The 116,480-nt window shown below is 39.8% G+C and overlaps 9 protein-coding genes and 1 long non-coding RNA gene across 20 annotated transcripts; 4 read left to right on the top strand and 6 right to left on the bottom strand.

Moving 5' to 3' along the window:
• The first annotated feature begins 377 nt into the window (after window positions 1–377).
• Window positions 378–12,705, top strand: slc20a1b (solute carrier family 20 member 1b). 2 transcript variants are annotated; one of them, XM_022209969.2, is made up of 11 exons: window positions 378–702; window positions 1,774–2,467; window positions 2,813–2,953; window positions 3,927–4,012; window positions 4,324–4,420; window positions 8,038–8,157; window positions 9,330–9,611; window positions 9,734–10,373; window positions 10,530–10,715; window positions 10,855–10,939; window positions 11,132–12,705. In XM_022209969.2, exons 2-11 carry the CDS (start codon window positions 2,119–2,121, stop codon window positions 11,288–11,290), a joined length of 2,145 nt encoding a protein of 714 aa, XP_022065661.1. In that variant the 5' UTR covers window positions 378–702; window positions 1,774–2,118; the 3' UTR covers window positions 11,291–12,705. The 2 variants fall into 2 exon arrangements, with proteins under 2 accessions (XP_022065661.1, XP_022065662.1); XM_022209970.2 differs by lacking the exon at window positions 378–702 and adding an exon at window positions 1,328–1,569.
• A 771-nt stretch (window positions 12,706–13,476) lies between these two features.
• Window positions 13,477–17,958, bottom strand: LOC110962085 (uncharacterized). Of its 8 annotated transcripts, none has more exons than XM_051938361.1 (13): window positions 17,812–17,958; window positions 17,659–17,712; window positions 17,546–17,572; window positions 17,360–17,410; window positions 16,415–16,450; window positions 16,296–16,316; window positions 16,180–16,215; window positions 16,046–16,084; window positions 15,868–15,900; window positions 15,755–15,769; window positions 14,709–14,861; window positions 14,574–14,606; window positions 13,477–13,596 (listed from the first exon to the last, which is right to left on the bottom strand). In XM_051938361.1, the coding sequence occupies exons 1-13, from the start codon at window positions 17,864–17,866 to the stop codon at window positions 13,583–13,585; spliced, it is 567 nt and encodes a 188-aa protein (XP_051794321.1). In that variant the 5' UTR covers window positions 17,867–17,958; the 3' UTR covers window positions 13,477–13,582. The 8 variants fall into 8 exon arrangements, with proteins under 8 accessions (XP_051794321.1, XP_051794322.1, XP_022065655.2 ...); XM_051938362.1 differs by having other exon boundaries at window positions 16,046–16,081; XM_022209963.2 differs by having other exon boundaries at window positions 14,709–14,747; window positions 17,812–17,956.
• Window positions 17,959–20,608: 2,650 nt separating this feature from the next.
• LOC110962084 (uncharacterized) lies at window positions 20,609–27,332 on the top strand. 3 transcript variants are annotated; one of them, XR_007937511.1, is made up of 5 exons: window positions 20,609–20,745; window positions 20,836–20,934; window positions 22,086–22,226; window positions 22,389–23,631; window positions 27,221–27,332. It is a non-coding gene; the product is annotated as an uncharacterized LOC110962084 (long non-coding RNA). The 3 variants fall into 3 exon arrangements; XR_007937510.1 differs by having other exon boundaries at window positions 22,086–23,398; window positions 23,504–23,631; XR_002596408.2 differs by having other exon boundaries at window positions 22,086–23,631.
• Window positions 24,215–31,807, bottom strand: pcyox1 (prenylcysteine oxidase 1). The gene is made up of 7 exons (XM_022209960.2): window positions 31,570–31,807; window positions 31,209–31,353; window positions 29,515–29,721; window positions 29,225–29,399; window positions 28,222–28,433; window positions 27,986–28,138; window positions 24,215–27,887 (listed from the first exon to the last, which is right to left on the bottom strand). Exons 2-7 carry the CDS (start codon window positions 31,327–31,329, stop codon window positions 27,217–27,219), a joined length of 1,539 nt encoding a protein of 512 aa, XP_022065652.1. The 5' UTR covers window positions 31,330–31,353; window positions 31,570–31,807; the 3' UTR covers window positions 24,215–27,216.
• Window positions 31,808–32,831: 1,024 nt separating this feature from the next.
• On the top strand, window positions 32,832–35,198 carry fam136a (family with sequence similarity 136 member A). The gene is made up of 3 exons (XM_022187051.2): window positions 32,832–33,129; window positions 33,815–33,955; window positions 34,553–35,198. The coding sequence occupies exons 1-3, from the start codon at window positions 33,043–33,045 to the stop codon at window positions 34,739–34,741; spliced, it is 417 nt and encodes a 138-aa protein (XP_022042743.1). The 5' UTR covers window positions 32,832–33,042; the 3' UTR covers window positions 34,742–35,198.
• Window positions 35,199–37,790: 2,592 nt separating this feature from the next.
• On the bottom strand, window positions 37,791–46,029 carry gmcl1 (germ cell-less, spermatogenesis associated). Its single transcript, XM_051938673.1, has 15 exons — window positions 45,697–46,029; window positions 43,929–44,116; window positions 43,682–43,801; window positions 43,488–43,584; window positions 43,306–43,403; window positions 43,077–43,189; window positions 42,867–42,932; window positions 42,698–42,782; window positions 42,503–42,593; window positions 41,420–41,560; window positions 41,248–41,317; window positions 41,038–41,113; window positions 40,798–40,943; window positions 39,675–39,762; window positions 37,791–39,563 (listed from the first exon to the last, which is right to left on the bottom strand). Exons 2-15 carry the CDS (start codon window positions 44,106–44,108, stop codon window positions 39,420–39,422), a joined length of 1,515 nt encoding a protein of 504 aa, XP_051794633.1. The 5' UTR covers window positions 44,109–44,116; window positions 45,697–46,029; the 3' UTR covers window positions 37,791–39,419.
• Window positions 46,030–49,561: 3,532 nt separating this feature from the next.
• ggcx (gamma-glutamyl carboxylase) lies at window positions 49,562–60,396 on the top strand. Its single transcript, XM_022203887.2, has 15 exons — window positions 49,562–49,756; window positions 49,975–50,175; window positions 50,249–50,407; window positions 52,420–52,585; window positions 52,671–52,749; window positions 54,349–54,455; window positions 54,909–55,072; window positions 55,187–55,488; window positions 55,836–55,967; window positions 56,527–56,678; window positions 56,764–56,933; window positions 57,062–57,192; window positions 57,278–57,425; window positions 58,787–58,988; window positions 59,489–60,396. Exons 1-15 carry the CDS (start codon window positions 49,732–49,734, stop codon window positions 59,646–59,648), a joined length of 2,298 nt encoding a protein of 765 aa, XP_022059579.1. The 5' UTR covers window positions 49,562–49,731; the 3' UTR covers window positions 59,649–60,396.
• Window positions 60,225–69,435, bottom strand: snx24 (sorting nexin 24). The gene is made up of 7 exons (XM_022203889.2): window positions 69,207–69,435; window positions 65,678–65,761; window positions 63,633–63,737; window positions 63,341–63,435; window positions 63,189–63,218; window positions 62,962–63,026; window positions 60,225–62,790 (listed from the first exon to the last, which is right to left on the bottom strand). Exons 1-7 carry the CDS (start codon window positions 69,273–69,275, stop codon window positions 62,720–62,722), a joined length of 519 nt encoding a protein of 172 aa, XP_022059581.1. The 5' UTR covers window positions 69,276–69,435; the 3' UTR covers window positions 60,225–62,719.
• An 8,697-nt stretch (window positions 69,436–78,132) lies between these two features.
• loxa (lysyl oxidase a) lies at window positions 78,133–86,564 on the bottom strand. The gene is made up of 7 exons (XM_022203886.2): window positions 85,555–86,564; window positions 84,310–84,418; window positions 83,720–83,857; window positions 82,016–82,172; window positions 80,001–80,096; window positions 78,901–79,016; window positions 78,133–78,814 (listed from the first exon to the last, which is right to left on the bottom strand). Exons 1-7 carry the CDS (start codon window positions 86,201–86,203, stop codon window positions 78,808–78,810), a joined length of 1,272 nt encoding a protein of 423 aa, XP_022059578.2. The 5' UTR covers window positions 86,204–86,564; the 3' UTR covers window positions 78,133–78,807.
• A 13,317-nt stretch (window positions 86,565–99,881) lies between these two features.
• Window positions 99,882–107,241, bottom strand: mpx (myeloid-specific peroxidase). Its single transcript, XM_022203885.2, has 17 exons — window positions 107,110–107,241; window positions 106,945–107,010; window positions 106,768–106,855; window positions 106,446–106,621; window positions 106,141–106,273; window positions 105,672–105,798; window positions 105,380–105,586; window positions 104,936–105,293; window positions 104,223–104,383; window positions 103,880–104,138; window positions 103,628–103,798; window positions 103,310–103,547; window positions 102,353–102,561; window positions 102,157–102,188; window positions 101,940–101,981; window positions 101,391–101,474; window positions 99,882–100,030 (listed from the first exon to the last, which is right to left on the bottom strand). Exons 2-17 carry the CDS (start codon window positions 107,006–107,008, stop codon window positions 100,022–100,024), a joined length of 2,358 nt encoding a protein of 785 aa, XP_022059577.1. The 5' UTR covers window positions 107,009–107,010; window positions 107,110–107,241; the 3' UTR covers window positions 99,882–100,021.
• Window positions 107,242–116,480: the final 9,239 nt, after the last annotated feature.

Raw genomic sequence — 116,480 nt, 5'->3', positions numbered from 1 at the left:
CAAAAAACGTATATACGTGTGTGTGTGTGTGTATCTGTGTAATTTTTTTCAGTTTTATTATATTTGGGTTTCTATCTATAAACACAATATTATTATTACTACTACTAGTAGTAGACGTAGTAGTATATTATTATTATGTTAGCTTTACTTCTTTATTTATTTTTACTAGTTTGTTTTCTATACTTCGGTCTTACAGAGTTATAGAATATAAAGATGTGTTGTAACAGAAAGACCTGGGTTTGCAATGGGGATCTTCCACAGGATCTTGATTCGAGTCCTCCTTCGTCCACGCAGTGAACACATGACTCCCCGGCAGTGTGACAGCTGGGAGGAGGCGGGCGGAGCTTAGCTCAGGGTGTATCCAATAAAAAAAGAACCCCATGCTCCGTTCACCGGCACGAGCAAGTTCTACACATGCGGCAGCGCAGCATTCATTCAAACTGAGAGCTTTCTAGATCGGAGAAAAGACGGACTTATTTCATATTTAATCAACCTCGAACGCCGTTTTTTTTCTCTCTTAGTCACTTTATTCGTAACTTCGTGCAGCTTAGCGGAGAGGAGAATTTTTCACTATCGTTTCTTTTTTTAATTTTTCATTATCCCGCGCGCGCTATCGTAACGTTAAGGGGTCTTGTGCGCGCGCTAATTAGCTTACCGGCTAACACGCACTCTTCTCTTCGGGACTGACAACTGCGACGTGTGGTGAGTTTTATTATTTATTCTCTTTAAAAACAAGCAGCTTCTCATTATTTGTTCGCTGAATAGAGTAAAAACGGCTTACATCACGATGGGAGGTGAGCGTAGAGCTAATGCTAACGGCAGCTCCAGTAACAAGCCATTGTACTACGCATTCAACACAAACGAGCGATCTGTTATCTAAAAAGAAAAACAAACACCCCCAGACATTTATTGCGGGTCAAACGGTTAGTTTGGCCTGGGATAGATAACGGCTGTTGATAACGGAGCTTACGGTAACACAGTAACTCGAACCAAGCTAATTAAGTTGCGTTTTTTATTCCACGCTAAGCTAACGCTAGCAGCACTGACCATCTGTGTAAAGGACAAAACCGTTTTAAAATGGGTCCACACAGATAAACACACGACGACGGACAAGAAACTGACAAGATCAGTCTGTGTTACCGCATCGGTGTCTTGTAAACTGACTCACATCCGGTTGCCTTTACGAAAAACCACGCCAAGCTCAATTGAGGAACGGGGCAGGGGCGGCTTTAATGGAGGCTACAAATGAAAGTCTTAAAAATCGAGTCCAGACCAGCCGAGCCCCGGACACACGGTGCTCGTGCCCGGGGGACGGTCCGTGCCGTATGAATGGATGACGACACGTGCGCACGTAGAAAAGTTATAATCTGTCCCGTAGATAAAGACTGTCCTTATCTGGCAGTGGCTCCAATCCCCCACGGAACGGCAACAAACAACACAAGGAGCGGAGTGTCTGGGTCAAACCAGAGGACGCCGCCGTAATATAATCGTGGTGCTTCATGCGCCATTTACCAAAAATGGCTTCCTTGGGTTCTCAGGCAAAGGCAGCAAGTACAGGTCCTCCTTCCGGTGCGAGCGTTTACTACTGGTCGTCCACGTTTCTTGTTGTACTGCCTTATCTTAGCTTGCTGTAATAGACGCTCATTCCTCGTGGAAAACTCGTATTTCCTTCCTGATGTGTCTCTTTTAGAGGTGTGCGTTTTTATCGCAGTGGCATTAAGAGGAACTAGAATTAAAGCAGGCCTTCTCTGTTTGTTTTTCTGTCTCTTTCAGGATGTACCCCTGCTCATCTGCAGTCACACTTGCACAATGGCTGGTTCACTCTGCTTGATAGCTCAGCGCCCAAAGAACAGCAACATATCTAGTATAATTACAGGATAGCAATAAATCTTCAATATACCTCTAGTTTACTTTAATTGTTTACTGGTCAGCTCCAGATAAACCTTTTTTATAAGTTTGCACTGCTGAATATCAGAAATCCTGTTAAGACAGGTGGACCTAAAGTAAAGTTAATTATTTATTTTACCTTCATACCTCTTTATTTTATAGCTGTAGCTATTTTGACAGGCATTCATTCCCTTTAAGATTGTGAAGCAGGTTCATATCTAGTCTACAATCATGGTTTCACCAACTGCGACTGCAATAATACTAGCCAGTACGGTAGGGATAGCAGCAAACACTGCTCTGACAGACTACATGTGGCTGCTGATTGTCGGCTTCATCATCGCCTTCATCTTAGCCTTCTCCGTGGGTGCCAATGATGTTGCTAACTCATTTGGCACAGCCGTGGGCTCTGGAGTGGTCACCTTGCGCCAGGCCTGCATTCTGGCCACAGTGTTTGAGACCGTCGGGTCTGTGCTTCTTGGGGCCAAAGTGAGCGAAACCATCCGCAAGGGGATCATCGATGTGAACATGTACAATGGCACTGAGTATGTGCTGATGGCTGGATCCGTCAGTGCCATGGTTGGTGAGTGTCTGCAGCTTATCTTACGTGTAGTTAAACCTGCGGTCATTAAACCCTGTGAGCAGAACTTGGCACATGGGTGCACACTTCCCAGAAGTAGAAAATGGAGATGTTAAACCAACACCTTGAAGTAGGGCTGTAAAGTTCTCAAATGACTTAGCTTTTTCAGTTGGAAGAAATAGAGTTTAAATGCTTTAAAGTTTGTCCAGTTTCTTTTTATTTATTTATTTAGCCTTTATTTATACAGGTAGTCTCAGGTTCTTCTGTGCTGTACCATGAGGGGAAACCCTTACTGTGGTCTGTGGAAAAGCTGTTGACTGATGTCCTCAATTTATCTGTTCTCATTAGGTTCTGCTGTGTGGCAGCTGGCCGCCTCCTTCCTTAAGCTCCCCATCTCTGGAACACACTGCATTGTTGGTGCTACTATTGGCTTTTCGCTGGTTTCCAAAGGCCTGCAGGGAGTCAGGTGGTGGGAACTCTTCCGCATTGGTAAGACACTCTAATCAAATCAGCTGACCCAGAAATGTACTCAGTGTTTGGCTGAATTGCTTCACTGACTGTGTTAATGTAGCTGGGCGTGACTGCTAATGCAATATTATCGTAAGTCTTTAGCCAGTGTTTTGTTTTTGTTGAAGATATTCCAATGTCCAGGCCAGCCATCTATTGTTAAAAATTAATGAATGGTAGTTGCAGATTCTAGGCTAAATCCACAGTGCATAAAAATATATTGATTGTACAAATCAGTTGCACAAGCATTAGTCACTATTGTTGAGAAATTTTCGAGTGTGCTATAGAGATGAGGAAGATGGGACATTTGATAAGCTCTTAACATAAATCGGCAAAGATGAGGCAATTTGACTTGCAGGAATGTAGCTAACAGAGCTAATTTCACAACTGCCTTCTTACATTGTTGCCTTTGATGGTGGTTTTCTGGGGTAATAATGAGCCTTTTAAAGAAAGTCCAAACTTGACATAAACCAGTTTTTGCCTCTTATAGAAAGAAAACCAAAAATGAGTCACAAACAACAAAAGCTTAACATCAAGGAGGCATGGAAAGGGGTTGAAATTTCACATTAAGATCACAATACAAGCCTTCATTGACTGATTAATTGAGTGTAAAATAATCCTACACGATTGTCCACGGACCAGTGGATATGTTACTGAAATGGCCAAAGAATGTCCACTTTATCTGGGAAATTAAAATCGCTAATTTGCAATTCAAAGTGGCATAGACGGAGTTGCGCTTTTGTTTTTAGACCTAACCTGTCAGTATGTTTCCTACCAGGTATTACATTTCCTGACGAGAAAATTTAATGAAGCGTATAAAGGTTTTATCTTTGAGTGGAGTGTGTAATTTCAACAAATGCCAAGCCAGGATACTTTTCTGTTTCATTCCTGTGACAGAATTATGTGATATTGCATTTCCACTAAATTGTAATGCTAGTATCTGTTTCTTTTGCAGTTGCCTCCTGGTTTTTGAGTCCTCTTTTGTCTGGAATAATGTCTGCCATTGTGTTCTACTTTGTGCGCATGTTCATCTTGCACAAGGTAAGCCCGCTGTTATGAGATTGGGGGGAAAAATATGTAGTTTTGTAAACCAAGAACATTATGGAGTGATGTGTTCAGGGTAGTTTCAACACTATGCTAATCTTCCCCCGCAGTGAAATTGAGGAAATGTTTGTTATATGGCAAGAAAAAGCTTCTGTTCTCTGAAAGCAGTTCCTTATCGACAAAAGTTTCAGATTACCACCATGCCCTTGTTCTGCCATCAACTGTAACCTGACAGCCAAATGGAGCGGCTCTGCTCGAACAGGGAAGTTTATTTTTTTCTGAATCGGTGCTTTGTTTTGTCCTTGTAGAAAGATCCGGTACCTAATGGGTTGAAGGCCTTGCCTGTCTTCTATGCCATGACCATGGGCATCAACCTGTTCTCCATCATGTTCACTGGAGCTCCGGGTGAGTATCATTGTTTCATTTTGTTTTGCATGCCTGCCCACAGCCACAGCTTAAAATAAACTGCTCCCTCAGACAGCCGGATACCCACATATATTCCAGACTGAACCAGACTGTGTTTACCATTTTCACAGAAGCTGTGTTTATTTTAACATGTTTTTTTGGACGTCTCTTACTTGTGGTTCTATGTGGGTCATAGCTGGAATGAAGTTTTAGAGTGGAGCACAACAGGGAGATGGAAATAAGATTTCACTTAACTCTTGACGTCACTGTCTGTGTCCTTCAGACATGGTGGAGGAAAAGAGAAGTAAAGAGTGTTACTGAAATGGTTCTAATTGCCTGCTGCTAGTCGTTGTATTGCTGCTCAGAATTTGTATCATAATGCTCTTAATACTTGCTGGTCTTTCGTCTTCCAGAAACTATTTATTAAACGAGCAACTTTTGCTCCTTTGTTTTTCTTCTCTCTACAGGGCCTAACAGTTCAAGATGTTAGCTGGCCTGGGCCTTTAAATGGCGGCTACAGGCCAGAGTTTGACCAGATATGGTGTGCTGATGTGTGCATGCACATCAGCATGCTCACAGAGAGGAGATCACTTGCAGTTCCAGCATAGCCCATAACCCTGCTTAGTCAGGCACATTCTGCACAGTTGTGTGAAACTCGTCACACCTGAACACACTGTGCAGGAGGACCTGTAATTGGGTACCTCACGCAAGAAGGTGCGAGATTACACTTTAGCCACTTTTACAAACACCTAATCTACAATGAAGGTGTAAATTCCTACTTTTGCATTCACACAATATAATGTAGACAGAAGGAAATTGTTAACATGCACACCTGGGCTTATTTTAAAAGCCAATTTAATGTTAGCATAATCCCCACTGATTCCTGCATAGTCAGTTTTCACAAAGCATAATTACATCATAATTATAGCCAATCCCAGAACAGTTTATCATTGGGGAAAAAAAAACAAAACAAGTTAAGCACCCCGTAATTATTTCAGGCTCTACTTCAGATGCTACTCTGGCATGCAGTACAACAACAGCTCGTTATTGCTGATCTATGCACTCTAATGCAGCAGCAGTAGTATCTGCAGCAAACTGAATACAGTGTGTTTCCTGTGATAGGACTCAGTGTTCCTCCTGATGGACGTGCTAGCGTAGTGGTGCGATTGGACACCAGGCATCCCACAGCACATTCCTACACTCAATATACACACCAGTGCCAGAGACCTCAAGTCAGCATGCGCAGAAATGACTGCAATTTAGTGCAAAGAATTTCAGGGTCAGCTGGCGACCCTTTACAGATGGGGCTTGGTGTGACTTGGGTTCTCCACACGTCATAAATCACTCAGCTGCTGTCACTCCACTGCAGCCCTGTTCGTTGTATAATGAAAACCCTTAAACAGATTCATTATGTAACTTCTACTCTCTTAAAAGGTGGCACAAATGTTTGTCACTGGAATACAAAGAGTAATGCATTCCTCACTGGGTATAAAGTTACTGCCAACTTTTCTCTGCATCTCAGATTGTAGGAACCTAAATCTGATGAATTTGCCTTATATTCTCTCCATGTTTCCATCTGTTACATGTAGATCTATGACCTTTTTGGTGTTGTTGTTGCTGCATACCACTTTGTGTTTTAAAGTGCTGAGTGTCACAGTGACGGTACATTTTGACCCCCCTCACACTAGCCTCAGTTGATAAAACCTCACTGTGTTAAGCTGGATACAAATTTTCTGCCTCGGTTACCCTCTGAAAAACAAACAGCCAGCGGCATTGGTTGCTCTAGCTACACCAAACAATTGGCAACATCACAGTATGCATGACTTGTTTTAGTCTGAGGCCTTTTCAAAATCTTAAGTGTCCTCAGTGACAGTTTCATTGATATATATATATATATATATATATATATATATATATATATATATATTTTTTTTTTTTTATTGCAAGGAGAGAATGTAGGACTTTCAGATCTCTTCCTTACTGATACCTAAAACAGCTAGTTCTTACTCCCAATACCCTTAGTGAACTCTACTTTTAATTCCAGACAAAAGTAAGGACAAAAAGCCAAAGAGTCCTTGGCCAAATGACTCATAAACTGCTGCTTTAGCTGTCATTGTAATTGGGATTGGTGGTGAGCTGCATGTACAGTACTGGAACAAAACAATAAACCACATTATTGTGTAATGTAGGCCATGGAATACACAGGTTACAGGGAGGGGTTTGGAACGCAGCCGTGGTTAAATTTCATTTCCTGTGGAGTCCAAGCCATCCCACCGCATGGCTGTGGTATAAGCTCACCATTTGTGTGGGAGTGTTCACAAGACTGCTAGGCTCAGGCTAGTTTTTACAAAGTCTTTCTTTTCTGTTTTGTAAGAAGTCACTTACAGACAAGTCTCCATTCTTGTGGATGCACTACCATTCTTAGGGCTACAGTTTCTCCTGTTTAGTTTGAATTGTGATGATCAATGGGACTGAGTGATGTGTAGCTGAATCACACCTGTTTCTGGATATCTCTCTACATGTCAGCCGGTGTGCTCCAGTCATGAACAGGAGGCCCAGCGGATACAGAGCTGCCTCCTAGTTTTTCCCTCCTAAGCCTCTCCCGTCCTGAAGGGAGTGAGCCTCCATTGCATAACTAAATAAACATCAGTTAGGTGCTCTGCAGTCTCATGCTGCAGCGTGACTCAGTGGAGAGAGTGCACCGTGGACTCTGCCCTCAAATGAACACGGCAACCGAGACACTTATCTCTTGCCTTTGACCCTCATTTCCTTCTGTTTATCGTAAACTTCCCAAACAATCTTGTGGAAGTGTTTTTTTTTAGGTATTCACATGACCAGGGTCACCTCACCACAGGTCGTGTTAGAGTTTCAGGAGCTCTTGTTTTTGTTTTCTCCTAACCACACTGCTGACTTGCATTGTGTCTGTATGACAAGGATGACTTCTTCCCTGGGGAAATGCAAATGGTTTCTTACTGCCAGTGTGTGCTGTACTGCATCTACCTCTGCTGCACCAGCTTTGCTGCAGTCTTGGCAAGAGGGTACCCTTATTGCTACAGCAAACGGCTCCAGTGAATGACTCCCACCTTTCTTTTGGTTTTTCTACCCAAATAATGTCTCCTTTTAAGGAACTCTTTGTCCGTGTGCTGCGAGCTGGGCATTTGGGGGTCGTGGTGACATGTGTGCTCCTTCACCTATTACATAACTGTTCATATGTAGGGATACACATGCTTTCCATTTTTAACTTTGCGGCACAATGAAGCTGTGCAGTCATGCTTGGGCTGTTAGTCAATAGGTGGCAGATGTCGTTGAATTTATTGCCCTGTATTTAATTATTAGAATTTATTGGTGCTGTTTATGTTTTAAATGAGGAAACGGTGTTCCTCTTGAAACTTCATTTTCCAGATATGACCTCACATAGACTTGCACAATACTATCTTGTTCTGTATTTTCACAAATTTGCATAGCTACTCAGGTGTAAGGTGGGTGATTTAGTCCTGATGCAATGTACCTTTTTTGTGCTGTCCATAAGAAAGGTAGCATCTGCTGCCTTGTTTTTTAAAAATGCCTTTCTCTATTTGCCTTTGTCTGTCTGTGCCTGGCACCTGGCGATCCTTTAGTGCTGGGATTTGACAAGATCCCTTGGTGGGGCGTCCTGCTCATCTCATTGGGCTGCTCTGTGCTGACCGCCATTGTGGTCTGGTTCATTGTCTGCCCTCGCTTAAAGAAGAAGATCGAACGTAAGTCCTACTGATGTTTTTGGTGTTTTACAACTTTCAAATCCCTGAAACTGAAATGATGGTATTCTTAAGTCTCTGGACAAATGAGGCATATAGCAAACTCAACCTATTCACAGTGAGGGCTCATATTAATCCACCAAATGGAGCTCAGGGATGTCTTATTATAATGGAGTCGCTTTAATGGAAATCATCTAAAAATTGTCAACAGTTTTTGTTCAGTAATCCTGGATTAAAGTTTTTAAAAAAATCATCTGCATTTGCTCACCCATTGTGTCATACTGACGTCAAACAGGAACACTATTCATTTTAAACTTCCTCCACTGTACACGATGTAGTGCTTTTGTATTTACTGACTCTTGTTAGGACTTCTTTTTCATGCTTGTTTTGTTACTGCATTAACAATCTGTTAGACCAGAGTACAGAGCAGCTTTAGACTTTATTAGATTTTCAGCAGAACCTTTTTCAGTTCAACTTAGAAGATTTTTTTCTACATGTAGCTTTCTTAATGTAATGTCAGAAAGATTGATGTTAAAGTATTTCTCGGGTGACTTACCTGTCACTTGTGTTAGCCTTAGAAACAGCAGGTTTATCTGAGTAAGCATTATCTGTTTAGATCAGCCTCAATCCAGTAGACAAGCTGACTAATTAGGTCATAGTGATCAAGTAATTGGTCTTTGCCTACTTGACTAAAATAAGCCTGGATTGAAAGGTTGAGGTGTTAACATTTGGAGAGCAGGCTGACAGTGACTTAGTGCTTCTGTTCCAGCCTTGACCAGTTTGCGATGATGCAATGTGGCTAACCAGTCAGATCGCTCCGAGCTTAGAAAATATTGACTTTGCGTACCTAGCACACTTAAAAACCACAAACAAATGTCATGTGAGCCTCATGCGTGTTGGGTCTTATCGCCTTTCATAAGTTAAGCTCCTAGGGTAGAGTAAATATGTTCCTTCTAATCCATTCATCTGATCCTGTGAACGCTCTGGCTCATTTTTGAACACAGGTAAAATTGCATTTGTAGGACAACGGCTGAGACTGAGGTTATGCAATTCTTACGACTCCCTGCAGCTTAAGTTAAAAGGAAACCCATGCCGTACTAGGATTTCTCTGCTGTGCTGTGTATATGTTTGGACATGACCCAAGTAACGCTTCACTCCAACTCCTCCCCTACTAGGAGATATCAAGTCTTCCAGCCCCTCTGAGAGCCCCTTGATGGAAAAGAGAGAGCTCAGAGAGGCCCACTGTCCAATTCTGAAGCAGACTGCCAAGGAGACGTCTACACCTCCCACACCAGCTGTCAATCAGAGCTCTTCTGCTCAGCCCCAGCCTGCCCCCGAGGAGCGCAGGGTGGCATTTGACATAGGAGATTCTGACGATGCTGACAATAATAAAGAGCGCAAGGTGGCGTTTGACATTGGAGACTCTGACGACACAGACTGTAGCAACGCAAATGGTGGTAAGCGTGCCTGGAGCAAACACCGTTAACATTTTCTTTGTGTCACTTTCAAACACGTCACATGAGACTAACATAACTACGTGCAAATTTTAATGGTTTATTTTTTCTTGTCTTGTCTTAAGCCCCCAAACAGGTTCAGTCAAACAATCAGGTCCAACTCAACAATCAGCAAGTCCAGCAGAGCAATGGCTCCACGAATACCTCCAATCAGGTCCAGTTCAACAACCAGGTTCAGTTCAGCAACAGGCCAGCACAGATCCCCAGTAACGGTTACAGCCAGTACCACACGGTCCACAAGGACTCCGGCCTCTACAAAGACCTGCTGCACAAGCTCCACCTGGCCAAGGTTGGTGACTGCATGGGCGAGGGCGGAGACCGACCGATCCGGCGCAACAACAGCTATACCTCCTACACCATGGCCATCATCGGCATGCACGGAGACTTCAAGCATAAAGATGGGGATTTCCGTGCCAGCGAGGAGGGCGACAAGGGCCCGGGAGCCGGTGGTCAGGACAGGAAGCGGATCCGTATGGACAGCTACACCAGCTACTGCAACGCCGTGGCCGAGCACACAACTCCTGAAAGTGTGGGAGAGAACGACGTGACGCTAGAAATGGGGAAGGAGGACGCAGGTAGCAACCAGAGCTCTGAAGATGAAGACAGGCTTGATGCTGACAAGCCAGAAGTCTCGACTCTGTTCCAGTTCCTCCAGATTCTCACCGCCTGCTTCGGATCCTTCGCCCATGGAGGAAATGATGTCAGGTAGGTGCTCTGTTTAGAGAGGCCCACGTCATCAGGCTCATGCGATTAAAACCTTTGCTCTTCTGCCAGGTTGTCGGTGACATTTTTGCTTATCACAAATCAATGTCAGTATCTTTGGCCGCTGTTGAAATAACCCCCCCCCCCTCGCCTTTGCAGTAACGCCATTGGACCGTTGGTTGCTCTGTGGTTGGTTTACCAATCAGGTAGTGTGACTTCAAACCAGCCTACACCCATCTGGCTGCTGCTGTATGGAGGCGTGGGCATCTGTGCTGGACTCTGGGTGTGGGGTCGGCGAGTGATCCAGACCATGGGCAGGGACCTAACCCCCATCACCCCCTCAAGGTACAGACAGTACAGAATCTGTTTCCCCTAGTCACTGAAAGCCACATCCTCCTCAGACATTACCCATTTTTTTTATTTAGCAGCCTGTTCAGACATATCCTCCAGAGAGACATGGGTGTTGTTTTTTCTCTCCCTGCAGCGGTTTTAGCATTGAACTGGCCTCAGCCCTGACTGTGGTGGTTGCCTCAAACATTGGTCTGCCTGTTTCCACCACCCACTGCAAGGTAAGCTGGTCAAACACTGTGGTCTGGGGACTGGGCTCAGACGTGGGAGAAGAGGCTATTTAGTTTGAAGGAGGCTGCTGTAAACAGTCTGGTGTAGCAACCGTTTCCCTAATTAAACTTAACGACAGATAATTTGAAGTCCTACATCTGATGAAGAGGATGGGATTATTCTAACGGCTGCTGTGTTTCCAGGTGGGCTCAGTGGTGGCAGTGGGATGGCTGCGCTCGAGGAAGGCGGTGGACTGGCGGCTGTTTAGAAATATCTTCATGGCTTGGTTTGTGACCGTGCCCATCTCCGGTCTGATCAGCGCCGCCATCATGGCGATCTTCATCCACAGCGGCATCCTGTGAGCGTTCGGCTGCACCCCGAGCAGGGGAGGAGAAAGAAACCGCTCCAGCGCAAGCCAGGAGAAGGGGAGCAAAGTTGGAAGGCCAAAATATATCGCTTACCTCAAGCCAACAACTTTGGAAGAAAAAGGAAAAAAAAATGTTTTGAAAGGACTTGTGACATGTGCCTGTGGTTCTTGGCTGCATCATTTTCAACCTAGAATTTGCTGCTTGTTCCATTTGGGTCACATAACTTCCAGTGGGAAACTCGCATTTCTTTGTTCTGACTTGCTTTTTTTCATATCACATCATTCTGTAAAGAGTTCATCTAAAATCAACTGATTTTTTTTCTAATACTCATCTCTCCACTTTTTTTTAACTTTGCAATTATGTATATACGACCATGCTGTTTTCATTTTGTTTTACACTAGACAGAAATGAACAACTAAGATGCAGTATTAGCCTTTAACAGATGTAATTTTCCAGTCATAACACATGCTGAAAATAAGGTAGATGCAAAAGCAGTATTTTTTAGGTGAAAACAAGGTTATTGGTGTGTATGTGTGTATTTCTCCCCGATTCCAAGAATTTGTTCTGAATAACTTTGTATCTGGCGTTCTTGTATCCCCCAGATTGGAACTCTTTTTTTTTCCTCTGTTAAAGAACAAAGATTTACTCCCACGTTCAACAAAATGATTCCGCCACAGTATCAGCACTACAGTTTAATCTACAGTGGTAGAACAAACGGCACACCTACAGAACGATATGAAAAATACTCATTAGTATTAAAAAAATTCAGCAAATTTCTTGGCAAGAAATGACAAAGGCCAAGTCGTTAAGCTAGTGGATTATCTATCTGCTATCCGGTTCTTCATCCAAATCTCCTGAGGCTTTTACATTCTTGGATCAGCACAGAAATACCTGTCTTGACTTCAGTTTTAGAAATGCAACAGCAGAATGTCAACCAGCACCGACCGCGTGCTCTCAAACGAGACCTTACGTCGCCTGTTGAAACTTGATTTCATAATCATCGATGACATGCTTTAGACCTGCTTCAGCCTTGTTTTTCTAGTTCACCTTGTACCAGCTACTTCCAGTACGTTTATTTTCTGTGGAGTTTGCACCTGCCTCTTTCCTCCCTCTGAATACCAAGGAGGAAGAGGAACCTAAAAACTGGAAGGTATGTAAAGTGTGGTTTGGTGATGATCTGTTCTGTGGTTTGAAGGAGCGCAGCAGGTATACGTTGCAAACCACCAGCGTGTGGTCATTTTGGCTGCAGTACTAAATGCATTACAGACCTATAGATGCTGTAGTTGCCTTAATTGTTTTATTTTCCCTTAGGTACCAAAGAAGTTGTTCTTTTTTTTTATGCACATCAACAAAACTCTGCTCCACGTGTGTGGATGGAAAAATTAAAATAAAAACGGGAAAACACTGAAGTTGAATTTGTTTTGCTTTAACCTTTGTGTTGTGGGTCAAATTGACCCGTTTTAAAGTTTGAAAATGTGGAAATGTTTTCACAGTGGAATTTCTGATGTCCACATTTTTGGGAAATTTGTGGACGTTTTTTGAAAAATCAACCAAAATTCAGCGAATTGCGCTGGATTTTGGTTGATTTTTCTGTGAATGTTCTTAAAGAAAATAGTTTTACTGATATATGTAATCACTTTCGATATTTTTAGCATTTTTTTGGAAGATTTTTACTCATTTTCTTGCCAAATTTAGGGGATTTTTAAAAAATAAAACTTAAGGAATTATTGGACTTTTCTTCCTGAAGGTTTTCCAAATTTTCAGCAATTTCAGGGAATTTTTCTGAATTTATGGATTTTTTTTCAGACAAGGAAACTTTTTTGGAATTCCCTGGATTTTGGTTGATTTTTCTGTAAAAATGTTAAAAGTTTTACTGATATATATGTAATCACTTGATATTTTTAGGGTTTTTTTTGGAAGATTTCTCATTTTTTGAAAATATTTACAAGAATTTTCTTGCCAAATTTGGGGGATTTTTTAAAAATAAGACTTAAGGAATTAGAATTTTCTCCAAAAGGTTTTGCAAATTTTCAGATTTTTTTTTCCCTGAATTTTTGGATTTTTTTCAGGTAAGGAAACAACATTTTTTGGTGCTTGTAAATGAGGACAGGAGGCTCAAATCCCCCACACCTTAATCAAAAGAACACCGCATTATGAGACATGAAACGACAGCAGACGTGTTGTACAGATAAGTGGGATTGTTCCCTTTTTATTGACGGTAAGCTCGGTGCTGCTCAGGCACCGGGTGATGAATGAGCGCTGGGATCCACATGCTGCTCTGCTCTCTCACTCCAGTACATCTGTGATGCAGGGACAGACAAAGAGGGATTCCTTTACGCCAGCTTTACATTACAAACACAATCCAGTAGTATTCCAGAGCTCTCTAAGTGAGCGTATGAATCACTGCTCTCCTACGTTTTTATATGACTCACTGTTCCTGGTGAATGATGACTGCAGCACTGTGCCATGTTACTGCACACAATGAAGCCTCCTGTATCCCCCTCAGATTAAAATGCTCAACTCTTTCCTCTTCTTGCACCCCGTTGATTAATTAATTTCTTGCCACAGTTAACACTCGTGTCGTCCTGCCTTTATTGGTGCATCTAACAATCTTTACACCAAAGTCATTTTGATTTCTAAAAAGTCTCTTCAGCATCTTTTAGGGCAGGGACAGTGCATCCTTGGACCTAAAATAACCAGAAGCAGATGATACAGTATAAATCAAGCACAATAAGCACCTGGGGACAGATGTCTCCGAGTGCCCTGGATTCTTGTCCCAGATTTACTCACATACAAGGAGGGACTGAGTTCAAACAAACAATCCCAGTGTCTTATTTTCGAGGTCAAGCAGTAAAAACTCATGTCTGTGGCGACCTCTTCAAAACAACATGTTTTTTTTTGGGGAATGCATAAATTAAAGTGGTAAAAATATCACTCCTCCAGTTGTTACGAGCTGCCAGGTTGTAAATTTGTAATTGCGATTGAAGGATTTTACAGCTGAAGACAGTCTATAAAGGTTTTTGGCACTATTTGAATCTGGCTGAGACTGGCTCTGACTGGCCCTGTTTTTCCCTCACTGGTTGGTTGCATAACCTACAATTTAACTTTCACTGCGTTGCTCAAAACAGTTCACCACATCGTGCCTCAGCAGGTACGTCTGAGTCGGCCTCCAGAAATGTCTCAGGATAAAACTAGTAAACAGTTAGGGATACATAATGTGTTTATTTTAAGTAATTACTGATGTATGTAAGAAGATTTTATGCTCTTTTTTTTTTACCTTGTTCCTTGGTTGAATCCTGACCGACTTCATCTGCAGAGGACAGAAAAGAAAAATGTGAAATTACAGCAGATAGTTCCAGAGCTGAATTCATGAGTAAGAGGCTTTTATCAGTGTTGTTTAATTGAGTCTTACCCACACTGCTCGCTGTCTCTGTCACTGCTTCATGATGCTCTAAGAAGACAAAACATTTCACATTATGTTTTACCTCCACATCAGGGGTGTCAAACATGTGGCCCCGGGGCCAAAGCCGGCCCTCCAGAGGGTCCAATCCGGCCCGTGGGTTGACTTTGTGTAAAGATTACAGAAGACATTAACTGCGGATTGTAAATTTGTAAAACTGTAAATTTAAAATAATTTCTAGACAATGACATATTGTTTTGATCATAAATAAAATACTAGACTGCTCATTGTTCTGTTGTTTTGTGTCTCATTTTTGAAATATTTTGTCTTGTTTTTGTTGTTTTTTTAAATCATTTTTTGCTGCTTTTGTCATTTTTTGTCTTGTTTGTGTCATGTGCCCATTTTTTGTCGCTTTCTAAGTTTTTTGTTAAATTTTTTGTCTCTTTTTTGTCTCATTTTGTGTTTGTGTAATTTTTGTCATTTTGTATCTAATTTTTCTGTTTTCTGTTTAATTATTGTAACATATCGTCTTGTTTTTGTAACATTTTGTCTTTTTTTGTTCTTTGCCTTTTTCTGTCTGACTTTTGTCATTTTGATCATAATATATTGCAGATTTTAGAGGCTTTATATGTAACAAAACTAAGCAGCTGTTCCTGTTGACTCACAGAATGGGGCTTTACATGTCATTATGCTTTTTCAGAATTGATTTTGGTTCAAACAGTTATGGCTAAATTTCTCCAGTATCAGTGGAGCGTTTTTGCAAAGTTATATAAGTTGGTGTGCTCGAGCTGCAGAGAGTGGGAGTCACATTCTAAAGGAAACAATGGTACAGAGTTACATCTAAGGGATCATTTTTTGAAATAACCTTCTAAAGACCATACGTAACTTTGATAAACAGGGAGGAAGTAAATCATGGACTAGACATTGACTTTTAAGTAGTTTAAAGATAACTAAAAGCCCATAAAATGACTTAAGTTCATGAAAATATTTAATGTACAATCACAGGTTGTACTTTAGCTCTCAGTTCATGATGTTGTGTTTGTTTCATACAAACTTACCCCGCCTCTGTCTCCCTGGTTAAAAAGAATAAAGACAGAAATTAACTCTGATTGTGGGACAGAAGTGGAAATTAAAAAAACAAAACAAAAACAAAACTATGTCACCAACTGACCTTCAGTTTCCTCAGAGGACTCAGACTCTGATTCTGTGTATAAAGTGGGGGAGAAGTGCAGCTATTTAGACATAAGTAGTGCAGTATTTTACATCTCTCTGCAGGACGTGATCCTTTTCCAACCTGTCCTTTATTGCCATCTACAGGCTCCTGTCTGAACAGTAAAAGCTCCTCTTACCCACATGAGCTGCAGCGTCAGAGTTCCCACCTCCCTCTGCTGGAGGACAGATTGGACAGTTATGTAATGTTGAATCTCAGGTAGAGAACGCTTACATGTGAACCGCAGAAGTCATACGTTTGGTTTTTACACACCTGTGTTGTCGTCCTCGGCCTCAACATGCTCCTCCACTGTAGAAAACATTTGAACAGGTGATTGTGACGTTTATCACAGTGTTCAGGGACTGATCATGTGATGGATTAGGACTCACCAGAGTCATCCTGAGCAGCCTCTGGAAGACACATTGAAAGGTTGTGTTAGAAAGTGAACCCTCAGGGATCAGCCGTTATTAGTTTATGGGGAAGTCAGTGTTTTATAGTTTCTACTTACCGAGGTAGCGAGAGTCTTCATTCTGTTCCTCCGTAACTTCATAGGGAGATGGTGAGAAATAATTAATAAAAAAAAAGCTCTTCAAGCCCTCTTATTTGCAGTGATGGAAAGTAACTAAGTACATTTACTCCACAACTGTACTTAAGTACAATCTTGAGGCCTTTTTTTTCCATTTTGTGCTACTTTATACTTTAATTTTGCTTAATTTCAGAGGGAAATATTGCGTTTTCTACTCCCCAACATTTATTTAACCACTTTAGTTACACTCAAGATGTCGATTTTACACAATATACAGTACAACAAGTTTTTAAAAATACAACACATTGTTAAACCAGTGGTTTTTAAATATTTTTGGGATCAATATACAATTGTGGGACTTTTTGTATCAGTTGACAGGTATCATAGGATCATAATGAACATAAAAAATATTAGCTTTTTTTTAACTTTTAATAAAAATGTATGCAAGCTATATCCCATGGTTTTTCACAGTCCCTCAATTATATATTGACTCTTTGGTTTCTTACTAGAAAAACGTGTTATTGGGATGACTTTTCAGATGTGTACGAGTTGTGATAACATCTCTATCAAACATTATTTTATAAATAAAAGTTCAAATGATCAAATATCTCACTAAACTTCAAAGATTAGACAAAAGGTTCTAAAGGTGAAAACATTTGTGCATTTGAATTTCTTCTTTTCTCTCCTATTACAAATCTGAAACTGTTTCTGCAGCAGCTACAACAGTAACATGCTAATCATTCACTAATAATATTCTAATAAAGTCACATGTCATGTTATATCAGTCAGAGGGATCAAACCAGGACTTTTACTTTAATATGTTTCAAAGTACATGCAGGACTCTTACTTTCTAATGGACTATTTCTTACATTTTTTGCTCTATTGGTGCTTCTTCCACCACTGCTTATTTGAGCTTTTAGAACTTACTGTTCATCTGAGCTGCATTGTTCTTCTGAGCTGCTTCAAACTCCATCTGATCTGAGGAGATGAAAACAAAAGCCGTGAACATGGACGGTCACTGCAAATACTGGTGCAGAAACATTGCAAAAATAAAAAAAGTGAGACAACAGTTGCTTTTACATCTCTAAATTATCTGTTTTGCATTAAACGTACCTACTTTCTGCAGCTCAGTTAGCCCATCTGCATGAACAGAAGAGAAAAGTTTCCAGATGTGCAACCATCATCATCATTAGCGTTGATTCATATTGAAAAAAATGATTCCTCACCATGTTGAGCAATTTTTTCCTCTTTCTCTGCAGATTCCAGAGAAGCTGAGAGCGCTACAAGTCGACACAGACACATCAGTCGGGCTTCAAATTGGTACAGAAAAGAAATATTTTGTCTCCCAACATCCATCATTTGAACATTTTTCTTCTTACCGGTGTGAAACGCAGCCACGGCCAGGAAAACAAACAGTGGCACTAGAAATCTCATCTTGACTTCTCTTCTGCTTGTTTTATTATTTGGGAAGATTTTGGGTGTCCCTCCAAACTGTGTGCTTTGTTGTTGTGGTCACTTTTTGCCGCCTCTTATATCTTCAGTGGCATCACATGTTGTGCATGGACAGGCGGCTCTGGTACCATTGTCCCTCCCTACCTGAGAGGACAGCTGGGTGGCACATCAGCAGACAGTCGTGTCCTTATTTGGCCCGTCAATGCCGCCTATTGTTGTTCTCTTCAGTCACATGGGCCTTTATTTGGGATGTTTGATAGGGGAAAAAAAGGACTCCATGTTTCTAAGCTGAAAACAATGTCGATTTCCTTTTTGGGTGTGGAAACTGTGATTTCATCGAGCACACTTGGCTTATGAATGACGGGTCACAATGCAGCTCAGGAAGACAATTCCTCAATTATAATAAGTTTATTTACATAGCACCAGCAAGAACAATATTCACAAAGTGCATTGACATTAAAAACATGCAACACAGACAATCAAGCTACAGGAGAAAAGTCAGAGCAGTCAATTAAAAATAAATAGTAAAAATGACAACTTAAATTAATAATTAGCTAGATTAGTACGCAACTCAACCAAGGGAATTAAGCAGTCTGAAAATTAAAGAACAAGACTGAGTGCTGAAATTAAAAGTAAAAAAAACCAGACAATTAAATGAGAGGACATCACACCAAAGAACCAGGCAGCTAAAAGTAAAATAAAACAGAACATCTAAAATATACAGGACAACACAGAATAAAACATTAAAACTAATTGAAGCTAAAAGTAAACCTCACATAAAAGCAAGTCTATAAAAGTGGGTTTTAAGAAGTGATTCTCTAAATAATAGTATGATGCAACCACATAACTGGGAAACTTTGTCCTGCAGCCCTTCAGAGCCAGAAGAAAGATCCAGAACCAAGCAGCAGCCAAGAGCCACAAGTCCAGAGTGGGAGGTAGGATTGTTCATCAAGTGAATATTATTAGAATGAATATAATAAAGAGTGGAGCAGAAAATACAATTTAGCATTTAAAAAGAAAATTAAATATTAAAAGGTGGTAAAACAATTAAAAAGAAAAAACAGAAAGATTTAATTAAAAATTAAACATTGGGAAAGAAAAGGACATTTTTTTAAACAAGCCGGTTAAACATTTAAAAAAAAAAAACAATTAAAAACATTTCGAAGTCACATCAGACATTAGAAAACAATAGGCGGGAAAAGAGCAAAATTAAACATTTAAGAAGAATCAAACTAAAGACAAAACATTTGAAAAGACACCAGTTAGACTTTAGAAGATCAAATTAAACAGAAGACACGATAAAACGATCAAAAAGAGCAAAAACACATAAAGGTCTTCAAGTGTTTTCTAGTCTGAAATGAAAACATCAAGTTGTTTCTTCAAACATTTCCTCTTTCTGTGTTCTTTGACTGTGGACAGATTTGCTAAGAATTAATTTCAGAAAACTGCTTTCCAGATAAAGTCTACAAGTAGTTGAAGGCATCGATCAAACTAATGTTACCTTCTGATCTCCACAAACTTTACTGTTCAGTGAAGAGAATCAAAGTTTGTTCAGGATTTCTGAAGAACCCACAGGTGAAGGTCTGAGAAGAACTCAGATAGATGGTCTAAATGTGAAATCAAGACTCATGGTCACAAGTTTTAAGGCTTCTGTTAACCACAAAGTTCAAACTAACAGAGGAGTACTGAGAAACTTTGAAAATTTCAGCCCTTAGACTGTCTGAAGGTTCAAACTAACAGTGCACTTTACCATCAATGAATAACACGGAAGTTTAATCTCTACATAAATGAGACTGAGTCTGGATGTGCTGCTCTGTCATTAACTCCTATGTTTAGGGAAAGTTCAAACAAAAGAGGACAGTTCAGATAAGACTTGAGAATGAGCTTATTTTGAACAAACATCTCAGACTTTCTGAGCTTCAGTACCTATAGATAAATATTTTAACAACAAGTAACTCCAGAGATCCAGAAGTTGGAGAGAGTTAGCTTTAGCTGAGCCAAAGAACATGTGGGACACTAACCTAGCAAACATTTCAGACTTCTCTGTGAATTCTGAGACATAATTTCCTGTTTAATCAGAGAGCTACACATCTGAACTCAGTCTCATTAAAACAGACTCCAATTCAGTGCCATCCATCCATATTAAAGTGCAGTTACCCAAAATATTTGTTGCATGAGCTCCAACAAAACCTGTCCAGGTAGAAGACCACTTTGACAAACAGGAAGTGGAAGATTCCAAGCAGATTTATAGAAAGGGGAACCGGACTGTACTAAGTGTGGTCCAGTATAGAGGGGTGTTTTGTGGGTTTTTAACACTGATAATAACCATTAGTGAGACACTGGAAGGAGATACTCATTTGCAGTGAATGAAAGTATTTAAAATCTTGGAGTTAAACTTAGAAGAACACAAACTAACAGAAAACTTTGATACATTTTTGTTTTGTTTACAGAAGTTAAATTAATGGAGTTTTATTCTTGACATATAACCAATCAAATCACTCCATAAGACAGCAACTACAGCAAGATAAAGGATCCAAACGAAATGGATTTATTGCCAGTAAAAAAAATAACTAACTGTTGTGGAAATTGAAGGAAAAATTTACTCAAAGATTAGATAGATGTTGATCACCTTGTTTGACTGTTTCGGCGAGCGCCGTGGCCTTCCCTGGAAGCGTGCGGCTGACGGCCTGTGACGTGTTCAGCTGGCAGAATTCGGCAGTTCGCGCCCAGCGGGGTCGCCAGATCAGCCGACTCACTCACCAAAGTGATGCGAGTTCAAGACGGTTACCTCAGGAACTTCTGCTTAAAAGTTGAATTTACAAGGACGCCGGCTGGAAACGAGTCTTCAGAGTCTGTTAAAAGTGAGTAAAAATCAGCTTGTGAGTGGCGTGTTGAATTTTTTGCATTTTGGCTTGTAAAACGTCATTTCAAAGCGTTTCTGTCTCCTGAAGGCCTCAGACGCACAAACGGACCCCGTTCAACTCTGCTGTTTGCCTATGATTTTAAAACCTCCTCGGACAGAATGAGGAGCTCGAAGTGACAGAATACAGGTCAGTAAAAGTCTGAAAATTGGTTGAGAGTTTGTGAAGGTGGGTGAGTGAGGTCTGCTCAGGTGTGTTGGATTAGCGTGTTCACACCTGTAATTAAACATGCTAATCAACACACCTGAGCAGGCCTCACTCTCACCCAGTGTGCTTCGAGTTTCTTTAAATGTTTCTAATGCTTTTATTGATTTAACATATTGAGCTACAGTTTAAAATCTGAAGCACATCGGTTAGTCAAACTTTAATAATCATTTAACTGGATTCGATTTAAACGGATGCGGCGCACTTGGATTTCAGAGTTCATTTTACTACGTGTTTTCTCTTGGTGTTGATGGATTCTTGTCCATATTCTAAATGTTTCACAGAGGGGGTTGTTCATTTTTCATTTAGATGCCAATTTATAAAACATTTTATTGCTAATAAGTTTTATTTTTGGCTGTACCATTTGACATGGAATTTGAATTTGTTTAAATTTTTTTAATTTAAGAACTAAAAGGATTTGGAAATACAGTTCAGTAGCTCTAAAATGTATGACTTGCTGAAATTTTATACTTGCATGTTAAATTTTCAAAGTTCAAATGCTTTTCTTGTAACTAAACATGTTACACACATCAGGCCGGTGCAAAAGAGCAATAAAGTGCACTTTCAGAGCAGCAGAATTCAATTTGAAGTTGAGATTCAAATAAAATTTGATTTAATCAAGCTGCACAATTCAAGAATGCATGTCTAAATGTATATTGGCCTAAAGCCTGACAGTTAAAACTACATCTGTAAAATAAAGGACTAGTACACGTCTCATTCTGTAGAGGATGCAAAAGACAGGGTTAGATGGAGAGGATGCAGAAGACAGGGTTAGATGGAGGCAATTGATTTGCTGTGGTGACCCCTGAAGGGAAAAGCCGAAAGGAAAGAAGAAGACACATCTCATTCTGTGAAAGTCTTCAGTTTTTGTCAAAATGTTTTGGACTCTTGAAGTAGATTAATACTGTCAAGATGGCTCACAACTGACAAAATATCCCATGTTGAACCACCTTCTCTTTGCACTACAACTGGTACATTTAGTCTGCTTTCTACAGCATCTTGAACATTAGTTTTAGGAAGGTGCTATAGCAATAAAGGTGCATGTAACTGGACTGCTTTTGTCACTTACCAAACAGGTGCAGATGCAAAATGGCACCAGCAGGGGAAGTCATCTTCTGCATTAAACTGTCAAATTGCCAGTTGTTAAGAGTGTTGGTGAGGCTCAAAATGTTTGAAGAACGTCGCTGAAAACGCCAAGCTTTACCTCTCATGAAGAGGTCAGTGCATTGTGTTTCAGGGTTTTCACAGATTGTTGCTGCAGTGTCTGACTGAGGTCTCATCCATATGCATGTGTTTTTAACTGTATTTTTCCACGTATTCAAAAAGTCTAAATCTCTAACCTGTTTGCACCAATTCACCATGGCTTCTTTCTTTTTCAGGTAGAATCTACGAACTGTGAGGACTATTTATATTTTTGGCCACTGTGCCTTCTATCCTTTATTTCTTTTCATCTTTCCATTTCTCTTAAGGTTAGGATGTGATCAGTGTGTAACTTTTTGTTTCTAGGTTGTTCATCTTCCCGTAGTTTAGCTTAATGCGAACACTTGCGTCGTTGATGATCGCTCTACAGTAAGTCCCGTGTTTACTTCCTTATTTTAATGGGTTGTCTCTCCTCGGCCGCCGTGCCGACCTGTTCTGTCTTTCCAACATGGCCGCCGTGCTGCTTCTTCAGGCTGTCTCTGTCCATTCCACGCCATGCGTCGTCCAGCATGGCCGCCGATGCGTAGTTTGAAGCCATGCTGGAGAAGAAATTTTATTTTGATCTACACAAAGTAAGTGGTATCTGTCTTTAAATGTTGGTTCTGGTGTTGGCTTTTATCTTGAGCTCTCATTGTCTTTTCAACACGGCCGGCTGCCAACCAGAGGTGTGAAGAGTAGACCATCGCATTTGTTTAGTATTAGTAGTATCGAGTTGTACAAATCCCCTCGTGTCTGCTGTAGTGAACTGTCATCTCCTGTCCCTGTTTATATCTGCACCTGTCTGTCCAGCATCACCACACCATCTCTCTGGTGGCCACACCCCTCTCTGGCTGCTGCACCATTCTACCCTCACAGTAATTTACCTGATCTGGCCATGATTCAATCAGACCATAGTTTTTCATCTCTATTGAATTGATGAACAAATGCTGGTGCCCAAACAAAACTATAGACGATAACAAAGCACTGTTTTATAGATATGTTGTCTTAAAGACATGTCAATACACTAGATGAATCAATTTGACAAAAATCAAACAAGTTAAAATATCAAAATTTATCCCCGTCCTACAAAATACAATCTGAATGTAATATACCATGGATGAGGCTACAGTGTCTGACCACCTTGATGTCTGATTGATGGTGATCACCTGGTCAACTTGGGAGCAGCAGCGCTTTTCCACATCAACAGATGGTAAGTATAATTTCTCATACTAAATCTTTTTTGTACTCTTGAAAGTAATCTTTTTGTCAGTATTTATTTTCCTCCTGGGGGGGGGGGGTTTGGCGGTGTCCCCAGTGCGGGCGGGTACAAAGCCTGATGGCGGAGGGAGGACGGAGCTTCTGCCGGCTGAACACGTCACAGGCCGTCAGCCTCACGCTTCTGCGGAAGGCCACGGCACTCGCCGAAACCGTCAAGCAATCTTGGTTTGTCTGAACAAAAGAACTTAAAACTCGTGTGCTAACAAGAAGACATAATGAATGTTTTTGAGACATGTCTGTAATAATATTGTTCCTGGTTTATGGTGGTGCAGCCTGTGTTGCTTTCAGCTCATTTACCGTATTCTCAAGGTATTACTCCAAATTGGTGTATAAAACATGTCAACCAGCGTCCTCTGAAGCCAAAAACGTTTCCATTCAGAACCTTCACAGTGATCATTCAAATGGGGATTTAATGGCATGCACTTTGTGACAGTCTTTCCCTGGAGAAAGCTGTAGGTTTTCAGGTATTTGCACACACAAAATGGGTTGGAAGTGGTTGTTTTAGTAATGACAAAAGGAAATGGTTTGAGAAGGAAGCTCAGATCTGCACATCTGATCAACGGCAGCATGAAGTGGGTTTCAGGGTTTGCCACAGGGGTGGACCCAAATCAGTGACACCAAATTTGACTTTACACACAAGTTTGCTGTACAGTACTTGTTGAATAATTATCCAACTGTATTTCAATTTAGTCTTTGCTTTTTAGCTGAAGGCTTTGGATCAAAATATAAAATAAGAAAACAAGGCAAACAGAGTTTCATCACTTTATTGTGATTGTAAACACAGTAGAATCTGCAAGGTTTCAGTTTTGTTTGAAATCAAATTCATTCTGAAATTAACATGTAAGACTGAAACTTTAGAATAGGTAAAGTGCACAATTAATATTCTTGCTACTTCTCTCAAAGATCTAGAAAACACACACTCTAAAGGTGCTTAAGAAACAATTAGCAAACTACAGTTGCTTTTTATCCCAAAATAGGTAAAGAACCTAAAAGTGGTCTTGGTAGTGTAGAGTTTCTGATTATTCACAGGAACAGAATACTTTCAATTCTCCTCTCTATGTTGCAACTAAATCTAGAAAAGCATCATACTGATTGCAGTTTGGTCCTGCGGTGGCAATTTTCTAATTCAAAAATAATAAAGGAAGAATTTCTAAAATGATACTTCTAATTTAATAAACACATTAGCCAATTAGACATCTTTAAGGCACAATCGTTACTCAAAAAAGCTTCATTTAGTCATCTGTTACCTCTTCTGTAGTGTGATTAAAGTCAACATATTAGTTAAGTAGTAAGAAAAACACTTTTCATTATTGACATCAGCATCGTCGATCCATTCATCCGTTATTTTACCCGCTTTATCCTGTCAGAGACTAACACAGCTGACTTTGGGTAAACTCTGGACAGGTTAGTCCATCACAGGGAGAACACAAAGACCCAGATGACCACGAACACACACTTTCACACCGACAGCTAATTAAAAATCATCAACTAACCAACCCTGCATGTCTTTAGACTGTGGGAGGAAGCCAGAGAAAACCCACCAAGTCACAGGGAGAACATGCAAACTCCACTCCACTCACATCAAGAAACTTCTTACAGTGCTAACATCATTCAGTTTCCAAAAACAAAAAGCCTTGGGGACAGAAACTTTCTCGCTGACAGCTGCCTGAACTCATTAACAACATGAACAGTAGTGTGATGAGGAGGTAGAGAGACCAGGAAGTCATTGGAGGACACATAACCAGTCAGCAAAGACACATCATTAGACCAGTAAATGCAACACAGGAATGCGCCTGAAGGGAAATGACAAAATGATTTCCTATAAAGGTGGAGTGATTCTGCAGAAAGGTTGTTCACATTTAACATGTTTGCATGTTTAGAATGTCTTCCTCATTAATTGCCCCCACTTGTTCCCGATGCCCCCTACTCTCCATTTATGTGCCCAGAACAAGCTGGAATAATGTTTTATGGATCAGTCCTGTGACGTGTTCCCTCGGGACTGTTAGCTGAAGACGTCCCAGAATATCATGCAGGTTGCATCTGTCAGCTACAGTCACCTTAAATCAACCTGTAGAACCTACAGATCACCTCGGATTATCCTACAGGTCACCTTTGACCTCTCTTCCTATTTGCTTCTCCCAAACTGAGGCTGGGAGCTCATTCAAGCCCTCTCTGTCCCTAATAAGACCCTGAGAAAGGCAGAAGAAGATACATGAGAGAGAGACAGCTGCTGTAGGAGAAACATGACTTGGTTAAGATTAGATATTGTTTAGTCTGCTGTCATAGAGTAGAAAAGTTGACTACATTTTGGGCCGTAGTCTAAATATGGCCTTCCTCCCAACTCAATATAGACTCAAGGTTGCTCGTCGTATCACTTCTCCTGATATCAGTAAACCTTATTCTCAACATAAACCATCTGAGTCTCCACAGTGTCTCTAAATCTGCCTCCTCATTCATCCCTCAACATCGCAGAATTCCTCAACAAGTCCAAGCCACTTTGTTTGCTTCCAGAGCCAAGTATGCATTTCTTTTCAGTGTGCATGATGAATTTGACAAAAAAGTGTATTGTATTAGAGTCGCTGGCTTTACCTTAAACAGTTTTCTGTACCGTGTTCATAACAGGAGCAACATACAGTAAAAAACATAAACTGACATTTGCTCAAGACACTCATGTGCAGCGAGGTTCACAGTGATTATACAGTTCTAAGTTGTGCTGCTGTTGCTGGTGATGCTTTAGGATTTAACACAAACGTCAACAAGTCGTTGCACTTGGTTTTACCAACGGAAAAATGAACACTGTACTCTCAGAGGCAACTACAGAGGTCTGGGAAAGCAGAAACTTCACAAAAATACTAGTTTGAAGAGATAGCAAGTAAAACTACTGTCCACTACCATCAGTTCACACAACTTTGTGATTCTAGTTTAAGTAGCTTTGTTTTCTGAATGTGTTTCTGTGTAATCAGGAGAATTTCAGGGGCTCTCATTTTTGGTTTTATCTCCAAATAAAGTGGCTTAGATAGACTGGTTAAACTGCTGAGCTTGTTTAAAACTCTTTGACTGCTCGTGTCTGTTGTGCTCTCAGAAGTTGTAGTGCAACTAGAGATGATATTCATTATTGAATAATTTGCATAAATATGTAGATAAAATCAGGGTCCTTCCTGCTCAGAGTAATATTGAGAGTTTTAACCAGTGCCAAAGGAAAATGAACAGGACCAAAATGATAAGATATGAGGAAAAAATCTCACATTTTTTTAAACAAATTTTGTTACAATACACGCTTTTGTTTATCAAATTGTCTGAAATATGAGAAAATGCACAGATTTCTGTCAAAACAGCTGAAACAGAGTCATTGAATCTGAATGAAGACAACATGAACCTAAGCCTAACCCTGGAAAAACACAAACATATGCAAAACGTGATGTGATCAAATTTGTTCTGTCCAAACTCAAAGTGATTGAATTTACTATAAAATAAGGCAGCGAACAATTAGAAATCCTAACATTTCAGAGGCTGAAACTACTAAATATCTGACATCTTCGCATCACAGTTGACTCTAACAGTTATTAACAGCTGTAGATAAATTCTATTTTGATCAACTAATCAGCTAAAGTTGCAGCTCTACTGTCACCGTGTTCCCAGATCTCAGTAATTACTCTGAACAGCTCAATGTTACCTGACAGATAGAAATGATGCGCTTGATTGATGGGAAATTATTGCTTTTTGGTTCTAATTTCAAGTAGTTCTCCCTCCTCAGAGTTCTCCTCGTAGTCGGGTGTGCAGGTCCTCCTGGTCGATCTTGGTGGTCTGTTGGTGCCAGCGGTGATGTGCCAGCAAAACTACGTTCCTGGCGGAGATGGCGCTCATCTCCATGGCGCTGGCTGCCCACTCCACAGCACTGAGGTAGTAGAGCCGGTTGTGCAGGATGAACGGAGGGGTCTTGCGCTGCGGCGGACGGTAAGCCGGGTACGCCAGCCACGACGTCTCAGACACCGAATCATAGGAGAGGAATATGTTCTGCAGCTGCTGCTTGGAAAGAGGCTGCGGAGAGAAAACCTTCCACACCTTAGCTTCGCTGGTGGGGGGTCGCTTGTAGTCCGGGGGGATGTGCACCGGGTCCAGAGAGCTCAGGCTGTTGATGACAGAGCCCTTCGAGTCCGTGGTGAGGACGTCGGACACAGTGAATTCTGAGGGCGACTCGGTTGTGCCCAGGTAGGACACGTTCAGGAGGCCGTGGACCAGAGTGGACACCGTCTGGTGGTAGCGGCCCGGGAAGTGAGTGGGGATCGAAGGGGAGAAGCCTGTGAAGGTGATGTCTGATTTCCCCTGGTGTAGTGGTGTTGCTATGATCACAATGTCGTATAAACCGTGTGCTGCGCCTGAATCTCCAACATAGTTGAGCTCATAGAAGCTCATCGGGTTCCCTGATAATGGAAGATGGAGCGAAATTGGAATGAAATCTGTGAAACTTCCTAAGAGAAAATGGTAATATCTGTGCCACATCATGGCGTGTAAATGTTACCTGTCTTGGATGGCCGAACCTTGATCGAAATGGAAGTCACCCTGGCGTGGATGAGCTCACTCTTGCTGTGGTAAAGCAGACCTGAGCACACTCTCTTATTGCCTCCATCTACTGCCCACAGGCCTGGATCTGCCCCTGCTAGTGACACAGCACCTGGACAACAAAACATGCATGTTAACTCGATTTTACAGTTGCAAAATGTATCTAAAAGGTTTGTCTTACATTGCAAAACCTACCAACAAAGCCATTGATGCGAACACTTTGTCCATAGTTGACACGAGTGATGGGTGCAACAATGTCGTTGATGAAGACCTGTGAAAATCCTTCACCCATCATGGTTTCCTCCAGCGTCTGATTCATCAGGGTAAGAAAATTATCGCCTCCCATGGCATGTAAGAGCCTTTCCACGGTGGAGAATGAGTAGCCGTACTGTTGATACTGATAGATTCTGTGAATAACAGGATTCACATCATTATTAAAGCACAAAACAGAAGAATTAACTAGAATTAAAACAACAAGCAGCGTTGATAGAGTCCTCGCATCCTTGCTGGTCAGCAAATCCAAGCATGTTCACCAGGTGGCACTGCGATTAAGAGTATTTCAGCCTGTGGATGTCATCAGGACTGGACTCTGATCACACGTGTAAAGTTTGAGGCAGATTGGAGCTTGTACAGGAGAGTTACACAGCATTTCCTGTTTCATGACAAAATGTTGACATTCCGCCAGCTGCCATTTCCAGGCTTTTTTTTTTTTGAGTATTTTGCCAACTTTTGATCACCCATGCCTGGTATACATCCTGGTCTAATTTCAGCTCTGCCTGGGTTACCCTGTTTGAGTATTTAGCTTTTGAAAATGTGCAAATATGTGTCCACAATAGTCCAAAATATGATACATAATTCAAAATGGTCAACTTCCTGCTGGGTTTTGGGCATGGTTGCCACAGACTTTCGTGCGTCTTGACATGTTACAGATGTGCACCAAATTTCATACCTCAAGGTCACACATATTAGTTCTTGATTGAAATTTTCCTGGTGGCGCTATTGAGCCATTTTGGGTCACACCTATGCAAATCCCCCGAAATATCACATTTTTAGGCCTTCAAATTTAAGATTGTTTTGTAAAAAATAATGAAAAAACCCATGGGTTTCAATAGGGTCTTCAAACCATTCAGTGCTCGGAACCAAACTGTGTTTTGAAGATGCAGTTTAGGAGCCATGACAACTGATTTTCTGTCCTCACCTCATGAATTTGTCCAGCACACTCTCCACCCACATATGCATTCGAAGAAAGCTGAACCCGTATCTCCAGAGCATGCGCAGGAAATTAACTATGAACCAATTGCTCTCTTCGAATACAAGCTCTTTTCCATCAAAGATCGCCATTTTAGAGGGGACATCTTTCCTTGGAGGAATACCTGAAAAAAAAAAACCCACAAGAAACATGCAAGGTTCAGTTTTCAAATATCCCAGCTTACATACATGTATTTGAACATATCGTATCTTTAATCCAAGTGGTTTAGGATGCGTCACCGAGTTTCTCAATGAAGTGCTTCATGTGTAGGTTCAGAGGATGGATCACTGAGCCTCCCGTCTCGTACTCATAATCTCCCATCTTCACTGTCGCAAGTCTCCCACCAACATCTCCGGGTTCAAACACGTCGATCTTGACCGCATTTCCAAACTCTTGCCTCAAATAAAACGCTGCCGCTGTGCCACCGATGCCTGCTCCAACCACGGCTTCACAGGAGCAGTGACAGAAAACAGAAAACAACACGAGTTCACTACAAAACGCCTGACTGGATTAGAATAGGAAATGAGGGGCAGAATAGTTTTATTATCAGTGTTGTGGAATTTTATCATGGAGAGAGTGGCTCAAGCATACAACGGGTAATAGCCCATTAAAGTTTGAAAGTTCTTGTACATAATGTGCTAAATATGAGACATTTTTTCCACATTTTGTTTTGAAATGCTGGCTCAATAAACAACTCTAGTATGCAAACAGAATGTTTACATACATTTTCATAGACTCATTTCTGTTTCATTTGACTGGAAGTTTACTTCCACCCGTTTTGCACAAAAATCTGCATCCCATAAGGCAAGATTATCCTCGAATCATTACAGAGAAGAGTTTAACTTATTGATCAAACCAAGAAACATATCATACTACATTTGTGACACTAATTTACTAATGAATTTAACAAGTTTCCTTCAGGGAGAAGGTAATTAATATTAGTTTATGGGGTGTTTTATTACAAATGACAGCTCACTGTTGAACTCAGTGTGCAGCTATAACTAACAAATACTGTCAGCCAATGTTTTTGATATATGGTTGTTTTATTTATTTATTTAAATGTTGGGGTCATTGTTTATTACCCTTCCAGCAAAATATTTCACAAACTAGTTTGAAAGTTATTGCAAAGACTCCAGTTGACTCTGCACCATTGTCTGCTCTACTACATGTGCTGCAGACAGTGCTGAAAGGATTGTAAACAATGTTTTCAAACATTTTCATATCATAAAATTTATGTATACACCAATAACAACATATCTGTGGGCTGTTTTAATTCATTCAAGTTGTGTGTCACACTTCTATTACACTAACAAAATTTGAAGTTATCTGGTTATAAAACCCTAAAATAACAACTACGCTTAGAATTTAAAAGTTTAGCTGCTAGATACATGATGCCTCTTACTTTAGTGATGCAATGCAGGCTTCAGGTTTATATATCACCAATTTATTACTCAGACCTCTGTACGTCGGCTCCTTGTATGTTTTAGGATATATTTAAAGATTGTACTGATTTACGGCCCTTCATGACCTCTGTCTTGGCTGTATTTCTTATCTTTTAGCACCACACATGTGCTGGCATGCACTTTGAGATCCTCAAGCTCTTTAGTCTATTTTAGGGGCCAACTAAAAACTAATGGGGACAAAGCGTTGGGGACAGTCGGGGCCTCGAGGCTCTGGAACGAGGAAATCAGGTCGGCTCAGTCCCTCCTTAAAACACACTTTGTTATTTGAATTTTAACTTCCTTTTAACTCTCTTTTGAAGCCTTTCATTGATATTTTTTACTTTTGCAGCTACTGTGTCGCTTTTTATCCATCTCGTGAAGGATTCTGTAACTTGGATTATCTCAATAAAGCAACATTTTACATCCTGTTGATGCATCACACTGAGCAGACAGAGTGAAATGAAGGCAGACTCATAGCTGGGACTTCTTACCTATTTTCTTGGGCTGCTCTTTGAGCTCTGGAGCCGAGGCGAGGCTTCTCCTCCCAGACTGCCAGAGCCCCAGAACCAGCAGGGTTCTCAGTGACAGGGTTTGTAGATTCATTCTAGGCATCTACAGCTGCCCACCAACAAACATCTGCACAGGAGGAACAAACAACATCAAGTGTTTCTATCAGTCCTGGTCAAAGGTTGCACTCAGGTTTCCAAAGAGCAACAAAGTAAACGGCAACACAGTAGAACAACTTGTTATATCTTCACATAGCTGAAGCCAGCAGTAGTATATCTGTCTAACTCTGTGTTATAAAATGTAAAGTGACAGTATTTAGAGGTCCAGAGTGTGTGTTGGACTCACTGTTTCAGAAGTGACTCCAGTTGAGCTGCTGTGGATCCAGAAGTACAATTTAAAGCGTTGATTTTAAATCTTCTCAAAACTAAACCCTTAAAACTTCGGCACAAACCTAAAAAAGGCTCCTGTCAAACAAAGAGGCGGAAACAACCAACTAAACTCGGTTAACAGTTTAATCACGGAGCAGCGCTGTGACCGTTGGTAACGACTGAGACACACACTTCCGACCACGCTTACCTCCGGAGTTTCACAATAAAAGCCTCACCTCACAGTAAAAGTCCTCAGAAGTTGAGGTGCAACTGATGCTACGAAAAATATGTATGTATACATGCTCGTTTAGTAATAAATATAACAATCTATTAATTGTTTTTAAACCTGCCTTTATTAGGTTTTATCTTGTCCATATAGGTAAGGAACAACAATTACAGCCCACATTGCTGTCGTTCTAAATTTTACTTTAAAAAAAAAAAAAAGATATCCCAATATGTTTGTAGCATTGCTCTGTATAGCTTATTTGATCTAATCAGGCAATTTAGGAAAACAAATGAAACGATCAAAAAGAACATCTCTGAGGCACCCCATAGTTAAAGACTTCCTCCAGGCATTGAGGTGAAACACTTAAAAATAAATAGGTCAATATATAGTTGAGAGACTTTTGAAATCTGTGACATATATCTTGCATACATTTTTATTAAAAGTTTAAAAAAGAGGCTTTTTTAATGTCCATTATGATCATGTCTTTACAAATTCTGCAGTTATTCATTATGGAAACAATCACTTATTAATAAAAAAAATGACTGGATATCACTAAAATGTCAACTAAATAATCGTTCCAATTTAATAACATAAACAATTGTATCTGTTTCTGAGAAATCATTTTCAACTAAGTTCCCCATTACAAAAACACCTCTCAAGGAAGTGTGTTGATTCCAGATCACATGACCTGCTCCACATGATGTCATTTCCTCCTGAAGAAAAGACTGGAAAGACTCCAAGACTTTCTGAGTTATTTAATATGAAGTAGTGTGTGAGTCAAGTGTGGATTTATGATATGTCAACAGGTTTCCCACAATATCTTTATAAATAACTTTTATTTTCAATTTTACTCAATTGTATATATAACATTTAGAAGAATCTTTGCCATGTGGTGTTTTGTTATAGGCAGCCATGTTGCTTTTAGGCCTGAAAACAGCAAAAATGTCAACTGTGTTACAAAAGTCTTACGAGCATCTTTTATTTTGAAAGATGAATTGACATTTTTTTTCGTAATCGGGTTGCGGAAGAAAATCGGAAGTGACGCAACCTCTCCGGTCTCGAACCATGCTTGAATGGAGGTGACCTTAGTTCCAGTGAAATTGTTGAAGTGAGGAGAGTCTCTGGTCGGTCTGAGCGCAGTGAAACCTCCTCGGTCCGGTTCGGTTTAATGCTCGGTCCGTCCTGAGGCTCTCTGAGGTTCCGGGACGCTGAGAGGAAGCAGAGATGGCGGAAGCTCACCAGACACGCGTGCAGGCGGCGGTGGAAGAAATGGTCCAAAGCCTGGAGAAGGAGCACATCCGCAAAATGCAGGTGGGTCAATTACCTGTCCACAGTGTGCACATGCACGAGTGGGATCTATTCAGGTTCACGCGTGGGTGATAACAAGGTGAAAACCAGTAACTGCTCCCATCTGACCATCTCTAAATCAGCTGGTTATTTTTCTACATAGTAACTTAAATATGTGTAATGCAGCCATGCAACATTTCACCTCCATACTATGAATACTTTTGAATTTACAGGTCCTTACAGTACATATGGTTCAGTCAAAATAGTCTCCAAATTTGCTTTTTTTTAAAAATGTAAGTTGTCCAAATTATTATACAAAACATGTAAAAAAACAAAAAAACAAACACACAATGTAGTTTCTCCATTTCACTCTGGTAATGATATTCAAAGCTGGTTATAGAAAAATAAATGTGCTGAACAAAACCTTAGATTGTCTGAAATAGCCTTTGAAAGCTCAAATGTGTTTGTCAGCTCTGAAAATTTCACGTCAAAAGTAAAACAAATTAAAGGGCGTCAAATTTCAACCCACCCCTGTTCACTTCAAGGAACCATAACTCAGAAAATATTCATAGCATTAAGCTATAATGCTGTATGTTTTCACTTAATGTACTAAATCTATTGTGTGTTTTTTTTAAAGATCAGCTAAACCCTGGGGTTTATTTGTTGTTTTTTTTAATATGAAATAACAGTTTGTGTGTTTCTGCTGCAGGGTCGCATGTTCAAGTGCAGCGCCGACTGCTGCGAACGCTCCACAGACTCCATGTCTCAGGTGCATCAGTGCATCGAAAGGTGTCACACTCCTCTGGCCCAGGCTCAGGGTCTGGTCACGTCAGAGCTGGAGAAGTTTCAGGTGACAAACTTTCACTGTCCTCACTGTGCAAACACGAAATAACTGACCGAGTGTACGAAAAAGTAGCAGTTACAGTTTTGGAAACAAATATTAGACCACTGTCTTCACAAAGTCCAGACGACAGGCTTCAACATTGATCATTTAGTTTGAATTTTATCGGAGTGGTTAAATAGTTGTAGCACCTTCTAAAGGATGAAAAGGACTAAGTACATGCAGTAAATTATCGAATATTATCCAAACTGCAATATGAACAAGTACAATATCATAATCACAAGAGCGGGAGTGTTTTAATAAAGGTAAACAGTTTCATTGCCTTTTGAGTGTGCTACAGAGATGCCCTGCTGAAGAAAGCACATTCTGCAGACATAAGTGAACGTGCTTTTGTGGTAAAGACTACAATCACATCATAGTTTTAATATAGATTTTTTCTTTGTGGAAAGAAAATTCAAAAATCACAGTTTCATGTTGTACTGCAATTGCTATATCTAATAAAATAATCACAATATGATTATTAGTATTTTTTTTGCATCCTGTTCAGCCCTCTTGCTGCAGACATTCCTGTTTTTAGTCAATCTAAAGTCTCCTTTTCTTTGCCAGGACCGTTTGACCAGATGCACGATGCACTGCAACGACAAAGCGAAAGATCTTTTCGACTCCGGCGCCAAAGAACCAGCCGTTCGATCCCTGATGGAGCGCTGCGTGGGCAGCTGTGTGGACGACCACGTTAGCCTGATCCCCAGCATGACCCGGAGACTCAAAGAGAACCTGGACTCTATACAGCAGTGAGGAGCAGGACGGGCGGCTTGTAGTCCGTCTTTATCTTAGAATGGGCTCATTAGACACAGTTACAGCAGAGCAGGGTTAGTCGACTGAGGAGGGCAGGAAGAGGAGAAAAAGTAGGGAGAGTGAAGTTTAAAGAGCCCCAAAACTGTGAGATTTGTTATTGAAGCTGTTGGTGTATCTGTAAGATGGTGTCACGTTATCATATGTGAAAAGATATTAGCTCAGTAAGTGTATTCTGATATACAGAGCTACACAATTCACATGAAGGTTTTTATATTCAGATCTCCTCAGTGGTATTAATCGGTAAAGTTCCTCATCTCATCCCTCTTTTTTTGTCATTTTACTGTAAGTAATTCAGATGTGTTTATATCTAGATTAAACGAATGGAAACTTGTTTTTGATTGCATTAGTCTGGTAATAAACAGCTCTGTATGCAGATAAGTGAACAAAGCAACGACAACGCTTTTGTAACACGTGTTTTAATGATGACAGGAATATTCTCACTTCTGTACAAATAATGATACAAGAAAAGGCAACACTGTCAAGTGGCGGCCTGAGTAATGGCAGAAAATCATACAAGGAGCAGTCGACACACTGCAGACCTGATGTAAAATCCCAAAAACCAGATTTAATATACTGTCATGGTAGAAAACATGTTCATTTTACAGCTGGTTTAATGATGCAGCCAGGAAGGTGAACTGAAAATGAAGGACTCGATATGGAACAAGAGCGAGATAGAATAAGTCAGCAGATGGGAGAAAGCTGCTCCACATGATAATGAAATAACCATAAAGCAATAAAGCGAATACTTACACACGTGGACAAAATTGTTGGTACCCCTCAGTTAAAGAAGGAAAAACCCACAATTCTCACTGAAATCACTTGAAACTCACAAAAGTAACAATAAATAAAAATTTATTGAAAATTAAATAATCAAAATCAGCCATCACTTTTGAATTGTTGATTAACATAATTATTTAAAAAAAAAAACTAATGAAATAGGGCTGGACAAAAATGATGGTACCCATAACTTAATATTTTGTTGCACAACCTTTTGAGGCAATCACTGCAATTAAACGATTTCTGTATTTGTCAATGAGCGTTCTGCAGCTGTCAACAGGCATTTTGGCCCACTCCTCATGAGCAAACAGCTCCAGTTGTCTCAGCTTTGATGGGTGTCTTCTCCAAATGGCACGTTTCAGCTCCTTCCACATATGTTCAATGGGATTCAGATCTGGGCTCATAGAAGGTCACTTTAGAATAGTCCAACGCTTTTCTCTCAGCCATTCTTGGGTGTTTTTGGCTGTGTGTTTTGGATCGTTGTCCTGTTGGAAGACCCATGACCTGCGACTGAGACCAAGCTTTCTGACACTAGGCAGCACATTTCTCTCCAGAATGCCTTGATAGTCTTCAGATTTCATCGTACCTTGCACACTTTCAAGACACCCTGTGCCAGATGCAGCAAAGCAGCCCCAAAACATTACTGAGCCTCCTCCATGTTTCACCGTAGGGACAGTGTTCTTTTCTTCGTATGCTTGGTTTTTGAGTCTATGAACATAGAGTTGATGTGCCTTACCAAAAAGCTCCAGTTTGGTCTCATCTGTCCAAAGGACATTCTCCCAGAAGCTTTGTGGCTTGTCAACATGCATTTTTGCAAATTCCAGTCTCGCTTTTTTATGAGTTTTTTTCAGCAGTGCTGTCCTCCTTGGTCGTCTCCCATGAAGTCCACTTTGGCTCAAACAACGACGAATGGTGCGATCTGACACTGATGTACCTTGGCCTTGGAGTTCACCTTTAATTTCTTTGGAGGTTGCTCTGGGCTCTTTGGATACAATTCCAACGATCCGTCTCTTCAATTTCTCATCAATTTTCCTCTTGCGGCCACGTCCAGGGAGGTTGGCTACTGTCCTGTGGGTCTTGAACTTCTGAATAATATGAGCCACTGTTGTCACAGGAACTTCAAGCTGTTTAGAGATGGTCTTATAGCCTTTACCTTTAAGATGTTTGTCTATAATTTTTTTTCGGATGTCCTGGGACAATTCTCTCCTTCGCTTTCTGTTGTCCATGTTCAGTGTGGTACACACCTTTTCACCAAACAGCAGGGTGACTACTTGTCTCCCTTTAAATAGGCAGACTGACTGATTATGAGTTTGGAAACACCTGTGATGTCAATTAAATGACACACCTGAGTTAATCATGTCACTCTGGTCAAATAGTTTTCAATCTTTTATAGAGGTACCATCATTTTTGTCCAGGCCTGTTTCATTAGTTTGTTTTTTTAAATAATTATGTTAATCAACAATTCAAAAGTAATGGCTGTTTTTGATTATTTAATTTTCAATATTTTTTTATTTATTGTTACTTTTGTGAGTTTCAAGTGATTTCAGTGAGAATTGTGGGTTTTTCCTTCTTTAACTGAGGGGTACCAACAATTTTGTCCACGTGTGTAAGACAGCAGCTCAACTTGGAGATGAAAAAATGATCTATAGAGTCTTATTTTTGGTCCTTTACATAAAGGCAGAATAACTAAAAAGTGTTGGAACACTTTGGTGGCCAGGATTGTTTATAGCAAATAAAGTTCTGATTTTTATCAAGACATCATTGCAAAGACCAGAACAGACTCTGGAGTGGAGCCAAATGAAAACAAAGGCGGTGCTGCCTACGCTCTGATCTTTGAGCCATTCTCACTGAAGGATGTTGCACAACAGCTTTAAGTTTCTTGAATATACAGATAGAGATTCCTCCCTTTGCTTCTTAAGTAATTTAGTTTGAATCTGATGTAAATTTTTATACTAAGCTGTCCAATAGCCACTTCGATTCCTCCCAAACATCAGCGGTTCTGAACAGATGAGATCAAACAGATTCTGTGGAGTTATGCAGGAATGGATTTTTCTCAGTGACCATCAGATGAATGTATATATGCAGTATATAAGTGATTACTACATGATTAATCATCATATCAATGAATAATATGAATCAACAGTTACAGAAACGTGCTGCCGAATTAAAGACCTACGTTGGACAAAGAGGATCATTGTGATAGCACCACAGCCCGAGTGAAAGAGCAGATTTATTGGCAGTGGAGAAATGCATGTTTCCTGTTGCAAAAACACATCCATACAAATACAAATGAAGTAAAAAATAAATAACGGCCAAATAAAAACACCTTTAACTTTGAACGTAAGGACAGCTCCAGCTGTAGAGACGAGTCAGCAGTACAGGTCTGCTCTACAGCTGAGGAAACAGCAAGTTTACACAATCGCCAAACAAATATTGACCAAATTAATTAAGTAAATATATAACGTAACTGCAACATTACAGATGATTTGATGGGAGCAGTCAAATAAAGTCTGCCCTTGTGTGGATCCAGAGATTAACAGTGTCGCTGATAAATACTGCAGGAAGCCACAGAAATCTGAAGTCTGTCAAAGTTTCTGTGAGTCTCAACAAAGACAATATGCTGCAAACACCAGAGAGCCGGCGTTCACAGAACACACCGTCACACTTTAACTGTGCAAATGCAGCTGAAGCGAAAGAATCCTGCGGCCTGAAGTCTCACAATGCTGGTTCACTAAGATAAATCATTTGATGTTCGCATCGAGTTTGACAAGTTGGATTTTTGTGGTGAATATGAGGTGAACAGAAAAGCCTTATCGGGAGCTGCTCTGGTGTTAATTATTACAGAGACATGATCAAAGCAAGACTGACCTGCAACAGTTCGAGTGACTCATCACAGGCTGAGAATACTGCTTTTACTGCATCTGTCAGTTAACTTGTCTCAGTTCAACAGTGATGTCTGTTGGTGCGACGTTTTCATAGCAGCCGACACAAGGAAAGTCACACCTGAGGACGGATGTTGAGTAAGCTTTTCTCCTCAGTCAAATACTGAGTTTCAGCGTCATGGAGGTGGCATTGGGTGCTTCCTCGCTTCCCTTTCATGTCTGTTCCTTGTGTCTTTGTTCCTCTTGGTGATAATATGAGAGGCAGGATCTCCCAGTAGCTTTAAGCTCCTCTACACGTCTCCTTTCCTGTGCGTTTAACAGATTAGAAGATCCTCCATGGTTGTCACAGGAGGAGAGAGAACATAAGGTAGTGTAATGAAAAGCACCCATGATCTGACAACTGCTCTGAAATGTGAGGAGGCTCTCCAGTTTTGCTCTGTGGTGCTGTTCCCTCATGATGTTCCCGTATTCCATGATGATACTGTGTCCGAACGAGTGGTTTCATCATAATAAAAAAAACGCTCAGAGGTTTCACAATCTTCAGCTCGTATCGTCAGGTAGTCATTGTTTAAAGGTCTTAAGTTCAGAGTCAAGAGCAGATTTCCACTCTCTTCACTCCAGGAGGTCTTCCATCTTTAACAGTGGTCCAGCATCTCAGCGCAGACAGTGCACGGTGATGATACAAGAAGAACAGAAGCTGCTCTGAGATCAGGAGGTGGTCTGATCTCTCCTACACTCTAAACCCCATGTATACATACCCAACTCACAATATGTCAAAATGCTGAATACACAGATACAAAACGTTTTCCCCAAACATGGCACTGAGTTATAGAGCATGCAGACGATATGTCCAATGTCGAGATGGTGTTAAATATGGTGGTGGATTGTACATACAAGCTTATGTCAGTGTCTCAGCGTTACCAGAGGAATGGTAGCAGTAAACGGCTGATGAACGGGCATCAAGACACGCTGCGAGCAGCCGTGCTTTCCTGTTCTGACGAATCTGGACGCTGGTCTGACTGGGGCGAAGTATACTGGAAGTTACAGCAGACGTAGAGGGGGAATGATAACAACCGGCTGTCCAGGTTCATCACCACATACTCCTGAGGGGAGGAAGAGAGAGGAGGGATGTTAAGCAAGTATACAACTGCACTTGATGAAAAGGTAAAGGAGTGATAATCATGCACATCTGCAGGTAAACAGCATTCACTAACCTGGTCTTTCTCAAGGGTGAGAAGTTGGTAACCTGTAGAGCGACTACACACCAGTTTTCCTCTGTTATCAAAGGAGGCAAGACGCAACCTGGACAAATTAAAATGGTAAAAGACAAATTAAAGCATCCCAGGTCCAAAGCTGCTAACCTGGGGGATTTCAGTATGTAAACTTTAGGAAGTTATATTGATCTCACATGAAAAATTCAACAAAATACATTTGTACATGAGAGGACATGAAGTTTGAAATCCCTGATAAGAACAAGTTTCCAAAAAAAAAACATCTATATTTGTCTGTTGTAACTGACACATTTGACTATATAATGATACAAATAAATCCTCAAAAAACTTTGCTCGTGAACTGATTAGTTCACTGCCAGCGTGTCTACAAATAGGAAAGCAAAAACTGCCCACAAAAAAAGCAGAATCATCTAAGTTTAAACTCATCCCAACTCAAACAGAACTTTACAAGTCTGAAGACAGTATTTAAAACACTTACTGTGTTGTACAACTGCACATAAAATGTATTTTGTATATAAACTGTTGTTGATGATAGATGATAACAGCATCCAGAGCAAACAAACATGTTTCCCAAAATGTCAAACTATGCCTTTACACAAAATTTAAAGCCGATTTTCAACATATTATTTTCTATTTACAACAACCAGAAAGGCTCAGTTGCACAAATCGGCTGTGATGTGACATATATGCACCAAACCTCTGACAGTGTCACTTCACCACTGTACAACTTTTATTTTGGAAAAAAACGAGGGCTACATCCAGGTTATGTACCGAGGAGTTTTCACATCACATCAAATCAAATCAAATCAGGTATATTTACATGGCATGTTTAAAGACAAGTGCTGGGAATAATTTTAGAAGCAAAACAGGATAAAATTATAGCTAATACTAAAAGAGCATTTAGATTACTATAAATTAGTTACATTAAAAAATGTTTTTGTGATCCTGATTGTAAAGAGACTTTAACAAATGTTAAATCACTAAATATCTGCCTGTTTCCAGATAAGCTTTTTAGATACGTGTTCATTTGATTTTACCTGTACGTTTTTATTCTGTAGCTCAATATGGTCATTTCAGCGTCCTTATTTAACGCTGCACCACTGACCTGTATGCCAGATGTCTCCTGGGTTGCAGACTCACAGCGCCCCCACATGGCTGACTCAGAGTATTCCTTTTAAAGACTATAAAACGGTTTGTGTAGGTCACCAGCAGGTCGAAACCAAAGTTAAAGCCCGTCCACCGCCAGCAGTACTGAGAAAAGGAGGAGATCACAGTTTGTCTTCCGTAGAAGTGAATCAAAACACATGAACCGTGTGGAAACAAACAGGCAGCCGGGTCGACTCACGTCTCCATCTTTAGTCAGCTTCCTGCCACACCTCATACTGCTCACTTCAAACTCATCTTTGTTGGGCTCCTGAGGTCTAATGAGATTAAATATGCCTTCATCATCACAATCAGCATTAAAATTATATTATTCCATATAATTTATCTGTTCTGCCACACAGTATTTGAAATTCCACAGACTTATTACAACGGTTTAATCTTATATTCTCACCCATTATCATTGTCAAACTCTGTCCGCAGCATTGCAAACCACTGGTTTTTGTACACCGATGAAAGCCAATCTAGAATATAAAAAAAAAATCAATGCTAGTACGTAGACACATGAAGGACATATGACACTATAAATGAGAGGGACACTGATGTCAGACAGAAGCACATGTTACCAGGTGGCAGAATGTTGTCTCTCTCTAGGATGCGTGCAGAAGCGAGATCGTTGATGATGTATTGGAGACGCACAAACTTGAACACTGAACGAAAAGGTGCGCCTTCCTCTGTGTTCAAGAAGGGCTCTTTCTCACACACATCTGCAAAACAAGACAAAATAACAAGACAAAATAAACTTTATTGATCTCTCACCAGAGGAATTCACATGTTAGAGCAGCGAGACACAAATGGAACCTGGAAAGAAACATGACAAAAAAATACAAAAAGTAAATTCAAGATATAACTAGAAAAGCCCTCCGCCATGGCTGCTCATTCCTTGTATCATTTCTGACGGACAAGTCCTGATAAGTCCGCAGCGGTTGATTTGTAGTAGTATTGCAATCACGTAATCATCAGCAGGCAGCTGAGTTCACTTGTTGTCATGGTTACAGTGAACACTATACAGAATATATCCCCTTTGCGCTCCACAAGTCATGTCCTTTTCCACAGTGGAAGCTGATTCCTTGCAAACCCACAGTGATTGGAATAGAATCCCCTTTTTCCAAGCAAGATATCCCAATTTTCCTAACTGGAATTCTGAATGGATGGCTGGTTGTATCCCTTTGGGAATCAAGAGAAAGAAAGACCTGACTGGCTCTACAGGCAGCCTACAGGCACTCTGTCTCGTTTATAAGCGCCTGCATTGGTCAATAAAATAAATGAACACATTGTTCACAATTTTCTACCTCATTCCTCTCATGCATCATTTGCAGTAGCAGCATTTTGTACTGTGAAATTTGTTTAAATATTCTTGATACGTCTCCGCTATAACATGTTACTCTGAATGAAGTAGGCAGCACGTGATCCGTTCAATTTGTGCCCAAGAAGTGTCACATGGCACAATTAACGCCTCCTTTCATGTGAGCGTGCTCAGAATCTGAAGAAGAAAGCCTGGACTAACAAAGGGAGTTGATGACCGCCGTCGTGACACCCATTATCTCTGCCCAGGGTTGTACGATTTGTCAAGTCGACTTACACAAAGAAAGCAAACTTCACTCAACAACTAAAGAAGTTGCTGTTTCACAAGGTGTTGCTTTCAGTACCTGTCCTGCGTTTGCAAAGCCAGGCGTCTGCGTCGGCCAGGAGCTGCTTGATGGGGCCATCCCATAACGGATTCAGCTGCAGAAACATCCACTGGAGAGAGACAAAAGTAGAAAGAAGCTGTTTAAACAGGGCTGATTGTGTAGTGACTGTACAGTATCTGAGAGGGATAACATATGTGGATGTTTATCTTCTACCTTTTTTAAAGCCGTGTAAACATCCATCTCCACCTGCATCACAAACAGATCCGAGGACTGGATGAGCTGCTCCATCACTTCCACCCTGGAAATGCAGAGCAGAAAGTCAAAATCCACACAGAATAATGCTAGAAAAAACAAAAAAAAACTAAAAATAATTCACACAAACCCAATTTCTTTCATCAGGTCAACGTTTTGGTGGGTCATCAGGTTGTTAAGAAGCCACTCAAGACACCTGCAGAAAGAGATGCACACACAAACATATATATTAAAATGTAAAGACACTGTAGAAACAAATGCTGTAGCCTGCAGTACTGTATGGACAAATACTGCACAAGCAAATGCTGCAAAAACAATCAAAAAATAGAAAAAATCTGACTTTTTCATAACTGAATCCAGGCCATAGATGCTAGCACAAGCATAGTAGCCGCACACAGTCTTCGCACTGATGTTTTCCTTCATGGTTTCGCCACACTGCTGGATCAAGCCATCCTGCCAACATTAACAGACCAGAAGATTTAATTACATTTTGGATCATATGACTGCGTATTTACAAAATCAAACAAGCTCATTTTTAGCCAATGGCTGACTTCTCCGCATTCACTCACCAGCTGCAGCATGCAGGCGGCAGCGAGAATACTGACGACTCTGCTGGGCTTGATCAGAACATCGTCACGGTACAGAGATCCAAATACGACCTGCAGAGCTACAGGAGCACAGGAAAGAGCTTTCAGTCAAACAATATCATGCTTAAAGCAACCCGGTTAACATCCATTTTACGGTGACTCACCTTCAGTGTCGATGTTTTGGTCTGGGATCTCCAAGTTAATTTCCATCATGTTGGACTCCTTCCAAGAGCCGCTGAACATGCTGGAAAAGTAGCCCGACTGCAAATAACAAGAAAAAAGGAATATTAAATGGCAACCCACATGACAGAAAAATATATTGTTGACTGTTTTTTAGGACACTTTGTGTCTCTTTTACCTGACAGAGGTACACTTTGTGGAGGTTCCACTCCTGTCCCAGAGCACAGATGCGAATGTCACTGTTTTCCCCATTCAGAAACAAAGTCTGATAAATGTATCTCGATGTGCTTTTCAGTTTCTTCCTGCTCAGGTTTGGAAAACATAAAACAAAAGCAGAGAGAGGAGAAAAAAAGCAAGAGTTCAACAAAACAGTAAAGACTGAGAGATACTTGACACTGCATTGATTTTTGGTGCTTTGACTGGACTTGCCTGCGCGGTGTATCTAGTATGGCGTCGTCCTCGTCTGCTTCACTGTCACAGTCACACTGAGCGTTTCGTTTCCTCTTCTTACAGTCACAGCCATGTTTGCGGCCGGTACTTGTACCCTCTGCAGCCTCCTCTGGTCCCTGAGAGGGGGACTGGAACCTGCTGCCCAGGTTTCCCATCTTTATCCCTTCAAAGAAATACAAAACAAACAGGTCAGCTGCGCCAAAAATTCACTTTGAACCACAGCTGTACGAATCAATATGCCTGTTTGGGATTTTGGCAGTTGTAGCAAGGCTTGTGTCCTTCAGGAATTGAAGTTAGTAAAGTATGTAAATGAGCACACCTTTATAGGTAATCCAGCTGTATTAAAATGTTGTTAATGTGAGCACAGGAAGCAGAATAGAAGCAAACAGATGTAAACAATGGTCAAAGTCTGGTTACATGAAAACAAAGTAACACACACAGCTCTTGGTTACCGATTTAAAATCAGTCTTACAGTTTCCGTCATCTCTGAATGTCCCTCATCTTTGAAATTTCCAACAATCTCTGACTTGCAGGCAAACTGTCAAAGCTAACAGTAATGACAGCCACAGTAATGCTGACACTAAGGATTTTCCACCAGTTGTGATGAGACTGCCATAAAAAATTATAGTAATTTACCATGTCTTCAGTTCTTTAGATCTTGAGAGTGCATGTAGACGCTTGTGTTTCCTCTCGTAGTCAACAGCAGAACATTTGGTGTGTTTTGCTCGTAAGTGAGACATTTTACAGTTAGCAGAAGCAGCTCTAGCATGTAAATAAACCTGGCGGACTGTGGTGTGGCTACACTTTCTGAATAACTCATATGAAAGCAGTGAGCAGGTTTAAACTAAGTCTGAACTCGATGACTGCTGGTTTGTTAGCTGGTATGTAGCAGCTCAGTGAAATACTTCTTGACCTGAAAGCAGAGAGGCTAACTAGTTGTAGGGTGGATTGAGGAACGTCAGAAGTAAACATCTTCATGTCCTAACAGCTTTTAGTTTACACCCCTAAATTTGTAACAAACGCAAAGTTAAATAAAAGTGAACTTTAACCACATGGGACATTTAAATGAGTGGTGATGGACAACTCATTTTAGCACACTGCATTACAATTTATGACTCAAACAATAGATTTGACTGTGATGTAAAATGAATGAGATGCTCTGACATCATAATCCACAGTTCAGACAATTCCTCAAAGTTATGTTGTGTTATTTTGAATTTAAGACAAATTATCGCCTACATAAACATGTATAAAAACCCTTTATTCCCACTGCAACAACCACCCCACAAAATGAAATAAGACACTGAACACTACATACATGTTTCTTATAAAATTTCTTTTAGACGTCTGTACTTTGTGAGCTTGTGTTTTAAGTGTGCTCTTATGTGTTGTGATGCGTTTAGGACAGACGAAGTTTGTTTATCTATCTATCTATGAATGAATGAATGAATGTCGCAAATATATCAAAAATACCATTCTGTAACTACTAAAATATCTACAAAAAAGACATATCGCATTAGCTCAAACTAATTAGTATAGTTTAGTTAAAGGTCAGATATGGTCTAAAGGTATTGGATATTATTATGTACTAGCATTTTTGAGGATGATGCTACAAAACAAGCACAAAGCCTGGGAGAAGTTTAATTTGCACCACCTGTCCACAGCAAAATCAAGGGCTCCTCTCTCATCCCATGCTAGCCTGATGCACGGTTTGTTTACAGAAAAGGGACTTGGCTAACTTACCTGACGATCAGTGCAGGGCAGGTGTAAGGTTAATGTCTGATAATCTCAGGTCAGACAGTCTGACAGACGTTGACGAGCCAGTCCGAGGGGAGCTAACCTCAGAGCTAGCTTAGCTGCCAAAATAGCAAACAAAAGCACGTCTGAGAGGAGTAACAGCGTTTCTTCTGACTGTCTGCTGCTCCAAACGAGCTTCCAGAGCACAAAACTCCCTCTGGTTCCAGTTACATTGTTCTAAAAAGATCAGTAAATATGGACCCAGAGGCAGGAGATGATGTGTAACTACCCAGAAAATCTAAAGGCTGCTTTTGTTTTTCTTCTTCTCTCGGTGCTTCACAGCAGTATTTGAACGTCACACATGCGGCGACTGCGCTTACTGGCGCCCCCTAAAGCCAGACCGATGACAACACACCATCAGTCAAATACATTACAGAGATTAGATTCAGGATTCAACAGGTCCTATTTTGTTTGTTAACATACAGTATACAACACGAGTGCTATGCTATGTCACTTTGTTGTTAAATTTTATTAAATGTGTTGATATATTCCTTTCTAGCTAGTAAATATCTATATATCTATGTATATATTGTGTTAGATTTATTACTAGTATTTTTTCCCCTGTTCTTCTTTCTGTAGTGTCTCTATTATTATTATTATTGTTATTATTATTATTATTATTATTATTATTATTATTATTATTTTCTTTCCATATTCCTAGGGTGACACCAACAGCCAAAACCAAAATCCTTTAATGTACGTACTTGGCCTTTGAAGCTGATTCTGATTTTGATTCTGATTCTGAAATTACTGTATCACCTCTCAGTACTTGCTTTATTTCTTCATTGAATAGTAGGGTATTTGGTTTTCACTTTAACTTAAAAAACAGAATTTTGGATTTACTATTTTAAAAATACACATTCCACAATAGGAACAAAAACAAAATTGCAACAAAAATCATTGCCACCTCTGTGTTTTACTGTCAGGATTATGCATTCACTACAGCAGTCATGACCAGCTTCAAACAGGCTGGATCATATCTGAGCCAAATAAGCTTACCTCGACCGTCATCTGATAGAAGAATGTGCTAATTTTGTTCATTTTCATATTGCCTCCTGTTGACTCTGAATGCAGACTTTAAAAAAATACTATGGAAAAATGCAAATCAATATTCACAGCAGAAAAGGCAATGCTGTGGGTTTTACAAAATTATAAAATTTTTCAAAGAACCAAACATGCTGAATATCATGTCTAACTGTTAGTTTGCACTTTGAATTGAATGCACAAGTTTTAATAAAAGCATTTTACTGCACACTTATAACATGTTTTACAACATATCTAACATACATGAAGCATGATGACTTTTCTTTGTCATGTGTGCAATAAACGGAAACATAATATATTCATGTTAGAACAAAATATGAGAAAATATCCACACTTGGAAGCATGTTTAAAGTAAAAACAAAAGATCAGAAATGCAACTTGTTCTATATATAAATTAGATATGCAAATATCAAATTTTACCTTTATCCAAAATAAATAACAAGATGAAAAAAGACACACAAAAAGCCTCCCTGTGATGTTGAAAAGCCTCATTATAGTCTCCTGGCTGCCTGAGTGAGACAGAATCACTGCATCCAAACCAACTGGTTCACAAAAACCTTTCATGTTTCTCCGTTTTAGACCACTTCAAAACCTCTCACACCTCATTCCCACTCACACACAACTCCAAATAACAAACCCAGTTACACCAAGACCTCACTGAGTGGAGACTAACCTAAATCCTGAGTCAGATAAAGTGTTTAGTCTACAATCATTGGCAATGGGCAAAACATATACCCGGTTTCTATAGACAACAAAAAGAAGTAGTCACCGTTCAAACCCTTAAAGAAATAATCAAACCTGTAAGAAGGAGTATTCCTTAACAACAAAAGATGTTTTTAGTAAAGATAAATATAACTATAAATATTGTGGTTCCAAAGGTAGTTCTATCTATAAAACTGGATTTGATTTGTGAATTTCACTCATAAACTGACCTAATTTATTTTCAGTTCAACAAGGCAATAAACAAGGTTACCCTTCATATAACCATGTGTCTTTTAGAGACTTCTAAAACATCCATCCATTCTCTATACACCGCTTTATCCTCACGAGGGAAGCGGGGGGTGGTGGAGTCTATCCCAGCTGACTCGGGCGAAGGCAGGGGACACCCTGGACAGGTCACCAGTCTGTCGCAGGGCTACATATACAGACAGACAATCACATTCACATTCACATTCACACCTACGGGCAATTTAGAATAATCAGTTAACCTCAGCATATTTTTGGACTGTGGGAGGAAGCCGGAGTGCCCAGAGAAAACCCACGCATGCACAGGGAGAACATGCAAATTCCATGCAGAAAGATCCAAGGCTGGGACATGAACCGGGGATCTTCTTGCTGCAAGACAAAAGTGCTAACCACTAGTCCACTGTGCAGCCCCATATCAAATCAAATTAGGTAGATCCCAGGCCCAGGCCAGGATGTGAACTGGGGATCTTCTTGCTGCAAGACAAAAGTGCTAACCACTAGTCCACTGTGCAGCCCCATATCAAATCAAATTAGGTAGATCCCAGGCCCAGGCCAGGATGTGAACTGGGGATCTTCTTGCTGCAAGGCAAAAGTGCTAACCACTACTCCACTGTGCAGCCCTGTAATAAAATGATCTAGAAACAAAAAGCTGCCTCAGTTTTGGATCCACTGACTGAGTCTATCTGGATCATGGAAAAGGAAAAGAATTGCTAGAGGAAAAAAAAAAATCATATTGTGACAGGGTCCGGTCTGCCGGGACAACTTTATACTGTGTCAAAATTACAGAGAAGACATTAACTGCAGATTGCAAATTTGTAAAACTATAAATTTAAAATAATTTGTAGACCATGACAGGTTGTTTTGATCATAAAGAAAAATACTAGATTGTTCATTGTTCTTTTGCCATTTTTTTTGTCACTTTGTAACTTTTTTGTCTCATTTCTGACTCTTTTGTTTTGTTTTGTGTAATTTGTCTATTTTTTTATTCTGTTTCTCGTTTTTGTCATTTTGTGTCTCATTTTTGTAATATTTTTTCTTGTTTTGTTTTGGTCTTATTCTGTCTGATGTTTGTCATCTGTCTCATGTTTTAAAAATAGTTTTAAATGTGTTTTTGATTTGTACAGTGGTGGAAGAAAGCTTCCGGACATGCTTAAAATTTTACACACTTTCAAATATTATCACAAAAGTTTGTGGAAAAATCTTTTTTGTTTTTCAAAAGGTGTGGCCACATTAGGCAGACAAAAACAAATACAAATGGTGTTTTTTTTGTTTATTGTATACAAGAAAAATTAACAAAACTAAAATGACCCGAGACTCAAAATTTCTTATTTTTATGGAACCAATCGATTTGAAGTTTTTAAAGGCTTTTTAAAGGATTTGCTTATTATATATCATAGCTGTGATTGAACTAAAATAAATTGCACTTGAAGACCTAAGAGTGATCCTTAATGCAATATTTCACAAATGTATGGGGTGTCCAAAAACTTCTTTCCCCCACTGTACATAAGCTACTGCAACATTGCAATTTTTATCGACTTAAGAGACACATACATTTAGATTATCAAATTTCTCTGATTTTGAACACAATCTTGTATCCTCTACATACATTAATACATTTTCATATAAGATATTTACTTATTTTTTCAGTATTTTACGTGTTTGCTTTTATGTAAATATTCCACATTCAGATGCTTCAGACCGGATGTGACGCATTAGAAACCGCCCTCTGATAGGCGGGATATTGGAAGAATTAGCCAATAGAAGTCGAGAACCTGTTTCACAACATTCCCGGATCTCCCGGACCTCCCTCCTCCTCCTCCTCCTCCTCCTCCTGTCTGTCCCTCGGGCTCCTGTGTGTGACACGTAAACTTTGTCCGGTCCAGACGTACCCACGCAGGACACCTCCACCTGGGGCAGGGAGAGCAGAGAGACCCCCTATCCCGAATCGCAACCCGGCATTTAGGAAAGAAAATGGAGACGAGAGACGCTACTGCAGGTGAGCTTACTGTCAGCAGAGACGTTGTGTTGTTGTGGTCTCGTGTAACAACCGGTTGGACCAACGTTTATCACTGAATAAGCGGTTGTCTAAACCAGAGGCGTGTCCTAATAGGAGCTGGACGTGCTGTAAATCATGCAGTAATTCATAAACGAAGCTCAGTAAGTTGGTTTACATCCAATTTTTTAATCACAAACTCGACTCTGTTTCCTGTTTAGGTGCTCTTGTGAGCAGTGATGGAGAAGAGCAAACTGCAAAGAAGGATGCACCTCCTAAAAGTGAAAAAACACCCACCAAAACCAAGATGGAGCAGATCTTTGGGTTCAAGAAGGAGGACCTGATCTCCTGGCAGAACCTGGTGACCCTCCTGAACCGCCCCACTGACCCTGCATCTCTGGGCATCTTCCGCTGCTTGTTTGGTAAATTAATAGTCACATTCTCATTCTAGCTGTTGAAAATAGTGCCTTGGCTCATGGTGTGTCTTCTAAACAGGTTTGCTGATGGCTATCGACATCACACAGGAACGTGGGCTCAGTCACTTGGACTATAAGTATCTGGACGGGGCTCCTGTGTGTCGATTTCCCCTCTTCAACTTCTTACAGCCGCTGCCGATGGACTGGATGTACCTGGTGTACGCTGTGATGTTCCTGGGTGGGTCACACTGCTTGCTTCATGGTAGAGAATCACACCTATGGCAAGTTATTTTAACATGTAGTGGCTAGACTAAACCAGAAATGTCCTGCAGATATCAACAGTTCAGCTCTTTCCAGTCAAAAAGAACATTTCAGGTTTCCACACTGTCTTGTTTCCTTTGACAAATGACCTCGCTTTTACCATTCATGTGCTCATGGATTCACAGATATCGACTTTTATGAATATACTAACTGTAAATGCAAATATCCTCAATTCACACTCTGGAATTCCTGCAACTGAACAAGTATTAATTCCAGTTTCAGATATTTGCAGTTTAGTTCTGACTAGTTCAAGATATCTTTGATTCCCCTCAATTCAGCATATCTATTTTGTTCTTTTTGGATATTAAATGACATTTTAGATATCTAGTCATGTAAGTACAGAAATCACCTCACTGTTTAAAGTGACTTAATGAACAAAGAGACCCCCCACCTCTTTTTGAACGGATGCAGTCATTTTATGGGGCATACTCTACCAGGGTGTTTGACTGTAGTAAAGATGGAAGCACTTATGCTATTTATGTTTTGCCCCCAAGCCAGTTAACCGCTGCAAGTGAGGTTTTGACCTGTAACGCAAATGTAGCTCTTAGTGTTGCTTTGAAAGTAAACAAACAGTAGAACAAAATAACAATTAACCTGAGTAAATCAATACTGATTAAATAATAATTAGGAACTACAAAACTTAGTACTTTCCTAAATGGACACACCAGCCTGAGTACGAAACTACTTATATGTACTTCTAGGATTGATATTCAACAACAACAACATATACCTTTATTATATCATTAAAACACAGCTTTATAATGCCGTACAAAATTCTGTCGTGTCAGAACAAACATTATATGTCCATGTCCTTTATGAGTTTGTAGAGCATATAATTTTGAAGGAGTTCAACCCTAATGTACTTCAAGCTTAAAAATCTCTAATCTAGTCTTATTTAAGTTTTTTTTTTTTTTAGTAAAGTACTTAGATCTTATGCTTGTCTACTGTCAATAACCACAAGGGAAAAAATTAAAATGATTGTATTCAACGTTAAAAAAAATAAGTTTGTGCAAAAAATTCAATGTTAAAATGCATCTTCAAAGAGCGGTATTGCACGAATGTCGACCAAACAGTCACAAATGAACACTGTTTAAGGAGGTTATGCCTCACATTGTGATTTCATCGGCACCCCAGATTCTTCCTCGTCCGAGCCATAGAAAACCTACCCAGGAATTAGTCTGATTCTTAGACCCTGTGAGCGTTTACAACCCTGTCTTTATTCCAAATGTGGTCCAGACACAGACACCTAACCTTTGCTCTAACCTTTGTGCCATTTTGGTGTTTTTTGAGCAGTATCTGGCATAAATAAATGAATGGGATTAATAAGATTTTATCTAATGTCCTATCGTAATATTTCAATAATTGAGGCAAATTTGTCAGTCTTATTTCTCCATTTCAAAGCACTTTGAGTAAATGTTGTTGTTTTAAATGTGCCATATAAATAACAGTGATTTGACTTGACTTTTTATTGATTCTTTTTTTTTGTGGCAAGGCAATTTACAATAATGTCTTTTTGCTCATGTTTTTACAATCTATTGATTTTCCCCACATTAAAGTTGCAAGTTTTTGTGTCGCACCTCATCAACTGACCGTGAAACAAAAAAAAACCCACCATCACCATCCTTTTGCTTCCATCCTCTTTGCCTGCTAAATCCTCACGTCTGTCAAGCTCTCCAGATCAAACCACAGTTAGTAAAGCAGCTTTTCCATTTAAAATGTCCCAACAGCAAATAGATCGCTGTGATGTTTTCCTCTTCTTCTTGACAAAATTTCAGATCCATAGAAGATATTATGCAACTGTTTTCACAGGATGAGTCAAACTTCTCATGGACTAGAGATATTTATGTGTAAAACAATGTGAGTTTTTATCAGTGACAGAAACTCTTCTTATCATTAACACAAGTTTTGCATTTGTGTTTCTAATTGAAGGCGCCTTGGGCATCATGCTCGGCTGTTTCTACCGTCTCTCCTGCCTCCTGTTCATCTCAACCTACTGGTACATCTTCTTCCTGGACAAAACCGCCTGGAACAACCACTCGTACCTGTATGGCCTCATTGGGTTTCAGCTCACACTCATGGATGGCAACAGATACTGGTGAGACGATGTTTGCTGTTGTAGCAGTTTGTGTGTGTGTGCTTGTTAGTTTATGTCATTTATACCTGTGTTTGTGTGTTTGCAGGTCTATCGATGGATTGCGGAGACCTTCTATAAGGAATGCTCATGTGCCTCTGTGGAACTACACATTGCTGAGGACACAGGTTTGTACAGTTTTGGTTTTTGGTCAGATATATCCATTCTCTATACACCTCTTAGTCCTCATTAGGATCGTAGGGAGGCTGGAGTCTATCCCAGCTGACTTGGTTGCCAATCTATCACAGGGCTACATATACAGACAAACAATCACTCTCACATTCACACCTCCGGACAATTTAGACTCACCAATTAACCTCAGCATGTTTATGGACTGTGGGAGGAAGCTGGAGGACCTGGGAAAAATCTACGCACACACAGGGAGAACATGCAAACTCCATGCAGAAAGATCCCAGGAAGGCCAGGATGTGAACTGGGGATGTTCTAGCTTTAAAGTTTAAAAATATGGAAATATATATATATATTTTCACAGAGAAGCTTCTGATGTCCACATTTTCAACATTTTGGGGAAATCTTTGAACATTTTTTGGTGGAAAAAAAGAAAAGTTAAAAATGTTTCTTAAGAACATTCACAAACAATCAACCAAAATCCAGTGAAATTTGCTGGATTTTGGTTGATTTTTTGTGATTATTCTTAAAGAAAATATTAGAGATTTTACTGATATATATGAAATCATCTCAGATATTTTTAGGATTTTTTGAAGATTTTTACTCATTTTTTGAAAGTATTTACAAGAATTTTCTTGCCAAATTTGAGAGATTTTTTGTAAATAAAATTTTTAGGGAAACTTTTTTAGGAATTATTGGAATTTTCTTCCTGAAGGTTTTACAAATTTTCAGAAATTTGGGGATTTTTTTGCTGAATTTTTGGATTATTTTCAGACGAGGAAGCAATATTTTTTGGTGCCCGTAAATGAGGACAACAGGAGGGTTAAGGCAAAATTGCTAATCACCAAGGAACTTTGCAGCCCAGTTAAATATAGAATATACTTTAGAATTTTTAATAAATTGTGCTGGACTGTGTGTGGAATTGGTGCTGGACTTCAGGAGGAAAAAGGACCCTCCCGCTCTTCTTATCCGAGGGGACACCGTGGAGAGGGTCAGTGACTTTAAATTCCTGGAAACATACATTTCTCAGGACTTTACATGGGGCACTAACATCAATGCCCTTCTGAAAAAGTGTCTGTACTTTTTAAGGTCATTGAGGAAGGTCAACCTGTCCCAGGAACTGCTGTTGTCCTTCTACAGATGTTCTGTAGAAAGCATCCTCACCAATAGCATCTTAGTGTGCTACAGAAGCAGCTCTCAGGCTGAAAAGAAGGCTCTGGAAAGAGTCAGGAAGTCAGCACAGAGCATCATAGGAGCACAGCTGTCCTCTCTGTCAGATATCTGTAACACCAGACGTCTGCGCAGGGCCAGGAGCATCATCTCTGACAGTTCACACCCAGGCCTATTCTCGGAAAAAGATACAGATCCATCCAGGCCTGCACCTCCACATTCACCACCAAGTTTTACCCAAGTGCAGTATGAGTACTGAACACATTAAAGCTGTCACATCACAAGAGTTGTCATTAATTTCGTTATACATTGTGTGTGTATCATGACAATTAAAGCATTTCATTCTATTCTATTCTGTTAACTCTAGTAGTAGTGATGAACACGCTGTGAGTAGGTGATCTAATGGTGTCTGTGTTTGTTCCTCAAAGATATTTATAGTTTACTTCATCGCTGGGATCAAGAAGCTGGATGCTGATTGGGTGGAGGGTTACTCCATGTCATATCTGGCACACCACTGGCTCTTTGATCCCTTCAAGTAAGTATTGTTGGAGCCAAAATATGGTTTATTTGTTTTGATTATTGTTAGTGTCGGTATGACTGTGTGGGTGTGGCTTTAGGAACCACGGGTTTGTCCTCTGTAGGGAGGGGACCTCATATATACCTGTTAATGAATGAATGAAGGCAGGTGTGCAGTTTGGGGAAAGGAAACCAGTTTTTGACCGTGCTTGAACGCCGTGTCAAGCAGTTGAACATTATGGGAAACTTAATGTTGACTGAATGATAACTTACCTGCAACTTCCGTCAATAAAAGAAACATCCATTACAACCGAGCAGAGACACTGTTAATTTGAAGCTGAATGCGTCAAACTTAAGCTACCAAACTGCCACCTCAGTGACTGCAGATAAAGTCACTCCAAGTATTAATTAGCAGCGTTTAATCCCTGACTGTGAGTTCTCTCTCTGATCAATCTGTACCTTCTTTTTCTAGAACAATTCTTCCGGTGGAGCTAGTTAGTCTGCTGGTGGTGCACGGAGGCGGTCTCATGCTGGATCTGAGCGCCGGCTATCTGCTGTTTTTTGATGTAACGCGGCCTTATGGCATTTTCTTTGTTTCCTACTTCCACTGTATGAACTCTCAGCTCTTCAGCATCGGTGAGTCTTCAGCCTCACTTCATTAAAACATCCTCCTTGTTGCCAGGAATACTTTTCATTCTGCCTTTAATCCCTGTGTTTAAATTAATTTTATTGAATGTTGACTCTCCTCAGGGATGTTCTCCTACACGATGTTGGCCACCAGCCCTCTCTTCTGCTACACCGATTGGCCGAGAAGATTCTTCGGCCATTTCCCATCCTTCCTGGAGTCAGTCCTGCCCTTCACCTCACCGGAGTCTCAGACCAGCACCTCCTGTGTTTATCCTGAGAGCCAAAGCACCAGCAGTGAGCGGCAGGAGACCCCAGCTGTTGCCAGAGTTTCTAAACTGAGATTTAAGCACAAGCTTGGAGCTTTTTTTACTATTCTCTACATAACTGAGCAGTTCTTCATGCCCTATTCCCACTTTATCACACAGGTACAGTACGACCTCCTCACTGTTTCAGCATAAAAAGCTTCTACACATGACTGCAATAAAAACAGCTTGTCAACAGTTGCACACGTATCTTTCACTGCTTCACTGAATTGAATCTTTTGTTCAGAAGGATTGTGAGCAAAAAATCTTTTAAGCCTTCTCTGAGTCACCTATTGAGAGTCACAGTTGCTCAATCGGAGTCAAAAGTCATGTGTCCACAGCAAACAGCAGCTCAGACTGGTGACTCCATCATTCAGTCGCTGATAACCTCTTGACTAACTGTAATTTTAAAGCAAGAAAATGTGATGTTTTGAAGCATTAAAATGTCTTGGTTTTTTGTTTTTGTCCAGGGTTACAACAACTGGACAAACGGCCTGTACGGCTACTCGTGGGACATGATGGTTCACTCTCGCAGCCACCAGCATGTGAAGATCACCTACAAAGATGGAGTAACTGGTGAAATCGGATACCTGAACCCAGGGGTGAGTTACAGGGAGTATGTGGGCAACGCATTAGAGGGATTTTAGATATTTTTTATTGACACAATCTTAGCAGAACATGCTAACTGGTAAATTCACTCAGTGATCACCTTTGTTACTGGAGACAGTCTGACAACACAGACATTATTCATGTGAGACTACTTATCAAACTATCAGGTATCAAAAAATATGTAATGAACAATAGTACTATTGTAAAAGGATAAAATTGTTCCGCATTTCTCACATGGTCTTGCGTTTCAATTGGCTGAGTGAATATACTAAAAAAAACAAAAAACACTGATTTGTAACTTGTAGCTACGCAGGAAGAATTCTCACTTTGGCTAACTAGCTGTAAGTGATTTTCCACCACTTTTAAGGTTTATTACAAAAACCTGTTACCTGGGCATTACCTGTGTGTAATAGAACTAAAAACAGACAAACTTTCATAAAATGCATAGACTGCCATAAAATTGTTGAAAATATAATGGATTGAAATCTTTTCTTATCTGTAGCTCAGCTGATTTATAAACGAATGAACAAAAATCCTGTCTGTGTACTGCAGGTGTTCACACAGAGCAAACGCTGGAAAGACCACGGCGACATGCTGAAGCAGTACGCTACTTGCCTCCATCAGCTCCTGCCGCGGTACAACATCTCTGATCCAGAAATCTACTTTGACATCTGGGTGTCCATCAATGAACGCTTCCAGCAGAGGTACCACAGTCTTTTGTTAAAGTGGTTATATTCTAAAAATCATAATAAAACAAGAGTAAGATTGTGGAATTTGCTCTTCTCTCAGGATCTTTGACCCTCGTGTGGACATTGTAAAGGCTGAATGGTCGCCTTTCAAACCAAATCCTTGGCTGATGCCTCTCCTAGTCGATCTCTCACCCTGGAGGACAAAGTTCCAGGAGATTGAGGGCAGTTTGGACAATCAGACTGAAATTGTCTTCATTGCTGACTTCCCAGGTTACAAATCTTTCCTTGTTCTCCTTTCCTTTAGATGGATTAAAGTTATGTAGTTTGTGACCTCTTTATTCTTATTATTTTATGGTAGAAGCTGCATTTGTGCTAACTGACATTATGTCACCCTTTAGGTCTCCACTTGGAGAACTTTGTGAGTGAAGATCTGGGAAACACCAGCATCCATGTTCTCCAGGGCCAAGTGAGCGTTGAGATAGTGGGGGAGAAGAAGAACCACACTCTGCAGCCTGGCGAGCAGATACAAGTAAAGCAACACTGTCGTCATCGCTGCTAATGTTTGTTTCAGACTTGGCACACTTTAGTGTTTACCGTGATGTGACTGTGTGTAGGTGCCTGCTGGGGCTTATCATAAGGTGTACACGGTGTCCGACGGTCCCTCCTGCTACATGTACATCTATGTGAACACCACTGAGGCGGCGCTGCAGGAGAACTTCACCAAACTGTTTGAGCTCCAGGAGCGAGTTCGTAATGGAACAGGTGAAAACGTGTGCATGTCTGCGGGCAGTTTACGTCATTACAAGGGTGCTTTAAAAAGCCGTGGGCCTCACCTGTAAACAAAGGGCGTAACTCCCATTTTGGAGCATAACAGTATACTATAAAGCCTTACTGTCCACAAAAACTTAAATGTTTGAAGCAATTAAATGTGGCTTCTAACTGTTGCAACATGAACCTTCCTCACCCGGTCGTCTGACTATCTGTTTCCTAAACTGAAATCCTACCCGTATGGTTGAAGCCTTTCTCAGATTGATGATGAAGTCATGAATGCTTTTTGGGAGTAAAAGGCTCAAGATGTGACCTTCTTTGTGAAAGGACAGCAAAGATTGAAGTGCACTGAAGAAGACTGTCAAAATAATACGAGAACGGTTTTTCTCACGACTTTTTCTGGTGAGGCTGAGAACTGCTTGAAAGACGCTCGTATGTCAAAGCAAAGACATTTTCTAAGCACTTGAAGTAGTTGAACATGCTTTCAAAAGTATTTTTTGATCAATTAGCCTTCTTAAACAAGTCCAGCAAAATTTTTTCAAGGTACTTGACAGGTAGGTTTTTCCAAACCAGCTCTTCAACAAATGGGTCAATATATGATCGCGGGACTTTTTGTAACATAGTTGGTATTTTTACTGTTTTCAAGCCGAAAATCAACATGGCCGCCTCTAACCAAACACCACATGGCATTTTTACAGAAAGATTCTTCTAAATATTATATATACTTGAGTAAAACTGAAAGTTATTCATTAATATATTGTAGTAGACCCGCTGACATGCGATAAATCCACACTTGACTCACCCTACTTTTAAGGTCGTCTGTATAATTAGAAGGTGGTTGTTATTAAATTCTGACGGTTATTTAGTTGACATTTTTGTGATGTCCAGTCATTTTTTATTAATAAGTGATTGTTTCCATAAAAAATAATTCTGGAATTTGTAAAGACATGATCATAATGAACATAAATAAACATCAGTTTTTTTTATTTTACATAAAAATGTATGCAAGATAAACCCCATAGACTTCAAAAGTCCCTCAATTATATATTGACCCAAATACAAAACTGACTTCATTGTGTTTAGATCAGAGCTCTGTGGGGCTTGTAGTTCTTCATGCTACTAAACATAGTTGTAGTTTTTGAGTGTTGTGACTGAGGGTCATGCTTCAGAATAAAACTGTAGACTCATCTGATGCCTTCCTGATGGTATTCCATGACAGACTTAAACATCTGAAGCGTCTTTGCACATCACTGGATGTCAGTGAAAATCACGTTCAGCTCCCACGCAGTGTGCTAACTTTGCTGAAAAGCTGAAAAACTGTCCTCAGACATTGACTCGTCTCTCTCCCCCCACAGAAACTGAGCCTCTCCCTCCTGAGCTGCAGCCTCTAGTAGCCGCAGACGACGGTGAGGCGGAGGTCAACGCCACCGACCCGATTGTGCGTCTGTTCCTGAAGAGGCAGCGCCGCATGAAGGAGGTGAAGAAACGCCGGGAGGCCGGCGTGCTGGAGCGGTTTGAACGATTTGCTGGGAAGAAGTATTATACGATACGGAGAGGGTGAGTGTTGGACATTTTAACAGCACAATAGCATGCTATAAAGTGCATGATGAAGAAAACAGCACACCTTTTGCTATGAATACCTTCTAGTGTCACTCCTTCATTCCATTTCCCACGATCATCCACAATCATTTTATCTGTTGTTACTGTCTGTCAGACCTCCATCTTACCTTTTATTGTCTGCCAGACCTCTTGATTCAACCAGCTTTTGTTCTTTGTTGTATTACCCTCTGTTACTGATTAGCAACCAAACGCAAATTAAACACTATTCACCCTTGTGTTTACATACGGCTCTCCCTACCCTCTGACCATCCCTATAAAATGTGGACTCTGCAAATATTCTGGGTTGACTTACCTTCACAGAGTCAAGCTCTGTGTTGGTAAGAATACGAATAGCCACCGCACTATAGCAAACTTTGAAGGCCTAAGAGTGAAACATCCAGAACCTAAAAGCATCTGTGAACATACTGCATCTCATTAACTGTTTTCTTGTCTTTTAGCTTCTTGATGACAGCCATTGCGATGAGAAACCTGGCGGTGGGTCTCCCTCCACTGGAGCAGCTCACAAGGGAAGTCGCCTTCGCCAACATGAAAGAACCTCAGGCTGAGGCCAACCAAGACGAGCGGCTCAAGGATGAGGTCGGTCACGGAGAACTTTAATGCCGCTGGGACCAAAGATTTTCGGTACTGATGAGTTTCCTGCAGGTGCTGGATCACACATTCTGGTCTGACGTGTGTGTTATTACTACTGGACTGTTACTGCTGGGACATCGCTGCCCAGACATCAAAGGATTTAACATTTTCTATGCTTCTGAAATATTTTTCCAGATTATTTCCAAAGGCAAAATCAGTATTTTGTTACAGATTTTGCTGAAGAATCTGACTTTATTACGGAAGATAAGTTTCTGTTACAGCTGCAGCAGAAAAGCGTACGTTAACCGACTACATTTAGTTAAAAAATGAGAAAAGTAAGTGCTTTTTGACAGCTACAAGGCCTTGCAAGATCTGCTAGAAGAATCTATTATAAATAAGCTAAATTATTCATGCTGCTTGGTCTTGAATGAAGATTCAGATTGAGGGGAAACTTGTGACTGAATGGTTTTAGGTTTCAAGGGGACAGATATCAGTGGAGAGGATAATTCTGGGTGTAAACTCATCTTTCTGTTGGTTCACTTTCAGTTCATATCCCACCTTTAATTCTGTTGAATAATTCAGGACAAACTTCCAGAAGCCACGTTTACACAACATGTGAAAATTTACTGATTTCAAAACTTTTGTGATTTTTTTTTTTTTTAAGCTACGTGTGAAACAAACTGACAATATAATACAAAACAATTGTTAGCTTGTGTATCTGCTGCCTTTTTTTAGTCATTTTTTTTTCTAATAAAGAGCTCATGGTGTCAATAAATTCACTGTTAATTTTTTAATTAAGAAATCAACTCTAACTCGGTTTGAGGAAATAATGAATTTTATTAGTGTCAGTATTTTTCATAACATCCATCTCAAAGTGCTACAGTAGGATTCCAGTGTTCACTTTAGGTTGGCATTATGGCACAGAAATGACACATATTACTCATGATAAATTCACATACATCTACAACATGGATTTCTAGGAAACGATTTGCTTTGTTAAAACAAAATCATGATCTCTTCAGTTGAGGTTCGTTAGTCAGGATTCATTTCAGTACAAATGTGTGGTGGAGGTCCAGTCACATGAGAAAGCTCTAAAAAAGCACATAAACTGTTCCAGGAAGTCACATGACGATTTACAACAGCTACACCTTATTTAGAGCCTTTACGAGGTGAGATGTTTTGCAGTTTCACTAAAATTCATAAAGATCGAGAGCCCGACCGATATATACGACCGACATTATCGCTCGATGTTTGCCTATCATAGATGCATCGGTATTGATGAATATGTAGTTCGATATGCTTGTTTTACAGAATATAATGCTAGAAATAGTGTCCTCACATAATGGTTCCTCTGGAAAAAGCAGCTCTGTCTGCAGCACATGTAGCAGAGCAGGTGCGGAGTCAAGCGGTGTCTTCACAGTCAGTTAACATCGAGTTTATGAAATACATTGTTTGAAATTTAAACAGCGAGGCCATCATTTTCCCTTTTCATCATGACCAACATATATTAAGAATATCGGCTGATATATTGAGGTCAGTATTGAGGCAACTGGTCGGGCTCTGGAAGGACCAACACAAAGACTGTAATTAATTCGATATTGCACAACATGTTACTGGCTGTAAATTTTACATATTCTCTTTAAAATAAAACAGTCTTTGCATCCCTTTACATTATGATGACTGTGCCTCTGATCACCACAACTCCACAACTGGCCTTCTGTATTATCTGTACATTCAACATTAGTGTTAGATGCTGGTCTTTACTAAGTGTTATCAGGACACAAAATCCTCATTTGTGCACAAACTCAAGCCTCTAAGTGAAAATCTACTTGCACCTGCAGTGTCTGAAGTCAGTTTCTGTGAGATCTGGGGACAGTTAGACAGGATTGTGTCGGATCAAGACTTTAATCTAATGTTTAATACAGGGATTTATTTCTTCACAGGCTATGACCAGATTTAGCTGTCTTACTTAGATCTACATCTAAGTAGGTCATGTGTGTAGTTTTGGATGACAATAATTCCCATCGACTTTTCTTACACTCATATCTCACTGAAACTCTGAAACAGAAAAGGAGAAGCACCCTGGATTTGCAGTAATCCTCTAGAACTGCTCCGTCAGCATCTGATTTCTGAAACTCCCGACGACGCCCGCTTCCAGCTAAACACGTCTTTCTTCACTCACAGGTTGCGCCGTATGTTTATTTCTGTTGTGGTTTATTCTCAAAGCAGCTTTTCACCCCAAAATCTCGACTTAATCACATCCTCACCAAACTGCTCCTCCTGTAGAGCTCGCTGTCAACGCTGCAACACTTCTTCAGACGTCTCCTGGCCCACACCACATCGCTGCCCTCGGTCTATTTATAAAGCTCCATCACTTCCAACCTAACATGTGGCACGGAGCTGTCAACTTCAGCTCAATGCACAAACACTCTCTTGAAAAATCGTCCCGCTACGCTCCCTCTGTTGGCTCCGTTCGGCAGCTCAAAACAAAATCAAAACCACATCAGTGGCGCTACAAAGGGAGTGGCAGCTTGGTGTCTGCAGGCCGTGATGATCCATCCAGCTCCACATTTCAGGCCTGGACTTTGTCCTAACAGGTCAGAAATGCTCCTCTGCTTCTGGTAAACTAACCTTCAGTCTACCTGGTGTTAGCATTTCACCTTTCAAGTGTCCCCGACATCGATGAGCCTCTTGTTTGTGTTTCCAGTTGACTCTGGTTATTTATTTCATTCATTTATGTCAATAGAAATAACCCTATCATGCCTATAAATCTTCTTGATCCTTTCCTGTTTTGATCATTATGCTTTGAAACATCCAAGTTAAGCTGTCAAAGTGTAGCTTATAGCTTATATGTGTTTTTAACTATGTTGAGAAAGTTAGTGACTACAGAGACAAAACATGATTTAGTGTTTGGTGAGGATTTCTTCTGAGATCAGGTGCACTCTCTTTCTTTCTTTCTTTCTTTTTAAAAGAAATGGACTTGTGCTAAATGCTTTGGGAAATGTAGATGAGGCTCAGTCTATGTTAGCATGTTATGTTCTTCCTGACAAACACCTAAAATGGTGCAAAAATATCAAGCGTTCCCCTCAGATTCAGCTCTACCTCGGCTGAAGATCCGGATAGAAAACTCCATGTATCACGCCTTCGATCACGACGTTGGAAAATGAGTCTGAAAGTGAAGAAGAGAGCATGTTTTCAATTAAGAGGTGAGAAAAAAAGTCTCAAAATATCTATATAGTAGTTTAACAGATGATTTATGTATAATCTTTTAACTATCCTACTGATTGTGTTTTCAGTGCAGAACAAACGAGGTTATGATGCGGAAGGAACCTGAACGCACCGTGTGCAGATGGCAGCAGGTAGGGGTCCCTCAGAAACAGCATGACAGGCTGGTGTGAAAGTTTACTGAGAAGAGTTCAAAAAGCAGAAGTCAGGAGGTTCTGTGGGCAGCGTAGAGCTACAGAAATCAGCGTAAAGTTCAAGTGCAGAGCAAACAGTGACTAAAGGTTTCACTGGTTAAAGTACAAAACGAGAACGTGAGCCAACGACTGGAACAAAATGACTCACCTCGATTCCTCTGATTCTGTATCGAACGACCTTAAAAAAGGAAAAGAACAACAAAGTTAATGCTCCACTAGGCTGGGAACAAACTGTCTCGCAAACAAAAGAAGCCACAGATTGGTCTTTTATTTTATAGAAAACCTGCAGTTTCGACTCACCCACAGCTCTCTGTTTTTGGCACAGAAGGAAAATGGCGGATATTCAGGAAATCCAGGAATATCTTTGGAAGAACCTCATTTTCCATAATTATAGTCTGACAAAGAAGCAGAATTCAGTGAGAGGCAGAAGTGGAGCGCTCAGAATGACCTTCTTCTAGAGAGACAGCTCAACCTCCCTACATCTGTCTAGAGTTTAGAAGTTTACTGCAAATTAGACAACATTTGTATTTGGTAAATCATAAAAACGTCATAAATAAATTAGAAAAATGTTTGAGCTGTTGTGAAGCCGTACCTGCAGGTAGAACTCCAGGCCTTGCCTCCGCTGCTCCAGGACTTTGGGAACCCAGTTTCTGACATGTTTGGAGGGGATTTCAGGTGGTTTTATGCTCTTCTTTAGCTGGAGGGATTGAAAAATGGTAAATATACACTGATCTCAAATAAATAACAAGGTACAGAAGGTTTATGACATCAAATGTCACAGATTGGTATCTGAAGCACAGAAAAACAGATTGAGAGCAGCTCTAAACTCACTTAAGAAAGGAGGATCATATCTTAGTTTGGTCTGTCAAACTGAAACATGTCCATAATTAATATAATGAACTACATATGTGGTGACTCTGAATGGAAGAAATGACACCATACATGTATTGTAAATGACTGTAAAACTTCTCAGTGACAAGCTGCAGCCCTGAGAATGGAGCACAGCCCTCTACAGACCAGCAGCAGATCTGATAACTGTGAGTAAAAAATCAAGAAAAACAGCCGATAGCAGCATCAAGGGTCACTTCAGAGGATTACCAGATGTATCTAAGTTCACAAACTACTGAGGAAGAGCGAGAATCTAAAAGCCAGGACTAGATTTGCTTAAAAAAATGCACAAAAAGAGCAGTTTTTGGAGATATGTCACTGAAGTACATATTGATCTAACAGCAGTAAATTTGTGTGGAGAAAACCAGGCAACTGTATCTATAATATTTGGAAGAATCTTTCCTTAAAAATGTCACGTGGTGTTTGGTTACAGGTGGCCATGTTGATTTTAGGCCTGAAAACAGCAAAAATGTCAACTATGACACAAAAAGTCCCACAGTAATATACTGACCCGGCTGCTTTCAAACAAAGTGTGACTTAATGAGCAGAAGAGAAAGAGGAAGTCATCTGTAAACCTGTAACACCAAACAAACCAGTGTGGTGAACACGGTGAACCACCATGAAGCAAACTGACGATTTATTGTCTGCTGTTATTTCCTGTATGTGACTAAACACTTTTGAACTCTGCACACAAACTCCTAAACGCAGAGTAAATAAATAACCTTTAGAACTGAGGCTACCAGAGTTGAACAATGAATCATTTTCAGAAAAATCTCAATGTCAAGAGATGCAAAAAACAAATCAGAACGGCTAAAATGTAGATTTTACTTTATGAAGCAGGTCTGACCCAGAGTTCAAAGTGTAGTTCAAATAGTTTAACAAATTTATGACGTCCTCCTTGTGTGACAGTCACAGTTTTTATGTTGCAACATCTATTACACAGTGAATACTGAACTGAAACTAGACTTTAAAAAGAAAAATTGCAATTAGATATTTTCCCTGAATCGTTCAGCCAGGCTACATTATCATGAAAAGCTGTTTTTCATCATTAGATGAGAAGCTGGAACTGTGATTTGATTATGTGACAAACTGATTAACCCTCCTCTTATGTTACAGGTCACATTGACCCTTTTAAAAGTAAAAAAAAAAATCTAAATAAAAAATGTTAAAAGCATTTATTTTTTAGATGAAACGTCTTCATCTTGGCTAAATAAATGTAATCATAAAGCGAAAAAAAGTTCATTTCACATATTTGTACCCTGAACAGAAGAAGTGTGTCGTGTTAATTTATCAACTCCATAAAAAGAGAAAAACTCAAAATGTAAAATAAAACGTTAAAAAAAAATCTGTCATGTTAAACTATTGTATTTTAAAAGTAGGTATTTCCAATGTACATTAAAACATTTTAACATGTATTTTTTATGGAAAACTAGTGAATTATCCTCAGTGAACTGCACTACATATTGACTGAAGTGGTTTTTAATGGAGTTAATCATCAGATATAAACAATGTTTATTGGGATTTTTTTGGTTTCCGACATGTTTGGATCATTAAACATCCTGATAAAAGAACCTAACAGGAGGGTTAAAGTCATGATCAAATACTGAAATGACTGTTTGCACATTAGACAACACAGCACAGACACTGAATAATGATATTGGCACTAAAATATCACAGGAAAAAAAGTTAAAGACACAAATAATGACACAAATAAATGAGGATATAATCTGTTGATACTCGACTTCTCACCATTTTATGCAAAGCGTGAAATTCACTGTAGCGCTTCTCAACCGTGTGCTGTCGGCCGTTCATCAGCACGTCAATTTTAAAGACCTGAAAGAAACAAAGAGTTCATTAATACTCCGCTCTGTCAGCACTACAACTCAAACACTGTACTTCCTTTGCTGTCTGTGGTCATCTGTCTGCCCTCGTGTGCTCGTTCGCACGTCTCATTGCTTTCCCTGAGTCAGACAGATTTATGTATTTTATATTCTGTGTATGTTTCTAATGCCTCTGCTTCTGCTTTGTGTGATTTAATGTCTGACAGTGCAGCACAATGTGGTCCTATTTAGTCTAAATCTCTAATTTTCTTGCAGTTTTACAACAATATAGTATAGGAGTGTCCTGAATGTTGCTTTTTCTAAACATTAATATGTACAAAACCGGTCAAAAGTTTTAAAACACCCCAATTTTTTCATTTTTATTGGAAATTATGCTTGTTAATGTCTCATTGTACTCTGAAATGAAAGCATAGAACAAAAAACAAATGAAGTTTTAAAAAACAATCAATGTAGAAACCAGTACCAAAGACCTACATTTCTAAGTGTTATGATGGTCTGTCTCTCTTTTATTCTTAATTGCCTTTTCCTCACCATTTTTATAGCAACACACTACTTTTTGCAGTACAATACTGTTCTAACACCACTTCTATGCAGACAGAGGAGGTTGGAAGTAATCAGGAAGAGTCAGGACACATGTAGGATTTGGTAGCACCAGCTTTCAAGGCTTGATCAACCTCCACTGATGCAGAACAGCTTTAAGTTGTTCTCCCATTTCTTGTTCCTTCAGAAAGGTCTTTTTGTACCGGGCTTTGCAAAAGTTCTGTTACACGGTTTCATGATCTTTAGAGACGTTTACGTGTCGGAGTGAAAAATTCCATTAAATAAACTGAAAGCTCTACCTTATAGGCAGGTGTCATTAATACAATTTTTTTCTCCGGTGAAGTTGTATCAAGATGGAAGTCAAAAGAGTTGAGATATCTGCTCTCCTTCATGCTGGCCACAACAAGTCTGACAGAGCCAAGCAGCTGAACATCAGCCGGATGACCGTCCACAGAGTCGCAGAGAGACTCAAGAATGGTGAAGATCTTTCAGTGATCTTTCAAGAATGGTGAAGACCTGAAAGATCTTCACCATTCTTTAGCCACTCCGCGACTCTGTGGACGGTCATCCGGCTGATGTTCAGCACAAAGGAGAGCAGATATCTCAACTCTTTTGACTTCCATCTTGATACAACTTCACCGGAGAAAAAAATTTGTATTAAGGACACCTGCCTATAAGGTAGAACTTTCAGTTTATTTAATGGAATTTTTCACTCCAACATGTAAACGTCTCTAAAGATCACGAAACCGAGTGTAACAGAACTTTTGCAAAGCCCGGTATATATACATTATTGTTCAGTATGGGGTAACTTTACCTTTTTATAACCTCTGTCAGTTCACCACTTTCCTTTGTACCATTTCAAGCTACTCACTGGATTTGAACACTTGGATTTCAACAAAAAATGGAAAAATTGGGGCACTCTAAAACTTTTGACCAGTACTGTATATATATATATATATATATATATATATATATCTGCATGCATGTCTATAAATTATCATAATAATTTTGTAATTTTACTCCCATTTTTGGATTTCAGACTAACATCACCATTCCTGTTAAATAAAAGAACTGACAGGAACCTCTCTGACCACATATCCAGCACGTGACGGCAGATCTGTCACTGAATGTCCACGTCAGCTAGTTACTCAGAGGAAACATCTGGCTGCTGTCAAATTTACTGTTAACATCCCGACACAGACCATCTCCTACTTCCCCCCGTCAGCTGGATTCTTCCGTAAAAATTCGCTGTTTCTGCGAGCACTGTGGAGGAAGTTCGCTGTGAATGCGCCTGTTAATGCAATTCTGGACTGGAAACGGAAAGAACGTAAAGCAGCACCTCTTAAGACAGAAGTTGTATTTATTAGCAAACCTTGGAACGACTCAAAGAGCTCTGAATGAGTCAAATATCATCATCAGTGTTCGCTTCTCTGTGGACATCTGAGCATCACAACCATGGGATTACTGAACATCTAATTCTGAAACCAAGCCTAGAAATTGTGAAAAGTGTCAACCAGTTTCCCAAGATGACGTCTTCAAACGTCTATTTTTAGGAAAAAAACTCAAAGATGCTCAGTTTACTGTCACAGAGGAGGGAAAAAAACAGAAAATATTCACATTTACAAGGCTGGAATCAGAGAATTTAGATGTATAATTTCTGAAAAAAATGACTCGGATACATTAATCGATTATCAGAGTAGTTGGTGATTGACTGAACAGTTGAGAACTCCTCATTTAATGGATTAATTGCTGCAGTTAAAATTCATTTTAGGACTCTTTTAAGAAGGTTGTCCAAAGGATTTTGTGAGTCCAGGTTGTTCACAACTTAACTTCAGTGAGTCCCAAGAGAAAATATAGGGATCATAAGATGACAGAATCAAAAGAAAATGGGAAAAATTGTTAATTTTGTTGGATTTTCGTCTAGTTTTTCTAATTTTTCTGGCGATTACATTATGGATACCAACACAAAGGTGCCCAAGTTGGGGACTGTGGATCCCTCAGTTGCTCATTTTTCTGATTTTTATCCGTTTATTATTAATATTATTTTAATTATTATTATTATTATGTCATTCTGCAACGTCAAGGCATTCAGACCTGTGTGCTATAAATATTGAATATATTGATATATTTTACACTGATATATACTGAATATTGTGTATGTATCTAAATAGTCTCAATTATATTGAACATATAAATATATATACACTACCAGTTAAAAGTTTGGACACATTATCTTATTCAGTGGTTTTCATTTAAGCATTTTATACATGTAGATTATACTGAATACGTCAAAACTATAAAAGAACGCATATGGAATTATGTCATAAACAAAAAAGTGTTAATTTTCAGTATTAATCTACAATGTAGAAAATAATACAAATAAATAAAAAGCATTATATGAGGTGGTATGTCCTATATAAAGAGTAATGCTTAGCAATATATAAACTCTAATTTTAATCTAATTTCTACATATGAAAGAATCCATGCAGGATTAACATCACATTTGTGTATTTCTTGTTTGTTTATATTTTTTCCTCTTCAACACTGCTAGTTTCCCTACTGTGGCATTAATAAAGGCGTTTCTAATCTAATCTACTCTAACATAAATTAATTTAACATGATTTTATCTGTAGAAATGCTATCAAACCTGAGGTGACACCGAGTTTCAGAGCATTTGTGCCACATTTAGCTGTATTTAGGTGCATTCAGACTGACGGATCTGATGTTGGTACTCCTTCAGATTCCTTCATTTACTGACATGAACACAGAGAGTGAAAACGAGGCGACTTCAGGGTTTCAGACAGTTTATAAACCTACAGTAATAATGTTAAAATGTACACAAACAGACGTAAGGAGACGTTAAAAGTGATGACAGCAGCAGACAGACAGCAGCTCACCGTGAATCCCTTTTCCATCGAGTTGTTCTCGGAGCGGAACGACGGAATGGACACTCTGACCGGATGCATGTTGAGGTTTTATAAAGGTGCAGCTTTATTGTAGGTAATATTAAATCCTCCGTCCAGCGCTAACACACACTAACACAGACACACACACTGCTGGTGGTTTACTCCAGTTTACTGACAGCCTGATAAAAATCACTGAAGTCAAACAGGACGAGCGAAGAGTGAGTGGAGCCCTCTGCTGGCTAGGAGGTTTACTGCAGCACAACGACAGAGGACACGAAACTGGAAAATTCAAGTCCATCCATTCATTCATTCTCTGTACACCGCTTTATCCTCACTGGCGTTGCGGGGGGTGCTGGAGCCTATCCCAGCTGACTCGGGCGAAGGCACGGGACACCCTGGACAGGTCGCCAGTCTATCACAAGGCTGCATATACAGACGAACAATCACACAGGCCCAAGTCTGGATTTGAACCAAAGATCTTCTTGCTGCAAGGCGAAAGTGCTAACCACTATGCACTGTACAGCCCTTTGGTAATGTCAATTTCCTAAATATTTATATAATATGAAATTTTTGTTTCTATGAAAGATACAATGAAAATATACACATCTAGAAAAGCACTCAGAGAGCGCAGTACTCTGCCAAGGGTGCTCAGTTGACGTAGCATTTCCCACAGATGAAATATTTATTAAAAAATGACCTTGCACTGAGAACAGGAATGTGTTACGCATGTGCACGTTATGGATGGATACCGAATTGGGTGTAAATTACGCCTAAACAGGTCTGTTGATCAGTTCATCACTTTTGGGAAGCCTCTGATTTGCTACTGTTAACCGTTTCCTCCATGCTTTTATTTTGAAGGCATATTTTTAATGTTACAGAAAGTGCCTATCTCAGAAGTGGTTTCTTGACAAGATGAAGACGCTGCCGAAAAGTCTGAAAATTCACGTATAGATTAAAGAAAACGGTTTCATGGCGTTGTTGTCTCGAAAAGGATGTGTCTAAACTGAGAAGCAGCTGGAACAGAGACAAGCTCTGACAGTGTTTCCTGATTAAAGGAGTGAAGGACAGAAAGGTGAATTTGTATTCAAAATAAGGCTGATGGCTGAACGTAAATGAAGGCTTTGTGAAACATCAGGAGCTTCACCATTGTCTGGCTGGGGTTTGCTACATCACGTGACCTGAATATGTAGGGAGCAGCAGGAATTTCTGAGTCCCATGTCACGAAACCTCTTCTAAGAGAACTACTTTCCTGTGCCACTGGAATGGTTACAAAATAAAAGCCTGCAACATTAAAAAATACTTCTTTACAATAAAAGCATGGAGGGAACGGTTATTTTAACAGTAGCAAAACAACGGCTTGCCAAAAGTGATGAACTGATGAACAGATGTTTAGAAGAGTGATTCACATGCAATTTGGTATGAATACATAACATGCACATGCATAACCCTTGGTGGAGTATTGCGCTCTCTGAGTGCTTTTCCTGTTTTGTCGTAGGATCACAATCGTGATCGTCAGCGGGTAGCAGACACAGTGTTCACATCATGGTTACAGCGACGCAGTGCAGGATGATATATCTGGCAATGAGATATATTTAACAAAGTCGTGAATCCACAGTATGAGCCACATCAATGCCAAACTTTAAACACTTGGTCCTTGTGTCATTTCTGACTTTCCCTGAAAATGTCATCCAAATCCGTTGGTCTGTTTTTCCGTAATGTTTCACACAGACAGATTCACAGACTCACATGCATCAACCGTCACATAACACCGCCATTTCCATGGCGGAGTAAATATGACGGTTTAGTGACATTTTGGACTACATACTAAACTATGACATTTTTTGACCCATTTTGGACGACATACTAAACTATGACGGTATTTTTCTACATTTTGAACGACATACGAAACTATGTAAAAATCTAGGAGCTTAATGAAACAATATGAATTCAAATAAATGATCTAATCAAAGGACAGTGTTCCTTAGCTTCTTTGGAAGTCTGGTTGAAGGTCTAAGGTCATCTGGTCCATGAGCGACATACGAAACTATGACGTTATTTTTCCACATTTTGAATGACATACTAAACTATGACATTTTTTGACCCATTTTGGACGACATACTAAACTATGACATTTTTTGACCCATTTTCGACGGCATACTAAACGAAGACGTTTTTGTTATATTTTGGAAGACATACTAAACTATGACTTTTTTTTCATATTTTGGACAACATACTAAACTATGACTTTTTTTCATATTTTGGACGACATACTAAACTATGACTTTTTTTTCATATTCTGGACGACATACTAAACTATGACATTTTTTTCATATTTTGGACGACATACTAAACTATGACATTTTTTGACCCATTTTGGACTACATACTAAACTATGACATTTTTTGACCCATTTCGGACGACATATGACTTTTTTTTCATATTTTGGACGCCATACTATACTATGACGTTTTTGTCATATTTTGGACGACATACTAAACTATGACATTTTTTCAGCCTTTTCTGGATGGAAGAGATAGGAAATGGGGAGAAGAGTTGCAGCAAAGGGCTGCAAGCAGGAATTGAACCCAGACCACAAAGACCAACCCCCGTACATGGTTCACCTGCTTAACCCTTTGAGCTATACAGGCGCCCAGTTCTATCAAACGTTGAACGACATACTAAACTATGACGTTATTTTTTCCACATTTTGAATGACATACTAAACTATGACATTTTTTTTCATATTTTGGACGACATACTAAACTATGACTTTTTTTTCATATTTTGGACAACATACTAAACTATGACTTTTTTTCATATTTTGGACGACATACTAAACTATGACTTTTTTTCATATTCTGGACGACATACTAAACTATGACATTTTTTTCATATTTTGGACGACATACTAAACTATGACATTTTTTGACCCATTTTGGACTACATACTAAACTATGACATTTTTTGACCCATTTCGGACGACATATGACTTTTTTTTCATATTTTGGACGCCATACTATACTATGACGTTTTTGTCATATTTTGGACGACATACTAAACTATGACATTTTTTCAGCCTTTTCTGGATGGAAGAGATAGGAAATGGGGAGAAGAGTTGCAGCAAAGGGCTGCAAGCAGGAATTGAACCCAGACCACAAAGACCAACCCCCGTACATGGTTCACCTGCTTAACCCTTTGAGCTATACAGGCGCCCAGTTCTATCAAACGTTGAACGACATACTAAACTATGACGTTATTTTTTCCACATTTTGAATGACATACTAAACTATGACATTTTTTTTCATATTTTGAACGACATAGTAAACTGCAACGTTTTTGTCGACATACCGAACTATTACATTTTTGTCATTTTTTCAGCCTTTATTAGATGAAGGAGATAGGAAATGGGGAGAAGTGTTGCAGCAAAGGGCCACGAGCGGGAATCGAACTTGGGCCGCTGCGTCGGAGAACAGCCCCTGTACATGGTTCACCTGCTTAACCCTTTGAGCTATACAGGTACTCAGTTTTGTCAGATTTTGGACGACATACTAAACTATGACATTTTTTTCATATTTTGAATGACATACTAAACTATGACACTGTTGACATATTTTAGAGGACATACTAAACTATGACATTTTTTGACGACATACTAAACTATGACTTTTTTGTCATATTTTGGATGACATACTAAACTATGACATTTTTGTCATTTTTTCAATTATTTTTTGGTCTTTTCTCGGCTTTATTGGATAAAAGAGATAGAGGAAATGGGGACAAGACATGCAGCAAAGGGCCGCGAGCGGGACTTGAACCCGGGCCGCTGTGTCAGAGACCAGCCCCTGTACATGGTTCACTTGCTTAACCCTTTGAGCTATACAGCCTCCTGCTTTTACAATGTTTTGAATGACATACTACACTGTGACGTTTTGATGACATTTTGACAACATATTAAACTATGACATTATTTTTCCACATTTTGAATGACATACTAAACTATGACATTTTTTTTTTCATATTTTGGATGACATCCTACACTATGACGTTTTCTGACCCATTTTGTATGACGTACTCAACTATGACATTTTTGTCATATTTTGGACAACATACTAAACTATGATGTTTTTGTCATATTTTGGACGACATACTAAACTGACTTTTTTTTTCATATTTTGGACGACATACTAAACTATGACGTTTTTTTCGTATTTTGGTCGACATACTAAACTAAGATTTATTTTCGTATTTTGGACGACATACTAAACAATGACGTATTTTTTCGTATTTTGGTCGACATACTAAACTATGACGCTTTTTTTCATATTTTGGATGACATACTAAACTATGAGATTTTTTACCCATTTTGGACGACATACTCAACTATGATATTTTTGTCATATTTTGGACGACAAACTAAACTATGACATTTTTTGATCCATTTCGGATGACATACTAAACTATGACCTTTTTGTCATTTTTTCAGCATTTTCTGGGCTTTATTGGATGGAAGAGACAGGAAATGGGAAGAAGAGTTGCGGCAAAGGACTGCAAGCGGGAATCGAACCCAGGCCACTGCATCAAAGACCAACCCCTGTACATGGTTTGAGCTATACAGGCACCCATTTTTGTCATATGTTGAACGACATACTAAACTATGACGCTTTTTTTCATATTTTGAACGACATACTAAACTATGACGTTATTTTTCCACATTTTGGACGACATACTAAACTATGACGTTTTTGTCATGTTTTGGACGACATACTAAACTATGACATTTTTTTCATATTTTGGACGACAAACTAAACTATGACTTTTTTTGACTCATTTCGGATGACATACTAAACTATGACGTTTTTGTCATATTTTGGACGACATACTAAACTATGACGTTTTTGTCATTTTTTCAGCATTTTCTGGGCTTTATTGGATGGAAGAGACAGGAAATGGCAAGAAGAGTTGCAGCAAAGGACTGCGAGCAGGAATCGAACCCAGGCCACTGCGTCGAAGACCAACCCCTGTACCTGGTTTGAGCTATACAGGCGCCCATTTTTGTCATCTGTTGAACGACATACTAAACTATGACGTTTTTTTCACATTTTGGACAACATACTAAACTATGATATTTCTTGACCCATTTTGGACAGCATACTAAACTATGGCTTTATTGGATAGGACAGATAGAGGAAATCGGGGGAGACATGCAGCAAAGGGCCGCAAGCATGAATCGAACCCAGGCCGCTGTGTCGGAGACACGGTTCACCTGCTTAACCCTTTGAGCTATACAGGCGCCCATTTTTTGCCATGTTTTGAACGACATACTATGACATTTTTATCGTATGTTGAACGACATACTAAACTATGATGTTATAGTTCCACATTTTGAATGACATACTAAACTATGACCTTTTTTTCATATTTTGGACGACATACTAAACTATGACGTTTTTTCAGATTTTGGATGACATAGTAAACTATGACGTTTTTTCATATTTTGGATGACACACTAAACTCTGACATTTTTTGGAACCTGTGTCTCTGACACAGTTCTGTTTACGAATCACCTTGCTCCAATTTGTTGGACGACATACTAACCTATGATGTTTTTGTCATATTTTGGACCACATACTAAAACATACTAAGAAATTCAAAGTGATCCAGAATCCAGGATCCTTTCCGGATTGCCACCAAAATTAAATCGGCTCTTCCTCTGACCATAGTCTACATCTCGTCAAAATTTCATGTGAATCTGCCCAGGCGTTTTTGAGTTATCTTGCTAACAGACAGACACACAAACGCCGGGTGTCACATAACCTCCTTGGCGGAGGTAACTATGACATTTTTTGACCCATTTCGGACAACATACTAAACTATGACATTTTTGTCATTTTTTCAGCTTTATTGGATGAGAGTGATAGAGGGGAGTAGAGTTGGAGGAAGACATGCAGCAAGGAGCCGCAAGCAGGAATCGATCCCAGGCCGCTGCGTCGGAGACCAGCCCCTGTACATGGTTCACCTGCTTAACTCTTTGAGCTATACAGGCACCCAAGAAACCTTTGAAATTTAAAGGCTGAAATGGTGCATTCTGGTGAACTCTGACACCTAGAACTCTTTAAACATGAAGGCTTAAAAAAATGTCTGTATGGGACCTTCTAGGCACCCCCCAAAAACAGCACAAAGTCATGTTAATGTGATGAAACCAAATATTTATACTGGATTCAAATTTGAATGAGCCACATGAAGTCATCACTATGTGTGCTTTCCGATCGACCATGGGAGTGAGCCTCTTCTGTTGAGGAACTTGTGAGGCAATGCCACTGGGTTGTTGCACGTAAACACTACTGATCCCGTATGTTAGGGTGACCATACGTCCTCTTTTGCCCGGACATGTCCTCTTTTGAGAGGCTGTCCGGCCTGTCCGGCCGGCGTTTATAAAGTCCGGGTTTTTGAACTGAAAATTTTTCGCGCATGAGCTGGAAATCTGTCCTCTTTTCAGAGAAACAGAATATGGTCACCCTACCGTATGTTTGGTCCTGTTGTCGCGTCTCTTCCCTCCGCCGGGTGAAAAAATTGCTGAGCATTTGGTGGTTAGAGCGCTTTTCGTAAAATTTCCTGGCATGATTTTTCGTTTTCATGTGGTCTATCAGCGCTTGGCATCCTCTGTCGCTGTATTTTGTCTCATCGTCGCACACCATGCACCTCGCTTTCCCAGCTACATCTAACTTTCAATAATGCTCTCCAATCGTTGTTTCCAACTCGTGCTTTTGGTGCGTAAGCTTCATGGATTTCGCCAACCACTCCCAATTCCACTTGACGCGACACCCATCGTCTACTTCCCTTGCTCTATTCTCCTCTTTCCTGTCAATAATTCTAGCCATATTCCTCTTTCTCTCTGTCCTCCTTCTTCGCGCGACCACACAAACTGCCTTCCACTCTCGTAAAATGGTAGTTCTTGCGTTACCGAATTTGAACACGATGTACGTGAAAGTAAACATTGCAAGCCAGCGCACTGCTGACAACTACGTGCGATCCAACCCTATACCCCTTACACCCCATATTTTTTCTCATCGAATTTGGGCGATTCACGTTGGGTCTCAACATTGATACCTCGATACGCGAATTTTCGCGGATCCGCGACCAAATAACATGCCTGTTTTTGACAACATATTAAACTATGACGTTATTTTTCCACATTTTGAATGACATACTAAACTATGACATTTTTTGACCCATTTTGGACGACATACTAAACTATGACTTTGTTTTTATTTATTTTGGATGACATACTAAACTAGTAGAAAAGCACTCAGAGAGCGCAGTACCCCACCAAGGTTGCTCAGTTGACGTATTATTTGCGACAGATGAACTATTTAATATAAAATGATCTTGTGCTGAGGACAAGCATGTGTTATGCATGTGCATTTTATCTATGGATACCGAATTGCGTGCAAATTCCTTTTATCAAGTTCTGTTGATCAGTTCATCACTTTTGGCAAGCCTCTGTTTTGCTAGTGTCAAAATACCCGTTCCAGCCATGGTTTTATTTTGAAGGTGTATTTTTACTTTTTTAACAGTCCTATGGCACAGGTAGTGTTTATCTAAGAAGCGATTTCTTGACATGATGAAGATGCTGCCGAAAAGTCTAAAAATTCATGTAAAGATGAAAGAAAACGGTTCCACGCTGTTGATGTCTAGCAAAGGATGTGTTTAAATTTAGAAGCAACTGGAATGGAGACAAGCTCTGACGGTGTTTCCTGATGAAAGGAGTGAAAGACAGAAAGGTGAATTTGTGTTCAAAATAAGGCTGAGGACTGAACGTAAATAAAGCTTTGTGAAACATCAGGAGCTTCACCATTGTCTGGCTGGGGTTTGCTACATACATGAGCTAAATATGTAGCAGATGGCAGGAATTGATGGGACTCAGAAACACCTCACAGTTAAATCATTTATTCCTTGTATGATTTCCAACTGATAAGTCACATTTAATTTGTAGTAGGACCACAATCGTGATCATCAGCAGGTAACTGACACAATGTTCACTTGTCATCTTGGTTTCAGCAACGCTGCAGCTTGTAAGTCTTGGGGGTGGTTTTGTGTGGTTTTCTTTGTTGTTCCCCCCTTTCTATGCGTAAATGTTGTCTCTCTCTTTGCATCTCTGTCTTTTTTTGGTCACTTGGTGTCCATGTTCCTTTGATTGTTTGGTGTTTCTTTCGTGTCACTATGCATGCATTTTGTGTAGTTTGGTATTTGTGGCCTTTGTGTTTTGGTTATTTGTTTTGCACTGTGGTGGTTATTATATTTTTCTGTATTCCTTTTTGGATCATATTTGATGTCCTTTTGTCTGTCATTGGCGTAGTTTTATCTGATTTTGTGTTTTGAGGTTTGTTTTACATCTCTGTGGTTCTTTCTTTCTGTTTGTGTCTGAGGTAATTTTTGAAGTTGTTTTGCATCTTCTTGGTGTCATTTTCTATTGTTTTGTTTGTCTTTGGAATGGTTTGTGGTAGTTGTGTATCTCTGGGTTTGTTTTGCATCTCAGTGGTCATTTTTTGTTCGTTTGGCATAACCGTGTGCCTGTTTGGATCATTTTGTATGTCTTTGGGGTGGTTTTATGTTTCTGTGGCTTGTGGTAATTTTTCCTTTGTGTCTTTGGGGTAATTTTTTGTCTCTTGTTAGTGTTATTTTGCACTCACTCACTTTGGAATCTGCCTCAAGTGGACACTGGAGGAACTGCAACTGGCTTCATTTTTCAGTGCCAGAGGTCGCATCTCGCCTTTAACCTCATATTAATCTTTTCCACATGGCATTTGTCTGTGTGTCTGTGTTGTGAAAAACCAGTAAGACAAACAAATATGCAAGAAACTGCAGCAAGACAAGAAGACAGAAGCACCTTCAAAATAATCGGTCTCAAGCAATGACACAATATCACAAAGTTTTATTCAAGTAAGTTTCATTAAAAAGATTTTAATAAAGAGTTTCATCTGTTGCATATAAATATGAAAAATACATTTTCCCTTAAACAACTGGTTCTGTCTTAAATTGTGATGTAAAACCTGCAGTGTGGAACTTTTGTCTCCCCCTTCTGGCAGTGAGAGTCATTACACAAACAGTGTTGATGTGTACTTGTGATTTATATCTTTTTAAGACTAAAATCCCTCCTCTGATCTCCAGATTTGATGTTTATTTATTCATAAAAGTCCCGCACTTCAGCTTTAACAAAGAGGGAAGCAGATATATGTTCATGTTTCTCCTAAACTTGACAGATTTTTTTCTTTAACTATCATACAAGTGGCACAAAATCCAAACATACAGTACAATTAAAAGAAGTAGGAAATGAAAACTATAGTAAAGAAAGGTTGAGAGAAGAATATGAATTTCAGTAAGGAGATAAAAAGCAGTTTTTTCACACAAGCAAAGAAGAATTCATCATTATCTGGCACTATAATATCACACAGTTCCTACTTGCTTTTGTTTTTTTCTAATCTGGGAGTATTTAAATTATAAAGTGAATGTATGTCTTACAAAATCTTGAGTTTTCATATGCAGTCCTCTTCGTTGTCATTTCCACAAAGTCACTGTGGATGACTGTCGTTTCTTAATATCTGAGAAATGAATGCAAACAGAGATAAACATGAGAATTAATGAGAAATATTAAACAAATATGCGTCGCCTCAGATGAGACACTTACGTCGACATGTGACACCCTGACACATAGGCATAGTTGCCGGTGTAGCGAACATCACAGCGCACGTTGTTGTTGCTGTAGTCTGATTCTGGGACCTGATAGTACGGATTTACGCTGATCTGTGGACGACAAGAAAACAAGAATCACTTAAAGCTGCAGCCAGCGTTGGTCAGGTCATTGAATCCAAACATGTCCACCAGATGGCGCTAAGAATGAGAGTGTATTTCGACCTATGGATGTGATGAGGGCCAGACGCTGATCAAACATGCAAAGTTTGAGGCAGATTGGAGCACTTACAGGATAGATATGCAGCACTAGGTGGCACTATCACTGTGACTGTATATTGGTCTATGGAATACATCAGGGTCAGACTCTGATCACATTTGTAAAGTTTGAAGCAGATTGGAGCATGTACAGGCTATTTATGCAGCACTTCCTGTCCATCCACTAGGTGGCACTATCACTGGGACTGTATTTCAGCATATGGAAGTGATGAGGGGTGGAGTGTGATTGAATACACAAAGTTTGAGGCAGATTGGAGCATGTACAGGTTAGTTACACAGCACTTCCTGTTTTAATGGCGAATCGTCGAAATTCTGGGGACCGCCATTTCCACGCCCGCAAACTTCTGTTGAGCATTTTGGTAACTTTTGATCACCTATGCCTGCAGTACATGCTGGCCAAATTTCAGCTCTGTTGAAGTTACCCTGTTTGAGTTTGTAGCTTTTGAAAAAGTGAAAAAATTGGTCCAAAATGGTGCAAAATATGATGCATTATTCAAAATGACCGACTTCCTGTTGGGTTTTGGATATGTGTGTAAGAGGCTTTTTTGTGCATCTTGATGTGTTACAGATTTGTGCCAAATTTCGTAGCTGTAGGTGAAACATGGGGTGGAACTTTCCTAATATAAAATATATATATATATATATATATATATATATGTATGAAAAAAATCACCTTTGGGTGCTTGGACCCTAATAAAAGTAACAGAGAACCAAAAGTACAAACTCTGAAGAGTTTGAACACGATGTGATTCCAGAAAAATGCAACTCTTAAAGTGTTTTTGTGTCTCAGGAGGAAGTCGTCTGGTATTTCTGACAAACCTTGAGGATGTAGTTGCCAGGTTGCACATCTGTAATGTCAATCCACTGGCAGTCGATGTCTGCGTTGTAGGTATCATAACATCCTGGGCTCAGGCCCTGCACATGGGACAGCATCCACACAAAACATCATAAAAACAAACTTCTGAATAGGAAATGCAAAGTTCTTTCACATACAGGACAGTAAGATTCACTTTAACGAAGATTTAGACATCCTACTACAGTCTGAAACGTAATATTAAGAATAAAAATAACAATAATTGGAACCATAACTGGGCTTCTGACACAATGTCACCAAAAAAAGCAGGTCAAAAGCCAGAAAATAACAAGAGATACAATGGAAAAAGAATTCATGAGCTAAACAACTGACCACAGAAGTTCAGACAGGTGGAATCATCTTAGAGGGGAGACAGGAAATCATTAAATCACCATCATCACCACTGGCTCACGCAAAAGGGAAATACTGGAGCTGTTCTCTGGAAGGCAGCTGCCTCAGTAAAATAACATGTTTTTAGTTAGTTTCACTCTCGTTTTTAGAATAAATCTCACAAACAAGAGCTTCATTGAAGTGTAAGCCGAAGCAATAATTTCACTCTTTTTGATCTGATCACACAAATGAAACTCTGTATTTTAACTGAGGCTAAACTAAAAGAACCTATAAAGACTTACTGGGATGCTTGAAGGTAACAGAGCTACCATTAGTGTGCTTTTCCAACAGTAACAAGTCAGATTGTGTGCTGATCTTGCAAATGTCATGACATATATAGACCGTGTGTGTGCACAGATCAGCCTTTTGGTTTTTTTGGGTCAAATGTTGTGAAAATAATAAGCAATGCATAAATACAGCTGCTGTTTCTCCAAGAAAGCAGATCTTTAAAGGTTAAAGCTTTAAAAATGCAATAAATTATGTTCTGGTCAGTTAGGTTAACTTGATTATACTTACAGCCAGAAGGCAGATTGGGAATTACTCTGACAGTGTTGCTGTTCTCACTAACAGCAGATGAACAAAACACTGACATTTGATTTCCTAATACAACAGATGTGGTGAACTTGTTGGAGAACAGCTGCACATCCAGCAGACGCTAAATTAAATTAGCATTCATTTGGAGCATTCATACTAGTCTAGCTCCAATATTTACTCTGTTTTTAGCTTCTGCTCCACATTCTGTCTTGCTGTTTAGGTAAAGTAGAGCCTGTTTTTAGAGCTCGTTTGCCGAAAATCAGTAAATCTGTGGAGCAGTAAAATCAGAACAACAGGATGAGGGAAGCTGACATGCTCGGTAGCGATGTCTCTATCCATTGCCACAATGAAAAAAAGACACAAAAATGCCCCAAAATAGATTCTTAAAGTTGTATATCAATTTAACCGTATTAACTCTAAGCATTTTCTAGATGTTTTTTGCTCCTGTCATATGTTTATTCACTGTTGGCTCATCTTTAACTGCATATAAAGTCCTCCATCTCCATGGAAACAGGACAACTATAGTTAGAGGTAAAGCTATAATATCATGTATCTTTAAAAAAAGAAAAAGCGAAGTCAAATTTCAGCCCAAAAGCAACACGTACAGCATTTTTCTGTGTGCCCAAAGGTGCTGCCAACATGGGGAAAACTGGTTCTACATCTTATCAATATTTTCTGACCTACACTGTGGGTTTCTTTTAATATTTGTTACATACACAGCCTGCAGCTCAGCCGGGTCACCGAGTCATAGTTGTGTTGAAGAGAGCAGCATTTCTAGTTTCTTGTAGATTCTAGTTAGCATAAATTATTATTGGCAAGTTTTACAGTGAGTAAAATGGACTGCATGGTGGCTCGGCTCACAGCTAGAAGATCCCTGGTTCTTATCCCGGCCTTCCCAGGATCTTTCTGCATGGAGTTTGCATGTTCTCCCTGTGCATGCGTGGGTTTTCTCAAGGTACTCTTTCTTTCTCCCACAGTCCAAAAACATGCTGAGATTAATTGTTAACACAGATAAAGTCAGTAATAACAAGTGCAGGTGTGTTTTCAGCTTTGAGACCTGAGTATGTGAAGTGCAGGCAAATCGTCTGTAGTATCCGTAGTCACAGGAAGTGTCCTCCAAGCAGAAGCTGGCTTTATGACCTTCTGCCACTGACCGCTGACTGGTGGCGTCCAGCAGGTCGTAGTGGCTGAACTCATCCATGCTGTGGTAGTGTCTGTGGACCAGCAGCAGAGGAGACAAAGCAGAACAAACTCCATATCAGTGGGAGACTTTATGAATCCATTTGTTTGTTTTATTTATCATGCACACGCTTTTATGGACCTGAATCTGGTTTAGCTGTAACATCTAAATGAAAGAGCTGGTTTTAGCGAGAAAAAACACAGTCTGGATTCTGACATCGGCTGGCTTTCCAAACACTGACAAAGAATCTATACAGTCTACAGTAACAGTTTACTGGATCTCTGCCAGATGTGCTCCATGCTGGGGAAAAGCCCAGCGGACCGCTTGTTTCACAACATAACTATGGACTGAGGTAAGTTTCTTTGGAGTCAAGAAAAAAAAGCGGCACTTTTCCATTGAGCTCAACAAAGGGGACGAAAAATGCCAGCAGGTTTTCTTTTGGGGCTCATTATCCTCATCACACAACTCCATTTTACCGTGTCTGCTTTGTGGTCGTAAATTAACCAGATTTGAACGTCTTGTGAAGTTCAGCCACTTCGTCTTTTGAAAGGCTAAAAAGGGGTTTCCTGCCTTAGATTGTGAAAATCAGAGAAGAGAAAATGACATCTCTAAAAGCCAAAAAATACAAACAAATTCAAGATGTTCATCCTGATATTGAAATCTTTGCAAAAACAAGAAAAAAGGGTAGAAAACAGCCAAAAGTAACACAACTGTGGTTCAACAGGGGGTGCCAGACCACAAGTACAGGCTGTAAAGGACAAAATACGACTGTAAAAGCAGCTCTTAGAAATTTGTTGGACATTTGTAATGTTTGCAAGTACTATAACTGAACTACAAACATTTCTGTCTGCAGTTTCTCACCAAATTAATATTCAGATGCAGGATTTAATGGTTCAGATGCAGATTTCAGAGTCCAGAAGTGGTTTATTTTTGCATGAGAATGTCAAAAGAAAAGCCTCAGGGGGTTCAACCATTCACACACTGTCTTTTAATTATTATCCTGTAACTCTATTTATGCTAAAGTTCTATTTAATGTAGAAACACGGTTTTTAAAAGTGCGTTCTTCAAAATGATTTTTGAAAGACTTCTTCCTAAAACTGTGAAATATCAACATTTTGACTCAAGTTTTAGAAATTAAAAAGGGCCAAAAATCTGTTTGAAACCACTTCACAACTTGCTTTTTTTGTTGTCTTCATTCGTTGTTAATGTCATTATGGAGCACTTTGTTGTCAATAGTCTGTAATTTTCAATTCTTTTCTGTTGTGGCCGACCCTGCCACAGACACAAAGAGAATTTCAAAGAGGACATTGAAAGAAACCAACTAAATAGGTGGCGTTATATTTTCTTCCCCCAGTATTTGTGTGTATAAATAGAGAAACAATACGTTTAATTGGAGTTTTACAACATTATTTTTAAAAGACTCCCAGTTTGTGCCATAAATAGTGAACACAAATGCATTTCAGGTCAAAATATGACAAACTGAGATAAAAGGGAGTGAACAAAGTCTGCATAAATGAACCTAAATCAACTCTAACTGCAGAGTTTTAAGGCCACAGACAGTCCCTCTGACATTACACTCACTGGTGACAGCTGTGCCACTCCCAGGAGTAGCGTGGCCTGCTGGGGAGGAAGTCGGCCGTCCCCTGGTTCTTGACTCTCTGGGGAAACCTCAGCAGCATTCGGGTGTCGTAATCTCTCACACTCGCTCTGTATGCCGAGCTGCAGGCAGAAAACACACAGTCAGATACGTGGATGCTCACAGAGACGTCACTCAGATTGCTTTTTCTGATGCATCCCGTCCTCTGGAGCAGACCAGACTCTCCGAGTGGAAGCAGCCGATGTGTAAATGGTTGGGTGGAAAACTCTTTTTCTGAGGCACGTGGTTGTTTGGGTTAGTTTTCGGTAATGTGTTTACCATCCGGGCTTTCTCTCCCGGGGCAAACTATGATTAAACTTTTACAGAAATCCACCGCTCCACCCCTGTGCACCATCAGCGGCAGGATTCGGTTAATTTTACCTCATCTCAGGCTTCCACTGGGCAGCCCTCACCCACAAACACTTTAGGTGGTTGTTATGGCTCAAAGCTCGGTGAATCACACTCAGACATGGCTGCAAACCCAGCTTTCCCCCCCTCTTTCTCTCCCTGTGGATGAGTCCTGACAGCAGTCTACCTTGACAAACAGTTCTCCTCAGCTGCACATCTCAGGTTGTACATCGGGACTCTCTGGGCGTAGGCAGAGGCCTGGATGTAGTAGGGGTCTGGAACCAGATCAGGAAGGCCTACAACACACAAAATACACTGTAAAAAAATTCTGTAAGAAATAAACAGTGAAAACCAGGCAGCAACAGTGCAAAAATTAAAAAAAATGTGTTAAAAACGACAAATATCTGTAAAATAATAACATTTTAGCAGCTTTAACAGCACTAAAACAGTGCAATTTTACAGTTATGCATTGTAAAAGAACAAACTAATATTTGGAGTGCATTTTTGATGAGGACATTATGTAGGATTTTGACGTTATTTTAACAGACAGAATGTAAATAATCTTTTTTATGATTTTACAAGATATTATGTGGAATTTAACAAAACAGGCAACTTTTGTTAATTGTTTACCATTTTTAAGTGCCTAATTTACATATTTGTTCTTTCAAATAATGACAAATATCAAGAATTCTGACATGTTAAGAAGCCTAATTTTGCAGTTACACATTATAAAAAATTATGTAGTATTTGTGTTAAAGCGAATGTCTGGCATGGTCATCATATACTTTTTTATAGTCATGTCAATTAAGACTTATTTTGAAAGATATTACTTGTAGTTTCACAAAAAAAAAATCTATATAGTAACAGTTAAGTCATTTACCATTTTCAGGCCTTAATATACATATTTTTCTTTAAAATAATGGCAAATATCTGTAAAATAATGACATTTTTCTAGTGTCAGTTTACAGTCAAACGTTGCACAAGAAAAAATTACCATTTGTAAAAATGCAGAAATTTTGCTGAACATTATTTAAGTGTTTTTTTGTTTGCCTGAAATTGACAGTCAACATGTAAATTAATATTTTTCTGTGACTTTACAAGTTACTGTAAATAAACTAAATGTTGAAAATCTGTAAATGATAGATTGTTAATTTTTACAGTGTAAGAATGATAAAATCTCAACAGGATAATAAATGCATGAAACAAATTCAAATAAATGACTAGATTGAGCAATGAATCACTAAATAAGCCATTTTTCAACAGATCCTAAACAGACACTCATGCAGAAAGAGACTAAACACACACAACAATTAAATGATCGACTAAATGATTGTTAGGTTGATTTAAATCATTTTCTATAATAATAACAACCGTATAATCCACCCAGTAACTGACCTAAAGGCTGCTTTAGGAACACTTTCTCCACTCTTACCGTACTGGTGGTAGCTGGTGCCATATCCGGGTCTCGATCTCGGCCTCGGTCTCTCGTAAACATCATAGTAGTTGTAATAGGGATTATCACTGTCTATGGACTTGTAGGGGTCGTACGGATCATCTCCGACCATCATGTCTTCTCTCCTGAGCGGAGGCGGACTGACGGTGAGCTTCTCCTGGGTGTCGTTGACTCTGCGGCTCCTCTGCGTCCCGGGTCGCTCATGGTGATGCTGCCGGTGTTCGTGTCCTCTGACGAGCCTCTGGAGCGGCGGCGGGAGGCTGCGGGGACCGGACACCGGCTGCTGCTGCTGCTGCTGCTGCTGCTGCTGCTGCTGCTGGACCACCGGCTGGCTCTGGGTGTCCTGATGCCTCGCCTCATCGCGGATGATGGTGACAGGTCGTGACTGCACTTGCTCCGTCTGCGCGCCTCTCCGTCTCGGCGGCTGGTACTCCGAACCGTGGCTCAAAATGCTAAAGATCTTGCCGTTGTGGGACCACTGTAACGTCTGCCGGAGAGCCGATCTTTGGTCATTTCCCTGTTGTGTCCCCGGAGTCCTCTGAGATTGGGCAGCTTGCAGGATAAAAACAAATAAATAGACGCACGCCAATGCGTAACGCGCGGTGCCGTTTACGCGTAATCCCATCATGAACCCAATTAATGGAGACTGAAAGCGACCAAACGATTATTTAAAAAAAACTACCCGGGACTTCCACTCAACTTTAACTTAACTATCCTTCATCGCTATTTGATTTATTATCGCTGTGCTCCTGCAGCCTGCAGATGCGTCCTGTGAGATGATGATGATGGGGAGGAGGAGGAGGAGTTCAGCATTTGGAGTCTCTGATTCCGTTATACAAGTCTGCCGCTGCTGCTGCTCATATAACCACTGGATACGTGATGTGTGATCATGCCCAGCCAAGTGTGTTTGATAACTGCTCAGCCTGGCCCTTTAAATGGTGGTTAACGAGCAGTGAAACTTCTTTTCTTCACCCATATTTTGTCTTTTGACAGCATGAAACACAGATACAGTTAACAGACGCGAATATCATGTGAAAACCAGCTCATTTAGTCATGAAAGAATATGAAAAATATGACCCATTTCCTCGAAATTTCTGTCTGCTGTCTCCCTTTCCTGCCAGATCAACAAAATTGTCATGATAAATACCCTTTCCCTTGACTGTTGGATGAACTCCCAACCTAATTGCAGCAGCCTCTGCCAGAAGTCTCCACTTTTTCATAGGAGGATCTCAGAAACCTAAACATGACTCTTTGATAGCCCTGCAACATTTTCGCTGCTTTTTTTCCTTCTTTCCTTCTGGGAAACCATCTCCCACAAACCCCCCTCTCCACCTCAGCCAAATTGGAGTTTTGCTGGAAACGTGAAGCACTCATCACATGCATCTCACAATAATCTCCTATAAAGTCATAATTAGTCTTTTCTGATTCAAAAGCTAAACAAGGCTGCGGTGATATCTGCATGTCTGTGTCCGCTGACAGACTGCTGACCCCGAGATCTCCTGCTGATAAATCTAAGTCATTTGCTGCAGCCCAGTTGAAATCACTGCCCTGCTGGTAACTCCAGATGTTTAATGCATAGGTTGGGAAACTTAATCCGAGGTTTTCTTTCTGCTCTGTCTAGCAAACCAGGAAATTCTTTCTAGCACGTACACAAGTGACCGCAGGACGGCTGCTGCGAAACCACAGCAAATGGTCACAAAGACTTTCACAGATCCTCAAATCACAAAGTTTTATGAGAGTTACCGACTTGAAAGCAAAGAGTTTGAACAACATAAGAAGACTTTGTTCTCGACATGTACGGTCAGACATTAATTACGAGGTGCCGTATATTTTCAAAAACCAAGTGCCAAAAGTCCACAAGCGCTAAATTGTACACTTCACTGGTTATAAAACACATCTTGATTCATTTTGATGTAACTGAGGAGGGAAAGGAAACAAAAATAAGGCCCCAAAGGCCTTTACAAAAAGGAAAAACACTTTAACTTGACGTGACAGAGGACGGATGATAAATGTAGGCACAAATGAAATCAAGACCACCTGTTTAACATCCACAGATCCATCACAGTGTCCCACATTCTGACACTAGGAGGCAGATGGCTGTAAATAATCCCAGTGTGTTTTACCTCAGACTAACTCTACATCCTACACACGTTATTTCCTCAGATTATTTGTCTGTGAACGAGCTCCTGTCTAGGATGAGATACCGACGAAGCTAAAACACGGCTAAAACCTAAACAGGTGCAGGTGTACCTCCAACCATCCGGAGTTAAAGATGGAGTATGTGATTCTAGCCCAGTACACTTTGTGTCAAATTCGGAAAATTTCTTCTCAATGTTGGCTCTTTGTTCTGCCTTTGTCCTAAAGAAAAACAACTTATCGTGACTGTATGCGGCCTTAGCAATGTAAATGGGAAACAAAATAGACCGATGCACACCACAGTATTCACAATCCGACTACATGCACGACAACCCTTTGAATTCCCTTTTAAAGCACCACTCTTTCTTATCCCTTGCAGTGGATGGATTTTGTCCATGTTGTGACTCAGTCCTCCTGCTAAGGGCCAGTGATGATCAGGCAGCTTTGTCACACACATAGTCAAAAGGTTGTTGCTAGAGGTACGGACCCGTACCCGTAGCCTGTGGCCTATGGATACGGCACTTTCCATTTGCCAATCAGATACGCGAGATCTGGTCACGTGACTCCCGGTAGACGCTAGCGGTACGGACCTGTAGCATCGGTACTGCAGGTACGGACCCTAAACCTAACCCTAACCTTTGCTTACCTTTCAACAGTTTGCAGTGGTTAGCAGCTTCTTGACTCGCGAGACTCGCATACGGATCCGTATCTGTCGGCAAATGGAAAGTGCCGTATCCGTAGGCCACAGGCTATGGGTACGGGTCCGTATCTGTAGACACTACCTAGTCAAAAACCAATTCTAGATCAAAGATAAAGTCACTGTTGAAAAAGGTTCATATGAAATCTTAGCTAGAGTTCACCAGAAGGCATGTGGGAGATTCTAAAGTCAACTGGAGGAAGATTCAGACCAAATTTGAAGTTTTTGCCCATTGGATAAGATGCAATGTTTGGTGGACAACAAACACTACACATCATCACAAACACATCATCTACACCCTGAAGCATGGTGGACAATGCCAGCTTGCATCTCCTTCAGAGGAAGTCATAAGCTGGGTTTCCATTACCCTTAGATATGCGCAAAATGTAAATAGCGCAATAAAAAACTGGTAATGGAAACACCTGAATTTCGAAAAAGGACTAAAATATCGCTAAAAAGTTTTTACGCTCTCATGAGGGGGGTTTTCAGACGTTTCGATATTGAAAAATATCGCAAAAGCGCAATGGAAACACTTTTTTCCGCAATTATACGTCACCGGACGTGACGTACCTGGTCACATGACCAGTTCTCTCGGAGTAAACATGGCGCGGTACGTGTGGACAGAAGAGGAGACCGAGACTTTTCTTGCCATTATTCTTGAGAAAAACATCACTGCCATACTAGACAGCAAACAGCAGAGGAATGCAGAGTGTTATAAGGAGATAGAAGCAGATTGTGGGCGTCCATCTTCCTGCAGAGAAATCTCGCAGGATGATATTTTACGAGAGTTACGATGCTTCTGCCCAGAACAACCTTCAATGGAAACACGTTCAAAGCGCAAATATACTTTGTCGAAATTTTTTGAAATATCGCTTTTATTTTGCAAAAAACTGTAATGGAAACCCAGCTATAGGTGTCTTGGTGGCCTCCCTCACTAGTCTCTTACTTGTGCTGAAAAACCATAAAAGGGGAAACCTTCCAAGAGGCGTGAATACTTGTTAAAGGCACTTTGAAATGTCATCAACTGGACAACATGCAAACACATCATCCAAAAGTCAACAAAGTAAAAACTAGTGAGGTAGGTTGTTTCGATCAGTTTTATCAACTGGGAGAAGCATGTAGCTACAGATACAGACACCATCCTTTCCTTGGTGGAGCTGGATGCTATTCACACCCTGAAGCATGGGGGACAATACCAGCTTATATCTCCTTCAGGAAAGTCATTGTTGTCTTGGTGGCTTCTCTCAATTGTTTGTTTCTTGCACCCAGTTTTTAAGGATGTGCAATAATTGTTCCATTTCTTAATGATGGCTTTAACTGTACTCCAGACGACATTCAGGCTTGGAAATGTTCTCGTATCCATCCGTTTACTTATGTTTGCTTCAACTATGAGAACGAGACATCCACTTCCACGTCATAAAAGCCTGTTAGGCCAGCTGTTATTGTTGCTGCCATGGCAACGTGTATCTATGAATTTGCAGGGCGAGGCTTCAGAAGGAGCAGTGAAAGGACGGGCGTGTTTGTTTGGCTGTTGAATTAAAATATCAGCAAACTTTCTCAAGAATGGCCTACCCCACCTGTAAGTGGCATAAATAGTAATAGCTCCATTTAGGGTATTTTTAACTTTTAATTCAGGAACACTTTGTTCACAGTCATATTTATGCACATTTACACCTGGAAACTGCCCAGTAGTCTGATGTGTTTGCAGCTGAGCAGCAACTCTGGAGCCTGAGCCGGGTGTTAAGGGCTTTTCTCAAGGGCGCCTCGTTGATGGTGAGGGAGGGGCGAGCTCAGCTATTTCACTTTCACTGCTCAGGATTGATTCTGTCAGCACTACAGTTTAGATCTACGTATGCTTTTCAGATGATTAAACATGATCTGAAAACTTCTTCCAGCATAGTGTTTAAATATATCTCTAAAAGCGTTTCAAGGTTTTGTCCCTCAGTCATTCATGTCACTTCTTGCAGGTGTCAGTGAATGCAACACCTTGAATGTCTTCACAGAAACACTGTCCAGCAGCGTATATCATTATCCACATTGTAATGACTATTATGTATCGCCATTCTGCATGGCATGCAACACTGAGGGTGTTAATCTACATGTTTCCTTTGCCTCATTTCAAAGCAGAGATGCATGAACGGGCTGAAAATGAACTTTGATAGGCAGATAAAAGTTCTGTTTTTTTTGTCAGTGTTGCATAAAATAAATGTGATATGTTTTACATATAGTTCTCTTCTTTTTGCCTTGTGAATGTGTACATTTCAAAAGCATTTCATTTCATGCCTACACTTGCCAGGAAGTCTAATGATAAGAGGAGCCATAATAATGTGTTCATTCACCTACAGGGGAGTCTTTATGTTCTCTGCAATTAGGAGGAAAAAGCATGTGCATCTTTTAGTGTCAGTTTTGTCATTCAGCCACAATGAGTTTAAAAATATTCTGCATATTGGATCTAATATCCAGCATCCCTATTTAAAAGTACAAACACTCAGTCTGCTTCATGTACTGTACAACACAATAGTTTGGTGCATGAACGCAACATCTTCTGCCAAAAATATGACCAGTTTTAATCATTTCAAGAGATTTCTTTGCTCCATTTTTTCCCCGTTTGCCTTTCACTGTGGTTTAGGACTCATATATGTGACGATGCTCCATTCTGATTTTTATAATATTTTTAAAAACTGCAACACTGGAATCAAAATGCATTGATTGAAACCAGGCGTAAACTAACCGTGACGTCACCCGTTGGTTTCAACGCCGAGAAAATGAAGCCCGGATTTTGCTACTTCCTGGTCGCCGTTTTGGATTTTTTGGAGCCAGTGATGTAAAAAGCGTCATCAAAAGGCTGGACCGGAGAGCAACTCGGGGCAGGACCAGTCAATGGGACTGTCAATCAAGTATAGCCACGCCCCCTGGCTCTGCCAACTTTAACGATTTATTTAAAATTCAGTATTGATTTATTTTAAGATCGGCCACCTGATCTCTCATTTTGACCATGAAAACTAACGGGAAAAAATCCTGAGCTGTAGAACATCAGTCTACTAAATTTTATTTTTTCCAAAAATGAATTGGGGTCTATGGAGCAAAAGCCTTTTGGAGCCAACCCTAGCGGACGGCGTGATATTGCAAGTTTTTGACACTTACGGGTGGGCTTCAGTTTTGGAGCCAGATGCTACGTCCATCTTTATATACAGTCTATGATTGAAACCCACTCATGCACTGTGTTTCCAGCACTAATGCCAGACACTTTATCACCTGGTTGTGCCACCAGGTGTAACGGCCTTTAGCGAGGCTGGTCTTGCAGCACACTAAGACGTGTTTGAGTGTAACTGGAGACGGGCAGAGTGAGCATGTAGTGTCTTCACCATACCATTGGCTGAGATTCTTGGGTGATGGTAAGACATCATAGGCAGCCTTGATGTTGAAGCTTGCTCTGAACGCCTCCATATCCCACAGCTCTTGCCAAGAGATCTTCCTCTTTTCTACTCCTTCACACTGTAAACCACTGCCCTTGCAATGGCTTTTGCTTACCTGTCTGCTTCCTCTTGCCGTCGTACTTCCTGCACCACAAGCTTGCGCCTTTGGGATGGTGTGGCCTTGTTCCAGGCTGGAGTGACGTGTTTTTGTCCTCCAAACTCAGAAGATACCCTGTGGAGATTCCCTGTAAACAAAGTTTTAGCTTACATCCGCTGTATCCTGGAGTTTCAAAAACATGTTATATGAATATTTATCCTCATAACACATTGGCAAGCCCTCTTTTTTTCCAATTTTGGCCATTTTGAGATGTGTACTATACACAGTCTTCTTCCTCCCAGCCTTAGTTGGCACATTACTGCACTTATTTGCACTTTATCGCCACCTACAGATTGGTTAAACTGTGTTAAACCAATGACAGGACTGTGCATCATCACTTGTGTGTAAGTGTAGGTAGGTTTAGGTGTGCAAGGTGTGCAAGCATGTGTGTCTAAAGGCGGAAGAGAATCAGCCAAAAAAAGATGTGCTTCAAAAAAAATTGCTTCACGGCCTCACCAGGGTAAAAAAATTTGACCTCTAGTAAAAACCTTTCACTGTAGAAGAAGCTATGAGTTTTCAAGAGTTTAAAAAAACATATTGTGTTGGTGATTTGTGATTTCAAATGAACTAATGGTACCACAATGAATGAGATCCAGGATATTTAAAATGAGATACTGATACAATATGAGAACATCATAAATATCCAGCTGCAGTAACTATCCAGTTGATATTCAATCATCTCCAGCGCCCTGCACTTGCATTTTGAGTGCTATTCACTGGCCGAAAACCGGACAAAACACCCAATATACACAGTTAAAATTGCATTTGACTGATAGCATTATTGTTTTCCAGATATTTTACAAATACCATGATGATATCGCGATCAACAATTCTGTCAACCAGGACAACCTTGTTGTGTAAATCTGGTTTCATGACTTCCATGAAATGAACATATTGTTCCTGTAAAATCCAGTCTGCCTGAACAGTAGCTGAGAAAGACATCAAGAGGAGAAAAGCATCCTAAAAATACTTTACAGCCTGAGAATGGGTTTTATTTAATGGTAGAGTGAGCTGATTAAGTCATGCTGTAAATTACAGCTAAGCCAGGCGTATTGTTCTTGGGCACACATCGTCTCTCAGTCACATGAGGCTACATTTCAGCTTATGTAAACGAATCAGAGCCAACACCGAGATCCAGAAAATACATCCTCCATGCAGAGTGACATCACTTCTTCATTCAGAAGCCAAACGCACATTAATCTAAATAAGTCAAATGAGGCATTTTTGAAACAGAGACCTGTTTTCCTTCTAATTTGTTCCCCTGAAGTGACTGACAAAGATGAATATAAGCAAATAAAAACTTTTGGATCCATACTTTTCCTAACTGAGTCACAGCACCAGCAGCGCTGACAGTCGCCGTTGCTTTGCAAATGTTTCCTGTTGTGTCTCCACAGATGCCGTCTAGCACTTTTTTTTGGGCCAACACATGAGTGTGTTTTTGCTTTGAGGATGATTAACATGCACTACTGTGATTCTGCATACCAACAGTTCCTCCAGAGAGGGAAAACTATGTGCATGTGTTGCGGGGTTGCCTCCTTTCCTTTTCTCTGGAACAGCACACAGACAGTAGAGAAGCAGCTGTACACAGTCACTGATATAATTCGCTCGTAATTCATTGAACTTTCTCCGTGCAGAACCCTTTCTCTACTCTCCCTCGTCGGCACAGCGTTCCCCTCGCACATCTGCAAAGAATTAGCCGAGTTCTTTTGTCCACGTTGCTGGAATTCACCCCTGTCCCTGATTTTTTGGGGAGCAAAAAGAATTTGAATAAATCCACGTCTGAGATGCAGGATGGGGGGAGAAAAACATGAGACACGTCACTGAGCTAAGAGGGGAAAAAAAAGATCTCAGTCCTGTCATGATGCTAAATTTACCATAAAACCGATTTTTAGTGCCATCACTGAGCCAGCATCTGGTAAAGATTGTTCCTCACATGTTAGTGGTATATTTAAGCATTAACAGAAACGTTTGTCTCGATTTACACCAGATAGACATTTTAATAAATATTACTTTTATTACTAAATGCTGGTGTGATATTAAAACCCACAATGCTGCAACTCTGGTGGCTTACAGTCCTTCAGATCTGAGCTTCAGCCTGAGAATAAGTGTCTGCAGTGTTTCCCATTTGCATTTAATTACTCATTGTCCGTCATTATGATCTCATCACTGTGAAACGGGACCACACACATCTTTAAAAGCATCCACAGCGAAGCCTTCTTCCTCTGAGCTATTCCTGAGACTTTGACATCACATCCCTCCACTTTAATCTTCAATCCCATAACATTCTGCCTCTTCTCTCAGATTTACGCTCCAACATTTCCTCCTAGTAGCACATTTTCCTTTCACCCGTTTCTAGACCAAACAGTCGATTCAAGTGAGGCTCAAACCGCCACGATATGACAGAAACAGACAATTCAGATACTTTCTCCTCTCTCATAAATACTGGGTTTCCATTACTGTTGGACACACACACACACACACACACACACACACACACACAGACAGTCTGGTGGACTACGTGGCAATCTGCACATGCACTGTAGCTTCTGCAACCAGGAGGAGGAGCACTTTTGTCCCAGCAGTGAGCCAACAAACTTTACATTCACGTCTCTTTACATTCCCTGTTTGTCTTCTGATCCCACAAAGACTCACAAAGAAACACAATTAAACCAGTGACCTCTTTGTTCACAACAACAGAATAAACACCGACCACAACCGTCCCAATTTAGTAACAACCACCTTCTAATTAGCTAACCAATAATAAAATGAACTTATTCAAAAATATTTTGATTGTTTTCTTTTTATTAAGTTGAGATAATCATGACAGATATTTCTTTTCTGGCAATAAATCAAATTTTATATGGAAAATAACAAATTTATCTGTGTCCCAGATATCTATTTCCACTAAGTTCCCCATTACAAAAACACCTCTCAAGGAAGTGTGTGAATTCCAGATCACATGCCCTGCTCCACATGATGTCATTTCCTCCTGAAGAAAAGACTGGAAGACTCCAAGGCTTTCTGAGTTATTTAATATAAAGTAGTGTGTGAGTCAAGTGTGGATTTATGACGTAACAGGTTTACTACAATATCTTTATAAATAACTTTAAATTTCAGTCAGTTGTATATATAATATTTAGAAGAATCTAAATATTATCACATGTTGATTTTAGGCCTGAAAACAGCAAAATGTCAACTATGATACAAAAAGTCCCAGAGTTATATATTGACCCTACTGGTTAAAACTATGAATTATGAATAAACCTGTAAAACGTTTTTTGTTCTCTCAGAGGCAAATAACAAAGATATTAAATTGCAAACACAACCTTGACATATTTCTACCTTAAGTCTGGCCACCTGCTGAATGTAAGTTCAAAATCTATTCTGTTTCTGCTCTATTTTAGTCTATACCAACTCTGGATATCAGTAAATAATTGTCTCTTTAGCTGCAAAATGCTGCACTGTATTTACAACTAATGGGTAACTCTGTCTGACTTGTGACTTTAGCCGTGAGAGTGAATCAAAGCAGTAAAGTTGTGGGCAGAAAAACCAAAACAATGTGCAGAAAGACTCTGTAAAGATAAGAGCATAAGATACTTCACTACTGATGCACATAAGTGACACATTTGCTTTGTCAATTTTGTAATTAGGGTTTGGAAAACAACTATTCTGTCAAGTAGTATTCAAATGATGAATTCAAATGCAGACACACTGCAGGGAGAGAAAAATTAACAAAACTAAACTTTAACCAGAACTTAACACGGTAAACAAAGGCAGCTAAACAAATACAGCTGCAGAATCCAGGGAAATACAAGGTTCAAAAGTTCAAAAAACTAATCTGAAGACAACTCAAAAAATGTACAAGTATGGGTATCCAAACAGCTAAAACAAAACTAATGAGGAACATAAGGAAAACAGATAAGCAAACACAAGGACAGGGGTTGTCAAAAATAAAACAGGAAATAAATAAAACCATTGTTCAGCCTCATTCCATCACACAATGTTCTGTTTTTCTGGAGAAGAATAACAAGAACAAAATAAATCAGCTCGCTTCACTGACAGATTTATTGAGATCTGGAAAGTCGTGGAGGATGCCAAACACCTTATGTTGGAATTTAAAGCTCCAGTGTGTAGGATTTAATGGCATCTAGTGGTTGGGCTGCAGATTGCAACCAACTAAACACTCCTCCCTCACATCTCCTACAGTAGCTTCACTTCTAACCAGGGCTGCTGTAGAAACATGCAAGGAAATCTGCTCTGTGGTATTCAGGACTCATTTAAGGCTTATTTCCTCGGTGATTACGCATTAATCAAAACATAATTATGAATAATATATTCCATTTCTGCAAACCAACCCCAATGAATTCCACAGAATCACAGGAACAACATTTCTCAAACACCTACAAATGCGCTTTTGCTCACAGGCTATAAACACTGTCACCTCTCAGCAAGAAAATCTTCAGTTCTAATCTCTGCCCCCTTTCCTGTGTAAAGTTTGCATGTTTTTCTTCCCACATTCACCTCCGTTTCCCTCCGCGGTGCAAACACATGCAGCCCAGGTGGGCCGGAGAATGCAGAGTAAGTTGACCACAGGTGTAAATGTTAGTGTTGTCCGTCCCTCCCCTCACATGTAGCTCCTGGTGGGCAGATTCAAGCCTCCCTAATAACTTTCACATGACAACAAAATGGTGAAGGGGGGAATGGCTGTTTCCGTGAATCTGCAACTAAACAGAACATTTCCCTTTCATCTTATCAATAAAACTTGATACTGAAGGTGTAGTAAGTGTGTAAGTGTTTCACTCACTTACAGAAACAGACATTTGTCCGTTGCAGGTTAGAACCTTTTGTATCATAGTTGACATTTTTTGTTGTTTTCAGGCCTAAAATCAACATGGCCGCCTATAACCAAACACCACATGGCATTTTTACAGAAAGATTATTCTAAATATTATACATATAACTGAGTAAAATTGAAACTGAAAGTTATTTATAAAGATATTGTAGTAAACCTGCTGACATGCCATAAATCCACATTTGACTCACACACTACTTTATATTAAATAACTCAGAAAGCCTTGGAGTCTTGGAGTTTTGACCAAAAAGGGATCAAAAAGACACAAAATGTCTCAGTGAGACACATAATTACCATAAAAAAGATACAAAAATGACGAGGGGCACACAAAATGACCACAAAACACCAACTATTACCAGACACAGACTAGAAACGGCCACAATGGGGCGCAAAATGACCACAAAAAGATCTAAAATGCCTACAAAGCAGTCTGAAAATGACCAAAAAAGAAACAAAATGACCACAAAGACACATAAAACAACCACAAAAAGACACAGCATGAACACAAAAATGCACAAAATGACAAAAAAATGACACAACATGACCACAGAAAAACACAAAGTGACTCAGTGAGACAGGTAATTATCATATTAAGACACAAAATGACAAGAGACACACAAAATAACTACAAAAAATTGCAAAATGGCCACAAAGACACACAAAACAAAAACAAAAAGATACACTGTGACCCCGAAATCAGACAAAAATGACAAAAAATGACACAAAAGGACCACAGAAAAACACACAATGACTCAATGAGACAGAAAACTATCATATAAAGACACTAAATGATGAGAATAACTCCAAAAAGTGCAAAATGACCACAAAAACACCTAAAATCACCACAAACAGACTGACAACGCCTCCAAAAAAGCACAAAATGACCACGAAAAGACCTAACATGCCCACAAAACATAATGAAGCATAATGAGCATAAAAAACAGAACTTTTTTAATTAAAAATGTATTCAAGATATATCCCATGGACGTCAAAAGTTCCTCAATTATACCCAAATCTCTACAAGAACAAAATAGTTTCAGAAGGTGGGATGACTTGCAGAGGCAGTTTTAACTCCTTAAGTTAAGCTTTTAAAAAATATCTTTAATCTGAAACATCAACTAAAATTTTGTCAGTAACAGCTGTGAGGCCAAACTGAACCAGCTCCAGTGATGACTGAGATTGAAAATCTTCAGAAATAAGGACATTTTCTAACTTCTCCTTAATCAAAGCTGTAAAACAGACAGCATCTATAACAGCCTTTCAACAGTGAGTCAGCAACATTAATTCCATTGAAGCAGTTCTGAAAATTCTCAGCTGTTCATGCTACTGAAATGCAGCTCAGCCATTGTTACATAAATTGTAGCCGCTACGTGACAAATGTTCCACGCTAGATAAACTTAAGCTGTGTTTTTGTATCAGATATGAGCAAGTTCTTCCAGGGTGAAACAAAGACATTTCTAAAATTAGTTCAGCAAACACAACAGCAAATGCCAGCAGATAAATGAACATGTTCATGACAGAGACCTTCTACAGCTGGTAAAGCAGGTTTAGCAGCGCACTGCCTCTTTAAAACGTACAAACAAGTGTAAAAATCTGAGAGCTGCTCCTTTCAGAATGAATGAAATAGGATTCATATGAGTTTGACTAAAACATTAATACTTCAGATGCAGCACTGTAAATGTCTAATTGTCAAAATTAAGTCAGTTTATTTGTTTTGCTTAAAAAGGAACAATGGCTCCATCTACAGGTGAGTGTAGCTGAATCCTTCATTTTAAGATCACTGCTAAGATTATTGTTATAATAAGATAATAAGAAACAAATTATCCAGTCCATGTAGATGTGCTATTTTTCAGTTTGGTTTACACCCGTTGGGATGTGGAAAAAAACAACAGCCTTTGCACGTGTTGATTCCAGATGCCTTAAATAAATACTCAAAGCCCTTTTTTATGGTTTGTGTCATGATTTTGCTTCTCAGAAGACACCTTTGAGTTCTCTCTACTCGGTTGTGCCGTTTCCATAGAGGTGCACGACTTTAAATTGTAGTTAAAAATGATCCCAAAATGACTAAAACTGTGAGATTCGCAAAGAAAATGCGCTGAAACTGTTCAACTTCTCTTAGTTTCTTAGTTTTCTTGCCAGAAATGAAGCACAGTGTCTTAGTTATACACTTTCATACCATCTTCAGGAGCTAAATAAGTCCAGTTCAACACCTGAAAATCAACTTCTAGGTAGTTTCCGTCGCTCTTTGTTTTGCGGTACACACAATAAATTCTTTATGACGCCTCATTAATCAGACACCATAAACACAGCGTTAGTTGCAGCTCAGTTATTTTATTAAATGCAAAATAAAACACAAGAAAGTGGCAGTAAAACAAGCTCTGCAGACAAAGCACAACACGCAACATTTTCAAGACACGTTTACATTTCATCAGTGCATAAACTTTTCATAATAATACTGGTGAATCCCATCAACAAAATGCTCACTTCAATAGACTGCATGCTGTAACAGTTCAACAAATTGGCTGCAATCACATTCAATGCTCATTAGGCTACGATTTGTTCACCTGCCATTAAAATATAAAACATGTGTACTGTGCATGGTGTGTCCTTGTCTGGCCGCAAAAGAAAAACACAAATGACGTTACAGTGAGGTGAAGTTCAGTGCAGAAGCAGAGGAATGAAGACAGATCGTAAAGCAGACAAACTACTGGTGTTTAGGAAAGTGGCGGTTCAGGCAGGAGAGGAAGTGTTTGTGTTCACGGGGAAGACCATGTGTCCTGAGAAGAAGCTTTTGGGGCTCAGACCCGCGGTCCCGTTGGCTGCTTCCAGCCACACCTGGTCTCCCGATTTGAGCCAGAGAACGTCGTCTCCTGTTGAGAGGTGGTGTCCTCCCCGGTAGATGTTGACGCTGCGCTGCATCAGCCGGTCGTTCTGCTTCAGCTCGACGTTTGTTGCATTGGTGGGGGACGAGCAGAGGAAGCTGAACTGATACACACCAGGGATGATGCACGTGAACCGGCCTGTCTGCGAGCTGTAGTGGTTCTGTTCGTTGTAGACGACCTGACGGAAATGAATGATTCGCTCTGAAGATGTGTTGCTGTCGCCCAGGCGGACCATGAAAGCGGACTGGGTCTGAATGGCACTGATGTTGAATGCTGGTCCAGGAGGGCCTCTGAGGCCGCGGGGTCCTACACGACCTGCAGGGACAAAAACACAAATTAAGTCAAGATGCTGGAAGAAGGAAGCTCCTGTTGTCTGGAACAAGTCGAGTTACTCATTCTGTAAAGTATGAATACTTTGCACTGTGCATTAGCTACTTTTCTGCATAAACTAGAACATGGGTCAATTATAATTGTGGGGCTTTTTGTATCATAGTTGACATTTTATGCTGTTTTCAGGCCTAAAACCAACATGGCCGCCTATAACCAAACACCACATGGTATTTTTACACAAAGATTCTTCTAAATATTATATAAACAATTGAGCAAAATTTAAAGTTATTTATAAAGATATTGTAGTAAACCTGTTGACATGCCACCAATCCACACTTGACTCACACTCTACTTTATATTAAATAAGTCAGAAAGCCTTGGAGTCTTTCAGTCTTTTCTTCAGGAGGAAATGACATCATGTGGAGCAGGTCATGTGATCTGGAATTAACACACTTCCTTGAGAGGTGTTTTTGTAATGGGGAACTTAGTTGAAAGTGATTTCTCAGACACAGATATAAGTACTTTTAATAAAAATGTATGCAAGATATATCCCATAGACTTCAAAAGTCCCTCAGTTACATATCGACCTTCGCTGGTGTTTGGGTGTATTTTTATGTTTTTAGTAAATTTTTAAAATCTTTGCTTGTTGTAACACTGCAAATATCCACACCGTGTGTTTGATAAAGGCTTTTTTGATCTCTCTTATTTTATTTAAAAAATTAGAAGGAGCATTTTCACTTTCTACACACCACTTACTTTAATGTCACCTCGAGCCAATCCATTCTTTTTGCCCCTACAATTTATTTTCACTGTACAGCTTTAATTCTTCTATTTATTCTACTTTTAGATATTTTATATGACGCTTTATTCTTTTAATATCCTACTTATGTCCATATTTAAGCTTCTTGATGCTTTCTTATGTAAGTTAAGGATGTGCTTTTCACTGATCCAGAACTTGATGCCTCTGTTGCCATATTTTTAAAATCAAAACTACACATTTATAAACATCACAATAACCATGTTCCCCATAGTTCAGCTGGTAGTAAACTACATTTGCATTTCTGATATTTGAATTTGTGTCTGCAGGCCCTCAGTGAAAAACTAAAACAACACATGAACCCAGTCCTTCTGTTTCCTCACTTATTTCTTAAAAATGTATTTAATTACTTATTAACCAGGCCTTCAGAATAAACTATAATTAGTATTTAGCTCGACTATCGTGTCCTTTCTAAAACCATCTGATATGTAAAGTGTCAGTCTGATGAGTTAAAGATCACATTTGTAAACGGTGTTGAAAAAGACGACATAATAAAAGCGACACAGTAAGATAAAGAAGTAAACTGACCTCGAGGACCTCGTTGTCCTCTAGGTCCTGGGGGTCCTCTTGGCCCTCGACGTCCTCGTAGTCCAATTGGTCCAGATCCGGAATCTAAAGAAGATACAGACACTAAATTAGGCTTCGTAATTTAACATTACTTCTAACAAATGCTTGTGCTTGTATCAGTAAATTTTAAATGGTTTCTGTTGACGTGAGGACCAACTTCACCAAAACCTCACAGCTGCTTGTAAGGAGTTGACAGTTTTCATCAATTCTCCACTTAAAATAACAAACTGCACATGTACACTTGAATTTCCCTCAGGATCAATAAAGTATCTATCTGGGTGCTGATTTTAAATCCTGCTGTTTCCAAATGAAGTTTCTTTTTGTTTTTTCATTTACTCCTTAACTTAGACTTTCAGAATGAATTTTTTTATTTTTTTTTACAATTTAACAACATTATCATGTCCTTAATAAAGATTTGACATCAATTAAACAGTATACGCTACTGGGAAGACATTCAAATGTATGAACAGGAGAAACAAAAGTGAGATAATGAGATAAAGGAGTAAATACCTCGTTCTCCTGAGAAGTCATAGTGTCCTCCTGGTTTGCATCCTGTGTTTGAAGAAGAATTTAATAAAAATGTGCTCGTATCAGTAAATTATCAACAGATAAATTTGGCACAAAGACCACCTTCACCAATATGTCAAATAGTTAAGAGAAACAGGTGTTACAGGATATTAATGTGCGTTTAAAATGTGACCACTACATGTTAGTGGTTAACACCGACCTCTCCTTCACTGACTTCCGCTTTACAGCCGCCTGCAAGATTAAACACCACAAACGAAGAGGAGTTTAGAGTTAAGTAGGGTTAGAGAAGAAAAACACAACACCAGGTTAAGTTCAGAATGAAAAACACAGTATGATCTGAGAGTTCCCCCCGTGGTTAAACAAAAGTTAGCTCCAGTGTGTGTTTTAGTTTTTACCAAAGCAGGGCCTCTCCCTCCAGGCCGACAGGTTCAGGCGAGGAAGTGAGGAGCATCGGACGAGGCGGTTCCTGCTGGAGATGACGCTGAAGGCGTCTCTGGGGACGGACTTGATGCCGGTGTTATCGCAGATGATCCTGGACAAACGGGAGAGGTTCAGAGCGGCTCGCTGCCTCGGGGTGAAGACGCCTGGGTTCTGGTACCACAGCCTGAGAGTTTGAGAGGGGGAAGGAGCAAATTAGTGTCAACAAAAACGGTAGCTGAAATGCAGCATTTTGGAGCAGAGTACACAGAGTCTGCATCTGATGTTTCATTTTCATGATATAACATTAAATTTATAAAGAATCAAAATGAATGGAAGTGCTTAGAATTTACCTATAATCTCAAAAACAACACAGATTTCACTTGTTTTTCTAAAAACATACATCTTCAGAGACCTTCTTGTCCATTATAAACAGTGTATATAATGACGTTTACTGAACAGGTGTGTTACACCAGTTACAGTTCTTTCCTGTTCCTAGAGTATCCAAAAAGCTATTCTTACAACAATAACCAAAAGGGAAAACATTAAAAAGATTGTATTCAATTTTTAAAAAGTAACTTTGTGCAAAAAATTCAATGCAAAAATTAGTATTTCCTATTTGAGTGACAGAAGTATTGCACAAATATGTCAAAAATGAACACTGTTTAAGGAGGTTATTCCTCATATTGTGATTTCATTTGAAGCCCAGATTCTTCCTTGTCTGATCCACAGAAAACTTACCTAGGAACTAGTCTGATTCGTAGACCCTGTAAGCTTTTACAACCCTGTCTTCATTCCACATCTTCTGGACATCTGGATTTCTTACTGCATTTTATTATATTATTTATATGAAATTGTTGTCTGATTGTGTAAAAGCACTGACAGGATGGCTGTTTCATTTCATTGCACTGTCATTGTCCTGTGACCGTACTGACCTGTCACCCTGACGGATCTTCTGGAACTGGCCTGCGATGAGGCAGGAGAACAGCGGTCCCACCCGGCCGCCCTTGACAAACGGCTCGGCTACACCTCCCAGCCAGATGTCGATGTTGTCGGGGGTCCCGTAGAGCTCCAGCAGCCTGCGAGCCAGGTCCCTGTTGCCCAGAACCTGGCCCAGCTCGGCCTCGTTCCTGGGCTGAGACAGGTTACAGAACTTTCGCCAGGCGTTGTAGCCTAAACAGGGAAACGTGGTTAATACATGAAAGTGATGAAACACTGGAAGAAAACAGGGTGAAAGTGAGTGAGGGATGTACCAGGGATGCCGTGGTCTCGTCCTCTCTGCATGTTGAGAGCGCCCAGATCCAAAGCCAGATGCTCCACGAACTGGAACAGCCTCTCTCTCAGAGCGTTCACCAACATGTGATCCTGGGTGTTGAGCTTAGCAGGACGGCCGATCAGACCACGCAGCAGAGGTTCAATTCCACCTGCAGACAGGGAAGGAAGAATTGGGTTGAATGTTTCAGGCAAAATAAAAAGGTGGCTGTGTTTTTCTCAGTTCAACTCACCCTCAAAGACAATTCTCCAGGGACTGAAGAAGGCCTTGAACAGGGGGACGCTGGGGAACTGAGAGTTCTCCCTGTAGTTTGCATCCAGACGGCCTAAGACTGGCTGGATGGCCAAGTGGGCGAAGCGGTAGGCTGCTGTTGCAAAGACGTTGGAGATGCTGGGGTCGACGTTGGGGTTGTAGCCGGGGTAACGGCCGAGCACTCTGCGCATCGCAACATCACCCACAATGTGAGGCAGGTAGTCTCTGAACACAAACACCTGAAAGACACAGAGAGGTTTAATGTGAGCAGACGTCTGTGGAGCTCTAAATATGACTGCAGACCGACTGTCAGGCTCAGCTACCTGTGTGTAAGCACCCATGATCTTTCGGGCCTCTTGGTAGAGCGTCTCACTGTCCCAGTGTGGGTTCAGTGTCTTCAGCTCACGAGCCAGACGGTTGTGTTCACGCATGAACAGCGTGTGAAGAGACGTCAGAGCGATGTTCTCGTCCACGCGTTCGTCACCTTAGAGACAGAAGTCAAGCAAGCAAGTGTTCATTTCATGTTTAGGGTTACATGTCTGGAACCAAAAATGATTTAATAATGCTCTATAGGTCAGTAATGAGCTGAAATATTAAGAACATTTGAATTTTCTTTGTTTTCTTTTCAAATATTTAATTTAATGTTTTTAATATCCTGAATTCTTCATCTGAAATGATGAGAATGAAACCATCTCCATGATTTTTTGAGATTTATACGTGCAGACCTGATGGCGTATTAGGATTATGATCCAATGATACAAACTCTAATGTGGGTATTTATTTTTAAACAACTTCACCTATGAAGCCACAGCTGACATTATTTTAACTATGTACCATTATATTATCATTCATCACATGCTTTAAAACATCCAGTTATTCCCATCCAATAGGAATTACAGATGTTGACACATATGAAGTACTTTAAACTTTCTAAGTGTTACCACAACCTGGCAGCCCCAAATTCCTATTACTACTCCTCTGGATTATCGCTTATCTAAAAATCAGTAATAATCTACTGATCTGAGAAGTGACTAACCTGCAATGAAGCAAGGAACCTCCCTGGCGTTGGTGTCGTTGGTGACTCTCCCACGAGTAGCACACATTTCCGACTTCATGGGGTGGAAAGGCAGCAGCTCGAAGCCGTTGTCTCTGAACTCTGTGTTGACGCGCAGCAGGCCGCCGTCGTCAGTCAGGTTGCGAAGGTACAGGGCCAGCTTATCCTCAGAGCCGTACACCTGGCTGAGGTCCAGGAAGGCCGTCAGAGCATTGATCTGCTCCCTCCTGTTGGGCTCGCCGCCAAAATTGTAGGCCGAGAATCCGGTTCCACAAGCAGGGGCGGATCTGAAGGATGGGATGCATTTTTCGTTGGACAGGCGAGGGTCACCGGGGGGAATCTGTTGGCAGAAAAGACAGGATGTGAACGAGAGAGGCGGAAGTAAACGTAGGGACTGAAAAGGACGTCTCAGCGTTCGACACCAACCGGGATGGGGATGCACGGCTCGGTGTTTTCACATTCCTCGGCACAGTTCACACCGTTGCTGAAGGATCTGATGCTGGGCGAGAAGGGGGTGAAGGTGAGGTCGTGGTCGTTCCACTGCCCGAACAGGGTCACCATGTGGGTGAACTCGGTGTCGTTGACCACGCCTGCATCTGTTGTTGCGAGGATGTTGTTGGACACCTGACGCACCTGAGAATGAAGGACGGTCGTAAAGTCTCAATCATGAATCAGTATTTATGCATATTAACCAGCGTCCGGCATCCTGAAGTCGTACCAGTGGGAGCAGGAAGTTGTTGAACGTTCCGTTTCGGAATCCTTTCGGTTCAGAGACACCGTCGTCATACTGAGCATCCAGCCAGCGGGTGAAGGGGGTGTTGGAGGCTCCTTGGCGAGGATTTTGTCTGAAGGCAAACCAAAGATGGTCATGTTTGGAAACGCTGCTTGAGAAACCACAGGGAAGTTTACACATCTTCTGCGGTACATGGCCTAAGATGTTTAGGTGAATTTCACAAGAGTTGCCTTTAAATGGAAGATGAACCTTTTCTGTCACAATGTCACAAAATCAATTAATTTTTGATAATAAACCTTACAATTATCTTTTTAATATTAAAATGAGTTTGATTGGCAGTTTTTGCAAGAAAAAGTAGCAAAATAAAAGATGCTTTGTATGTTATTAAGAAGTACTCGAGGAGTTGAATGAGCATTTAAATCTGTATTTTATCACACTTCAGTGATTCTCTTACAGGTTGTTGCAGACGCTGGTCACTGTGCGGTACTTGTTCAGATTTGGAGTGGTGCGGCAATCAGGACGACGGATTCGAGCTGCACATCCACTGATACTTTCAAGTGTTATCAGCTGTTCTTCAGTGATCAAATCTGAAAAGACACATTTTCACAGATTCATTCATACGTCTAATAGTTAATCACGGCTTTGAAGAGCTCCACTGCGGCCACATTGTGAAACAGAACACTTCACACCTTCAACCCGAACCAGGAAAAGCCGTGACAAAAGACAATGTGATCTCTGTGTGTTGTCTTTGTGTCTGACCTGTTGCGTTGAGCGAGCGTTTGTGCACACGGTGCACCCTGTCGTGCAGCAGACGGAGGGTTTGTGCCATGTAGTCTGCAGATCTCACAGCTTGGCGGGTGTCGCCACGAGGCTGCTTCAGGAGACGAAGGGCATCATGAGGACTCACCACCTCTCTGCGGACTCGCCTTAGACTCCTGGACGAACAAAAAGTCACACAGTTGAACGATAAAGTGGAGATTTTCTTACATTCAAATAACAAACAATGAGCTATGCAGTTGCTTTAATGAATGTCTTTTTATTGTGTATTTGTGAGGAAATAATGTGAAAATGATAAACTCACTCTTCTCTGGAGTATTTGTACGCGTCATCAACAATTTTCTTGGCCTCCTTAAAGCACTGCTGAAGGTAAGGACTGCCAGGGAATCCATCTGCGAAGAAATAAAGGAATTTATAATGCAACATGAAATAAAAACAAAATAGGAAAACATGAGAACTACTATAGAAACATAGAGCCTACCTGAAGGCTTAGAGTGAGCGGGCACCAGGCAGATGCCCAGAATAAAGAGGAAAGGGACACGCATCTCTGCAAGAATAACCAAACTAAAGTCAGCATCAAAACAAATTTAACCGCATTTGTGAAAAAGCGTGTACAGGAATGATGCCTTAGAAATAATCTTGTTACCTGTGTCTGCGCAGATGCCTGTGAAGGTTTCAGAATCTCTCTGAGGTCTGGAGTTTGTGATGCTGTGTCGAACATCGCCGGCCTCTTTTTATTCACTCGAGGCGGCGGAGGCCTCGCCCTCCTTCAAAAGCTACTGTCAGTAAAGTGCATTTCCTTCTTCCTTCTTGCTGGGTTTTAAGGAAAGGTTTTGTTTCTTAATCAGTTATGGCTTCTGGTCAACTGATAGGATCAATGATGTCATTCAGAAAGGCAATAAAGCAGAACTAGCACAATAAACACTTGGATTTAGTTGTAAGCATTTAAGTAATAAGGTGTGTTCATTCCAATTATAATGCCACTGTTGTCTTAAGTAATTTGAAGCTTGTGCATAATCCGATACACCTTTAGTTTTCTTTATATATTTTACTGTCGTCGCATGCAACATTTATGAAGCACCTATAATTTATGAATGAAAAATTAACAAAAAGAATAAGAAAACTAATAAAAAAGTAGCTGCTGCTGTGTCCTGCTCGTAGCATCGCGGTTAGGTGTGTTTTTTTGTTTTGTTTTATGGCTGCTACCGAGAAAGTATGCTGCGTATCCGACTTTTCTGATAAAGTTTACGATGCCACGCTGCTTCTTATCGATGGTGACGTCAAGAATGAAAAGCATGCAAAACAAGTGATTAACCATTTTGTTGCATGAGTTATATGTCACTAATTGTCTAATTTTATGCAGGATCCACGATACAGAAAAATAGAAATGCATAGAAAAAAGACATATTGTCACTACTTTACATTTTTGCTGTATAATTTCACCAAGTATATTCTCAGGAGAGCTCATATCATATTAAGAAAAACCAAACCCCCCTGGGCCACCTGTAGCTCTCACTCTGGATCGTGATATGAAATAAAGGAGGGATGCAAACCAGGGGAATTGTGACTTTTCTGTTCTTTCTCCTAAATGAAATCTGTGATTTTTGTTCTCCAGAGCAGAAATCACTTCCCTTTAGTTGTCACGTGGGAGAATTTGGACAGTTTTCTTCTCTGTTCCACTGCTTTTCCTATGTTGTCACACTGTGGCTGACAGCCTGCAGGGTTACAAAACAAAAAACTAATGAACTTCAGAACACCTTTGAAAAGGCGAAGCCATTCACCTCATTTTCTCCTGAAGAACTTATCTATTTCTTTAGTGACCAAAAATCCCTTTTGTTCCTTCTTGGCAGAATGAGGTTAGATTGTATTTACTGAAGGTGTTCGCCACAGAGAAACAGGCAAATAAATAATAGGTTGTATCTGTAAGTACACGGCTGTGCAATGAGGAAAAGGAAGGACAGACATACATTTACTTGAACCAGGTCGGGTGTGTGTGGTTGGGTGGAGATTCCTGTGACTAATGACTATTCACTGTCAGGGAAGGTTGTGGAAAAAACAAGGAACAGGAATCTGAGAAATAAACGACTAGCCTGAATAGGAACAATTAAATAATTATCTATAATAAAGTGAATGACAAATTCATATTACTGAAGCACAAAGCTCACTAAATCAGGGGTGTCAAACGTGCGACACACGAGCCAAACCCGGCCCTCCAGAGGGTCCAATCCAGCCCTCAAAGTGTAAAAATTACAGAGAAGACATTAATAAATTTAAAATAATTCCTAGACCATGACAAGTTGTTTTAAAGTAAAATAGGTTGCTCATTGTTCTTTTGTCGTTTATTGTCTTTTTCTCTTAAGTTTGTTGCTTGTCTCTCATTTTTGTCGTTTTGTGACTCATTTTTGTAATATTTTGTCGTTTTAGTTGTTTGTCTGAAGTTTGCTTCTTGTCTCATGTTTTTGTCATTTTCTGTTTCCTTTTTGTCTCGCTTGCGTCATTTGTCTATTTTTTGTTGTTTTCTTTCTCGCTTTTGTTGTTTTATGTCTTGTTTTTGTAATATTTCTTATTCTTTTAGTCTTTTTTGTCATTTTGTTCATAAAGTGAAACACTAGATTGCTTATTGTTCTTTTGTCACTTTGTGTCTCATTTTGGAACGTTTTGTCTTGATTTTGTTGTTTATTGTCTTTTAATTCTCTAAAGGTTGTTGCTTTTCCCATGTTTTTGTCATTTTGTTTCCTTTTTGTAATATTTTGTCGTGTCTTTTTGTCTGATGTCTGTTGTTTGTCTCATGTTTTTGTCATTTTTTGTTTCCTTTTTGTCTTGCATGCATTGTTTGTCTATTTTTTGTCGTTTTGTTTCTCGCTTTTGTTGTTTTGTGTCTTGCTTGTGTAATATTTGTTCTTCTTTTTTGTTGTTTTTTGGTCTTTTTTGTCATTTTGATCATTAAGTAAAACACTACATAGCTCATTGTTCTTTTGTCATTTTGTGTCTCATTTTTGCAATGTTTTGTCTTGTTTTTGTTGTTTTTTATCTGACGTTTGTCATTTTGCTACACTGTTCAGTTCCAAATCACTAAATGTTGTGCTCCTTTGCATACCATCTGTGATGTGTAAGCTGAAATGTGTAAATAATAAACTGAGGCATAATGTTATTGACATGTAACTTAATTTTCTTCACAAATTTCAGGCTGTTCATAAGGTTTTGTAAAAAAAAAACAACAACAACAACTATTCCTTAAATGTAAACATTTTCAGAAGGTATTTTTTGGACTAAAAAATGGAAAAATTTAGAGTTATTTATAGGTTATAACACTCTGATTTTACTGGTCATTTGAGATCAAACTGGGATGAATGTGACTCCTGAACTAAAATGAGTTTGACATCTCTGCACTAAATACGACAGAAATAACAAAATTAAAATAAAATAAAATACTATAAATGAAATAATAGTAAAAGCACACATTGGCAAGCTCCTAAATATGCATCAACACAACAATTTAACCACCTTGGAAAAAATTTCACACTATGGACAACATCTCCTGCACCACTTTGTTTCCTCTGATATTATTTGAAGACTCAGTTTGAATCGATTCATCCTCTGCAGTAGACTTCAAAAGTTCAAGAAAAGGTCGCACATAATAAACATGCATACAAAACATTGCATCCTGTGTTTAAGCAAGACATAAAAAGTGTGACCCCAAAAAAGAGGAAATTTATTGCATGTCTTAAGAAGTGACCCTATAAACTACTAATAAGTGAAGAAGAAGTGATCATGGTGGATTCATGTTGGGTGTACAGGACCTTTAAAATGAACAAATGCCACCAGTTTAATGAGGGTTTAATTTGCCTGTTTGCTGTCAAAGAAAAAAAAAGCCACTTTTACTGTTTGCAACATAAACTGAAGCATTGCACTGTCATGTCCAAATCCCTCTTTGAAGGAAGTTAAAAAGAAAAGGAGAAACTACCAGCAACGATTGAAATGTCGTTTTAACCTCAATGTTTTGCAAGATATCCCATTTCACCATGTACTGTTTTTATCTTTTTTTTTTTCCTGTGTGCTTTTATAATCAGGCTACAATATTGTTCAATAATGTGGACAAGACCGAATTAAAAATAGATTCAAATTGAAAAACACCTGATACACACGAAAACAATAGTTCTGTTGGTGACTGGCGTAATTCCCCCTTGTCCAGGAAGCAGAGCTGTTTTGGACAACGCGTGAGGTATTTTTGATAACAATAACTTACTATGCAAGGATACAAATCCGCCTACGGACATAATAAGGAAGTGTGAGCTTAGCGCTGGAGACAAAAATCTACAGCGTCTTCCCGCAGGAGTTCCCATCATGCAGGAGGTCTTATCTTAACGCCTCACTGAGGATGTTTCATTCGTCCAGTGTAAATGTTTAAACCTCATTAACCTAGTTTCCAAACACGGTCATTAAAAAAACAAGTAGGTCATAAGTTCATCCATGAGGGCACAAATCTAATAATTAAAAAATGAAACAGTATTTTAATAACATGAATTCTGCAGCAGCTAGAAAGCATGACAGTTAAATTAAAAAAAGCAAAATGAAAGTTTCTCATCCTGTCTGAGTTTGTGTCACCACGGCGACAGCAAAAATAACGAATGATTGAAATATGAGCACACGTTGGCTCAGTAGAGGCTCACGTGCACCATAAAAAACACGAATGTGTTGGCAATTCTTTATCAGTCACCAGATATGTTTACAGATACAGTAAAAATATATCAGGGCTAGTTTATGCCGTTAAATAAACAGCATCAGGGTCTGAAGTCGTGTTATTTAAGTTCAGTAGTGTGTTGCTAAACTGAAAACCAATTGGAGGAACATGAGGTCACGGCTAGTTTTTTCATTTTTATTTCCTTTTTTTAAAAGACAAAAAAAATGCATCTTGAAGTGGAATAAGCCTGATTTGAAAAGACAGTGTATAACATTCTTATGCCATTGAAAAGTCTATAAACCAATATATTACAGTCCCATTTTTTCATCCTATCCCTCCTTCACATGAGTATTTTAAGATCCTGGTAATAAAAAACAAAAACAAAAGCAGAAACTTAGTATTCTGTATTTACACACAGCTAATAAAACTGTTTTACACACATTTAGCCATCAAATGATGTGGAAAAATTGTTTTATTGAACTTCTTTATACCTGGAAATTGAACCATGTGCAGCTTCTGGGCATAGTTTGCTCCCGTCACATCATTGTTCACTGGGGTTTTGTTTTAAAAACTGCAATATGAAGCCCTGCACCTCTATGGAAACAGCACGGACACGGCGAGAAGTAAATTAGAAAAATGTCTTCTAAAAAATCCTGCTATCAACCTGTCCAACATTTTTGTAGGTGACTATAAATATTTTATGACTCACACTTTAACTTTGCTTCCATACTTTACAGATTCCCGTCTGTTCAGTGAAAACAAAGCCGACAGTTCAGCCGCGTTTAGCCGTAAAGTCCCTGGAATTATGTCAAGTCACTGCTGCACCAGGAACCACAGAATTTTATTTTATGTTGTTAGGGAATATGTTTAGTGCATGTTAAAGTTCATTTTTAAAATAAGTGATGTAGAATGAAGCGGTTTTGATTAAATATGACAATTTGAAGCTTAAACTGACTGAATGGTAGCAGTCAAAGCAGTATGAAATCTGATCATTCTTTCTGTTTTTACAGCTTGTTGTCGTGATAAATGGTGCAATTTTGACGTGGCGCGGTGAGACATGGCATTATAGACGGTGCACAGACAGTAAGGTGTGCACTTTCAGTAGGTTTTGATGTCATATTTTGTCTTGTATTTCAAGATGGAGTACAGTCAGTTCATAGTAATGCTGATTGAAATCCAATTGTAGACACAGAGCCAGATTTTACTGGATAAAATCTTTAAAATAATTTCTCTACTATCAATTAATTAAAAAATGTCCAATTATGTGAGCTGGCTCTGTCATTAGAGTGTTGTAATTCTTAAAAGTGAAACTAAACTATATTTTGTCACAGTTTTAACACATTCAAACATCCATTTTAACATCACAGTATAGAAGTTTGGTTGTAATGTGCCAAGCATATGGGTAAATGTGCAGCATAAACAAAAATTTCTTGGTAATTTCTGATCGCTGTTGTCAGCTCAGCCTAAAACAGCACAGTCATCCTCAGCATCTCCTGTCGTAGGCGAATTAAAGTTAGCACTTTAGCCACACTGAACTTCCCCTCGAAGAGACGAACTGGTTCTCGGACATGCAGGTTATGTCACTAAATGTGTAGGAAACAGTGGTGTGCAGAATACCAAAGGGATTTCACAAGTTCAGAGAGCACAAAGGAACAAGTACCAAGGTGGAAAGTTAGAAGGAAGAATGAGAGAGAGAAGTCTGATTCTCGGTATGTGTCATGGTATTCTGTCTATTATGTGCATTGTGATTCTCGGCAGTTACACAACGCTGCTCTATCAACACCTCTACAGTCTGTTTTTACTGTACCTTGAGTTTATTATAGGCTGTTTACTTCCTCACGTGATCAAAAGGAGCCATCATTTTCTGTCACAGATGGAACACAAAGGTAAATCAATTTTTTACTAATTTACAGTTTACACTTCCGACAGTGTCAGTCTTCGGAAACATGCGACATCCTTTCCTGGAATGACCCACTTACTTTATCATAAACTACAAGTCATAAAGATAAATCACCAGTGGGTACACAGAGTATCTTAAAGGAGTTTTGTTTTCACACAATAACTTTCAGTCCTCAACTAACCCTTCCGATCAAGTGTCTGTGTTCAATCACACCTACTGAAACTCCCTATGACAATATGAGGCGGGACAGTATGACAGTAAACAGGGATCATGGAAATAGTTAGATACAGAAACCATGTTAAACCTGTCTGACAGTGGCCATCACAGGGAACGTAAAAATAGTGTCTATCTTGGTTTGTGTTCCAGATAAATAGAGGATAAGTATTTAACCAGCAAATACTGTATATTTCTGAAAGTTTATTTTGAACATTTCAACATAAAAATAAAACAAAAGACAATGAATAAGTTGCTCAAAAAGGAGTGGGAAGAAGTCAAAGTTGATCAAGTCCCACCCCTTCTCCTTACACAAATGATTGTGAATCTATTCTTCCTGCTACTTTAAAATACTGCCACATATAAACAATTATAACAACAATAATAATACTAGTGGACATGATTTACAATGAATATACACTAATATGTCCATTTATATTTATACAAACAGACAGAGACAACAAGACCAAACCACAACACAAATGCAATCCTTACAGATGCATCAGAGGTGTCCAGATGTGTGTACGCGCTCTGAAGCATGTAAATGACGGCATCCTCAACACTGATGTTGGGCTGATACGCAAACTGTAAAGAATCCAGAAACTGTCGTGTTTGTTTTCAGAAGCCGTAGATTGATGGGTGTCCACCGTATGACTTTGGACAGTGCTACGTACTGCATAGAAATGTTTTAATGCAGAGGCAGCAGATGACATGGCATCGTGAAATGTGCTTAATCCTACAGCACACAACAGAAGAGAGCACACCTTCAATACTACTAATGTGTCAGATTATTCAAAATCTAATCCACTTCTCCACAATTACATTATTTCTAAGTTCACGTGTAGCGTAATTTCTGATATAAATAATCAAAAACTATTATTTCAGAAAGGCTATATTGAGAATACAGATCCCAAAGATGACCGGTGAACACCAGAACTTTCTCAATTTTGGACCTACGGTCTGTATCTGTCTGCATCATGGCTTCACGTGGAAAACAAAAGAAAAAAGCCAGAAAAAACAAAAATCTGAAAGTGAGACTTGACAAAGATATGGAACGATACAGGAAGATTGGTGAACAATTAAAAATATGTTAAAAAATGCCAAAAGAGGTACAGAATCACCTCACTAATTAGATGTACACATAAAATGAGGCAGCTTGTGCTACTTGAACAATCAAACTCTGATAAACAGACGGACAAATGCTACAGACGTGGCACAGGGAGTATCAATGGACCTAGATGTTTAGATGAAAATTTACACAGTGAGAATGACAGTACAAAACATCTTATTTGCTAAAATGCACGTAACTGAACCTAATGAATGGACACCATCTGCAGAGGTTGATGTTATGCACTGTCAATCTTATTGTATAAACTGTCAGACAAATTTAGATTTCCGTCGATAAGCACTGTGCCAAGTGGGAAGCATGGCAAAATGTGTTCCTTGAGAAACCTAATGTAGCATAAACTAGTGTTTGACAGGCATTCTGTATGTGTGTCGATCTGTTGGCAGATTTTATCAATGCAATAACATGACAATTGTGCAGCACGAAATTTTACAGGTTTGGAGTTGACCTCACAATTAAAAGATAGGTGAAGGTTGACCTTGAGGATATGTAAGTAATCATGCAATGGCTGGAATGGCTGCATATTGATGGAGTTTTCTGTTTGTCTGGGTACCAGAATAATTTTTACTCATTACAAACACTACCATTCAAAAATTAGAGGTCACTTAGAAATGTCCTTATTTTTGAAAGAAAAGCTTTTTTTTTTTCAATGACGGTAACATTAAATGAATCAGAAATACAGTCTAGACATTGTTAATGTGGTAGATGACTATTTTAGCTGGAAACAGCTGATTTTTAGTGGAATATCTCCATAGGGGTACAGAGATACATTTCCAGCAAAGCCCAAAGTGGTTTTACCAAACTGCTAGCTGGTCGTGTCAGGAAACGTCTTTCTACCGACCAGATGACCGTCACTCTTCCGTTCCTGTGTCAGAAACTGCCATCAGACCTCCAGGGATCTTAAAAATGAGTGAACACTGCGGAGAAATGTGATTTGTTCAGCAAGGACAGTTGGAAACCAACTTCTTGAAGCTGGTCTGAAGTCGCACAGGGCAGGAAGAAATCCTTCATCAAAGAAAGGCAGAGGAAAGCCTGGTTACCTTTTGCTGGGATTACAAGGATTGGACTGTTGATGATTGGGCTTAGGTTCTCTTCAGTGATGAATCCAATTTTCACCTGATGTCCACTCCAGCCAACTTACTGGTTAGGAGGAAGCCTGGAGAAGCTACAAACCAGACTGTCTGCCCCTACAGTAAAACATGGGGGTGGATCAGTGATGATCTGGGGTTGTTTCAGTTTGGGTGGAACAGGGCAAATCAACCAGGTCATCTACAGGACTACTCTTGAAAACAGTCTTCTTCCATCAGTGGGAAATCTCTTTCCTGCCTCCATGACTGGATTTTCCAACAAGACAATGTCCCTTACCACACAGCAAGGTCAGTTAAAGCCTGGATGGAGAACCAGAACATTGGAACCATGCCTTGGCTGCTCAATCACCAGATCTAAATCCAACTGAAAACCTGTGGAAAGTCATCAAATGCAAAATGGAGAATCACAAGCCCAAAAACAAAGCAATTTAGTTTGAATTAGTGCAACAGGAATGGGCTGCTGTGACAGCAGAACAATGTCAGAAGCTGGTGGAGAGCATGCCGAAACGCATGACTGCAGTCATCAGAAACAATGATTATGCAATCAGTACTAACTCCTGTGTGAATCATGAGACTAAAACAGAGAGAAAAGAAAACATGGAATGCCTAAAAGCAGTTTTTTGCAGTATAATGCCATAGGTATTGATGTAAGAACTGAAAGGATTTTCGTTATTATCAAGAAAATCATGGAAAATGTCTAGATATCAGCTCTTAAATCAAACTCTTATGAGCTATTTTTGTAGTTATCATTATATTCGTCCAAAAAAAATGTACCTTAAGTTGTACCAGGCATTAAAATGAACAAGAAACTGAAGAAAACAAGGGTGGTCTAATTGTTTTTCCATGACTGTAGTATCTTAAGGGCACGCGTGTTTCTTTTTACACAACAACTTTCATTCGTCAGCTAACCCTTCTGATCAAGTGTCCGTGTGCAATCACGCCTACTGAAACTCTCTATGACAATATGAGGTGGGACAGTTTTACAGTAAACAGGGATTATCAAAAGAGT

The sequence above is a fragment of the Acanthochromis polyacanthus genome, chromosome 18 (assembly GCF_021347895.1).
Source record: "Acanthochromis polyacanthus isolate Apoly-LR-REF ecotype Palm Island chromosome 18, KAUST_Apoly_ChrSc, whole genome shotgun sequence".
In the NCBI taxonomy this organism is placed as follows: domain Eukaryota; kingdom Metazoa; phylum Chordata; class Actinopteri; family Pomacentridae; genus Acanthochromis; species Acanthochromis polyacanthus.
This window is presented reverse-complemented; position numbering and strand designations above follow the sequence as displayed.

What these genes read in the sequence shown, in the direction of transcription:
- slc20a1b (XM_022209969.2), top strand. Translation starts at nt 2,119, where the DNA reads ATGGTTTCACCAACTGCGACTGCAATAATACTAGCCAGTACGGTAGGG. An exon ending in CATGTTCACTGGAGCTCCGG is followed by an intron (nt 4,421 to 8,037) that starts GTGAGTATCATT and finishes GCGATCCTTTAG; the next exon opens with TGCTGGGATTTGACAAGATC. An exon ending in CTGTAGCAACGCAAATGGTG is followed by an intron (nt 9,612 to 9,733) that starts GTAAGCGTGCCT and finishes TCTTGTCTTAAG; the next exon opens with CCCCCAAACAGGTTCAGTCA.
- LOC110962085 (XM_051938361.1), bottom strand. Translation starts at nt 17,866, where the DNA reads ATGAGATTTCTAGTGCCACTGTTTGTTTTCCTGGCCGTGGCTGCGTTT. An exon ending in GGCTGCTCAGGATGACTCTG is followed by an intron (nt 16,216 to 16,295) that starts GTGAGTCCTAAT and finishes TGTTTTCTACAG; the next exon opens with TGGAGGAGCATGTTGAGGCC. An exon ending in GGCCGAGGACGACAACACAG is followed by an intron (nt 16,085 to 16,179) that starts GTGTGTAAAAAC and finishes TCTGTCCTCCAG; the next exon opens with CAGAGGGAGGTGGGAACTCT.
- pcyox1 (XM_022209960.2), bottom strand. Translation starts at nt 31,329, where the DNA reads ATGCCTAGAATGAATCTACAAACCCTGTCACTGAGAACCCTGCTGGTT. An exon ending in AGAGCAGCCCAAGAAAATAG is followed by an intron (nt 29,722 to 31,208) that starts GTAAGAAGTCCC and finishes GCTCCTGTGAAG; the next exon opens with CCGTGGTTGGAGCAGGCATC. An exon ending in GCACTTCATTGAGAAACTCG is followed by an intron (nt 29,400 to 29,514) that starts GTGACGCATCCT and finishes TTTTTTTTTCAG; the next exon opens with GTATTCCTCCAAGGAAAGAT.
- fam136a (XM_022187051.2), top strand. Translation starts at nt 33,043, where the DNA reads ATGGCGGAAGCTCACCAGACACGCGTGCAGGCGGCGGTGGAAGAAATG. An exon ending in AGCACATCCGCAAAATGCAG is followed by an intron (nt 33,130 to 33,814) that starts GTGGGTCAATTA and finishes TTTCTGCTGCAG; the next exon opens with GGTCGCATGTTCAAGTGCAG. An exon ending in CAGAGCTGGAGAAGTTTCAG is followed by an intron (nt 33,956 to 34,552) that starts GTGACAAACTTT and finishes TTTCTTTGCCAG; the next exon opens with GACCGTTTGACCAGATGCAC.
- gmcl1 (XM_051938673.1), bottom strand. Translation starts at nt 44,108, where the DNA reads ATGGGAAACCTGGGCAGCAGGTTCCAGTCCCCCTCTCAGGGACCAGAG. An exon ending in AGACAACATTCTGCCACCTG is followed by an intron (nt 41,318 to 41,419) that starts GTAACATGTGCT and finishes TTTATATTCTAG; the next exon opens with ATTGGCTTTCATCGGTGTAC. An exon ending in AGGAGACATCTGGCATACAG is followed by an intron (nt 39,763 to 40,797) that starts GTCAGTGGTGCA and finishes TAATTTGTCCAG; the next exon opens with GTTGCGTCTTGCCTCCTTTG.
- ggcx (XM_022203887.2), top strand. Translation starts at nt 49,732, where the DNA reads ATGGAGACGAGAGACGCTACTGCAG. An exon ending in ACACATTGCTGAGGACACAG is followed by an intron (nt 52,750 to 54,348) that starts GTTTGTACAGTT and finishes TGTTCCTCAAAG; the next exon opens with ATATTTATAGTTTACTTCAT. An exon ending in TCGGATACCTGAACCCAGGG is followed by an intron (nt 55,968 to 56,526) that starts GTGAGTTACAGG and finishes TGTGTACTGCAG; the next exon opens with GTGTTCACACAGAGCAAACG.
- snx24 (XM_022203889.2), bottom strand. Translation starts at nt 69,275, where the DNA reads ATGCATCCGGTCAGAGTGTCCATTCCGTCGTTCCGCTCCGAGAACAAC. An exon ending in CGATGGAAAAGGGATTCACG is followed by an intron (nt 65,762 to 69,206) that starts GTGAGCTGCTGT and finishes TGTTTCTTTCAG; the next exon opens with GTCTTTAAAATTGACGTGCT. An exon ending in ACAGAATCAGAGGAATCGAG is followed by an intron (nt 63,027 to 63,188) that starts GTGAGTCATTTT and finishes AACTCTTCTCAG; the next exon opens with TAAACTTTCACACCAGCCTG.
- loxa (XM_022203886.2), bottom strand. Translation starts at nt 86,203, where the DNA reads ATGATGGGATTACGCGTAAACGGCACCGCGCGTTACGCATTGGCGTGC. An exon ending in GAGGAGAACTGTTTGTCAAG is followed by an intron (nt 83,858 to 84,309) that starts GTAGACTGCTGT and finishes TTCTGCCTGCAG; the next exon opens with CTCGGCATACAGAGCGAGTG. An exon ending in CTGGCAACTACATCCTCAAG is followed by an intron (nt 79,017 to 80,000) that starts GTTTGTCAGAAA and finishes TGTCGTCCACAG; the next exon opens with ATCAGCGTAAATCCGTACTA.
- mpx (XM_022203885.2), bottom strand. Translation starts at nt 107,008, where the DNA reads ATGCGTGTCCCTTTCCTCTTTATTCTGGGCATCTGCCTGGTGCCCGCT. An exon ending in AGCCGTGCATCCCCATCCCG is followed by an intron (nt 105,294 to 105,379) that starts GTTGGTGTCGAA and finishes TTCTGCCAACAG; the next exon opens with ATTCCCCCCGGTGACCCTCG. An exon ending in GAGGGAGAGGCCCTGCTTTG is followed by an intron (nt 102,189 to 102,352) that starts GTAAAAACTAAA and finishes TTAATCTTGCAG; the next exon opens with GCGGCTGTAAAGCGGAAGTC.